General features: G+C 61.5%; 4 protein-coding genes across 6 annotated transcripts; 1 reads left to right on the top strand and 3 right to left on the bottom strand.

Moving 5' to 3' along the window:
* Positions 1-63,736: 63,736 nt before the first annotated feature.
* On the bottom strand, positions 63,737-83,443 carry SHCBP1 (SHC binding and spindle associated 1; the record flags this gene model as incomplete). The annotated part of the gene is made up of 13 exons (XM_080644181.1): positions 63,737-64,783; positions 65,689-65,830; positions 66,128-66,214; positions 66,851-66,969; positions 69,275-69,406; positions 71,870-71,990; positions 72,235-72,403; positions 72,488-72,721; positions 78,560-78,652; positions 79,128-79,336; positions 81,148-81,263; positions 81,434-81,601; positions 83,335-83,443. The coding sequence occupies 13 exons, from the start codon at positions 83,441-83,443 to the stop codon at positions 64,458-64,460; spliced, it is 2,025 nt and encodes a 674-aa protein (XP_080500307.1). The 3' UTR covers positions 63,737-64,457.
* Positions 83,444-84,440: 997 nt separating this feature from the next.
* On the bottom strand, positions 84,441-105,211 carry VPS35 (VPS35 retromer complex component). Its single transcript, XM_080645320.1, has 17 exons — positions 104,833-105,211; positions 100,298-100,396; positions 99,116-99,212; positions 98,328-98,451; positions 97,883-98,065; positions 96,485-96,698; positions 95,114-95,197; positions 93,885-93,994; positions 92,991-93,087; positions 92,742-92,890; positions 90,993-91,200; positions 90,546-90,701; positions 89,317-89,439; positions 88,003-88,182; positions 87,358-87,597; positions 86,166-86,309; positions 84,441-85,384 (listed from the first exon to the last, which is right to left on the bottom strand). The coding sequence occupies exons 1-17, from the start codon at positions 104,833-104,835 to the stop codon at positions 85,205-85,207; spliced, it is 2,391 nt and encodes a 796-aa protein (XP_080501446.1). The 5' UTR covers positions 104,836-105,211; the 3' UTR covers positions 84,441-85,204.
* ORC6 (origin recognition complex subunit 6) lies at positions 104,294-111,206 on the top strand. Of its 3 annotated transcripts, none has more exons than XM_080645323.1 (7): positions 104,294-104,441; positions 106,690-106,819; positions 107,990-108,153; positions 108,375-108,464; positions 108,697-108,809; positions 109,722-109,790; positions 110,695-111,205. In XM_080645323.1, the coding sequence occupies exons 2-7, from the start codon at positions 106,772-106,774 to the stop codon at positions 110,820-110,822; spliced, it is 612 nt and encodes a 203-aa protein (XP_080501449.1). In that variant the 5' UTR covers positions 104,294-104,441; positions 106,690-106,771; the 3' UTR covers positions 110,823-111,205. The 3 variants fall into 3 exon arrangements, with proteins under 3 accessions (XP_080501449.1, XP_080501448.1, XP_080501447.1); XM_080645322.1 differs by lacking the exon at positions 104,294-104,441 and adding an exon at positions 105,027-105,461 and having other exon boundaries at positions 106,694-106,819; positions 110,695-111,206; XM_080645321.1 differs by lacking the exon at positions 104,294-104,441 and adding an exon at positions 105,099-105,461 and having other exon boundaries at positions 110,695-111,206.
* Positions 111,207-114,290: 3,084 nt separating this feature from the next.
* MYLK3 (myosin light chain kinase 3) lies at positions 114,291-138,581 on the bottom strand (the record flags this gene model as incomplete). The annotated part of the gene is made up of 13 exons (XM_080643751.1): positions 114,291-116,608; positions 118,951-119,083; positions 119,162-119,314; positions 121,321-121,449; positions 122,376-122,446; positions 123,264-123,405; positions 124,242-124,351; positions 124,993-125,086; positions 127,710-127,815; positions 127,992-128,434; positions 129,270-129,627; positions 130,820-130,910; positions 138,087-138,581. 13 exons carry the CDS (start codon positions 138,579-138,581, stop codon positions 116,549-116,551), a joined length of 2,385 nt encoding a protein of 794 aa, XP_080499877.1. The 3' UTR covers positions 114,291-116,548.
* Between the last annotated feature and the right edge of the window lie 406 nt (positions 138,582-138,987).

Here is a 138,987-nt window from a genome sequence, read left to right as displayed (position 1 = left end):
ACGGAGCGGGCACGGAGGCCGCTCAGACCCGGGAGCCGGGCACGGAGGCCGCTCAGACCCGGGGAGCCGGGCACGGAGGCCGCTCAGACCGGGGGAGCTGGGCACGGAGGCCGCTCAGACCCGGGAGCCGGGCACGGAGGCCGCTCAGCCCCCTGAGGCAGCTGTTCGAGGACCGGCCCGGGTACTGGGGGCAGAGCCCAGCTGGCAGAGCCTGGGCAGAGTGCTCACCTTCAGCACTATCACCCCCAGGGCTGGGGGTCACCGGGGTGCAGCTGGGGACGGGCGGGGGCTCTTGGCCACAAAGGGATAGAAGGGCCTGGAAATGCTCCCCCACCAGTAGCCAGAGCTCCTGCGGGCCCAGCTTCCCTGACGAGACGGTGCTGTGGAAGGGGCCCGCCCTCTCCCTCCTCAGCCTCGTCGCCCAGCGGTTATGGTGTGAAGAAAGTTGGCCAACGGCACTGCCCAAGGCCGGGCAGCCAGCTCTAGCCTCTCCCGGGGTCTTGGAGCCCTCGGCGAGGCGACTGTTCCCGAGGCCGCCTGGCTGGCTCAGCTCCAAGCTCTGCCCCTGCCCCTGGGGCCAGGCCCTGGCCCTGCGAGGAGGGCTGACTGGGGGGATTGTGCCGCATGCATTCCCAATCAGTGTGACGACCTGTGACAGAGCAGGCAGGCCGCAGGAGGGAAACACCTGTGCTCTGATGTGCGGATGCTGTCAGACGGGACCGCGCCCCTGCTCCAGCCCCAGCCCCAGCCCCAGCCCACGCTTCTGCAGCTCCCCACACCCCTGCAGGGCCGCGGCCTCCGTGGCTTGCATCTTAACGCTGAGCAAAGGGGCCGCAAATCAAATGCCGGGGAGATCAAGGGCCTCCCAGACTTCGGATGGGACCCACGAGCCACGGCAGGCGCAGCCCTGACCAGCACATTCCACGAAACGGGGAGGGCGCCCCGGCTGCTCCCGGCACCGCCCACCTCAGGGCAGAGCACTCGGGAGCTCGGAGGAGCCACACGTAAAGGAGCAGCCGTGGGGGACCCTGTGGCTGACGGCAGGTCCCCGTGATCGAGGTATTGCTCCTACGGCACCAGAGCTCAGAACGCGGGGCTCAAATCCCCGGGAAACACTTCCTCTCCGTCGGGGCAGCCGTCGGGCCAGCGAGGACAGAGAAGCACCTTGGCGGAGACTTTCTGACCTCGTTTGCCTCTGAACCCACAGCCCCCATTTCCGTCCCAGAGGGGCCACCTTCCCGGCCTCTCGGGTTCCCCTCGCAGTTTAAAGTGCACAGGCTCCCAGTGGCCAATCAAACGCGTTGCTTTTTCTCGAGTTATAATGACTTGCAATTTTATGTGATCTGGGCCCAAATATTTCCTGGAAATTAATTGGATTGTTTCACCGTTGAAATCATCCGGGTGGCATAAAAATCCATTTGCTGTATTTACATGTGTGTAAAAATACGACCCATCTGCCGAAATCAGCACTTGTTTTTTCTTTTTGTTAATCCTCACCCGAGGATATTTGTCCATGGATTTTTAGGGAGAACGGAAGAGAGAGGGAGAGACAGAGAGAAACGTCGATGGGAGAGAGACACATTGATTGGCTGCCTCCTGCACGCACGCTGACCAGGGCCGGGGAGGAGCCTGCACCTGAGGTACTGCATGTGCCCTGGACTGGAATCGAACCCGGGACCCTTTGGTCCACAGGCCGGCGCTCTATCCACGGAGCCACACCGGCCAGGGCCCAGCGAACATTTAAAAAGCCCGCCCCGCTTTCAGCGTGAAGGTTCCACTCGCCCTCACCTGCACCTCTGAACACGCGCAGGGCCCGATGTGCAGCCCCGCCTTCCGTTTGCTGTTGTGGCCGTCACCGCCTCCGGGTGGCAGCTGGGGAGCAGGGCCCGTGGCCTCTCTCACCCGCCCCCCTCCCCCCACCTCTCCAGGTCAGAGTCCCGTGGTGACTTCCGACCTCTTGCAACCACGTCCCTTTCCCCAAAGCTGTCGCCCGCTCCCCAGCTTGGCCTCAGCTGCAGCGCATCTGTTGGTTCACAGGCTCTCACAGGTGCTGTCGAGGAGCTAAGACTAGACCGTCTGTGCCTCTCGGCAAGGGACACCCTTTCCATCCAGTCGCTGGAGCCAGAAATCGAGGCTCCACCCGACCCCCCCCTTTCTTTCATTTGCCACCTTCAACCCATCCTCTCGTCTTTGATTCAACCTCCAAAGTGGTTTGAGCGTCTGCCCCCCTCTTCCCGTACCCTCCCCCACCCCCGTACCCGTCGTCTTAGTTTAAGTTTCCCCTGACTCGGACCCTGGCACGCGGGTGACAGCGGCAGCCATTGCTCCCGGAGGCGCTGGAACCATCGGTAGGGGAGCGAGGAGGTGCCGCAGGGAATGAAAGGTGAGAAATGAAAAGGGGGGGCCTCCCTGAGACAGACCAACGGCAGCAGCTGGAACTCAACCCGCACGACCTCGGGGAGTTGGCGGGGAATTGTGTCTCAGACCCACTCACAGATGTGGGGGGTGAGCGCCCCGGGCAGCGGTTCTGGGGGACAGTCCTGGAACCCCGGAGCCCCAGCAAAGCAAGACCAGGAGGCCCAGGGGAGACAGCAGGGCTGGCGCTGACCACGGTGCTGAACCCCAGAGCCCTCCCCGCTCCTGCCCCCTGACCTACACCCTGGCAAACTGCCGCTCAGAGTGGCCTTCCGTCCGTCTGTCCATCCGTCACCGCCTGCTGCTCAGCTCTGCGCCCTCCCAGGCACGGGCACCTGCTTCCTCCTGCCCCTGCTCTGCCCTCCCGCCCCTGCTCTGCCCCGGCCCAGCCTGCGGGGCACCAGCCGTCGGCAGGAGGCGGCTGTGCGGGCTTCCTGGGCAGCTGCATGGACGGTGTAACCGGGCCCTCCGCAGCCCCGGCCACTTCCTCCTGCCGGGCCTGCCCTTCGCACGCCTCCCCTCGGCTGGCCTCCCCGCCCCAACCATGTCCCCGTGCTGGTCACTCTGTGGGGCCAGGGTCTTACCGATTTACTTTTAAACTCATCTGGAAAAAGAGCGACAGCTGTGGTGCTGCTGGCACTCGGACGCATCCCGACCAGGGCCGGGGAGGAGCCTGCACCTGAGGTACTGCATGTGCCCTGGACAGGAATCGAACCCGGGACCCTTTGGTCCCCAGGCCGGCGCTCTATCCACGGAGCCACACTGGCCAGGGCCCAGCGAGCATTTAAAAAGCCCGCCCCGCTTTCAGCGTGAAGGTTCCACTCGCCCTCACCTGCACCTCTGAACACGCGCAGGGCCCGATGCACAGCCGCGCCTTCCGTTTGCCGGGTGCTGCGGGCTCGGCAGATGGGTCACACGTCTCTCGGCCTTTCCCTTCCTCGCTCCTGACACCCCTGGGGTGGCGGGGGGGGGGGGGGCTGTTTTTAAATACTTGACATCTGGAGGTCCAGGCACTCCCCAGAGGTCGGCCAGGCACTGCCACGTGTCCCGTCCCCAGCCCCCAGCCCCCAGCCCAGCAGCCCGGCGCGGGCACACTCGCTCGCCCACCCTCCCACGCTCTGCCCGCGCCCTGGGGTTGGCCTGCCCCCACACGAGGGCCTCGTTCCATTTGCAGATTTAATTTAGATTAACATGAAAAGCGTCGTGGACTTTGCTTTCCCGCGGCCTGAGTGGATGCGGCTTCGTTTCCGGGCGAGATAAGGGGTGTGGGGTCATCTTTCTCTCTGGTCTAAGGGAAGAGAGGAAGCCACTGAGCCCCGGGGAGGGCAGCTGGCGTCCTGGGCGCTGCCCCACACCCCTCGGGACTTACCAGATTGCCTGAGGCCACGCAGTCCCGGGCAGCCGAGACGTCCCGCTCTGCGAGGGCAGCGCTCAGGGAGGCCTCGCCGGGCCGGGGGGAGGCTGGGCCCTCACAGCACCATCTCTGCCTCCAGGACTGGGGCTTGTGAGGCTGGGTCCTGGGGGCAAAGGGGCTGGGACATCGGGCCGAGAAACGCCACCCGCTGGCCCCTCCCGGCTGGAGGTGCACGCGATGGGTGTGGGGAGCCTCTGGACCCCGAGGAGCCTGTCCTCCATTTGTGGGGCCGGGGGGGGGGGCTTCACCGGCCACAGAGGCTCCCTGGCCTCAGCACAGTTGCCGGTGGCCAGAGTGTCAGTTTTTATTTTTTTCATCTATTTTTATTGATTTCAGAGAGGAAGGGAGAGGGGAGAGAGAGATAGAAGCATCCATGAGGAGAGAGAATCATGGACCGGCTGCCTCCTGCACGCCCCCTACTGGGGATGGAGCCGCAACCCAGGCCTGGTTGTTTTATTATGAAGCCACTCCTGCCTGTCTCCACACGAGGTGAATCAACAGGAAGTAAGGCTGTACGTACCAGGACTGGCCACCCTCCCCAAAGCCGGCTCCATCCTCTCCGCGTGGCTGTGAAATGCAGCAGCGTTTCCCTCCCTCCTGTGACCTCCCGCCCACACTCCATTCAGATGGAGGAGAGCGAAGGCCGGGCCTGTGCCCTCCGCTCAGCCTGCGGCGCCCCTGGACCAGCAGCTCATCCGCCACCCTTCCCACCGCGCCTCTCAGCCCTCCAGTTGGGGGTTGGCGGAGGGGAAGGCCTCCCAGAATGGAGCGTCCCCTGAGGCCCATCCTTCCTGCCCCCCCCCCCCCCCAGTGTCCCGTGTGGCTCCTCACGACCCCTGGTTGTCTCTCACGGTCTGCGTGCCTCCTCCGGGGTCCAGGCTGCAGGAGCCCCCAGCCGCCGCTGCCCGTCTGCACGTGCTGACCAACCCAGGACGGTGTTGCCTGGTAGCAAGTCCCAGGCCCCGTTTCCCCCTCACCGCCCCCCCCCGTCAGCACCCCCACTTCTTCCTGCCACCATCGAACCTGCAGTCTTTCCTCATCTGCCTCCATCCCCCCTGCACTCTGGGCCCTGTCCCCACGGGGGCCACGACCGAGGCCACAGAACCCACCTGTTCCCAGGGAGGCCCCGGCTCAGGCTGCTGTGAGGCTCCTGCCCCCCCCCACACACACACACGCCTGCTGGGCGACCTCATGGGAGACACGGGCTCTGAGGCCGCCTCCTCCCGCCAATCGAGTAAGAACCCAGACAAGCTCTGGTGCGGTTGGACCCTGGGCTCCGCGGCCCTCCTGCCTCCCGGGGCCGAGGGCACGCTCACGCCTGAGGGCAGGGCCACCCTCGCGCCGGAGAGACAGAGGCCTTCTCCCAGCCTCCCGCGGAGGGCTCTGCTCTGGCCTCTCCGTTTCTTAAAAATGTATTTTTATTGATTTTCTGGGTGTCAGAGAGGAAGGGAGAGGGAGAGAGAGAGACATCCATGATGAGAGAGAATCATGGACCGGCTGCCTCCTGCACGCCCCCTGCTGGGGATCGAGCCCACAACCCGGGCTTGTGCCCTGACCGGGAATCGAACCCTGACCTCCTGGTTCCTAGGTCAACGCTCAGCCACTGAGCCAGGCCGGCCGGGCTGGCCTCTCCGTTTCTCAGGGGAGCAGGTGGAAGGGTCGAGGGGATGTGTCCACCCGAAGCCCAGCTCCCCTCCCAGTCCACGCTCTGTCTCCCCCAGACCCTGGGGCCCAGGGCCTGCCAGGCCGCCTCTCAGGCCTGTCCTCTGGAGGGGGGGCTGCTGGGCGATGTGGGTGCCGTGAGCCGGGAGGACGCTGATCAGGCAGAGGCTGGGCAGCAGTGTCCACACGCCTGCAGGTGAGCCCCCTCCACACACGCACACACACATGCACACACGTGCGCACACGCACTCACACACATGCACACACGCGCGCACATGCACACGCACTGACACACATGCACATGCAGTGGCAGAGCTGGGGTGGAAAGAAGGCCCCGGGCAGGGAGCGGGGACCCAGCTGGGGCTGGGCCTCATGCCTGCACCACCATGCTGGAACCTCGGGGATCCCAGCCGTCTCACCCCCTCACTGACTGGGCACAGGGCCGGATGCCGGGGTGGCCTGGCCCCAGGCCTCGGGGGGATGGCGCGTCTTTCGTAGACAGCTGGCTTGGCTTGTCATTTAAGACTACGCAGACGGTGTGTGGGCCTCTGCTCCCGGCCGGCTCTGTCTGGGACCCCAGAGCCCCAGCGAAGCACGACCAGGAGGCCCGGGAGACGGGTCCTCAGCTTGTCAGGGTGCTCACAGGCTCAGGACTTGGCCCATCTCTGCCCTCGAGGTCCTTCTGGTGTCATGACAATGGTGCCCTCGGGCCTGGGCCTGGCCAAGGCCTCAAACGCGTGGGACCCTGGCGCCGGGCCGGCCTCTCTGTCCTGGCAGCGCTCTGCAGCCCCGGGAGCTTCCGGGCGATGGGGCCTTCTCTTGGAACAAGGCGACGTCAGAGAGCCCGAGCCCCGACTGAACACCTGCTCTCCCAGCCCCCCCCACCCCCCCAATCTCTGTGGAGAGAGCGGTCCCGCGTGGCAGGCCGGGGCTGGGGGAGGGCGGCAGCGGCTGCTTCCCGCTCCACTCGCTCGGGGCGGCCACTGTCCACCGAGCCATCGGCCCTGCTCCCGGCGGGCGCGGCCCGGGCCTCCCTCTCACGCCCGTGGCAGCCCTGCAGGGCGGCACGGCCACCGGCTCCAGGGCAGGCGTCCGAGCGGCAGGACGAGGCGTGGTGCCGGCAAACTGGGACCGGCGCCCCCAGGGCTCCCGGGAGCCATCGCTCTGACCCTGGCGGGGCAACAAATTCCCTCACCCCCCCCCCCCCAGGCGACGTGGCTCAGGTGACGCCCCGGTGTGGCTCCTGGCTCCGGCCGCCCCCGGGGAGACCCGCACCTCCTGTGTGCCCGGCCCGGGGCTCAGTTCAGAGCCAGCAGCTCGGGTCTGACGTGTGCCCAGGGTCTGCCTCGAGCGACACCAACGGCTGGGACGGTGCAGGGCCTGATGGCTGACCGGACGCGTGGGGGCAGTCAGGACCTCCCCGCTCCGTAGACAGCCCCCTACCCTCCTCCACGCCGCCCTGCCTTCGGCCTCCACGCCTGCGGCCACAGGACCCCCCCACCACCACCCCCGCTCCCCTGCCACGTGGAATAAAATGGAACCCTGGGCACCGCCCACAAGACCTTCACCGCGTGGTCTCTGCTCCCTGGACCTCGCTCCTCGCCGACGCCCCTCCGGCCCCTCACCGCCCGCACTGTGGTCAGGTCCTGCCGAGGCCCGGCTGGCTCCCACCGCAGGAGAAAGCACCTGCCGAGCGTCCTCCCGGCTTAGCAGAAAGGCCTCCCGCCGCCAGGGGGCTCTGCTCCTCGGGGTGCACCGAGCAGAGTGGGGTCAGCGCGGGGTCCCGCTCTCACGCCCCCAAGGTCCAAGGTCCAAGGCGGCTTAAGCAGCCTTCCTCTCTGCGGCCCAATTCCCCAAAGAAGGCGGGAGCACAGCGCCCAGGGCTTCTGGGTGACATTTTAGGGTGCAAGGCAGAGGCGTCAGAGCCCGGGAGCTAGGCCCAGGCACCCTGCCACCGTGGCTGTCACACGTGAGCGCCCCTCACTGCCGGGAAAGCAGAGCCGTCGCCCTGAGACCCGCCTGCCCTCTGCCGGGGCCTCTCAGCTGGCCACACGGCTGGGGGATAAAACGTGATTTCTCCCTCCAGGCCAGGCAGCCTCGTGCGGGGACAGGACGGCGGACAGCAGCCTCCCGGGCGGGCCCTGTGCGGGGACGGACAGACGGACAGACGGACAGACGGACAGACGTCCCGCGCACTGTGGGCCGCTCCTCCTGGGCAGCTCCCAGCAGCGGGATGGCAGGGGCAGGGGCGGTGCGGGTGGTCCCCTCCTCGTCCAAAACGTGGCATCCGCCTTCATGCCCAGGACCCCGCCCGGCCTGCCCACGGCCGAGGCCCGTCACGTCCGCGCCGTTTCAGAGGCAAAGATTCTGGTTTTCGCGGGCGGCTCTCTGCCTTCGGGCGCGCCAGGCATCGCTGTGCCCACGCCTGCGGCTCGTCTGGGGAGACCCAGCCTGGGACCTTCTTTCCACCCCAGCTCTGCCACTGCATGTGCACGTGTGTGAGTGCGTGTGCACACGTGTGTGCATGTGAGTTCCCTGGGAAGGTGAAGGTCAGCGCCTTTCCCGGGCCGTTCTCTCCGCGTTGCCGGGGACGTTTGCTGTGTGACACGCGCGCCCTTCGCTGTGTGACTCGTGCACCAGCTTTGCCCGGCCAGGCCCTCCATTTCCCGGCGGGACGAGGGCCTCGCGCTTTTCCCGTAGGAGCACCTGCCCCCCCCCCCCGCCCCCGCTGCGCCCCGGGAAAGTGGCAGGTCCGTTTCTGAGGACGCTGCTGGGACAGTCAGTGCACGTCATTTCCTCTGAAATGAGCCGCGGGGCCTTTCTCTTTGCTGTCGCCCTCCCGCTGTCGGTTCCCTGAAGTCCAGAGACACCTGTCAGGACAGTCGCACAGCCCAGGGGCGTGGCTCGGGGGTTGAGCGTGGACCTATGACCAGGAGGTCACGGTTGGAGTCCCCGTCAGGGCACAGGCCCGGGTGCGGGCTCCATCCCCCGTGGGGGGCGTGCAGGAGGCGGCCCATCCATGGTTCTCTCTCCTCACTGACGTTTCTCTCTCTCTCCCTTCCTCTCTGAAATCAATAACAATATTAAAAAGAAAAGAAAAGAAAAGAAGAAGCCAAGCTGGGGGACAGGGGTGCCGGTGCCGGTGGGCAGGGCCGGTGGGCAGGGCCTGGACCTGGCAGGCGGGGGGCCTGTAAATGTCAGGGGGCGGGTCCCTGAACACCTGTGCCAGCGAGGCGGCCGGAGGGACAGGTGCAGCGAGCCAGGCGCCCCCCCCCCCCCCGCACCTCCTCCACCCCCGGACTGTGTCCCTGCTTAGGACTAGGAGGCAGGAGGGGACAGCCCTGCCTGCTCCGCGGACACCAGGCCAGGCCTGCAGCGGAGGCCCAGACCCTGCGCCCGCCTGCCCTCCGCCGGGCCGGGGAGGCACGTGTCCCCTGGGCCGGGCCGGGGAGGGTCCGTCCCGCCAGGGCTGAGTGGGGTGCACGCGGGCTCACAGGGAGGGAGGCCGGCCTCGCTGGGTCAGAGGCCTCCCTGGTCACTCCTCCGCGGGGATCAGTGTCCTGGGCTGAGGGAGGGACGCTGCTTAGAAACGACCGCCAAGTGGCCTCGGGAGGGCGGGGTGCCTGCGTGTGTGACGTCATAGAGGAGCTGCCGGGCCCAGAGCACATGCCCCACGCAGCCTCCTGTGACGTCAGCGAGGGGGGAGGGGAAGTTCCTGAGCGTGTGACGTCATAGAGGAGCTGCCGGGCCCAGAGCACATGCCCCACGCAGCCTCCTGTGACGTCAGCGAGGGGGGAGGGGAAGTTCCTGAGCGTGTGACGTCATAGAGGAGCTGCCGGGCCCAGAGCGCATGCCCCACGCAGCCTCCTGTGACGTCAGTGAGCACGGCGCCTCCTTCCCAGTCCCCCTGGCGGGTGGAACTCGGCAGCGCCTTCTCATAGGTGAGACTCGCTGCTCAGAAGTCCTGACGACGCCAGCTGTGTGGATGCCCCGCCGGAGAGTCTCACCCCTCCCCTTTTTAATATGTTTTTATTGCTTGCAGAGAGGAAGGGAGAGGGGGAGAGAGCAACATCCATGATGAGAAGGAATCATGGCTCGGCTGCCTCCTCTATGCCCCCACTGGGCATGGATCCCGCAACCCCGGCCTGTGCCCTGATGGGGAATGGATCAGTGACCTCCTGGTTCACAGGTCGAGGTTCACAGGTCGCTGAGCCACACCAGCCTGCCAGCCAGTCTGACCTCCCTCCCTTTCGAAGGTGCAAGGCCGCTTGTCGGATGGAAGCTGAATGTGATGGTTTGTCCGCAGGGTCTCAGGGTCTCAGGGCCACAGGCACGGCCGCTGCGGGGGGGACACCTGTAAGGCTCAGTGGCCAGCAGGGCCCGCGGAGCCCAGGTGGAGGGGCAGCAGGCGGAGGGACCCCTCGCATCCACCCTCCCGCCGCCGCTCTCATTCCTCCCTGCGAAAACGGTGATGAACGCTCAGCTGCTGGAGGTAATGGTTTTAATTAAACCACGTTGCCGGGTACGACTGTGCTGGGAGCTCGCCAATTCATCTTCGTGCGGTGGTTCTGCAATGGGGTGCCGCCAGCGCCCTTCCACTCCGAGTCGGAGCTCACACAGTCTAACCAGAGTCCTGGGTGAACCAGCAACGATGGAGGCGGGGCAGGACCCGGCCCAGCCCCTCCCGCGTGGCCGCGGTCTGTCCTCAACCTGGTACGGTGACCACACGGGCCTCTGCGGTTTGATGGTGCCGATGGAACGGCAGACATCAGCGCATTAGGATCCTCGCCCTCACCCTGGCCGGTGTGGCTCAGTGGATAGAGCGTCGGCCTGGGGACTGAAGGGTCCCGGGTTCAATTCCGGTCAAGGGCACATGCCTGGGGTGTGGGCTTGATCACCAATAGGGAACGTGCAGGAGGCAGCGGATCCATGACTCTCTCTCATCATTGATGTTTCTATCTCTCTCTCCCTCTCCCTTCCTCTCTGAAATCAATATATATACTAGTGGCCAATGCACGAAATTCGTGCACTTGGGGGGACCCTCAGCCTGGCCTGCACCCTCTCGCAGTCCGGGACCCCTTGGCGGACATCCCTCTTGCAGTCCAGGGCTCTCGCAGCCTGGGGCCCCTGGCTCCTTACCGCCCGCCTGCAGCGAAGGAGGGAGAGGCTCCAGTCACCGCTACTGCGCTCGCCAGCCGTGAGCCCGGCTTCTGGCTGAGTGGGCTCCCCCTGGTGGTCAGTGTGCGTCATAGCGACTGGTTGTTCTGCCATTTGGCTGATTTGCATATTAGGGTTTTTTTTGTCGTTGTTTTGTTTTGGTTTTTTTTACAGAGAGAAAGGGAGAGGGATAGATAGTCAGAAACATCGATGAGAGAGAAACATCCATCAGCTGCCTCCTGCACACCCCCGACTGGGGATGTGCCCGCAACCAAGGTACATGCCCTTGACCGGAATCGAACCTGGGACCCTTCAGCCCGCAGGCCGACGCTCTATCCACTGAGCCACACCGGTCAGGGCTCCATTGCTTTTCAGAACGTGGTCGATGCCAAAGCCAAATGAGAAAAGGAAAATGCCCTTTTCTGGCAAAACATGTTATAAAACGCTGCCCCACGGAGCCCACGTCCGGGATGTGCCGGCTCCTGAGCGGCTTTTAATCCCAGCAGCGTGCAGGCCCTCCAGCCAGACGGGAGGCGAGAGCGGGAAGCACTGCCGGAGCCCTCGGCGCGCCCTCCAGGCCCGTGTGCTCCTGAGAGCGGCGGCCCGCTGGGCCCGGAGCGCAGGCCCGAGGAGGGAGCCGTGTGTCCCTGCTCGCCAGCTCGCCAGCTCGCCGTTCGTCTGACGCCCTTCCCAGCCACCCCTGCTTCTGAGAAATGGAATTAAACACGGAATCTCGCTGCCGCGGAAGCCCTCCTGACAGAAATGCACTTGAACGGGCCGCCCGCTCCGTGGAGTTCTGTGGAATTCTAGACAAGGAGCAGTATTGGAAACGTGTTCCGTACTCGGCGGTGTCATGAATGCGATTCCTCTTACCGGCCAGCGAGACGGCCATGGTACTGCCGGGAAAGACTGCACGTGTCACCCTGGCCCGTTTGCTCAGTGGTTAGCGTGTCGGCCTTCGACCAGAAGGTTGTGGATCGTGTGCCTCATGATCTAAAACACACACCATCCAGCTCTCCCCTCCTTAGGACACAGACACACACACCACACACACACACACACAGACTCTCACACACACACACACACAGACACACACAGACACACACACACCACACACACACACAGACTCTCACATACACACACACAGACTCTCACACAGACACACACACACACCACACACACACAGACTCTCACACACACACACACAGACGCACACACACCACACACACACACACACAGACACACACAGACAGACACAGACTCTCTTACACACATACACACACAGACAGAGATACACACAGAGACACATTCATACACCACACACACAGACTCTCACACACACACAGACATACACACACCACACACAGAGACTCTCACACACACACACAGAGACTCTCTCAGACACACACACACACACCACACACACACACAGACTCTCTCACACACACACAGACACACACACCACACACACACACACAGACACACACACACACACACACACACACAGACTCTCAGACACACACACACAGAGTCTCACACACACACAGACACACACACAGACACACACACAGACACACACACAGACACACAGAAACAGACACACACACACACACACACACACACACACACACACACCCCTCGTGGTGGCAGGACGACCCTTCCATGTCCGGATCATCCCCATCCTCTCTGCCACCTCCATGCCCGGATCATCCCCATCCTCTCTGCCACCTCCATGTCCGGATCATCCCCATCACCTCCGCCACCTCCATGTCCGGATCATCCCCATCACCTCCGCCACCTCCATGAGACCCCGGCCCCTTTCCCGCCAACGTCGTCGCTTGTCTTCGAGGCGAGCTCACAGGGAGGGGGTTCTTTCCCCGCGGGCTTTGCTGGCGGACTGCGGTCAAGTGTTGGCGTTTCTTTGCGTCTTGACTTTTCCATTCTCGACCGTGGCAGACATCACGAGCCCATCAGGGCACATCCCTCCCCCCCCCCCCCATTCATTCTTGGCAGGCGAATTGGAAACCACTGCCAACCAGTGGATCTGCCCGTGGGTTGCAGCCCTGCGCCCCCTGGAGGCAGACACGGACGTGCCCCTGTCACTACCTCTGCTTGCTTCCTCCTTGAAAATTCACCCATCACCTGAAGTTGTTTCTCCCCAGAAGGCTCTCTGGCTGTCAGAGATACGCATTTCCCCAGGAAAACCTGAACAGGCGAACAACCGCGGGGTGAGCCGCCGACGGGCGGGCTTGCTCTCCCCCTCCCGTGGGTCCCTCCCCCCGCGGAGCAGGAGTGTCCCTCTCGACGTCCAACAGTGTCCTAGCCACGCGGCCTCAGCGCGGGCGCCGGAGGTGGCCACGCGATGTCTCCCGATGAGAGCCATGGCCGCGGTAAGCCCGCCGCAGTCCGGTCCGGAACCGCGCCCCACCGCCGGCCTCTGCGGGAAACCGGGGTGGTGTCACACCAGCGACTCGCTGCAGGGCGGGCCGGAGGCAGCCGATCGGTGATTCTCATCATGGATGTCTCTCTCTCTCTCCTTCTCCCTTCCTCTCTGAAATCAACGAAAATACATTTAAAACCATTCTGTGGGCCCTGACCGGTTTGGCTCAGTGGATAGAACGTCGGCCTGCGGACTGAAAGGTCCCGGGTTCGATTCCGGTCAAGGGCATGTACCTTGGTTGCGGGCACCTCCCCAGTGGGGAGTGTGCAGGAGGCAGCTGATCGATGTTTCTCTCTCATCGATGTTTCTAACTCTCTATCCCTCTCCCTTCCTCTCTGTAAAAAATCAATAAAATATATTTAAAAATAAAATAAAATAAAAATTCACTTGAAATTAAACATTGAAAAAATAAATAAAAATAAAATAAAACCATTCTGCGGGCCGAGGGGCTCAGGAGCCAGCCCAGGTGTGGTTGACACCCCCCCACCCCCCATAGCACTTGCTTCCCCGGGGAGCCTGCGGGTGGGGTGGCACCTCGTTTTCTGGGTGAGAGGCCAGACCCTTCAACAACGACGCACGTGAGTGGTTCATTGCACGTCAGCATCCTGTGTTGAGGGGGCCCTGTGGTGACCGGGCCTGGGCCACGTTAAGAAGGAGGGGGTGCTCCCTGGCCGGTGTGGCTCAGTGGATAGAGCGAGGAGGAGGTCAGGGCTCAGAGCACACATCACGGGAGCCTGCGAACAAGAGCCGGAACCCTCCCACGGGGACACCCAGACAGCCCCCCGAGTCTCCACGAGGGGGATTGTCCCAGACCTGGCACAGCCCTGGGCGCACGGTGCCCCTCACACAGAGCCGGGGCTGAGCCGCAAGGAGCAGCCATTCCACGAGGTGTGAAGGAATAAGGAGCGGAGGGGGAGGAGGCCTGGGGCAGCCGCTCTCAGGCGAAGGGATGGGAGCAGACAGGCCACCAAGGAGGCGAGGGGGGAGCCCTTGGCGGGTGGGAGGAGGGGGGCCTCGGGAGCGTCACTGGAGACCAGGGAGTGCCTTACTTATTTACTTATTTATTTATTTACTATATTTCAGAGAGGAGGGGAGAGGCAGAGAGGGAGACACAGCAATGATGAGAGAGAATCACTGATCGGCTGCCTCCTGCATGTTCCTGGGGATCGAGCCCGCAACCCAAGCATGTACTCTGACCATAAATTGAGCCATGACCTCCCGGTTCATAGATTGATGCTCAACCACTGAGCCAGGCTGGCCGGGCAACCAGGTAGCAGTCTTATATTACATGCATGTGCATGGAAACACACACTCATATGCATGTGCGCACTCACATGCGTGCACGCACATGCATGCACTTGCATGCACGTGCTCATATGCATGCACTTATAAGCGCACACTCACATGCATGCGTGCACTCACATGCATGCACTCATAAGCACACACTCACCTGCATGTGCGTGCTCACATGCATGCACTCATAAGCACGCACTCACATGCATGCACTCATAAGCACGCGCTCACATGCATGGATGCACACACACCACAGGGAGCATGACTCCGCATCACGTCAGCCTGGCAAACAGGTCCCGGCGGCATAGGAACCGCCTGCCCAGGAAGGCAGCCTCGGTCCCCCCCTCACTGCGCTCCCTGCTGAGGGCGGCTGTGCGTGAGGGGTGCTCCCGCCCACCCGAGGGGCTGCCTCTTGGGAGAGAGGAAACACAGCCCCCGCCTTACCAATGAGCTGTCGCTGATGGAATCCTCTCCCAGGACCGTGACCACATATGTAGTCACCGGGGAAATGGCCGGTCAGACACGGGGCCACACGGTCACGAGGGACTCAAGCCCGCGAGGCCTCAGCTGGCGCCCTCACCTCCGCGGGCCGTGCGGGAGGCCCGTCTGCACCGCGAAGCCGCGCTGGCGGTTATTATGCTGGGCGCACCGACAACATCCATCGTTCGCACAAATGGCATCAGTCTTACCGCCCGCAGGCCAGTGGGATTTCAGGCCGCGCAGACCTCGAGATTGCGGCATGTTGACAACTGCGGGGTTCGACGCCACGGAGTCCAGAACAGGGACCCACTCGCTGTCACCGAGGCCCCCTCCCCGGCCAAGCTCCACGGTCCTTTCATCCGCGCTGTCCCCCTCCCAGACCCCACAGGTCTCTCCTGCACCGCAGGGACCGGAGCCTCGTGCCCTCCCTCCCAGGGCCTGGCACACACGTGGGGCTCCATGAACCCCAAAGAGGGGAAGGGAGGAGGCCATGCAGCCCAAAGGGGGACCCGTGGGGAGTGGTCTCTCCCCTGCGACTCCAGCTCCCCCTCCCCCTGCACTCAGAGCCCAGAGCCCTCCCTCCCGGAGACTCACTGCCTCCTAGGCCACGGGCACTGCCTCGGGGACCCTCCTAGGCCACGGGCACTGCCTCGGGGACCCTCCTAGGCCCAGGATCACTGCCTCGGGGACCCTCCTAGGCCCAGGATCACTGCCTCGGGGACCCTCCTAGGCCCAGGATCACTACCTTGGGGGACCCTCCTAGGCCCAGGATCACTGCCTCGGGGACCCTCCTAGGCCCAGGATCACTGCCTCGGGGACCCTCCTAGGCCCAGGATCACTGCCTCGGGGACCCTCCTAGGCCCAGGATCACTACCTTGGGGGACCCTCCTAGGCCCAGGATCACTGCCTCGGGGACCCTCCTAGGCCCAGGATCACTGCCTCGGGGACCCTCCTAGGCCACAGGCACTGCCTTGGGGACCCTCCTAGGCCCAGGATCACTGCCTCGGGGACCCTCCTAGGCCCAGGATCACGGCCTCGGGGACCCTCCTAGGCCCAGGATCACTGCCTCGGGGACCCTCCTAGGCCCAGGATCACTGCCTCGGGGACCCTCCTAGGCCCAGGATCACTGCCTCGGGGACCCTCCTAAGCCCAGGATCACTGCCTCGGGGACCCTCCTAAGCCCAGGATCACTGCCTCGGGGACCCTCCTAGGCCCAGGATCACTGCCTCGGGGACCCTCCTAAGCCACAGGCACTGCCTCGGGGACCCTCCTAAGCCCAGGATCACTGCCTCGGGGACCCTCCTAGGCCCAGGATCACTGCCTCGGGGACCCTCCTAGGCCACGGGCACTGCCTCGGGGACCCTCCTAGGCCCAGGATCACTGCCTTGGGGACCCTCCTAGGCCCAGGACCACTGCCTCGGGGACCCTCCTAGGCCCAGGACCACTGCCTCGGGGGACCCTCCTAGCCAGGCTTCCCCTGCAGACACCCCTCACAGACGCTGTGCCTTCCTTGGGGAGGGTTCCAGCCACACGTTGAATTGGCCGATTGGTCCCTTGGGCAAAGCCAATGCCCAGATGGGAGGGACCAGGCCCCATGTCGACTGCACCCGAAGGAGCCGATTTCGCAGGGAAGCCATTTTCGGGTGCAGGGGGCTGAAGCCCTTCCTGTCATTGCTGCTCCTCTGTGGGCCGATGGAACCCTCCGGGGACGGGAACCCTGGGGGGATGGGAACCCTGGGGGACGGGAACCGTGGGGGATGGGAACTCTGGGAGACGGGGAATGGGAACCCTGGGGGATGGGAACCCTGGGGGACCGGAACCCTGGGGGACGGGAACTCTGGGGGACGGGGAATGGGAACCCTGGGGGACGGGAACTCTGGGGGGATGGGAACCCTGGGGGGACGGGAGATGGGAACACTGGGGGGACTGGAACCCTGGGGGACGGGAACGCTGGGGGGACGGGAACCCTGGGGGGACGGGAACCCTGGGGGAAGGGAACCCTGGGGGGACGGGAACCCTGGGGGGACGGGAACCCTGGGGGGACGGGAACCCTGGGAGACGGGAGATGGGAACACTGGGGGGACGGGAACCCTGGGGGACGGGAGATGGGAACACTGGGGGGACGGGAACCCTGGGGGACGGGAACGCTGGGGGGACGGGAACCCTGGGGGGACGGGAACCCTGGGGGGACGGGAACCCTGGGGGACGGGAGATGGGAACACTGGGGGGACGGGAACCCTGGGGGACGGGAACGCTGGGGGGACGGGAACCCTGGGGGAAGGGAACCCCGGGGGACAGGAACCCTGGGGGACCGGAGATGGGAACACTGGGGGGACGGGAACCCTGGGGGACGGGAGATGGGAACACTGGGGGGACGGGAACCCTGGGGGACGGGAACCCTGGGGGACGGGAGATGGGAACACTGGGGGGACGGGAACCCTGGGGGACGGGAACCCTGGGGGACGGGAACCCTGGGGGACGGGAGATGGGAACACTGGGGGGACGGGAACCCTGGGGGACGGGAACCCTGGGGGACGGGAACCCTGGGGGACGGGAACCCTGGGGGACGGGAGATGGGAACACTGGGGGGACGGGAACCCTGGGGGGACGGGAACCCTGGGGGACGGGAACCCTGGGGGACGGGAACCCTGGGGGACGGGAACCCTGGGGGACGGGAGATGGGAACCCTGGGGGGACGGGAACCCTGGGGGATGGGAACCCTGGGGGACGGGAGATGGGAACACTGGGGGGACGGGAACCCTGGGGGATGGGAACCCTGGGGGACGGGAGATGGGAACACTGGGGGGACGGGAACCCTGGGGGACGGGAACCCTGGGGGACGGGAGATGGGAACACTGGGGGGACGGGAACCCTGGGGGATGGGAACCCTGGGGGACGGGAGATGGGAACACTGGGGGGACGGGAACCCTGGGGGACGGGAGATGGGAACACTGGGGGGACGGGAACCCTGGGGGATGGGAACCCTGGGGGACGGGAGATGGGAACACTGGGGGGACGGGAACCCTGGGGGACGGGAACCCTGGGGGACGGGAGATGGGAACACTGGGGGGACGGGAACCCTGGGGGATGGGAACCCTGGGGGACGGGAGATGGGAACACTGGGGGGACGGGAACCCTGGGGGACGGGAACCCTGGGGGACGGGAGATGGGAACACTGGGGGGACGGGAACCCTGGGGGAAGGGAACCCCGGGGGACAGGAACCCTGGGGGACGGGAGATGGGAACACTGGGGGGACGGGAACCCTGGGGGATGGGAACCCTGGGGGACGGGAGATGGGAACACTGGGGGGACGGGAACCCTGGGGGAAGGGAACCCCGGGGGACAGGAACCCTGGGGGATGGGAGATGGGAACACTGGGGGGACGGGAACCCTGGGGGACAGGAACCCCGGGGGACAGGAACCCTGGGGGACGGGAACCCTGGGGCACTCCCAGCTCGGTGTGTCCTGCGGTCGGTTGAGGGGACATTAATCAGCAGCAGCGCTCATCTTCCTTCCCGAGTTCAGTGTCATTGGTTACACCTTCCTCTCCTGGACTGAGACTTTCCTGTCTGGTTGGGGTGGAGGGTGGGGGTGGGCGGTGGGGACAGATGGGGGGGGGACGGCAGGGCGGACGGACTGCAGGTGGTCAGCGTGGCCTGCTCAGGGTGCTGGGTCCGGAGCAGCCAGACCCGCGGGCACCCCCTTGGACTCTCGGGAACGCTGCAGCATCGGGCCGCTGGCTCCTCATGGGGGAGCAGGACGCCCAATCGCGGGCCCTGCCTGTGGGGACCAGTGACGCCCCTGGAACGCCGAGAGGGGAGCCGGTTGGCACAGACACACCCCTGCTCTGGACACTCACTCTCCAGGCGTGAGGGCGTGCGCGGGCCCAAGGGGGACAGGGGGGAGGAGAGCCACCTTGAGTGGGAGGAGGAGCAGGCCTGGCGCCCCCAGGGGTTGGGGGGGGGGAGATGGAGCGGCCGCCTCACAGCCTGGAGTGGCCACCTCACAGCCGGCCACGATGCTGTGCACCTGAAGCTGATATAAAACACTGACTCAACTGTAATGGAAAAACAATAAAAATAAAACTAAAAAATCTAAGTCCACCGGGGGGCACTGCAGGGTAACTTATTGTTTGGCACCAAACCCCCTCCTCCAGGATCCCTAGCATTACCTAGAGGCCTCCCGCCTGATGGGGGGGGGGGGGCCGATCGGGGGCAGGGCCAGCTGGAGGGAGGGGCTGCCCCCTGGGTGAACTCCTGGTCAAGGAGACAATTTGCATATTCGCCTCTTATTCTATAGGCTGGGTGAAGTGGAACTCTTTGGGGGAGGGGGGAGGCAGCCAGCGACTCTATGGGTTGCCTCCTGCACATGCCCCCACCAGGCCCGGGATCAAACCTGCAACCCAAGTGGCAGCCAGACCTGCCGAGCCCGAGGCAGCTGATGGATTGGGTGGGATTTGGTGGGGTTGGGTGGGATTTGGTGGGGTTGGGTGGGATTTGGTGGTGTTGGGTGGGATTGGGTAGGTTTGGGTGGGGTTTGGTGGGGTTGGGTGGGATTTGGTGGGGTTGGGTGGGATTGGGTAGGTTTGGGTGGGGTTTGGTGGTGTTGGGTGGGATTTAGTGGGGTTTGGGTGGGGTTTGGTGGGATTGGGTAGGTTTGAGTGGGGTTTGGTGGTGTTGGGTGGGATTTAGTGGGGTTTGGGTGGGATTGGATGGGGTTGGGTGGGGTTTAGTGGGGTTGGGTAGGGTCGGGTGGGGTTTGGTGGGGTTTGGTGGGGTTGGGTGGGATTTGGTGGGATTGGATGGGGTTGGGTGGGGTTGGGTGGGTTTGGGTGGGGGGACAATGGTTCCTTCCCCCCTGTTATTTCTTAGCCCCGAGGCTGAGGCTAGGTCATGCAAAGGCTCCGGGGCCGGGAAAGCCACAGCGGTTACGAAGCTTCCGGAAACTCCCACATTCGGGCTCAGGGGATGTGATTAAAGTGAGGGTTCGGGAGGTGGTGCTCGCCACGCCGTGTCCGCGAGTCTATGAACTCCAGGGGGACTGCGGCCGTCGTGGCTGACGCGCTCACTCGGGCGCCCTAGTGCTCCATCCGTCAGCTCCCGCCCGCTGGCCCTCCGTTTTATTCTACTTTTCTCATCCCCCACGCCCTTCCCCAGGAGGGAGCCAGCAGACCCACTTTTTAAATAAATACATGTTTATCGATTTCAGAGAGGAAGGGCGAGGGGGAGAGAGAGAAACATCGATGAGAGAATCACGGATCGGATCGGCTGCCTCCTGCACGCCCCCTACTGGGGATCCAGCCCGCCACCCGGGCATGTGCCCTTGACCAGAATTGAACCCGGGGCCCTTCAGTCTGCAGGCCGACGCTCTATCCACTGAGCAACCCGGCCAGGGCTCAGCCCCATTTTACAACCTTGTCCTGACAGAAGGTGCCGGGAACCTGGCCTCTCTCCCAGCACCAGCACCAGGCAGACCCCAGGTGCGGGGATGTGCCCAAAGCTCCGAGTCCTGGGAACTGGGGCGCCTGGGAAGCTTCACCGACGGGAGAGCCGCGCAGGTGGGAGTAAACCAGCGAGCGCCACGGGCCACGGCGGAGAGCAGCGAGCCCGTCTGCAACCCAGCGTCCGGTCTGACGCTTCAGACATGTGGGGGCAAAGCGGGGCTGGGGCCGGGGACACTGACCTGGGCGGGGGGCCTCGGGGAGCCCCTCAAAGAAGAGCAAACGTTTGCTGCAGACGGGAGATGTTGGGGGAGGGGTCACCCGTGTGGGGAGGTAGCGACGGCCCGGAAAGCGCGCGGGTGAGTGTCACAGCGAAGGCGAGGCCTGTTGCTTCGGACCGGGAGGCGGGACGCCTGGGACTCACCTGGCCGCCCTCCCCAGTGCTTCTGGCTAACGGGAAGGAGCGGCCCATTTTTCTTCTTTTTCTTTCTCCTTTTTTTAAAGAAATACATTTTTATTGATGTCAGAGAGGAAGGGAGAGGGAGAGAGAGAAACATCAGTGATGAGAGAGAATCATGGATCGGCTGCCTCCTGCCCGCCCCCACTGGGGATGGACCCCACAACCCGGGCCTGTGTCCTGGCCGGGAATCGAACCCTGACCCCCTGGTTCATAGGTCGAGGCTCAGCCCCTGAGCCAGGCCGCGGGGCGCACGAGTTGACTTCAGGAAACGAAGGACGTCGCCCTGTTCCCAGATGCTCCGACCTCTTCGGGGCGCACTCAGCCCCGTGGTCTGTCCCTGAGGGAACGGCTGCTTCCCCGTTTGCCGCCTTCATTCTGGGCAGAAAGGAACCGTGTGGGGCTGAACGAGGGCGGCTAGGCGCTGGCCGTGGCTTTCTGGGGAGGCGGAGCTCAGACCAGGCGGGCAAACGGCCATGCAGGGTCCCCTGCCCAGGACCCTTCCCCACGTCTGTCCGACGACAGGGCTCCCCATGGCCACGCATAGACCAGGTGTCCCCCGGCGGGCAGGCCGTGGAGAGGAGGGATGACGAGAGGGCGGCGCTGTGAGTGGGACGCGAGACTAGTGAGGGGGTGGAGGCAGCCAGCGGGGGGGAGGCTGAGGGCGGAACTAAAGGGGGGACAGCCTGGCGGGAGCCCCTGGAGCTTAAGCCTCGAGAAGGGCCCGCCCCTTGGGCCCTGCAGACCCGGAGGGACCAGCACGGGCAGAACCAGGGCCTGATGCGTAGAACCAGGGGGCTGATGGGCAGAGCCAGGGCCTGATGGGCAGAACCAGGGCCTGATGCGCAGAACCGGGGGCCTGATGGGCAGAAACGGGGGCCTGATGGGCAGAACCAGGGCCTGATGCGCAGAACCAGGGCCTGATGGGCAGAACCAGGGCCTGATGGGCAGAACCGGGGGCCTGATGGGCAGAACCAGGGCCCAATGCACAGAACCAGGCCTGATGGGCAGAACCAGGGCCTGATGCGCAGAACCGGGGCCTGATGCGGGATGGCCCAGGGCGAAGCACTGCCTCCCGCCTGAACTGCCCTCACGGCCCAGGGAGCAGGCGGAGGCGGGGCGCGCTGGGCCAGGGCTGGGACCCGGTTGCTTGGGTCACGGGTCACGGAGGGGGGCGTCGCTCAGGCCTGGCTCCTGGGGGTGCAGACCTGCCTGGTTCATGACTGGCGCCCTCCTGAGGCCTGAGAGGCCGACTCCACCGTGGGAAGAGCAGGCACCCATGGGGGCGGGGGGGGGGGGGGGACGTTCGCAAGGCCTCTGTTCCCCTCCCTGCCGAGTGTCGGAGGGGGAGCTCACCCAGAGGACGCTGGCGTTTGCAGGTTTCGGTGAATTCGTGCAAACGGCTGTTTTGTGAGAAGGAAGAGAGGACTCCAAGGAGACAGACGCGGGGGCGGGGGGGGGGAGGGAGATTCTGAGGACGGATGGACAGACAGACGGACCGTGTGCTCTTCCCAAGGCGGCGTGAGAAACCCGTCTCAGGGTGACCTGCGGGCACGTCGGGCATCCCTTCCTCGGTGGCTGGCACCTTCCAATCCGGTGACGTTGCCTTTTTTTAGGCGGCAGCTCTCCCTCCGGCTTCCCTTCCCGGGCAGCTCGGGGGCTCAGGGGCACGCCTCCTCCGGGCTGGTTCCTCTCCGCTCCGGCCAAGCAAGCCCTCACTCACTCCTCACTCACTCACTCCTGGGCTGGTCCCCCCAGGGGAGGCAGGGGGAGGGGGGAGGTGGGGAGGCAGGAGGATGAGGAGGGGGGCAGGGGGGCAAGGGGACAGGGGAGGGGGAGCAGGGGAGGCAGGGGGAGGGGGAAGGCGGGGAGGCAGGGGGAGGGAGAGGGGGGCAGGGGAGGCAGGGGGAGGGGGGAGGCGGGGAGGCAAGGGGATGGGGAGGGGAGGCAGGGGGCAGGGGGGCGGGGAGGGGGGGCAGGCAGCGATCCCCCCAGCCTGGCTCCTGGCTGGTCCGCAGCCCCATCAGGCACTATTCATGGGAAGCGAGAGGAGAAATTAGCCCATTGATTTATTTCTGTAACATCTGAAACTCAGCCCTCCCCAACCCGTCCCTCCGGCAGAAAACACAGTTCACACCTGGCGGGGTGGGGGGGGGGGAGCAGGCCGCTCATCTCAGACTCATTATGTGTCACCCCATTTCACCCGTGGCAGCCCCGCCCGGCCCTCAGCTTTCCATCAGAAACTTTCCATCAGAAATCGCTCCTGGGGCGGCTTGCTGGAGGCTGAAGGCTTAGGGCTTGTAGGGGAAGGAAAGGTCCTTGTCAGCTTTAAAATGACGATCAGGAAACACCCAGAGAGCAGGCACCATGCTCACGGTGTGGGAGGCGGGTTGCACGGCTGTGATATTTGCACGATTAAAAATGCGTATCAGCCCCTGGACCAGGAGGTCACGGCTCAGTTCCCCATCAGGGCACATGCTGGGGTTTCTGGCTAAGGGCGGAGGGGGGTGGGGTGGGGGGGACCTGATGTTTCTCCTCTCCTCGATGTTTCTTTCTCTCTCCCTCTCCCTTTCTCTCTCTCAAATCAATCCTATATAGTAAAAGGCTAATATGCAAATTGTTCCCTCAGAAGTCTGACTGATCAGGAGTCCGACCGCTCGCTATGACGTGCACTGACCACCAGGGGGCGGAAGGAAGGACGGAAGGAAGGCCCCAGCTGGCAGCCAGCAGCTGGGAGAAGGAAGGCACCCATCGGCCCTGATTGTGGGCCAGGCCTCGGGACCCTACCTGTGCACGAGTGTCATGCACCGGGCCTCCAGTAACCATAGAAAATTTAGAAAATGCTTGGCAAGGAGCGTGGACGTGGAATCCAGACGAGGAAAATCCTTTGTGTTCAGAGCCCTAGGCAGGTGGGGAAGCAGAGGCCTCTTACTCACGGAGGGACTTTCCAGTTCAGTTAGCTTAGCGGAGAAGGTGTGCAATGGGAGCGGGTCTAACAAGCTGCAGTGGGCTTGGGAAAGCTCCGCTGTGCCCAGGGGTGGGGGGCGGTGTGCACAGCCCAGGTGTGGGGCACCCGGGGGGGGGGTGTGCACAGCCCAGGTGTGGGGCACCCGGGGGGGGGGTGTGCACAGCCCAGGTGTGGGGCACCGGGGGGGGTGCACAGCGCAGGTGTGGGGCACACAGGGGGGGTGTGCACAGCGCAGGTGTGGGGCACACGGGGGGTGTGTGTGTGCACAGCCCAGGTGTGGGGCACCCGGGGGGGGTGTGCACAGCCCAGGTGTGGGGCACATGGGGGGGGTGTGCACAGTCCAGGTGTGGGGCACACGGGGGTGTGTGTGTGCACAGCCCAGGTGTGGGGCACATAGAGGGGGGGGTGTGCACAGTCCAGGTGTGGGGCACATGGGGGGGGGTGTGCACAGCCCAGGAGTGGGGCACATAGGGGGGCGGTGCACAGTCCAGGTGTGGGGCACATAGAGGGGGGGGTGTGCACAGTCCAGCTGTGGGGCACATGGGGGGGGGTGTGCACAGCCCAGGAGTGGGGCACATAGAGGGGGGGGTGTGCACAGCCCAGGTGTGGGGCACATAGAGGGGGGTGTGCACAGTCCAGGTGTGGGGCACATAGAGGGGGGTGTGCACAGTCCAGGTGTGGGGCACATGGGGGGGGGTGTGCACAGCCCAGGAGTGGGGCACATAGAGGGGGGTGTGCACAGTCCAGGTGTGGGGCACATAGAGGGGGGTGTGCACAGTCCAGGTGTGGGGCACATAGAGGGGGGTGTGCACAGTCCAGGTGTGGGGCACATAGAGGGGGGTGTGCACAGTCCAGGTGTGGGGCACATAGGGGGGCGGTGCACAGTCCAGGTGTGGGGCACATAGAGGGGGTGTGTGTGCACAGCCCAGGTGTGGGGCACATAGAGGGGGGGGTGTGCACAGCCAGGTGTGGGGCACATGGGGGGGGGTGTGCACAGCCCAGGTGTGGGGCACATAGAGGGGGGGGTGTGCACAGCCAGGTGTGGGGCACATGGGGGGGGGGTGTGCACAGCCCAGGAGTGGGGCACATAGAGGGGGGTGTGCACAGCCAGGTGTGGGGCACATAGAGGGGGGGTGTGCACAGCCAGGTGTGGGGCACACGGGGGGGGGTGTGCACAGCCCAGATGTGGGGCACATAGAGGGGGCGGTGTGCACAGCCCAGGTGTGGGGCACACGGGGGGGGTGTGCACAGCCCAGGTGTGGGGCACATAGAGGGGGGGTGCACAGCCCAGGTGTGGGGCACATAGAGGGGGGGTGCACAGCCCAGGTGTGGGCACACGGGGGGGTGTGCACAGCCCAGGTGTGGGGCACACGGGGGGCTGGGTCTAGGCGGGGGGGGGGCTGTAAGTGTCTCCTCCGAGGACCCACAAAAGACACCGTGGGCCCGTGGACCGGCCGCATGGCCTCGCAGAGACGAGTCGGGGGAAGCACTGGCCGCGCAGTAAAGGGTCCTGCGTCAGCGCGGGCGTCACTTCCTGTGCGGCCAGGGCAGCTGAGTTCTGCGGGGACCCCCCCCCCAGTCCCAGGTCATGGCCAGGCATAGGCTGGCGGGCTCTGAGGCTGCGGTCCCCTTCTGCTCAGGCTTCCAGGAGCCGCGTGGCGGGAAAGGTCCCTGCACCCCGTTTCTCATGGTGCAAAGGGGGCTGGACGGCCGCCCACGGAGCTCCGAGGACAGGAGAGCTGACATTCCGCGGGGCCAGGGCCGCGCACCCGGAAACAAGCCTTTTCCTTTAAGTCCCTGTTTTGCATGTTTTTGCAGAAATTTAATTCGAATTCTGAATAAGGTCTGCTTTCCTGACAGCATCTGAGGCAGAAGAAAGCAGGTGGGATGCAACAGCCTCTCCATCATTGGGGGGGGGGGGTTCCGGACAGCGTGGGGGGTCCCAACAATGGGGGGGTCCGGACAGTGGGGGGGTCTGGACAGCGTGGGGGAGTCCAGACAATAGGGGGTCCGGACAGCGTGGGGGGGGCCAGGCAGTGGGGGGGGGGGGTGGTCCAGACAGCGTGGGGGACGCAGGCAGGTGGCGGCGCCTGCGGTGCAGGAGAGGGTGCCCGGCTGGGCACTCCAGGCTCTCGGGTCCGCTGAGAGCCAGACACGGACACGGGGGGATTAGGGAGCTGTGAGCTGCGGGGACACGGACACGGGGGGATTGGGGAGCTGTGAGCTGCGGGGACACGGACACGGGGGGATTGGGGAGCTGTGAGCTGCGGGGACACGGACACGGGGGGATTGGGGAGCTGTGAGCTGCGGGGACACGGACACGGGGGGATTGGGGAGCTGTGAGCTGCGGGGACACGGACACGGGGGGATTGGGGAGCTGTGAGCTGCGGGGACACGGCGCAGGCCGCCCGCCTCCGGATGCCCTCCCAGCCCCGGTGGTAAATCTCCCCGCGGTGGTTTATGAAGATCTTGTTTTCACGTCATGATATGACTTCACAGAGCACTCACTGAATGAACACAGCAGAACCCGGACACGAGCCGGTGCCAGTAACACGTCTGCCGTCCGCGGGTGACGGATGGCTCCGAGGAGCCAGCAGAAAGGGGCGGGTTCCCCAGCCCCGAACCCCAAACCCTTAAATACGCGGCCGGGGCCGTCCACCGGGCCTCGCGGCAGCCCCGCGGGAAACATTCCGGGGCCGTGGAGACAGGAAGCTGGGTGCCCACGACAGCGCCCCCACCCTGTGTTTGATTTTTAGAGAGAGTGGGGGGGAGGGAGGATGGAGAGAGAGAGAGAGAAACATCGATGTGAGAGACACACGTCGATTGGTTGCCTCCCGCACACGCAGGGCCGGGGATCGAACCTGCAACCCAGGTACGTGGCCTTGACCAGGACTCGAACCTGCCACCCTGTGGTCCGTGGGCCAGCGCGCTAACCACTGAGCCGCCGGCCAGGGCTGCCTGGGTTTATGGGGTGAGGGACGCAGCCTCGCGATCACTGAGGCACAGCACCCGGCTGGGCTCTGAGGGGGGCTCTCCCAGGACTGAGTCCTGAGTTCGAAGAAACAGGTGAGACCCATCCGCTCAGCCGGGAGGTGGGGGTCCATAACCCGGGCGCCTGGCCGCCTGACGCTGAGCTGGTGGAGGTGCCCCGTGAGCCCCAGAAGGGGCCCTCCCCACAGGGCTCCCCATCCACGCCCAGAGGGGCCTGCCCGGAGCTGAACGACCGGGGACCCGGTCTTGGTGGCCGGGCCAGAGGGGCCCCGCTGGTGTATCAGCTCCGAGGCGGCCAGGCCCTCGCCGAGGCCACCTGCCTGGGCTCCCCGGGAGGACCGCCCGGGCCGAGGGGCCCACAGCTCAGGCCCAGGAGGGAAGTTGGTGCAGGTCACCGCTTTCAACGTGTGTCCCAGCCCGGCCGGCGGGGCTCAGGGGCTGAGCGTCCACCCAGGAACCAGGAGGTCACGGTTCCGTTCCCGCTCAGGGCACAGGCTGGGGTTGCAGGCTCCATCCCCAGTGGGGCGAGCAGGAGGCAGCCCGCCCATGATGTTCCTCTCTCTCATCGATGTTTCTCTCTCCCCACTCCCTTCCTCTCTCTAAAGATCAATAAAAACGTCTTTCTTTAAAAAAAAATGTGTCATTCCCTTTATATTCATTTTTCAAATTAATTAAACGTCCCTCTAACGTGGCCGTTCCGAGATGCCCCAGGAAGGGGATGGGTGGGGGGGGGGGGCGCTAAATCCCAGGTGCTGTCGCCTCCTCCCCACCCCGCGCCAGCCCCATGGGAGCCGCGTCCCAGCACCTTTCTGAGTAGATGCCGGGAGGAGCGAAGATCCGCCATCCCCGGTACACCCGGTACACCCACAGCGGGCAGGACCGCGGCCCGGGGCCGGAAACTGCCGGAGACGGTGTTCCCTGCAGGGCTGTCGCCGTGGGAGGGACAGGTGGCTGCCGACCCTGAGCTGCTGGAGCGGAGTGCGTGGGTTTATCAGCCTGCCCCCTGCCGCAGGGCCGGAGGGCTCGTCCTTGGCGAGGAGCGTGAAGCTTTGTGGGGGCAGAAAGCCACCGCGGAGCCCCTGCCCGGCCGGCTGTCACCCCCAGGGCCCGCGGATCCTGCCCGCCCTCCGCAGCCCTCACCCGGCGCCTTGTGCATTCGGCTTGTTAACAGCACAAGCGTTTGGAGACAGATCTTTGAGTGGATTTTGTTTTCTCCTTTCGACGTGTCTGCGGTTTTTTTCGATCCTCGGCGGTAAGCGTGTCTTTAATTGTGGGATAAACACTGATTAAATTTTTTTAATATATTTTATTGATTTTTTACAGAGAGGAAGGGAGAAGGATAGAGAGTTAGAAACATCGATGAGAGAGAAACATCGATCAGCTGCCTCCTGCACACCTCCCACTGGGGATGTGCCCACAACCAAGGTATATGCCCTTGACGGGAATCGAACCTGGGACCCTTCAGTCCACAGGCCAATGCTCTATCCACTGAGCCACACCGGTTAGGGCGACACTGATTAATTTTGAACATGCCATCAACGCCACCCCAAACAAAGCAAAATGAAATAATGTGGCGCCGCCTCCTGCGTCCCCAGAGGCCCTGCCCTTCCCTTTGCTGACCTTTCTGTTGAGCTGGAGCTGACAGTGTGCAAATCACGGAGTGGGTTTGGAACACGTTGTGGTTTGCAGTGTGACCACCCCCTGGCGGCAGCTAACACCCCGGCCCGGCACCCAAGTACAGGTGTCCTTTGTGGCGGGAATCGTTAAGATCTAGCCTCGAGCCCTAGCTGGTGTGGCTCAGGGGATAGAGCGTCGGCTTGTGGACTCAAGGGTCCTGGGTTCGATTCCAGTCAAGGGCACATGCCCGGGTTGCAGGCTCGGTCCCCAGTAGGGGGCGTGCAGGAGGCAGCCGGTCCATGATTCTCTCTCATCATGGATGTTTCTCTCTCTCTCCCTTCCTCTCTGAAATCAATAAAAATAGATTTAATGAAAAAACGATTTCTAGGCAGTTTACTGTGTGTGCCGCGGGCTGACGGCTCACGGCCGACGCGTGGCTGAGCCAGAGGAGCGTGGCATATTAACAAGGGGCGAGGGTCACAAATCCTATTGTGGATTTATTTACAGGAAGTGTATGTTTTCTCTCTTGTGTGGGAACTTTGTAGTTACTGTATTTTTAAAATATGTTTTTATTGATTATTGAGAAAGAGAGGAAGGGAGAAGGAGAGAGACAGACACATCAGTGATGAGAGAGAATCATCGACCGGCCGCCTCCTGCACGCCCCACACTGGGGATCGAGCCCACCACCCAGGCCTGTGCCCCGACCGGGAATCGAACCCCAACCTCCCGGCTCACAGGTGGACGCTCATCCACTGAGCCGCGCCGGCCGGGAGGACGGCTCCCTGGGAGGGGGCTGTGTGGCATCGCTGCGCCCACAGCAGCAGGCGCCCGTCTGTCCTGGGGCCACGTTTACGTTCCCGTCATCGCCCGGCGCTCACTGGCGGGGAGGGGCCTCTTCTCTGTGCTGACAGCATCCTCGGGGCTGCGAGTTCACAGACGGCGTTAAAGCCACGTGTGAGGAGCGTTCTGGCCGCTCTGCGGGGAGACCGTTCATTTAACCCCACACCAGCCACGCGGGCAGTGTGGGCCCAGGGCCCGGTGACGGGCGTGGAGGCTGCTCGCTGTCTGAGTACGGGGCCTGGCGCTCTCCGGTTTGGCGGCAATGAAGACTCCCAGAAGAGGGGTCCTCTAGACCCAAGGGCCAGGAGTCCATGCCCGTGGGGGGCACCTGCCTGGCTTCGCGGGCCCAGGCCCTGCCTGGAGGGGGGACAGACCCGGTGGCTCTTGCGCAGCCGCTGACCTGGAGCTCTTGCGTTTCCCATCTAAAGGGACCCGGCCACCCGGCGGGCGTGGCTCCGTGGCTGAGCCGCGGCCTATGAACCAGGAGGTCACAGTTCGGCGCCCCATCAGGGCACATGCCCGGTTGCGAGCTCGATCCCGCCCTCTTCTCTCCTCTCCTCGCTCTGAAATCGATAAAAACCTGTAACGGGAACCCGTGAACCCAGCCCCCCCCTCCGCCCCACCCAGAATTCTTTGCAAATCTAAGGCGGCATCTCCTGTCCTTCCTGCTTCCCAGCAAGATTCCCGAGGTGCAGGACCTGTGTGCCGCATGCGGGGAGCCCTTCAGATTGGACCGAGAGGACCCGCAAAGGCATGAGTGTGGCCTTGCTTCTGCAGGCCCAGAGACCCACCCCAGAGACCCATTCAGAGACCCACCCCAGACCCACCCCAGAGACCCACCTCAGAGACCCACCCCAGAGACCCATCCCAGAGACCCATCCCAGACCCACCCCAGCAACCTATTCCGAAGACAGCAGTTGGCCCACTCAGTAGACTCAGAGAGTCCCTTCACGCCCCAAATCGATGCACCCCCGCTGTAACCTAGAGTGAGTGAGTCCTCCCCACGGCAGCCACGGCAGGCCCCTGGGGAAGGCGAGTCCCAGGCCCCTGGGGAAGGCGAGTCCCAGGCCCCTGGGGAAGGTGAGTCCCAGGCCCCTGGGGAAGGCGAGTCCCAGGCCCCTGGGGAAGGCGAGTCCCAGGCCCCTGGGGAAGGCGAGTCCCAGGCCCCTGGGGAAGGCGAGTCCCAGGCCCCTGGGGAAGGCGAGTCCCAGGCCCCTGGGGAAGGCGAGTCCCAGGCCCCTCGGGAAGGCGAGTCCCAGGCCCCTGGGGAAGGCGAGTCCCAGGCCCCTGGGGAAGGCGAGTCCCAGGCCCCTCGGGAAGGCGAGTCCCAGGCCCCTCGGGAAGGCGAGTCCCAGGCCCCTGGGGAAGGCGAGTCCCAGGCCCCTGGGGAAGGCGAGTCCCAGGCCCCTGGGGAAGGTGAGTCCGCAGGCTCAGGCCGATGGCTCCTCTGAACCAGGTTTCAGCCCCGAGTCAGTAGCCAGTTGGCCGGTCCCCTCCCGGCCCACAGCGGGCACGGGGCTGCGTTGCCGTGGCGATGATAAATCACAGGGGCTGGCCGCGGAGGGGCAGACTTCAGAGGCCTGTTTGCTTAAGGAAACGGTGATTTATTATCCCTCCTTTGTGTTCCGCTGTGTTGCGTTTCGGGTAAATATTTGTACATTCATCAAAGCGGCGCGCATTAATTTCGCCTGCCACCGGGAAGCGGGCGCAATGCATCAAGCGTGGGAGCGCGGGTGACGCCGGCCTGCCTCCCCCTGACCCGGGCAGCTGCTCCGCAAGACGTGGCCACCACTTTCTGGTCACCAAGAAGGTGACCTGCCACCCTAAGCTCATGATGGACACCGATTGCTATTCACCAGACTCAGGAGGACCCGTGGAGGTTGCGTGAACTTATGCATGTGTGTGTGTGTGAGTGTGTGCACGTGTATGTGCGAGTGTGTGTGAGTGTCTGAGTGTGAGTGTGTGTATGTGTGCAGGTGTGTGAGTGTGTGCGTGCACGTGTGTGTGTGAGTGTATGTGCACGTGTGTTTGTGTGAGTGTGTGTGCATATGAGTGTATGTGTGCACGTGTGTGTGCACGTGTGTGTGAGTGTGTGTGCGCATGTGTGTTTGTGTGAGTGTGTATGAGTGTATGTGTGCACGTGTGTGTGCACATGTGTGTGAGTGTGTGTGTATAGTGTATGTGCACGTGTGTGTGTGAGTGTGTGAGTGTATGTGTGCACGTGTGTGAGTGTGAGTGTGTGTGAGAGTGTGTGTATAGTGTATGTGCATGTGTGTGTGTGAGTGTATGTGTGCACGTGTGTTTGTGAGTGTGTGTGTGTGTGTGTGTGAGTGTGAGAGTGTAAGTGTGTGTAAGTGTGTGTGTGTGAGTGTGTGTGACTCCCTCCTCTATGGTCTCTGCCCTACAAACTCCAGCTGCCTGACACTCGGAGATTCAGTTATCTCCTCAGCTCAGCATGGCCCCGGGGTCTGCCTGGGTCCCCTCCTACACTGTGATCTGGAAAATTCCTCGGGTGAAGAGCCGGGCGTAGAGCTCACCGCGTTGGCCTCCTCCGTCCGGATCACCGTCTTGCTCTCGCTTCCAAGGCCTGGAAAGAGCCTTTGACTTACTCGCCATCGTCCTCCTCGCTTACGGCAGGACAGTGACTGTGGCGCCCCAAACTCTCAGGAGCGAGTGAGAACCCCCCTGAAGGGGGTTATCGAGAGGGACCCTCAGGGACCTCCACGCCGGAGGGCACCACTGCCCGGAGTGAGACCCGATCAAATGCCAAACAGACCCCCGGGCCACCCGTCCGGGCGCTGCCACGCCACCCTGGCTGTCTCGCTCCTGATGGCCTCTGGGTGGCCGTCCCCCATCCTCCCAGATGGCCTTCTCCCCTCCGTCTTATTGCTGCTGCTGCTGCTCCTCCCCCGGGGACACTTTTCCAGTGCCTTTTAGGGAGGGTGGGAGGGAGAGGGAGAGACGGGGAGAAACATTGATGAGAGAGAAACACATCGATGGGCTGCCTCCTGCACGCGCCCCGACCAGGGCCCGGACCGGGGAGGAGCCTGCAACCCAGGTACGTGCCCGTGACCGGAATCGAACCCGGGGCCCTTCGGTCCGCAGGCCGACGCTCCATCCACTGAGCCACACCGGCCAGGGCCCCCTTCCGTCTTTAAAATCACTGCTACGCACGGAAAGGGACTCGGCAGAGACACCGGCAGGTGTGCCAGAAACCGGGGACCAGTGGGCTCTGCCATGAAGCCCCTGGAGGGCGCTCTCTGGGGGGCCCCCCCGCAGACACCCCAGCTCTCAGTCCCCTCAAAGGCTCAGCCCTGGCTTCCTGCGGGTGGGATGGACTTAGGGGGCCTGGGCCTCTTTCAGATCAGGACACTTACCGCCAGAGGAATAAGCGAGGAACTGGCCCGGCAGGAGGGGGACCCGCCGCCGTTGGTCCCCGTCCCCGAGCCGTGGCGCCCTCAGAGGCCTCCTTTGCCTTCCCAGTGTTTCTCTGAAAGACCTGTGTTCACCTCGGGAGGGAAGATGGCGAAGGGCCGGTCCCTGGCGGAGGCATTCTGAGTCGTGTGCACTAGTAGGTGGTGGTGGGGCGGGGGGAGGCCAGCTCTGCGGTCATTTCCCACCCCCGCCCCCCGCCCCCCAAACACACGGCAGGGCTCAGCCGCGGGGAGTGCGTGAACAGCATCTGTATTAATGGGGCAGCACCTCCGCCTCTGAGGGTTTTATCAGGAAAAGGCCAGTTTAAGAATAAAAAGGCTTTGCTTTGGCGAAGGGTGAGCTTTCCTTCTTCTTAGGGTCACAGACGCAGAGAACAGACTGGAACTGTCGGAGGGGAGGGAGAGGGAGAGACGGAGAGAAACATCGATGTGAGAGAAACACATCGATGGGCTGCCAGGGGCTGGAGGAAAAGGGTGAAGAAAAGAAAAACCCTCAGAGACACAGACTCCAGAGCGGTGACTGCGGGGGGCGGGGGGTGGGAGAGGGTGGGGGGAAGGTGGCGGCGGGAGACTGGACTGGGGGTGGTGAGCACACAGCACAGCACAGAGAAGGGGTATTATAGGACCGTGCCCCTGAAGCCCATATCGTTTTACCAGTAAGTGTCACCCCAATACATTTTTTTAAACTTAGCTTTGGCCTCGCGGCCTGGCTCAGTGGTTGAGCGTCGGCCTGCACCCAGGGTCGCAGGTCCCATTCCCGTCAGGGGCGCGCACCTGGGTTGCAGGTTTGATGCCCGGCCCCGGTCGGGGCATGTGCAGAGGCAACCAATTGATGTGTCTCTCACACACATCGATGTTTCTCTCTCTCTCTCTCTCTCACCCCTCCCTCCTTCCCTTCCACTCTCTAAAAATCAATGGGAAAAATATCCTCAGGTAAGGATTAACAAAAAGAAGGGAGGGAGGGAGGGAGGGAGGAGGGAGGGAGGGGGGAGGGAGGGAGGGAGGGAGGGAGGGGGGAGGGAGGAAGGAAAGAGGAAGGAGGGAGGAGGGAAGGAGGAGGAAGGAGGGAGGGAGGGAGGGAGGAGGAAGGAGGGAGGAGGGAGGGAGGAAGGAAAGAGGAAGGAGGGAGGAGGGAGGGAGGAGGCAGGGAGGAAGGAAAGAGGAAGGAGGGAGGAGGGAGGAGGAGGGAGGAGGGAGGAAAGAGGAAGGAGGGAGGAGGAGGGAGAAGGGAGGAGGGAGGAGGAGGGAGGAGAGAGGAGGGAGGGAGGAGAGAGGGAGGGAGGAGGGAGGAGAGAGGGAGGGAGGAGAGAGGGAGGGAGGAGGGAGGAGGGAGGAGAGAGGGAGGGAAGAGAGAGGGAGGGAGGGAGGGAGGAGGGAGGAGAGAGGGAGGGAGGAGAGAGGGAGGGAGGAGGGAGGAGGGAGGAGGAGGGAGGAGGGAGGAGGGAGGAGGGAGGAGCGAGGAGGGAGGAGGGAGGAGGGAGGAGGAGGGAGGAGGGGGGAGGGAGGGAGGAAAGAGACTGAAAGCCACTGACACGCGGCTGTCTGGCCCCTGTCTTCTGGGACGGGACCTGCGGCCTCAGCCGGTGGGAACGCACTTTCCGATCTGATTGAGGCCAGTTCTCCGAGGGGCAGCCACCGGCTCTGTTTCCATCTGGCGTGTTTTTGCCGCCCCCCCCCCCCGCCCCGCCCCAGAGGAGCGGACAAGCCAGAGATGATACTTTTGTTGCTTTTCCTTTTGTTTTGGTGGCACGCCTTCCCTAGAAAGGAGCGAGGCTGGGGGGGGGGGGGGGGGGCTGTGATTGAGCCATCACCGAGCCCGCCTGTGGCTGCTCCGTGCCCCGCCTGTGGCTGCTCCCTGCCCGGGCACCCTGCGCGCTTGGAAGGTGGGGGGTGCGATGGAGCCGCTGTAACCTGGGGACTGAGTCGCTGATGCGCCTTTGTCTGCGGCCTTGGCCTTTCCTCGAATGGAAACACCCAGGCGCACGCAGGGCCTCGACTATACCCAGCCAAAGCCATGGGCAGGCGGCCGCACAGACCCCCTTCCATCGGGAGAGCGGAACCCGGCGAAACGGGGGGCAGGAGCACGCGTGCAAAGGAAGGAACAGAGAACACTTCATCTCCTTAGTTGGGTGTCATTCAAGGGGGGTCCCTGCAGCCCCCCACGCGCCCCGGCCTGCAGCCCTCACTCAGCCAGATGGGAAACAGGAGTGGCCGCTGCAGTTCCAGGAAAAGCTCCCTTTCCGCCTCTTCCCGGCCGACGTGCAGGCAGGACGAGGAAAGAGAGCCGGGGGGAGCCACGAGCGCATGGCGGCCTCCCCCAGGCCCCTCCTTCTCGCGGGAGGAGCAGCTGTGCGTTCTCACGAGACTCCAGTCACCGCTGCTCAGGGTTCAGCAGACGGACGTGGCGGCGTGGGAAGGGTCGGAACCTCCGCCTTTACCTCCAACCTACAGCCTCGGAAAGCCTGACCTCTGACCTCTGGCCCAGCTCGTCCCGTCTCCACACGGTCACGGTTTGGCTCCCGTCTCTCGTCCCACCTGCCTTTGTGCTGTCAGTCCTCACCGAGGACGTTTCCACTGGTTCCTAGGGGGAGTGGGAGGGAGGGGAGAGACAGAGAGACATCCACGTGAGAGAGACACGGCGGTGGGCTGCCTCCCGCATGCGCCCCAACCAGGGCCCGGGCCGGAGAGGAGCCTGCAACCGCGGTGCGTGCCCTTGACCGGAATCGAACCCGGGACTGTTCAGTCCACAGGCGGACGCTCCATCCACTGAGCCACACCGGCCAGGGCAGTTTCAGCTTGCTTTTTAACTGTCCTGTATTATTATTGCACTAGAGGCCCGGTGCACAAATTCGTGCATGGGTGGGGTCCAGCTGGCCCTCCCCCGATCAGGGCCGATCGGGCCAGGCTGGCCAGGGGGAGGGTATGCGGGAGGTGGGCCGGCCGGCCCTGCCCCTGGTCAAACTCCCGGTCAAGGGGACAATTTGCATATTAGCCTTTTATCATATAGGATTATATACTTGTGTGTCTCTATCTACATATAGAGGATATATACTATTACATTATCTATATTAGAATACATAGTTCATACATTGTATAGTATATAACGTACATACAGCCATATATATTTACCACCCAGGATGCAATGGGGTTACGTCCAATAAACGCCCATTCACGTTGACTATGTCTTCAGCCAGAAGGCAGCACGCCTGCCCTCCCCACATCACAGCTCAGCTGGCCCACCTCCGACCCCGCAGGACGCCTGCACTCAGAACCACTCGCTTCCGCAGCCCAGCAGCACGAGCGGGCAAGGCAAAGCAGGCCACTGGCCCGAGAAGAGCACAGGCCACGGACACCTGTCCGCTGGCTGCTCAGGGCGGGGAGGTCGGAGGCCCGCATCTCCAGCCGTGGCTCAGCTGCAGCGGTCACAGGTCCGAGCCCTGGACTCTTCATGGAGCCGCCTTGCTCAGCCTCACGTCTCCCCGCCACCTCTGCCGTTTCTGGAAATGTCAGGCGCTTCCTGGGGAGACAGTCACACCCCCTGGGAAACCCGAATGGCTTTCAAAGTCGGCCTGACTTCCAGCCCGGGAGGGGGTGAGAGAACAGGCCCCCCACGAACCACCCTAGCTCTTGGGTGCTCCCCGGGGCCTGGGAAGTGGTGCTGCATCAGGCGGGGGGGGGAGGGGGGCTGGCACCCTCCCCAGCGAGCACAGGGCCCTCTGGCTGTGCCACCTGCACGCCTACAGCAGCTGCAGGGCACACGGGCAGGGGGCGGGCTCCACCAGGGAGCTGGCCGTCTCCCGGGCCACTTCTCTGCACCCCAAGGTCCCACGCAGCACGGTGGGAGCCTGGCACGGGGGATAGGGGGCTGGGGGAGGGGAGATAGGAGGCTGGGGGCTGGGGGCTGGGGGAGGGGAGATAGGAGGCTGGGGGCTGGGGGCTGGGGGAGGGGAGATAGGAGGCTGGGGGCTGGGGGAGGGGAGATAGGAGGCTGGGGGCTGGGGGAGGGGAGATAGGAGGCTGGGGGCTGGGGGAGGGGGAAGAGGGGGGTGGGCGCTGGGGGAGGGGAGATAGGAGGCTGGGGGCTGGGGGAGGGGAGATAGGAGGCTGGGGGCTGGGGGAGGGGGAAGAGGGGGGTGGGCGCTGGGGGAGGGGAGATAGGAGGCTGGGGGCTGGGGGAGGGGAGATAGGAGGCTGGGGGCTGGGGGAGGGGAGATAGGAGGCTGGGAGCTCAGGGAAGGGGGATATGGGGGTGGGGGCTGGGGGCGGGAGAAGAGGGGGGTGGGGGCTGGGGGAGGGAGAAGAGGGGGGTGGGGGCTGGGGGCGGGAGAAGAGGGGAGTGGGGGCTGGGGGAGGGAGAAGAGGGGGGTGGGGGCTGGAGGCGGGAGAAGAGGGGGGTGGGGGCTGGGGGAGGGGGAAGAGGGGGGTGGGGGCTGGGGGAGGGAGAAGAGGGGGCTGGGGCTGGGGGAGGGGGGATAGAGGGCTGAGGGCTCGGGAGGGGAAGAGGGCTGGGGGCTCAGGAGGGGGAGGGGGGCTGATCTACATCTTTAAGAGACCTGAGGCTAAAACACGCCTGACAGCTCGGGGCCCTCCGCGCCCACCTGGTGCAGGAAGGGGCTGGGTGCATGGCATCACCAAGGTGGGTGCCCTCCCACGGCTTGTCCTGACGCAGCGAAGAGTCCCAGTCCCTCCTGGGGGGCGGCCGCCAGGGGAGGAGAGAGCTGGCATCGCCACCGTCAGTACCCACTTGGCCCCGCCGTTCCCCGTACCCTCATCACGGACGCTGCAGCGTCTTGCCCAGACCCCGCCCGCCCCCCCCCGCCGCCCGTTACATCCTTCAACCTGACAAGTCCTCGGGTCCACCGCCGTGTTCTCACGCTCTAACGTCCCCGCTCTCTCGCGCTCCGGTAACAGCCCAGTGGAAAGTGGTACAAAAACAAAACGAAGACGACCCCATCGGAGCGATCCCGCTGCGGAGACGGCAAGGAACCTCGTCGTTTTCGGTTAAAACCAAAATGAACACGGGGAGGGGCAGCCACCTCAGCCAGGAAGATGAAATCACATCTTCGTTCCAAACACCCCGTGTGCTCGGCCGGCGGGGCTCCGTGGTTGATCGTGGACCTATGAGCCAGGAGGTCAGGGTTCGATTCCCCGTCAGGGCACATGCCCGGGCGGTGGGCTGGATCCCCAGTGGGGGGCGTGCAGGAGGCAGCCGGTCCATGGTTCTCTCTCATCATCGATGTTTCTCTCTCTCTCTCTCTCTCTCCCTCTCCCTTCCTCTCTGACATCAGTAATATATTTATTAAAAAAGAATCAGCAGGGCCCTCGCCCGCTGACCCTGTCCCGAGCTGGCCTCCATGTCCACCGGCCCACGAGGCTGCAAGGAGCACGTCGAGCCCGCGTGGCCCACGTGGCTGCAGGGGGTGCAGGCACAGCCCCCCCACGTCCTCCCGAGAGCCGCGGGGGGCGGGGCCCTGAGAGCCACTCTGGCAAAGTCAAGGGCCCTCCAGCGGCTGCATCGCACTTGACTTTTTGCTAAAATCAAGACAATTACAAGATGGTCCCTGATCCTCCAAAGGAGGACTTGAGGGCCCTCGCGCCAAATTAGACGTTGTGGGGCGGGGGGGGGGGGGGGGAGCTGAGAGGAAGGATGAGCAGGATCCGTGGGGTTCACACACTTCCCGTCCCAGGAGGCTGCGCCCGATGAGAGGCCCCCCGGCTCACGTGTTCACGTGGTTTCCAAGGACCCTGGTTCGTGATCACTCAGACACCGAAGACGTTCGCTTTAACGTCCGTTTCCCTGCTCGCCAGGCCTAACGTGAGTGTGAGGGAGACACAGCGTGAGACCCCCCGCCCCACCCCCACCCCCGCATCAGGCCGCGGGAAGCGTGTTTCCCGTTCGCGGTTCTTCCCGCCTGGGAGACGTCTGTCTTTCCGTCGGTCTGACCCTCAGCCGCAGCCGCTGTGTCCCTCTGCACGCCGCTTTGCGGTTCCGGATTGTTCCACGTCCGAGCCGCTCAGCCAGCAGCTTTCTTCCCCGCCCCGGACGGCGCCTCCTCCGTTGTCTGATGGACAGCCCCGCCCTGCGGCCAGCGGGGACTGGAGTTCCCAACGGACACTCTGAGGTCCTTCCTCCCAGGAAGTCGCGTCAGAGTCCGAGATGGGATCGTCTCCGCCGGAGGAACCGGCCCTGGGAGCGTGAGCCGGAGGCGCTGAGCGAGGGAGAGGCCGCGGGGAGGAGAGACACACAGAAGCTTCCATTCCTTCCGGGGCCCAGCTGCCACCGGGCTCATTGGCATACATTTGTGCCCTTAGTATGTGGGAACGTGGCCACTTTCCCAGTCAGGGCACATGCCTGGTTGCGGGCTCGATCCCTAGTGGGGGGCGTGCAGGGGGCCGCCAATTGATGTTTCGCCCTCACATCAATGTTTCTCTCTCCCTCTCCCTTCCTCTTCTCCATGTATCAATAAAAAACCTTAAAAAAGAAAGAACTCCGAGCTTGCCGAGGGTCCCCCCGAGGAGATTTCCCGGGAAGGAGGCCGGGCAGTGCCCAGTGACGGAGGCAGCGGGGGGGAGGGGGGGCACGGGGACAGGAGGGCACAGACCACGGCGGAAGGTGCTCGGGCAGCGGAGAAACCAGCAAGAGAATCGCGGGCTGAAAAGACTCGCAGGGACGGGAGAGAAGAGGAGAAACAGTGCCCCTGGGGTGCGGGGTGTCACTGTGCTGACAGCAAACTCTGAGTTTCCGTGAGAGGCTGTCCGGCCACGGGGAGGAATTGTAAGTGACTGTGTATGACGTGAAAATGCGTTTGTAATGAGACAACTGCCCCAGGCCCGCGGCTCCAGAGGACGGGCGGCCGGCACCGGGAGACGGCCCCTCCCGGGGGTCACCGGCTAACGATTCGGCGCGACTGGCGTGGCTGCGATGAAAGCCGGGGAACGCCTTTCTGATGGACCCCAATCGATTTCGCCGCCAATTCCAACGGGGTGAGCACACCGCCGCGCCATCCTCCTCGGGGAGCTCCGCGGCCCTCACGTCCCATTGGCGTCGGTTGCGGGTAATTTGTCTCTATTACAGGGCGCGCCGGAGGGGGGACTGTCCTGTGCTGCCTGGTACAGGGCTCCCAGCGCCGTACGGACCCCGCTGGGGCGTCTGAAGCCGCCGCGGGCACGGGCCAGGGCGCTGCTTCCCCCATGGACAGTGAGTGCCGCGTGGGGTGGAGGCTTTCCTAGGGCGACTAGCGGCCTCTTCCCTCCGGCCTCTTCCCTCCGGCCTCTTCCCTCCGGCCTCTTCCCTCCGGCCAGCCCATTCCAGTCGGCTTCTCCAACCGCCCTGGAGGCTGCCCTATCCCCAGACAGGCGGCCTCTGTCCCAGGTGGAGTCCTGGGGGAGTCACACCCTTCGCCCAAAGGGTAAGAAAACACATTGAATTCATTGCTAATATTCCCAAATCAGCAGAGCCCGACCCGTGTGGCTCAGGGGTTGAGCCTCGACCTGTGAACCCAGAGGTCACGGTTTAATCCCCGGGTGGCGGGCTCCATCCCGTGTGGGGTGAGCAGGAGGCAGCCGGTCCCTGATCCTCTCTCATCACTGATGTTTCTCTCTCTCTCTCTCCCCCTCTCCCCTCCTCTTGGAAGTCAATAAACATACATTTTAAAAATAAAAATCAGGAGATTTCCCATGAGAAAAAGACTTCTGGTTTCTCTATGAAAATAGGAAACACTGGCCATCCCGGGTCTGACCTCTGGGTCAGCATCTGCTTGGGTGGCGGGTGACTGGGTGGAGGGATCAGCTCCCCCGTGGACACTGCCGGGGCTGGGGGGAGGGGGGTTGGCCCTTCGGGCTCTGCGTCTGCGGCCTTGGCAGCTGCGAGCCCTCTGCTCACCCCTCAGGGGAGGTGGCAGACAGGCGGGGGGGGGGGGGGGCTGGTGTACGGGGCGCCTCTGGGACCTGCGCACGCGTCTCCAGCGTCCCAGCCTCTGTTCCTGCAGAGAGACGTAACCAGCAGGCTGCGCGCCGCCTCTGGCCCCCAACGCTCAGGCTCTGGGTCAGGTTTGGTGTCAGAGGCGTTGGCACAGCCCTGGCTGGTGCGGCCCAGTGGGCAGAGCGTCGGCCTGCGGACAGAAGGGTCGTCGGTTTGATTCCGGTCAAGGGCATGTACCTCAGTAGCAGGCTTGATTCCTGGCCCGGGTTGGGGTGCATGCGGGAGGCAACCAATCAGTGTGTCTCTCTCACATCGATGTTTCTCTCTCTCGCCCCCCCCTCCCCCGTAAAAATCAAGGGAAAATATCCTCGGGTGAGGATTAACAACGAACTAAAGTAGAGAGGGTGGCACAAATGCAGAGGCGAACGCAGAAGGGACAGAGACAGGAGGGGGGCTTGGGGGCAGGGGAGAGAGAGGGACAAGGGGGGCAGAGAAGAAAGTGAAAGAGGGAACCAGGGGAGAGAGGGAGAGAGAAGGAAGAGCAGAGAGAGAGAGACTATCAATGAGTGATGGGGGACCCAAGGGTTCTGCGCTGGCTGCTGTCGCCATGGTGATGGGATGCCGTCAGCCAGGGGGCCTCTCATCGGGCGCAGCCTCCTGGGGCAGGAAGAGTGTGAACCCCACGGAGCCTGCTCAGCCCCCTCTCAGCCCCTCCCCCCACCCCCAATGTCTAATTTGGTGCGAGGGCCCTCAAGTCCTCCTTTGGAGGATCAGGGACCATCTTGTAATTGTCTGATTTTAGCAAAAAGTCAAGTGCGATGCAGCCGCCGGAGGGCCCTTGACTTTGCCAGAGTGGCTCTCAGGGCCCCGCCCCCCGCAGCTCTCGGGAGGACAGTGTCGGGGGGGCTGTGCCTGCACCCCCTGCAGCCACGTGGGCCACGCGGGCTCGACCTGCTCCTTGCAACCTTGTGGGCCGGTGGACACGGAGGCCGGCTCGGGACAGGGTCAGCGGGCGAGGGCCCTGCTGATTCTTTTTTAATAAATATATTACTGATGTCAGAGAGGAAGGGAGAGGGAGATAGAAACATCCATGATGAGAGAGAACCATGGATCGGCTGCCTCCTGCACGCCCCACACTGGGGATTGAGCCCACCGCCCAGGCATGTGCCCTGACGGGGAATCGAACCCTGACCTCCTCGCTCATAGGTCAATGCTTGACCACTGAGCCACACCAGCCAAGCACATGGGGTTTTGGGGTTTTTACCAGCACATGACCCTAGACCTACACCTGCGCATCTGCTAACCCACAGGTGCCCCCCACAGGTGCCCACACAGGCACCCACACAGGTGCCCACACAGGTGCCCACCCACAGGTGCCCACACAGGTGCCCACAGGTGCCCACACAGGTGCCCACAGGTGCTCACACAAGCACCCACACAGGCGCCCACACAGGCGCCCACACAGGTGCTCACCCACAGGTGCCCACACAGGTGCCCACACAGGTGCTCACCCACAGGTGCCCACACAGGCGCCCACACAGGTGCTCACCCACAGGTGCCCACACAGGTGCCCACACAGGTGCTCACCCACAGGTGCCCACACAGGTGCCCACACAGGTGCTCACCCACAGGTGCCCACACAGGTGCCCACACAGGTGCTCACCCACAGGTGCCCACACAGGCGCCCACACAGGTGCTCACCCACAGGTGCCCACACAGGTGCTCACCCACACAGGTGCTCACCCACAGGTGCCCACACAGGTGCTCACCCACACAGGTGCTCACCCACAGGTGCCCACACAGGCGCCCACACAGGCACCCACACAGGCGCCCACACAGGCACCCACACAGGTGCCCACAGGTGCTCACCCACACAGGTGCCTACACAGGTGCCCACACAGGTGCTCACCCACAGGTGCCCACACAGGCGCCCACACAGGTGCTCACCCACAGGCGCCCACACAGGTGCTCACCCACAGGTGCCCACACAGGCACCCACACAGGCACCCACACAGGCACCCACACAGGTACCCACACAGGCACCCACACAGGCACCCACACAGGTACCCACACAGGCACCCACACAGGCACCCACACAGGTACCCACACAGGTACCCACACAGGCACCCACACAGGCACCCACACAGGTGCCCACACAGGTGCTCACACAGGTGCTCACCCACAGGTGCCCACACAGGTGCTCACCCACACAGGTGCTCACCCACAGGTGCCCACACAGGTGCTCACCCACAGGTGCCCACACAGGCACCCACACAGGCGCCCACACAGGTGTCCTGCTGGAAGAGAGAAGGCGCCCTCCCTCCAGACGCTCCCCTCTGTCTGTGGTCCTGCCACTTGTCAGAAGTTCTGTGCAACGTGCCCGCCCCCTAGTGGACGGTCATGCCAATGACAGCCCAGCCCAGCCGCCCGGAAACCCTGCTCATGGCAGGCTCAGCGGTTGCCTGTCCACCTGGGAGCCAGGAGTCTCAGCTCCATCCCGTGGGGGGCGGGCGTGCAGGAGGCGGCCGGCCCATGGTCTCTCTCATCGCTGATGTTCCTCTCTCTCTTCCTCCCTGAAATCGATAAAAATATTTTTTAATTAAAAGGAAAGAAGCCCTGTGTGTGCCAGTCCCTCTCCTCCCAAAGGACCGGACTCGCCAGGCCAGGGAGAGGCCCAGGGGCCGGAATTTTCGAGACGCTCCCTGCGGACTCCGCGGTGGTGCACGGGCCGGGGTGCAGGACACGAGGTGTGCGGGCCGTAACCCGCAGCGCCCACAGCATGCGCCTCCCGACCTGACCTGCCACCTGGAGGGGAAGACGTCGTGTTATGAAAACGGATTGTTGTTGTTGTTGTTAATCCTCGCCCGAGGGTGTTTTCCCACTGGTTCTCAGGGAGAGTGGGAGGGAGAGGGAGAGACAGAGAGAGACCCTGATGTGAGACAGACACCTCGACGGGCCGCCTCCTGCAGGCGCCCCGGGACCAGGGCCCGGGCCGGGGAGGAGCCTGCAACCGAGGTCCGTGCCCGTGACCGGAATCGAACCCGGGACCCTGCGGTCCGCAGGCCGATGCTCTACCCACTGAGTCAAACCGGCTTGAGCTAAAAAATGGATTTTTTTAAAAGGTTTGGACAAATACATGGGTTTGGGGGAGATGGTGTTGGGGTTTGGGGGCCCGTCGCTAAGCTCTGAGGTCGGTTAGAGCAGGAGCCGGGCTCCCATTCCTACTCGTTCAGCTGGAGACGCTCTTCCCAAACTCCACGGCCTGGCCCACCGTCTCCCCAGGGAGGCCTCAGCCTCAGGAGGGGGACCCGTCTCTCACTGGAGGCCAGAACTCCTCGGTGCTCCCAACGCCTCTGCCCTGGGCCAACGGGCAGCAGCTCACGGGGTGAGAGAAGGTTCTGTCCCGGTGACGGGCATGCCCGGGTCCCAGGCGATGCCCTCGCGAGGAAGCGGCCCACGGCCATCACCACCGTGAGCCCTCCGGGTCCCCTCAGAGCTCCCTCCACGTCCTGCTGGGAATAAACCCTATTTCCCTGACCCCCTGGCCCACGGCTGTCTCCCCAGCAAGCAATGGGAGTGGCCTCCCGGCCTGGCCCGCTGGGGGCCAGCGCCCCGTCCCCACGAATACTCAGGGGCCCCTGAGGCGCCCGGAGGAACCAGGGCGGTTTGACCGACGTCAGCGCCACCCGGGGAGAAGGCAGTTTTGACCGACGTCAGCGCCTCCCGGGCAGAAGGCAGTTTCAGCGAGAACTTCGCCATTTGGAAGTAAGGGTCCGAGATGCGCTGTGCGAAGCGCCCCTCGACGGATTGCAGGTCTGTCAGGGAGGAGGTGAATGTCCCTGAAAGGGCCTGCCGCTCCTCCTTCTTTTTTTTATTCTAAAAGCTGCCACCTTGATGCTCTCGGTACAGAGCTTAGCAAGGAGCACAAGGGCCCTAACTTCGGAAAAGCAAACCCACTGTTCTCCACGTCCAGGCGGGAGTTACGCCAGACAGCAGCCCGTTACTCATTCCGCGGGCTCTCACACGCTTAGGCGGCACACAGCAGGTGCTCAATAAACTCGGGGGGGGGGGGGAAGGAATGAGGGAGGGAAGAAAGGAGGGAGGGAAGGAGGGAGGAAGGGAGGGAGGGAAGAAAATAGGGAGGGAGGGAAGGAGGGAGGAAAAGAGGGAGGGAAGAAAGGCGGGAGAGAATGAGGGAGGGAGAGAGAGAAGGAGAGAGGGAGGGAGGGAAGGAGGGAGGGAAGAGAGGAGGGAGGGAAGAGAGGAGGGGAGGAGAGGAGGGAGGGAAGAGAGGAGGGGAGGAGAGGAGGGAGGGAAGGAGGGAGGGAAGAGAGGAGGGAGGGGAGGAGAGGAGGGAGGGAAGGAGGGAGGGAAGAGAGGAGGGAGGGAAGGAGGGAGGGGAGGAGAGGAGGGAGGGAAGGAGGGAGGGAAGAGAGGAGGGAGGGAAGGAGGGAGGGGAGGAGAGGAGGGAGGGAGGGAGGGGGGACGGAAGGAGGGGTCCTGTGTCTTGGCATGGCTCCCACAATACACAGCACCCACAACAGCCCCTCTCGGTTTCGCGTTGGGAAGGGACCCCGGGCTCAGGTCCCTGGGAATTGGGGTCAATGGACATGTCATGGGCGTTGCCTCTGTAGATGTTGAACTTCGGGCTCTAGGACCCGAATAGCACTCTGCGAGGGAGACCCCGGAAGGCTTGGTTTCTCGGGGCGCCTGAGTATTGGGGTTTGCACCTGGAACCCGGCCGGTGACTGCGCAAATCTCTGCAGCGGCCGTGGGTTCGTTCCCTCCGAGCGTGGGATCTGGAAGCTGAGAAACACGGGGATCTTGTCTCTGACCAAAATCAAATCTAAACACCTCCCGGGGAGGCAGAGCCGGCGTTTTATTTCCTGACAACACGCCTCCCGTCCGAGCTCAATGTCGGCAAATGAGACGCAAGCCGGTAGAGGTGCGGGGGCTGGGAACGGAGAATAACCCGAGGTGCGTGCCCACATGTTAGGGAACTTAGGGGGAGCACTATCGACAGGAAAGCCGGAGAAACTCACTACACGGCTGCACGTTCCGAAGCGAAGAAGCTTGGGGCTGGCAGGGTGGGAAACGGGCCAGTGCGTATTCCTCAGCTGCCAGCCGCCGTGGCTCCACAGCCCCTTCCGTCTATTTACATTCTTCTTGTTAAAATGTGTGAAATGAATAAAACTATTGAAATAATAATAAAAAAAAGACCGTACCCTTTTATGTAATGATGTTTACTTTGAATTTGTATTAGTTCACACAAACACTCCATCCATGCTTTTGTTCCGGCCCTCCGGTCCAGTTTAAGGACCCATGGTGGCCCTCGAGTCAAAAAGTTTGCCCACCCCTGGTCTATCCTCTGACCCAGTTCCCGAGACCAGCCCCCGGGTTCCATTTGCCCTTGTCACCCCCACCGTGAGGCTGGGGAAACCGAGGCGCGGGAAGATCAGGCCACTCAGCCCCAGTCACCAGCCAGCCATTTGCGGAGCGTGTGCCCGTTTCCGTGGCGTAAGTACCACCCGCTGGAGCTGCCGCCACCCGCTCACTGGACCCGCGGGTGGGAGACCACACACACACGAGCTGCACACGCCGATGCCGGCCCAGCACGGCTGCTTCAGGGAAGGCACCGGCCGGGAGAGGAGGCACAGGAGGGGTTTGGGGAGGGGAGGTCGGAGCCAGGGCCGATCTCGGAGGGGGTCTTGGGAGGAGCTGAGACTGTCTCCCAGTTCCGGCGGGAAAGCGGCCGAAGGGTGTTTGGACAGAGTGGCATCCCTCTTCCTTCCTGCCTTCCTGATGTTCCGCTTGAGAGGAAGCAGTGGGGGAGGGGAAACATAAAGGCCTCGGGTGGTTTGGTGTCCATACTAGAGGCCCGGCGCACACATCCGTGCACAGGGGCCTCGCCCTGGGGCGGGGTGGACCCCCACAGGAAAGCATGTAAGTCAGGGTCTGGCTGGCAAGCCCCGCGTCAGCACACGGCCGTGTGTGTGCGTGTGTGTGTGCGTGTGTGTCTCTCTCTCTCTCTCTCTCTCTCTCTCTCTCTCACTGCTCAGCAGGCAATTAGGCTCCGGCAGGAACCTGGACAGAACCCAGCGAGGCCACTTCCTGGGCTGGAGCATCCAAGGAGCGGGCCCAGGGTTGCCATTTGTGGGGAGCGGGGCCCCCCTGAACCCACACCGCTTTGTTTCACTCCAGGGCGTGTGCAGGCTCCCCGGCTTCCTGGTTCTAAGAGACGCTGACCCTCGAGGCTGAAGGAGGGGGAGGGGATCGGGGAGCCGGGTTAGGGCTGAGGCTCAGAGGCCTCTCGTGTGGAATCCGACCAAAGGCAGACGGCGGGGGCCAGGGGGGCGCTGACCGCCCCCCCCACGAGCAACACAAAAAACGCGCGTGGACAGGTAGCCATTCCTCCCGCGAGACCACCGAGCGCTCAGTGAACAGCCTCTGACAACAAACATGAGGGAGAGAGGGACAGAGAAGCCTGGGAACCGGGAGCCCTCAGGGGCGTTGGGGAGTCCCCACCAGAGGAGCGGGCGCGCACCCCAAGGTCCCGACCCTCCACCTCCGCGGGGCGCGGCAGTGTGAGGGGCTCGGCCTACCTGCCCGTCCTGCAGGCTCAGAGCTGCACGCGGGCCTCGGCCTCTCCGTTGGGGAGCGGGAGGAGGGCAAGCCACGCACACCCGGCCCACCTGCGGCTCCAGGCGCAGGTGAAGGCCCCCCTCCCCCCCCGCACCCCCGCACTGGAAGTGCCCGCCAGTGCGCAGGTAGGGGAAGTAGCTGCTTGGGCTCAGGGGCGGAAGTAGCTACTTGGGACCAGGCGGCGGAAGTAGCTGCTTGGGCCCAGGCGGCGGAAGTAGCTGCTTGGGCCCAGGCGGCGGAAGTAGCTGCTTGGGCTCAAGGGGCGGAAGTAGCTGCTTGGGCCCAGGCGGCGGAAGTAGCTGCTTGGGCCCAGGCGGCGGAAGTAGCTGCTTGGGCCCAGGCGGCGGAAGTAGCTGCTTGGGCTCAAGGGGCGGAAGTAGCTGCTTGGGCCCAGGCGGCGGAAGTAGCTGCTTGGGCCCAGGCGGCGGAAGTAGCTGCTTGGGCCCAGGCGGCGGAAGTAGCTGCTTGGGCTCAGGCACCGGAAGTAGCTGCTTGGGCCCAGGCGGCGGAAGTAGCTGCTTGGGCCCAGGCACCGGAAGTAGCTGCTTGGGCCCAGGCGGCGGAAGTAGCTGCTTGGGCTCAGGCACCGGAAGTAGCTGCTTGGGCCCAGGTGGCGGAAGTGCCTGTGCTCTAAGCGGCTTCCCTAACTCCCGGCACAAGGAGCCTGCACGGAGGTGCCAGTGAGCCCCATGGGCGACACCACCCTCCCCCTGCAAGGTCACCGCAGCGCGAGCCCCTCGGCCTGGACGGGGGAGCCCAGACCCAGGACATCGCTGGGGGGTCCCTGCTGCGGCTCCGTGGTCAGGGCCCGTGGCCCTCAGCACCGCTGGCTCTTTCCTGCCTCCAAGGCCACCCAGCGCAGGCGGACTCCATCCCTGTCCTTGGTTCACCCTCCCCGAGCGTATTTTCCCATCGATTTCTAGAGAGCGTGGAAGGGAGGGGGAGAGACAGAGAGAGACCTCACAGTGAGAGAGACACATGGATGGGCTGTCTCCCCACACGCCCCACCCAGGCCCAGGGATGGAGCCTGCCACCAAGGACTTGCCCTTGACCGGAACCGAACCCGGGCCCTCCGTGAGCAGGCGGGTGCTCTAACCAGTGAGCACACTGGCCAGGGCTCGTCGCCCCCCTTTTGCTGAAACTCATTGGGGTGGGGTCCGGCCGTTGGACCGCAGTGTGTGCTGCCTAGTCCCTCCCCCGGGAGAAAGTTTATTTCCTGAGCCGGAAACCTGCCCATGGCTTCCCCTTCCTCCCTCTCCTCTGTCCAGGGCTGCCCTCAGCACAGCGAATCGCCTGGGACCCCTGGAACCCAGGCCCAGACCCGGGCCCCACCCAGAGCCAGGAGGGCGGAACCCCTGCATGGGGCCGGGCACGGGCGTCTGTGTCAGTCCCCCGGGGCGATGGCAGGGGGCAGCCAGGATCCAGAGGGACACAGCCTGGGGTGCAGGCACGGACCCGAACGGCAGGCCACCACCAGCGAGGAAGATGGCAGGGGAGCTGCAGGCTGCGCGGAGCGCCCGGCGATCTCTCAGAACAATCGCCGCGGACCAGCAGGCGCTGACAGGCACCGCCAGGCACCGTGTGGGACGTGGCCAGAAGCCCAGGCTCCGGCAGGGACAGGGGGCTCTCCCCCTTCCCAGAGAATGACCTTGGCACATTCAGCACACACAGACACAGACAGACACACACACGGAAACAGACACACACGCATGGACACGCACACACACGCACGGACAGACACACACACACTGACACAGACACACACACGGACACAGACATAGACGCACACACACATGGACGGACACGGACACACACACACGGACACAGACACACTGACACAGACACACACACACGGACACAGACACACACTGACACAGACACACACATACACGCACGCACATGGACAGACACACGGACACAGACACGCACACGGACACACACGGACACAGACACGCACGCACACACATGCACACACACACACACCAAGTTACACTGAAGGTCATGGCTGAGGAGCCCTCATCCAAGCCGGCGAGCCCACACACGCTTTCCTGGAAGACAGGGTCACTGGTGTCTGAGCCGTAACCAATCTCATGGCTCCAACAACTAACACACTGAAGACTAGTCCACCTGCCCAGGTAAACGTCTAACCTGCCGCCTCGCCGGCCACCCCCCTGTCGGGCCCCTCCACGTCCACGCGCCTCCCTCTGCCCTGCTCGGGGCCCTTGGAGCCCGTGCGTGGGCCCCGGGGAGGGAGAGGGTTAGGGGGGTGGAGGTTCCCTGTGCAGGGCTGAGCCACCCACACCCCGGCCCGCCCACGCCCCGGCCCGCCCGACTGCAGCCGGGGTGGGTCTGCACCAGCCGCCGTCACCATAACGTCTCCCTTTCCATCCTTGTCTGACTCACTTTCGTTTTCACAAACGTGTGGCACCCGCTCGCTCGGGGCCTGCCTGCCAGGCGGGGCTCCCAGAGGAAGGTGCCCCAGTGCGATGGGACGGGCCGCACAGCGATCGGGGGCCTGGGCTCCGCAGCTGGAACCCGCTTTCTGCCTGCACCCCCTTCAGCCAAGCAACACCCTGAGCGACAGATGGAATTGCTGTTTCCCCGTATGTGAATGGATATCACAGACCACGGCAGCCCTCAAACAAGAGGATTCGCAGAGAAGGTATGCCTCCCTCCCCACCCCCACCCTCCACACACACACACACACACAGCTCCTGGGGCCTCCTCCTCCGCCAGGGGAGGGGCGGGACGACCCTCAGGCCCACAGCCCAACCTCCAGCCGCCTGGAACCCCTGAGCCGAGGTGACACCCCGTGTTCCAAAGAGCGGGCGGGCTGTCCCCAGGGCCCTCGAGGTGTGCGAGCAGGCAGCCCGTGTCAGGTTATGGTGCTCACACGCGTGCAGGGCCTGGACCCGTTCGAACCTGTCGCCCTCCGAATCCAGGGCCTCTAACCGCCTTGGCACGCACCCAGGGAAGTGCTGTGCGGGAGGGACCGCAGCTGCGGCCCACAGACCGCTAGACGGGGCCGGGAGCCTGGTGCCCCCTCCACCGCTCCCTCCCCGAGCGGGACCCGCACTTCATCTCCCGCCCGAAGGCCAGGGCCACCTGCCCCTCCCGCAGCCCCTCTGTTTGTCACACACACAGGCCTTCGCTAAGGAGGCTGCCAATGCAGTCAAATTGGGAAAAGAACAATCAGGTACCCGCGCCCGGGCCAAGCCTGAGTTATGTGGGTCTCGTCCATGTCTCGCAGGATGCAGCGAACTGTCAACAAGCAGGAGAAATCGTCTCAGGCAGCGCCAGACCGCCCGCGAGTAATGAAATAATTCAGTCAGGTCGCACCTGCTCTCAGGTCCCCCTCCTTCTGACAAAACATCACGCGGACTTGCTCCTTCGGAATCGCCGCGCCGCTGCAGGGCCGGTGGACTCGCTGTGACAGCTGCCGGCTCCCAGGCGCAGGAGCCGGTGTGCGTTCTCCGGCCATAAAGGGCAGCTCCTTGCAAGGACTCAAACCCGTCGCAAGGACCCAGATCAAGTGGCAAGAAGGTGGGAGCCCGGGCCGGCATGGCTCAGGGGTTGAGTACTGACCTAGGAACCAGGAGGTCACAGTTCGATTCCCGGTTGGGGCACATGCTCGGGTTGTGGGCTCCAAACCCAGTGTGGGGCATGCAGGAGGCAGCTGATTAATGATTCTCTTTCATCACTGATGTTTCTCTCTCTCTCTCCCTTCCTCTCTGAAACCAGTAAAAATATCCTATATAATAAAAACCCAATATGTAAATTGTCCCCTCTACTGGAAGTTCAACCAGTTCAACTGAGGACGGGGCCAAGCAGCCAACCACCCACAGCCCCTTTCCCCAGCCGGCCCCGCGGCCCGGCAGGCAGCAACAGCAGGCAGCCAGGGGAAGGGAGGCCCTGGCTGGGAGCTGGCAGCCACTAGGGGCCCTACCTGTGCCAGATTTCATGCACTGGGCCTCTAGTCTGAAATTTTAAAAGAAGATGGACTTTTCGAGGAATGGGGAGAGCGGGATGGGGCAGGGCAGGGCGGGGGGTTGGCCTCCCCTGCAGAGGAGAGAGGAGCCAGCACGTTCACCTCCTGGGAGAGGAAGGGGGAAACTCAACCACGGCCCCCAGGGGCACTGGTGGAGCAGGAATTCAGAGCGCGGATCCCAGGACACAGGGCGGGGGTGGGGGAAGGGCCCAGAGGTGCAGGGAAGGGCCCGGAGGTGCAGGGAAGGGCCCGGAGGTGGAGGAAGGGCCCAGAGGTGGGGGAAGGGCCCAGAGGTGCAGGGAAGGGCCCGGAGGTGCAGGGAAGGGCCCGGAGGTGGGGGAAGGGCCCGGAGGTGGAGGAAGGGCCCGGAGGTGGGGGAAGGGCCCAGAGGCGCTGGAGCCCCACGTTCAGGCCTCAGGAACCCCCCTCAGAGGTCCTTCAAAGGCGAGGCTCAGCGGTGTTACAGCCCGAAAGTGCACAGGACGCGGCTCACCGAGTCCTCCTGATGCCCAGGAGGAAGCCGAGCAGCGTCAGTCACGTCTTGAAGGTGAAAAAACTGAGGCTCCGAGAAATTAAAGCGTCTGCCGGGGCCACACAGCGGGGACGCAGCCGGGGATGCAGCCAGGGACGCAGCAGGCCCTGCGTCTCCCAGCCCCTCCTGCTCCTCTCCCCGGCCTCCTCCCCCTCCTCCGACTGGCTAATGAGTCTACACCCCAACTAATCCCCTGTGCGTGGCTCCCACTGGGGGTGATAGACCTGCCTTTTCGTATTCCATTTCCCCCAAAGCTGTGTCATTAACTGAAGAATATGTTCTGACTGATCCAATAACGTGATTAACCTTCTTAATGTTTTATTGATTCTCCAAGCTTTGGCTGCGCCCGGAGATCCTGATCGCTACATTAACAACCTCACTGACATTCTTTTAACAAACCCTGCCCACGGGGAAGGCATGGGGAGGGGCGCCCCACCACCCGGCAACTGGTGTGCTCAGGGCATCAGCCCCTCACCGAGGGGCACCGGCCGATGGGAGCTGGGCCAACACCCAGGGCCCCAGGGGGCCGGACCTCCCAGCCTGGACAGCGGACAGCGGGGCTGCCAGAGCGGGAGCAGGGCCCTGGGGAGGAAGGATCTTTTCTCTGGCTGTTCCTCTAAGCCAGTGGTTCCTCATGTGGTGGTGACCCCCAACCATAACATTATTTTCGTTGCTACTTTGTAACTGTAATGTTGCTACTGTTAATGAATCGTCATGTAAATATCTGTGTTTTCCAATGGTCTTAGGCTCTACAGCAGCGGTTCTCAACCTGTGGGTCGCCTAAGACCATCGGAAAACACAGATATTTCCATGACGATTCATAACAGTAACAAAATGACAGTTATGAAGTAGCAACGTAAATAATTGTATGGTTGGGGGTCACCACAACATGAGGAGCTGTATTAAAGGGTCGCGGCATTGGGAAGGTTGAGAACCACTGCTCTAACCCCTACAGCCAGCCTCCTGCTCCCCAAGTCAAGCTGGGCTCTCCAAGGGCAGCGGGCGCCCCTGGTGACTGCAAGCAGCATTGAGACCCAAAGTACAGTTCCCCAGGGAGGCCAGGGCCCTCCTGCCCCTGCCCCTGACCTTGCCCCTGACCCTGCTCCTGACCCTGACCTTGCCCCTGACCCTGCTCCTGACCCTGCCCCTGATCCTGCTCCTGATCTTGCCCCTGACCTTGCCCCTGACCCTGCTCCTGACTTTGCACCTGACCTTGCCCCTGACCTTGCCCCTGACCCTGCTCCTGCCTCACCTTTCACGGTGCTGTTATGGAGCTGACTGTATGGGAACGGCCAACATTGTGTTCATCATGGATTTTTGGCATTAACTTTAATGTTTTTAACATCATATTAAAATATTGCCCTCGCTGGTTTGGCTCAACGGTTAGTGCATCAGCCTGTGGACTAAAAGGTCTCAGGTTTGCTTCCCGGCCAAGGACACATACCTTGCAGGTTCGTCCCTGGCTTCTGATGGGGCACATGTGGGAGGCAACCAATCCATGTGTCTCTCTCACATTAATGTTTCTCTCTCTCTCTCTCTCTCTCTCCCCCCTCACCCTCCCCCTTCCTAAAAAAGTCAATGAAAAAATTATCCTTGGGTGAGGATTAATATCCTATATAATAAAGAGGTAATATGCAAATTGACTGTCACACCCTCACAAGATGGCTGCCTACAGCCAGGCCAGCAGGGGAGTTAGTGAGGGACGACCAAACAACTGAACAAGCAGGCTGTGAGGGGCAAACAGGCCAGCAGCGGGGGGGGGGGGGGGGGCAGTAAGAGGCAACCAGGCTAGTGGGGGGGAAATTGGGGGCAACCAGGCTGGCAGGGGGTCAGTTAGGGATGACCAGGCAGGCAGGCACGTGAGCAATTAGGAGCCAGTGGTCCAGGATTGTGAGAGGGATGTCCACGGGGTCCCAGATTGGAGAGGGTGCAGGCTGGGCTGAGGGACAACCCCCCCACACACACACATGAATTTTGTGCACCGGGCCACTAGTATATTTATATGTTTATATATATATATATATATATATCTTGTCCTTGCTGAGTTCCTTGATACCCCTTTATATTTTGTACCCCAAGTGAATGACTTACCCACCTCACCCACCTCGCCCATGTCACCCACCTCACCCACCTCGCCCATGTCACCCACCTCACCCACCTGGCCCACATCACCCACATCGCCCACCTGGCCCACATCACCCACATTTCCCCCCTGGCCCACCTCACCCCTGCCCCAGCCCAGCTGCCCCAAAGCCTCCAGGCCTCGGAGGACAGGATGTTTGCAAAACTCCCTCAGTTCCTGGTGCCTCCAGCCCTGAGACCACACGGGGCCCAGCGCGTCTCCGTCTCCGTGTGGGAAAGTCAGAAGCCAGACCTCGCCCACCCATGGGGCAGCCCGCCCGGCCAGCAGGGCCCAGAGTGTGGGCTCGCACCTCGCCACCCGCAGATTGAAATTCAGCGCAGAGCTCTGAGGCTGGCGCGCGCTCCCGCTGCGAGAGGAATATGACAGATGGCAGGAGATAGCGCGCAGTTCCACTGACAGAGTGCTCGGCGCGTCACGGAGGTTCCAATCACTTCATCTGCTTCCCAGAGAAGCCGGTGAGGCCGCGGAGCAGAATCTTGATAATGTCCTTGTGCGGGAAGAAGGAGAATTAACTAGGCCGCCCTAATCACTGCACGCCATCCCTTTTTGTTCCTGTCCCGATAAGGACCGGAATCCCATTTGTATGGAAATAACCTGAGGGGGGGGGGCGCGTTATCTTCCTGCCAGAGCGGATGGGGGCACACCACGGGAGGTCTGCGGCCCCTCTCCTGCGGCCTCTGGGGTCTTCCTGGGGCCTGCAATTCCTGCTTTGTTGTCCCAGAATAAAACACACCCTTGTTTTTATTATTTAAATTCTTTTTTTTTTAAATATATTTTATTGATATTTCACAGAGAGGAAGGGAGAGGGAGAGAGAGCTAGAAACATCGATGAGAGAGAAACATCGATCAGCTGCCTCCTGCACACCTCCCACTGGGGATGTGCCCGCAACCAAGTTACGTGCCCTTGACCGGAATCGAACCCGGGACCTTTCAGTCTGCAGGCCGACGCTCTATCCACTGAGCCAAACCGGTTTTGGCTTATTTAAATTCTTTATTGTTGAAAGTATTACATATGTCTCCTTTCCCCCACTGACCTCTCCGGCCGCTCCCGCCCCCAGCACGTGCCCTCACCCCTATGTCTGTGTCTGTAGGTTCTGCTTGTATGCACGCATAGGGAGCTCATACAACTCCACAAAAGGAAGACAAACAACCCAATCAAAAACGGGCAAAGGACCTCAGTAGACACTTTTGAAAGAGGACATACAGAGGCCGAGAGACACATGAAAACATGCTCAAAGTCACTAATCATCCGAGAGATGCAAATCAAAATAACAATGCGGTACCACCTCACACCTGTCAGAATGGCTACCATCAACAAATCAACAAATGCCAAGCGCTGGCGAGGATGTGGAGAAAAAGGAACCCTCGTGCACTGCTGGTGGGAATGCAGACGGGTGCAGCCGCTGTGGAGAACAGTATGGAGTTTCCTCAAAAACTAAAACACACTCTTGTTCCAGACGCTACGACGGTGGCTTCCTGAGGGGCCGCCTCATGAAGGTTCTGTGATGGCAAATTGAGCGGCCCAACATCCTTCCATTAAGTTCTTTTCTATTTTTTATTAATATATTTTTACTAGAGGCCTGGCACTCGGAATTCCTGCACGGCACGGTCCCTAGGCCTGGCCTGCCATCAGGGCCATCTTCCCCGGTTGCCAGCAGCTGGGCCCCTCCCCCCCCACCCCCGCCACCACCCACCCCACCCCCACCCCCAGTTCCCCTCTCACCATCTGGCGATCGGAGCCTGCCGGCTGGGGGCAGCTCCTGCACTGAGTGTCTGCCCCGTTTGTCAGTGAGCATCATAGCAACCGGTCATTCTGCTGTTTGGTCGATTTGCATATTACCCTTTTATTATATAGGAGGATTGATTTCAGAGAGGAAGGGAGAGGGAGAGATAGAAACATCAATGATGAGAGAAGATCATAGATCGGCTCCGACACGCCCCACTCTGGGGATCGAGCCCGCAACCCGGGCATGTGCTCTTGACCAGAATCGAACCCAGGACCCTTCAGTCTGCAGGCCAACACTCCATCCACTGAGCCACACGGGCCAGGGCTTTTCTGTTTGAATGGACCGAAGCATCCGCCGAGCTGGACAGTGAGGTTTAAGGAGGAGAAGCACATGGTGCGTTGGGTGGGCAGGGTGGGCGGGTCTAGGGGGCGGGTCAGCCCATCCCCTTCCTGTGGGCCATGACCCTCACCCGTCACCGTAGCTCATCCCAGGACAGCGACTGCCAGGGCCAGTCAGAGCCCTTCCCCGGGACGAACACGCGGTGCTGGGAGGCCGGCCGCCTAGAAAGGGGTTCTCGGATGGAAGGGCACCGACTGGAGCCGCCAGGGGCTGCCTCTTCCACCGCCCAGAGCACGCGGTCCGTCCGTAATGAGAAAAATACAGCCAAGTAGAGAGGAGAGGGAGAGGGGAAGGGGAGGTGGAGGGGAGGGGGAGGGAGAGAAAAGAGGGAGAGGGGGAGGGAGAGAGAGAGGGGGAGGGAGAGAGGAAGGGGGAGAGGGAGAAGGGGAGAGGGGAGAAGAGGAAGAGGGGGAGGGAGTGGGGGAGAGGGAAGGGAGGTGCAGGGGGAGGGGGAGGGGGAGGTGCAGTGGGAGGGGGAGGGGGAGGGGGAGGTGCAGGGGGGGCGGGGCACCAGGACAGAAGGAGTTTCGTAACTCGGACACGCAGACCAGTAGCTGGTTAGTAGGTGGGAGCAGAAATGCCAGCTGAGCCGAAGTCGGTGGAGCCCCAGAGCCCCAAATACCTGGCTCGCGGGGTGCCAGCCGCATGGGGGACGGGAGTGAGGCCCCGGGAGGCGGGGTCCTCGGAGGGAAAAGAAGGAAGAGGAAAACCCGAGCTCCGCTCCCCGTGCCCTTTACCCCTTTGTCTCCGTCACCAAAGCCAGAGCCCAGGGCCACCAGGCGGTCCGTCCGTCCGTCCGTCCGCACCCAGCCCCCCGCTCCCCACCCCCCAGAAAGGGGGCCCAGGCGGGCAGCGGCCTGTCCCGGCCTCCCCTGAGCGAGGGGGCCCCGCGCTGGCTGCGCCCAGGCTGAGTGATCAGTAAATAACCCTCCCACCCCCCCACCCTCCACCCCCCACCCTCCCGACACGCAGACATCAGCCTTCCCTCCGCGGACTAACGCTCACAGCACCGACTCTGCCTGTTGCCACGGTAACCGGGGTCTGAACTCCCGCTAGCTGACATGAAGTATTGATGTGTAATGGCTCCAGCTGAGGAGAACGAGCTTCCCTGTCACATGACATATGTGCGGGTCCCCATGAGAGGGGTGGACAGCGGCTGTCCGCAGAGGGAGCCGGGTCTCCGTCCCCGGTGCGCCCCGCTCGGGCCTGGGTGCCGGGAGTGGGAGGGAGGCCGAGAGGCACGGGCCCCCGGAACCCCCCACCCGCCTGGGCTGGGTCCTTCGCTCCCCAGACCGAGGGGGGACTGCTGCCCGTGCCCCGGGTACCAGCTCCTCACGCGCCCCCTCGCTGGGCACGGCCTCGGACGGCGTCTCTGAGCACACAGGTGGCTGCGCTCTGCCCGGGGCTGAAATCCTTTTAATCCTTTTTTTTTTTTTTAATATATTTTTATTTATTTCAGAGGGGAAGGGAGAGAGAGATCAATGGTGAGAAAAAGTCATGGACCAGCTGCCTCCTGCACGCCCCACACTGGGGATGGAGCCCGCAACCCAGGCCGTGCCCTGAGCGGGAATCGAACCCTGACCTCCTGGTTCCTAGGTGGACACTCAACCCCTGAGCCACACGGCTGGGCCCTGGGCTGAACGCTCAAGTCTCCAGGAAGCCGATCACTATCAGCAAACATCGCTTTTTTTCCTTCCCTATTTGTTCTCAGAAACTTTACTTTTTAAATTTTTATGGAATTTATCGGGGTGACATTGGTTAATAAAACGACAGGTTTCGGGTGTCCATTCCATAAACCATCATCCGTACATCGTATTGTGTGCGCCCCACCCCGTCCGGTCTCCTCCGGCCCCATTTCCCCGGCCCCGCTCCCGTGTTTCAGCTCCGATCACATGTGTGGTCCCTGCCGGCTCCGAGGTCCCTGAGAACGAGGCCCGTGGATTTCTGCCTGCACCCAGGCCTGCTCCCCAAGCATGGTCGCTCCACTGCCTGACCTGGGCTCGGGGTGGCCCTCGGCACCCGCACGCCCCTGGCCCTGGGGGGAGCGGCCCAGACCCCCTCCTCGCTCACCATCCTGACGCCCTGGGCCCTGCACCCGGCAGGCAGCGGGTGGCCCCTCCCCGTCGCCTCCCACCGCCCACCCTGACGGCTCTGCAGCCACCCGGCCCTCCCGGGCGCAGGCCTGGGGCCGCCGCTGCCACACCTCTCCTGGCGCCCAGCCGCCCCCATCCTTCCTGGGAGCCGGTTTTCCTGCTGACTCAGGCGTGTGCCCAGCTCTGCCAGCCGGGGCCCCGGAACCACAGCGCCTGGGCGTGGCCGTCAGCATGCATCTGTGCAGGACGAGAGCGCCCACTCGTGTGGGGTGGGGCCTTTCTCTGCCCCCTCCCACCCCATTCTCTAGAACTCCCCTTGCCCACTGTCCTCGCACCGTGGACGTCAGAAACCGGTGAGGAAGTTCCCCGCTGTGCTGCCCGCAGGTCCGTGTTCCCGATTCCTGCAGCCGGGAACAGACGCCGGGGTCCCCTCGTCCCCGGGAGCCGCTGCCATCGGCCCGGCCCGGCCTCGACCTCCCCAGACACGATGCCCGCCTGCACCACACCTCCCACACCTGCCCTCCCGGCTCCGCCGTCCGGACCCTTCGCAGGGTCAGGCACGCACTGGGGACGCCATCCTTGTGGATGGCTGTGACGCTGAGTTAGGCGGCCACAGCCCCACGGCCAGGGCTCGGGGCACTGGGGGCCGGACGGCACTGAATGAGCGGCTTTACCGAAAGGCGGCCCCGCGCAGGAAAGTGGCTGCGTGTCAGAGCCGCCCTTTCTCACAGGAGGCGACCTCCTGCTGCAGCCGCACGCAGAGCCCCTGCCGTGGTACCTCGGACAGCGCCCCGCACGCCGGGGGCAGCGGGTTGGGGCTCTGGCCTGCTCTCTGTCCTGTCCCATCCGCGAGCGGACCCCTCAGTGACGCCCTTCCCACTGCTGAGCGGAAACCCTCTCCTCAGAGCAACCATCTCCAAACTGGGGGCACCTTCCACGCACCCTGAACTCGCCTTATCCCAACGGCAGCGTCCCCCTCTGCCCTGCCTGAGCTTGGCCTCCATTCTAGTCGCGGTGCTTTTAAAAGCTTTCCTTTTGGCCAAAACCGGTGTGGCTCAGTGGATAGAGCGTCGGCCTGCGGACGGAAGGGTCCCGGGTTCGATTCCGGTCAAGGGCACGTACCTGGGTTGCGGGCACATCCCCGGTGGGGGGTGTGCAGGAGGCAGCTGATCGATGTTTCTCTCTCATCGATGTTTCTAGCTCTCTATCCCTCTCCCTTCCTCTCTGTAAAATATCAATAAAATATATTTTTTTAAAAAAATAAAAGCTTTCCCGTTGGAGACAGACCTGTTCACGTGCACGTGGGCCCAAGACATTGCACACGTTCAGCCTGGCCAGCCGCGTGGCTCAGTGGTTGAGCATCGACCTGTGAACCAGGAGGTCACGGTTCAATTCCCGGTCAGGGCACAGGCCCCAGTTGCAGGCTCCATCCCCAGTGGGGGGCCTGCAGGAGGCAGCGATCCATGATTCTCTGTCATCATGGATGTTTCTCTCTCTCCCTTCCTCTCCTTTCCTCTTTCCTCTCTGACACCAATAAAACTGTATTTTTTATAAAAGGGAAGGAGGAGCCCAAGCCTGAGCTGTCAGTGCTGTCGCCCAGGAGCTGTCCGTGTCTGGTACGTGAACGTTGAGGGGAAGCTCACTGATCGAAGGAACAACATGTGCCAAGAGCGCAGGTGAGGCACCGAGTGAAATCACTAGGTGAGGGCACACGCACGCTCCTTGTCCCCAGCCGCCCCCTCCGGCAGGAAACGCCCAGGTGACTCAGGGAACCCGTACCCACCGCTGTCACTGCAGGGCAGGCCCGGCCCGGCACAGGTGGTGGCCCTGCAGTCACCCCCCCGCCCCCCCCACCCCATTCCGGGCGGGGTCGCTGAGCCTCGGCCTCTTCCCCTCCCCCCGCCCGCCCCACAGTCCGCGCCTCATCATTAATCCATTCGACCAGCGAGAAAACTCCTTTCCAAGTCAACAAATCAAAACAGCGCTAACTTCTCCCACTAGTGTCCTCCTCGCATCACGGATGCCTCTGTGGTTCACGCAGAAGGTGGGGGCGGGGCGTTAGCACCCCACGCCCCGCCCACAGGTGCTGGGATGGTTGGTCATTAAAGGGACATTCCTCGGGGAGAGAACGTCAGTGCCGCTCTGCATAGCTGGGAGACGGGAGAGGGGGTTCCTTATCGATGCGGGAAGAGAGAGCCTGGCGCTAGCCAGTGTGGCTCAGTGGATAGAGCCCCAGCCTGCGGACTGAAGGGTCCCAGGTTCAAGTCCCGTCAAGGGCACATGCCCAGGTTTCAGGGTTGATCCCCAGTGGGGGGCGTGCAGGAGGCAGCCGGTCCATGGCTCTCTCCTCGCTGACTAGAGGCCCGGTGCCCAAAATCTGTGCAAGCAGCTCGGCCCTTGCAGCCCTGGCTTTGTCCGGAAGGTCGTTCTGCTGTCTGGTCTAATTAGCATATTAACGCTTTTATTTTTATTTTTTTAAAATATATTTTATTGATTTTTTTACAGAGAGGAAGGGAGAGGGATAGAGAGTTAGAAACATCGACGAGAGAGGAACATCGATCAGCTGCCTCCTGCACACCTCCTACTGGGGATGTGCCCGCAACCAAGTTATGTGCCCTTGACCGGAATCGAACCTGGAACCTTTCAGTCTGCAGGCCGATGCTCTATCCACTGAGCCAAACCGGTTTCAGCATATTACGCTTTTATTGTTATAGATGTGTCTATCTCTTTCCCTCTCCCTTCCTCTCTGAAATCAATAAAAATACTTAAAAAAAAAAAAAAAGAGAGGCTGCCACCTTCATTACTGCTCATGTCATGCTGTGCAGGGCAGGGTGGCCACGGGACAGGTGTGCCCCTGCTTCACCAGAGCCGGTGGGGTGCAGGCCGGGGCAGGAGCTGAGGGCTCGCTGCAAACCCAGCTCCGACAGGAGGCTCAGCGGTGACGTGGCGCCCAGACGGTCTCCTTCCCGCCTTCTCCTGGGACCCAAGCCGGCGGCCGGAGATCCGGTGTGGGGCGAGCACTTAGGGCAGGGGTGGGGAACCTTGCCTCTGCCGAGGTCCATCTGGATGTTCACAGCATCATTCGCTTCACGTTCACCGCTTCACGTGAGCATGTTGCTATGGGAAACGCTCCCAGACGCGGTGCGTCCCCAGACCCGCCTGTGCAGCGGGCCCTTGGGCTGAGGTTACGGCTGCGCTTGCCTTGGCAGGGCCGGACCCAGTGACTTCGCGGGCCTGATACGACCCCCCAACAACCTCCCAGCCCTGACGGGGAGGCTGGGGCTGTGCTGAGGTTCAGCGCGATGTCCAAGCCACTCCCCTGTGACTGCCCGGGGCGTGGGAGCAGCCCGCCGCCCTCGGCTCAGAAACGCCCCTGCAGAGTGGAGGTCGCCGAGAGAGGGTTCAAATGCTCCTCGGAGTCGGGCAGCCGCCCGCACACACGCCCGCCCACCCCGCACCCACAGCCACGCGCTATGATAGGGATGATGGCCACCCCTCCCGTCCCCCACCTCGGGCACGCCCACCCCACACCCACAGCCACAGCGCGGTGACAGGGATGATGGCCACCCCTCCCGTCCCCCACCTCGGGCACGCCCACCCACACCCACAGCCACAGCGCTGTGACAGGGATGGCCACCCTTCCCGTCCCCCACCTCGGGCATGCTCACCCACACCCACAGCCACGCGCGGTGACAGGGATGGCCACCCCTCGCATCCCCCCCTCGCATCCCTGGGACCCAGCCAGGCGGCTTCCTGTTTCAAAGCTTCCATGGAGCAGCGGCTCCCCTGCAGCCGCCTTTCATCTCCCAAGTCTCTCCTCCCGCCCCCCTCCTGTCCCCCTCCTGCCCCCCTCATGCCCTGCCCTGGAGCCCGGCCTCCGCTGGGAGAGGAGGCAGGGGCCAGCTCTGAGGCACCCTGAGCCCTCCTCCCCTCCGGGTGCTGGTGGCAGCTGCTTGGCCCCGCAGCCTCGTTGGCCGAGTGGCGTGTGCGCCGGAGGCAGCATTCAGGCCCTTCTGCCGGGTGTGAGTGCAGATCGAGTCTCTCCACAGGAAGAGCCCGACTGGGGCCAAGTTCGCTCGCTTCCAAGTCTCTCCCGGCTCCGCCAAGCCGCCCGCCCGCCCGTGGGAAGGGGTCTTGGCCGTGGGAGGGGCTGGGCCCCAGAGCCCCAGGCAGGCCGTCCCTGGGCCAGCGAACAGCCCCACCGTCCGTCCGTCCGTCCGTCCGTCCAGGAGGTCTCTGCTCACCAGCCAAGAGGCGGGGCTCCTCGCTGCTAAGGACGGTTGGGTCTGGGCCGGGGCCGCCCCGTCCAGGGTACAGGGGGTGGGAAGGCGTGTGCGTGGCCCTGTGCCCCTGGGGCTGGCGGAGCCTGAGCGTCCAGAGGAGCCTCCTGAGAGCTCCCCCCCCCCCCCCCCCGGCCATTTCCGGGGCCTGGGTGCCTTCCACCCGCGAAGGGCCGTCTCCAACACCTGCTCCCGAACACCGCCCAGGCCCGCGGTCCCCGGGGAGCCCCGCGTCAGGGCTGCCGCTCCGCTCTCGCGCTCTCCGGTTTCCGCTCGCGACCACGCGGTTCATGTCGTGAGGCCTGTGCAGCGTTGCCGGTTCCCATGAGCCTCTCCTCCGGAGAGCCGCCAGCGGAGTCTCCAGCTGCAGGGCGGGCACCAGCGTCCGAGCCAGCAGACCCTCTCGCCAGCGGCTGAAAGTCCACCGCAGTCTGGACCTGAGGTTCGCACCGTGGAAACAAGTAGGCCGGCCCGGCCGGCGCGGCTCCGTGGTTGAGCGTCGACCTAGGAACCGGGAGCTCACGGTCCGATCCCTGGTCAGGGCACAGGCCCGGGTGGTGGGCTCGATCCCGTGGGGGGGCGAGCAGGAGGCAGCCGATCCACAATTACATCATCATGGATGCTCCTCCCTCTCCCTCTCCCTTCCTCTCCGAAATCAATAAAAATACTTAAAGAAAGACGGACAGAAGCTGAGACTGAACTCGGTGGAAATGAAGTCGGGAGAACATCCAGCTCTGAACGGCACGAGGGTGTGTGGACGCGCTCACCTACCCGTCCTTCTGACACGCGGCGGTCAGACGCCGGGCAGACCTAAACTGCAGGACAGCCGAAACCGGTTTGGCTCAGTGGATAGAGCGTCGGCCTGCGGACTGAGGGGTCCCGGGTTCGATTCCGGTCAAGGGCATGTACCTTGGTTGCGGGCACATCCCCAGTGGGGGGTGTGCAGGAGGCAGCTGATCGATATCTCTCTCTCATCGATGTTTCTAACTCTATCTCCCTCTCCCTTCCTCTCTGTAAAAAATCAATAAAATATATTAAAACACACACACACACAAAAAAAACTGCAGGACAGAGCGGAAATGCCCGGAAGCCAATCTGATTCTTTCCAATTGAGTCAACGGCTTTGCGTCCGTACGTGGCTCCGGGGGTGCAGAATCCCTCAGCAGCACGTCTGCCGCAGGGTCTCAAGACGAAAGGAAAGTCCTCTCTGGTCCCTCAGAGGTACACCGCACCCCCACATCTAACAGCGCCTGAGGAGTTACACTGTGTCCAGCTAGAGCCGGCCGCCCTGAGGAGAGAGGGATGCTCGTCCTGAAACTCTAAGCCCTCCCTGCGCGGCCCCCCCAGGGCCCCCCCAGGTGCGCCCCGGCCCCGCACTTGGGAAAACACAAGATCTGATTACATCATCAGCATCACTTTAATCGTTAGTATATTAATGTCACATTTAACCTTTTTAATATAAATATCTTCAAAGCTGGCTTTTACGTGACAGACTGCAGAGCTGACCTGTCTGTCGGTGACCCCTGGGTGAGAACCGGATCAGAACACTGCTGTGGCGAGGAGCGCCCTCTCACGCATCCACGCTCGCCGGCGCTCCACGCACACTCTGCTCCGGGCACCCGCTCCACGTCCGCTCTCAGGATGACACGGCGCCACGTCCGCACGCAGCCCCGCACCCCGGCAGTCTGACGAGGCCGGGCGCCCGTGGAAGAAAGAGCTGCTCCTCCGAGGGGTGCTGTGCAGACTCAGCAGGGGCCAGACGCGCTGCCCCCGGGTCAGAGGGCACCGCCGGGGGCTGCACGGGTCAGAGGGCACCCCAGGGGGCTGCGCGTTCCAGGGCGATGGGCCCTCGTGCCCGCCCTGCGCCCCGGCCCGGCTCCTCGGGAGAGCCAGGGGAAGTGCGCTGACGCCCGGGGCTGTGACAGGCTCAGAGTCAGAGAACCGTGCGAGCCCGTCGGGACAGGATCATGATGCCACCGCCTTCGTAGACAGGGGGCATCTGTGCACCTGCAGGTGGGTCCCCACCCCACCGGTCCCAGCGAGCCCAGCGAGCGTGAAGCAGACAGGGAGCGAGCGGTGGTGCAGCGGGCTGGGGCGTGTACAGAGCCCTCCCGCCCCGTGGTCAGAAGAGAAACGTGCCGAAGCTGCCCTTCCCGTTCCACTTGAACTGGTTCTCGGCGATGGCCACGAACATGCCCTGGGACATGAGGGTGTCGTCCGCCTGCGTGATGCCCAGCTCGCTCAGCCGCTTCCTCCTCAGCTGCCCTTTCTGCGTGGAGGCGGCGACCAGCTCGCTGACGATCTCGCAGTTGCCTTCCAGATGCCCAGGGGGCCCGGGCCTCACGCTCAGCGCCCCCTTCCGGGCCGGGCCCCCCATCAGCTCCTCGGGGTCCACGCCCGCGGCTGCAGCGGCCTCCCCCCGTGGCTGCGCTCTAAGTGCTTTTTTTTCTGGAGAAACAAAGGAGCCCCACTGAAACAGGCACGCCACGGCCGAGGCTTCCGCCACTAGAGGCGGCAGACTGACCGCCCCGAGTCCCAGCGGGCTGGGGCCTGGCCCTGACACGGTCCCTGAGCCCCGGACAGGGTGGCCAAGGGGACTCTTTCCTCCTAGAACCTCCTCACTCACGGCCCCTCCTGTCCCATCGCCCTCCGCTCAGCACTGTCAGGAGCTCGCTGGCTCCCGGATACTGGCCCCTGCTGTGACATTGAACTGTTAAAGGGCCCGAGGGCCGGGCCATTGAGGTAACTGACCAGTGGACCTTAGGAGATAAATGGGTGTGTGGACCTAACCCCACGGGCCCCACGGGAGAAGGAAGCACAAAGAGAGATTCGCTGGAGGGAGGTCCCTGCTGCAGAGATAGGGGTTGTGTGGCCGGACGGGCGACTGGCTGAGCGTGATCCCCAGCCAACAGCCAACAGGTAAATGGAGACTTCAGTCCCACACCCTCAGGAAACGGATTCTGCCAACAGCAGGAACCAGCTCAGAAGATCCTCCCCCGGAACTTTCGGGTCACAGCCCTCGGCTGACACCTCACAGCGGTCTTGTGAGACCTTCCCACGCCCCTGCACTCTGACCTACAGAACCCTGGGCCACGCCCCCTGCACTCTGATGTACAGATCCCTGGGCCACGCCCCCTGCGCTCTGACCTACAGAACCCTGAGGACACAGCACTCGCTGCAGTGGCCCCTGAGGACCAGGCCTCCCCACAGACCAAGCTCCGCCCTTCTCACAACTGAGAATTGCAGCCATCGGCTCAGGGCCTGGACTCCATGCACGTCCCACTGAGTCAGCTCGGCTCTGCTGCCAAGACAGACAGTGGGCGGGAGGCTCTCGGGCGGCACGAGCAGCGTACCTTCGGCTCCGCCCGGGGTGTTTTCGTGCAGGTCAGAGAAGATTCTCGGCTTCACCAAGACGACGCCGTACCCCTCGTTGTTGTGTATGATGTTGTTCACCAGGGAGATTTTGGGGAGGTCGTAATGCTCATCTAAGAAGTCCTGTGACAGCGAAGACGAGCGTGTGACCCACGAGCCCGGTCAGCACCGCCTGCCTAACCCCCGCAGTCCGCCCCGGCCGGCCTATCCCAAACCTAAAGCCGGAAGGGTGCGCACAGCCCGGGCAGCCAGCGAGGGACGCAGCCCCGCCCCGCAGGCCGCACGCGAGCCTCTCAGAGAGCCCCGACCCACAGGTGTCTGCAGCCCCGACCCACGTACTGTTCCCGCTTCTCCCAACGGGAGACACCAGAGCCACGGGTGCAGTGACCCCGCCTGCGGGACGCCCGGGGGAGGGCTCACCTTGATGAGAATGCCCTCCCGGCAGTGGTGGATCCCGCTGTCGCTCAGGGAGCACGTGCTGCCGGGGTAGATCTCCACACCAGCCCCCTAGACCGCAAGGGAGGCACCCACAGCCCTTGAGAGGCAGGGCCACGGGGCAGGGCCGGTGCCACCACTCCTTAGCCTGACACAGAGTGAGTGCAAAGGGCAGGGAGAAAGCGGTCCTAGAAAACACGTGTTTCTAGTGACGCTGCCTCTGCTCCATTGCCAGGAAGAGGTCCATCATCCATCACTCAGAGACCACGCATGCACACACACGCACACTCACGCACACTCACGCGCACACGTGTGTGCACACAACACTGGCTAAAGTGTCTGCCCTTCACTACTGTCCCACTCTCACTCTGGACAAATCCGTTTTCTGATTCTACCCATCCATCGATCAATCAGCGCCATGGGACCGCATCAGACAATGCAGAAGGCACATCTGACAAAAGGCAACACATTCGTTACAAAACCCTCGGAAAACAGAAACAGAATCCCCTCCACGTGGTCAGGGACGGCCACCAGAACCCGCTAACCCAGTTCAGGACGGCACTCAATGAACGCGGCCCCGCCCGGCGCCCTCTCCCTCACGCAGCGGAGTGCTGCGGGTGCCCCGTGTCCCAGGGCGGGCGGGCGGCTACTCTTCCCCCTCCCGGCCTGCGCTACGGCCACGCCCCCCAGGACGGGGAGGGCACACACCTTGGCCCCGCACAGGTCCGAGGCCTTCATGATGAGCTCCGCCGAGGTGCGCACGGTCACGCCGGTGGTCTCGCACTGCAGCACGCAGTTCTCCACGGTGGTCCGGCCCCGGTGGATGACTGGGAGGGACACGCGACACGCTCAGGGAGGACTCACCAACGCGAGAAGTGGCCCCGGGAGGCCCCAGAAGGTTAGTATCGCTCAATAGCTGCGCTCACACTTCGCTACCGGATTTACAAATTCAAAACGCGTAAGCAATGGCTGCTTAGCCGCTATCTAGACCTAAAAGCAGCTGCTTAAACAAGAGCGACTGGGCCTCAGAAATGCAGCATCGAGCTAAACAGCACTTTATATATATATAAAAAAAAAGGGTATCGACACTTTCCTGAGCCCGTTGGGGCCAGTTCAAGGAGGAAAGGGGCCGCGGAGCCCAGGAAACAAACACTAGCGTCTCGTGAGGAAGGCTAGTGGGCATCTGGGCTACACTGGACAGGAGGGACACAGGCGGCCGTCTCGGGATGTTCTAGGAGAAAAACGGGTCACCCAGAAACTCACACTGAACTGCCAGCGGGCAAGGACAGGCTGGGACCGCGCACTATGGGATGGGCTGCGTACGCCAGCACGCCGCGTGCGTAACTAACCACCCTCCTGGGCTCCGGGGGTTCCTGCACTGACCTCGGGTTCCCGGGGTTCCTGCACTGACCTGGGGTTCCCGGGGGTTCCTGCACTGACCTCGGGTCCCCGGGGTTCCTGCACTGACCTGGGGTTCCCGGGGGTTCCTGCACTGACCTGGGGTTCCTGGGGGTTCCTGCACTGACCTGGGCTCCGGGGGTTCCTGCACTGACCTGGGGTTCCTGGGGGGGGGGGTTCCTGCACTGACCTGGGGTTCCCGGGGGTTCCTGCACTGACCTGGGGCTCCGGGGGTTCCTGCAAAGACCTCCTGGGCTGCCGGGGGTTCCTGCACTGACCTCGGGTTCCCAGGGGTTCCTGCACTGACCTGGGGCTCCCGGGGGTTCCTGCACTGACCTGGGGTTCCTGGGGGGGGGGTTCCTGCACTGACCTGGGGCTCCGGGGGTTCCTGCACTGACCTGGGGCTCCGGGGGTTCCTGCACTGACCTGGGGCTCCGGGGGTTCCTGCACTGACCTGGGGCTCCGGGGGTTCCTGCACTGACCTGGGCTCCGGGGGTTCCTGCACTGACCTGGGGCTCCGGGGGTTCCTGCACTGACCTGGGGTTCCCGGGGGTTCCTGCACTGACCTGGGGTTCCCGGGGGTTCCTGCACTGACCTGGGGTTCCCGGGGGTTCCTGCACTGACCTGGGGTTCCCGGGGGTTCCTGCACTGACCTGGGGTTCCGGGGGTTCCTGCACTGACCTGGGGCTCCGGGGGTTCCTGCACTGACCTGGGGTTCCCGGGGGTTCCTGCACTGACCTGGGGTTCCCGGGGGTTCCTGCACTGACCTGGGGTTCCCGGGGGTTCCTGCACTGACCTGGGGTTCCCGGGGGTTCCTGCACTGACCTGGGCTCCGGGGGTTCCTGCACTGACCTGGGGGTTCCTGCACTGACCTGGGGGTTCCTGCACTGACCTGGGGTTCCTGCACTGACCTGGGCTCCGGGGGTTCCTGCACTGACCTGGGGGTTCCTGCACTGACCTCGGGTTCCCGGGGGTTCCTGCACTGACCTCGGTTCCCGGGGGTTCCTGCACTGACCTCGGTTCCCGGGGGTTCCTGCACTGACCTGGGGTTCCTGCACTGACCTGGGCTCCAGGGGTTCCTGCACTGACCTGGGGTTCCTGGGGGTTCCTGCACTGACCTGGGCTCCGGGGGTTCCTGCACTGACCTGGGGTTCCTGCACTGACCTGGGCTCCAGGGGTTCCTGCACTGACCTGGGGTTCCTGGGGGTTCCTGCACTGACCTGGGCTCCGGGGGTTCCTGCACTGACCTGGGCTCCGGGGGTTCCTGCACTGACCTGGGGCTCCCGGGGGTTCCTGCACTGACCTGGGGTTCCCGGGGGTTCCTGCACTGACCTGGGGCTCCGGGGGTTCCTGCACTGACCTGGGGTTCCCGGGGTTCCTGCACTGACCTGGGGCTCCCGGGGGTTCCTGCACTGACCTGGGCTCCGGGGGTTCCTGGACTGACCTGGGGTTCCCGGGGGTTCCTGCACTGACCTGGGGCTCCCGGGGGTTCCTGCACTGACCTGGGGTTCCTGCAGGGGGGGGTTCCTGGACTGACCTGGGGCTCCGGGGGTTCCTGCACTGACCTGGGGTTCCCAGGGGTTCCTGCACTGACCTGGGGCTCCAGGGGTTCCTGCACTGACCTGGGGCTCCGGGGGTTCCTGCACTGACCTGGGGTTCCTGGGGGTTCCTGGACTGCCTGCGGGGGACGTGTGGCTTCAAAGCTGGACCCAGCGACACGAGCATGAGACTCACCTAAGATCCCCTCCACGGCGTCGTGCTGCACAAACTTCATGCAGGAGATCTTCACGTCGGCGCCCGAGCAGTCCACGAAGGTGTCCCCCTTGCCCCTCTTCTCTATCACGATGTCATCGGGCAGCCCGTAGCCTGAGGAAGAGAGCGAGCTGCTAGCGTGGGTGCGGGAGGCGTCCGAACACAGACTGCTCCGTCAGGTGCCTCGGTTCCCAGTGCCTCCTGACGATACGCGACCAGGCACCCAGCCGCACGGAAATGAAAGGGAACCCCCCCCCCCCCCGCACCTTGTTCCCTGTAGGCCAGAGCAGACCCAACTTCTAATCAGTCTCCTCAACTTGCCTCCATATCAGAAGCACCACCCGATAACTGTCTCCGACAGCTCAGCACTTACAAATCTGCTGTAAAAAATAACGCACCCTCGCACTCACGGCTGGGCCCAGGGCTCTAAAGCATGCGACACACCATTTTTTGCCAACTCTACGATTCCATTCTTCTAATACAATTAGGTTTCAGAAAGCCTGAGCAGTTCTCAAGATTATCTGATGTTAATATGCTCTTAAACAGACGGACTCACAATCTGACACACAGCCCTGGCTGGTGGGCCCAGTGGTTGGAGTGTCGGCCCGGGCCCTGCAGGGCCTCAGGTTCATTCAAGGGCACGTACCTCGGTTGCAGGCTCCTCCCCGTCCGGATGGGGCGAGTTTGGGTGGCAACCAATCAATGTGTCTCTCCTGTCAATGTTTCTCTCCCTCTCGCTCTCTCCTCTCCCTCCCTCCCTTCCCTTCCACTCTCTCTAAAAAGCAATGGAAAAAATATCCCTGGGTGAGGATTAACAACAACAATAAAAAGCCTGACAGACTGACTTAGAAGACGTTTAGCTACTGGAAAGACCAGGCTGACCTTGTTAGCCACTGAGAACCATTGGATCTCTGCAAATCTGAACGTGTTTGCACATTTCCCACAATCGCCTTTATCATCAGAAAGACTTAAACATTGAAAAAGTGCCATCGTGAGACAAGCTGAGATTCTGACATAAACATGTATTCTTAGCCGTTTCGGTATAAAACCATCACCCAAGTGAACGATGTTCTCAGCAAGGACAGCCCTGCCACACGCGTGTTGAGCACCTGCACACGGCGGGCCTCGGCACACCTCGTTACAGGCGTGACTGCCGACAGGTCAGCGTCGGAGAAGCCTCCATTGTACTCCACACTCACACCAGCGATGGACCACCGGTTGCCCCAACTCGGAACCGCCCGGGAGTAGAAGAGCCGCAGTTACGCGGACTGTCCCAATTCCTACGCCACCCGCGGCGCTTTAGCCACCACCCGGAACTTCCTACAGTCCAGGCGGGGCTGGGATCCAGCGCGATCTCTCCCCCTGCTCTTCCCCCTGCTCTTCCGGCTGGACCCTCCTGCTGCGGGACCTGCCGCAGGTGCGCTATTCACACACTCCTGCCCTGCGTGCAGGCTCGGGAGGGAGGACACGGCGCACTTAAACAGAGGAATGAGCGGCCTCACTCCATCAGGAGCCCAGACAAGATGAGACCGAGGACGCATCAACGCCGCGAACAGCTGCGAGGCCCACAGTGACGGATGGATGACTGCGTTCCAGGCTTCCCTGCCGACGCGCCGCTCTTGGGTAAAGGGCTGAACAGGAGCAAGTAAATCTGACACATCGTGGAAACACAGGACCGAGGTGAGCGGCCGCACGGCAACCTGAAGCCGGGCCTCTCCCGGAGCTGCAGGAGCACCGCCCGGCCGGGGGCTCAGGGGCTGGGCATCCGCCCAGGAACCGGGAGGTCACAGTCGGATTCCCGGTCGGGGCACAGGCCGGGGCTTCGCTCCCCAGTGGGGGGCGAGCAGGAGGCAGCTGATCCATGGTTCTCTCTCATCATAGATATTTCTCTCTCTCTCTCTCTTCCTTCCTCTCTGAGGTCAATTTTTTTTAAATAAGCTAAACTTTCTTAATTAATGCACCAACATATCCACAACATTTGTGGAATAAGCAACATGTAAAGTAATATTTTTAAAGTATTTTGCTGGGATATTTTTTATTCTAGAAACCAGATTTCCTGCCCACACACCTCCTATAATCTGGAAAGCAGTCTTTCCTTGTTGTTAATCCTCACCCAAAGATATTTTTCCCAGTGATCTTTTTAGAGAGTGGAAGGCAGGGAAGAGGGGAGAGAGAGAGAGAGAGAGAGAGAGAGAGAGAGAGAGAGAGAGAGAGAGAGACGTGGATGTGAAACAGTGACTGGTTGCCTCACACAGAGGTGCCTTGGATCGACCCTGCACCCGGGTGGGCGCCCCTGACTGGAAATTGAGCCCGTGACCCATTGGTTCATGGGCTGAGCTCTAACCACTGAGAAACCCCGGCCGGTGTCTGTTGTGGCCTTTTCCTCCCCGGCGTGTCCTCCAACACACGATGCCAGAGAACACCGCCCGCTGCTCAGACACCAGGCCGGTCCTTCACGTGTGAAATCGAGGGGCCGACACCGCATTTCCCCGGGAGCTCCGCCCCCCAAGGCCGCGGTCCCCGTTTCTGAAGCCCGTCTTGTCTGAGCACAGCCTGGTCCTGCCACCACCCACTCACCTTCCAGCTCGATGGAGTCAGCGATGGAGACGGCGCCCTGCACCACGTAGCGGCCAGGACAGACGATCACCCTGTCGCCTTCATAGCAGGCGTTGATGGCCGACAGCGGGTCACTGTGGAACTAGAAGGCCGCAAGGACATAGTGCGACCCAAGGGTTTCTGGGCCCCACACTTCACTCTGAAGGGGCCCCCGCACACGGAGCATCCGTGCTGCCACTGTGCGCCAGGGCGCACCTGCCGAGTGCCGACCGAGGCAGGGCCGTCACCGCCCGCGGCACACACACCAGCTCTGTCCCGTCGCTCTGCAGACTCGGGGGAACCTGATGAGCAAGGGGGAAGCCACCCGAGCAAGACACCCTCCTCACCTGGACCTCCATGTCCTCCGCACCCGGCTCCTGACCCAGCCGGTCCCTGAGCAGGGCCTGCAGCAGCCCCGTCACCATGGTGGAGGAGACCACGTGGGTGACCTTCTGGCCGTGCGGACGGGCGCCCTTCGCTTGGATGTTAGAATTCTTCTGATAACCGAACACGTACCTGGAGGGGAGCCGGGAGCTGTGAGCAGCACGGCCTGTAGCAAAGCAGCCGGGCGGCGGGCGCGGCGAGGGGGTGAGGCCGCACCTCAGCAAGGGGTTCTCGATGAGCTTCAGCTTCTGCTTGAGCTGCTCCAGCTCCGAGTACAGCTCCAGCCCCTGCACCATGGAGACGTTCTCCTGCTCCGAGTCGGCGCCGCAGGCCGACAGGCTGCTCCGCAGGTCCAGGAAGCTCCTGTAGACGCCCTCGCACTGCGCCAGCAGGCTGCGGTAGTCGGCGACCAGGCCGGAGGGGACGCGGTCCTCCAGGATGTCATAGTGCCTGCAAGTTCAAAAGCAGGCTGAGCCCCTGCCCGCGGACACTTCCGACCACTGAGCTGGCCACGCACTCAGAGGCCCAGGGACGCACTTCCCGCGTGGGGCTGGGGGCGGGCAGGGCTGAGCCCCTGTCCCTCGGAAGTGGAGCCGCTGAATCAATTATTTTCTCGTATATTACATTCAAAATCTTAATAAATGGGTCCCAGAGGGCAGTCTGGGGGTGGGGTGGGGAGGGAAGTATCCCAAATAGTCCCATAACAGCCTATAGGACGGCCACGTTCTCAGGATGAGAGATGAAAAGGGATGTCAAACACCAGCCCTTCCTCACACGAAGCACACGGAATGAAATCGCGCCGACGGCCCCCGGGGAGGCCATCAGAGGAGCTCAAGTCAGGCCGCCCAGGTCTGGAAGGACACAGCCGTGCTCCCTGAACTGGAGAGTCACACCAAATAACCTGGGGCTGGACTTAGTTTATTAAAATTTCTGTGCCTCCTCGAGTACAGGAAAGTCCTCTAGATGCGAGAGAACAGCTAGCTGGTGGTGCATAATGCAGCTGAGGAACGTGAACCGCCTGGACCTGAAAAGGAGGGACGAGACTGTGTCGCCGCCCTGTTCCTCAGCTCAGAGGGTGTTTTCCTGAAGACGGTCAGGTCCGGGCTTCTCCGCCTTGGCTGCACCTGAGAACCGCTGGGGGGCTCGGCCACCCAGACAGTGAGACCGGGTTCCAGGCGTGACAGGTGCTTGCAAAGCTCCTGGGGGCTGTGGGGGCAGGAGGGGGGGCTGTGGGGGCAGGAGGCGGGGCGGTGGGGACAGGAGGCGGGGCTGTGGGGACAGGAGGCGGGGCGGTGGGGACAGGAGGCGGGGCGGTGGGGGCAGGAGGCGGGACTGTGGGGACAGGAGGCGGGGCAGTGGGGGCAGGAGGCGGGACTGTGGGGGCAGGAGGCGGGGCGGTGGGGACAGGAGGCGGGGCGGTGGGGGCAGGAGGCGGGGCGGTAGGGGCAGGAGGCGGGGCGGTGGGGACAGGAGGCGGGGCGGTGGGGGCAGGAGGGGGGGCGGTGGGGACAGGAGGCGGGGCGGTGGGGACAGGAGGCGGGGCGGTGGTGACAGGAGGCGGGGCGGTAGGGGCAGGAGGCGGGACTGTGGGGACAGGAGGCGGGGCGGGGGGGACAGGAGGGGGGCGGTGGGGGCAGGAGGCGGGGCTGGGGGGGCAGGAGGCGGGGCGGGGGGGACAGGATGGGGGGCGGGGGGGACAGGGGGGACAGGATGGGGGGCGGTGGGGACAGGAGGCGGGGCGGTGGGGACAGGAGGGGGGCGGTGGGGGCAGGAGGCGGGGCGGTGGGGGCAGGAGGCGGGGCGGTGGGGGCAGGAGGGGGGCGGTGGGGGCAGGAGGGGGGCGGTGGGGGCAGGAGGCGGGGCGGTGGGGACAGGAGGCGGGGCGGTGGGGACAGGAGGCGGGGCGGTGGGGGCAGGAGGTGGGGCGGGGGGGACAGGAGGGGGCGGTGGGGGCAGGAGGGGGGGCGGTGGGGGCAGGAGGGGGGGCGGTGGGGGCAGGAGGCGGGGCGGTGGGGGCAGGAGGCGGGGCGGTGGGGGCAGGAGGCGGGGCGGGGGGGACAGGAGGGGGGGCGGTGGGGGCAGGAGGGGGGGCGGTGGGGGCAGGAGGCGGGCGGGGGGGGCAGGAGGCGGGGCGGGGGGGACAGGAGGGGGGGCGGTGGGAGCAGGAGGGGGGGCGGGGGGGGGCAGGAGGCGGGGCGGTGGGGACAGGAGGGGGCGGTGGGGGCAGGAGGGGGGGCGGTGGGGGCAGGAGGGGGGCGGTGGGGGCAGGAGGCGGGGCGGTGGGGGCAGGAGGCGGGGCGGTGGGGGCAGGAGGCGGGGCGGTGGGGACAGGAGGCGGGGCGGTGGGGGCAGGAGGCGGGGCGGTGGGGACAGGAGGCGGGGCGGTGGGGGCAGGAGGCGGGGCGGTGGGGGCAGGAGGCGGGGCGGTGGGGGCAGGAGGCGGGGCGGTGGGGGCAGGAGGCGGGGCGGTGGGGACAGGAGGCGGGGCGGTGGGGGCAGGAGGGGGGCGGTGGGGGCAGGAGGCGGGGCGGTGGGGGCAGGAGGCGGGGCGGTGGGGGCAGGAGGCGGGGCGGGGGGGGCAGGAGGGGGGGCGGTGGGGGCAGGAGGCGGGGCGGGGGGGGGCAGGAGGGGGGGCGGGGGGGGCAGGAGGCGGGGCGGTGGGGGCAGGAGGCGGGGCGGTGGGGACAGGAGGCGGGGCGGTGGGGGCAGGAGGCGGGGCGGGGGGCAGGAGGGGGGGCGGTGGGGGCAGGAGGCGGGGCGGTGGGGGCAGGAGGCGGGGCGGTGGGGGCAGGAGGCGGGGCGGTGGGGGCAGGAGGCGGGGCGGTGGGGGCAGGAGGCGGGGCTGTGGGGACAGGAGGCGGGATGGTGGGGACAGGAGGCGGGGCGGTGGGGACAGGAGGCGGGCGGGGGGGACAGGAGGCGGGGCGGGGGGGACAGGAGGGGGGCGGTGGGGGCAGGAGGCGGGGCTGTGGGGGCAGGAGGCGGGGCGGGGGGGACAGGATGGGGGGCGGGGGGGACAGGGGGGGACAGGATGGGGGGCGGGGGGTGGACAGGAGGGGGAGCGGTGGGGACTGGAGGCGGGGCGGTGGGGGCAGGAGGCGGGGCGGGGGGGGCAGGAGGCGGGGCGGGGGGGACAGGAGGGGGCGGTGGGGGCAGGAGGGGGGGCGGTGGGGGCAGGAGGGGGGGCGGTAGGGGCAGGAGGCGGGGCGGTGGGGACAGGAGGCGGGGCGGTGGGGGCAGGAGGCGGGGCGGTGGGGACAGGAGGCGGGGCGGTGGGGGCAGGAGGCGGGGCGGTGGGGGCAGGAGGGGGGGCGGTGGGGGCAGGAGGGGGGGCGGTAGGGGCAGGAGGCGGGGCGGTGGGGACAGGAGGCGGGGCGGTGGGGGCAGGAGGCGGGGCGGTGGGGGCAGGAGGCGGGGCGGTGGGGGCAGGAGGGTCATCTCACACTCAGCCTCACTCTACAGAGATGCGGGGAAGCAGAACCACACCCTCAGCAAACTTACATCAAACCACCCGATTATCCAGTGTTTGAACGGGAGCCAAAATACCCTTTGCTGCCCCCAGATTATGAGCGAGGTGAAGCTTGAGAACCAGGATTGCATCTGCTTGGCTAATCCACGCGCATGCAAAGCTGGTCTGGAAACCCACTTTGCAAACAAGAAACAGCCCGAACCACTGAGTGCAGGGTGAGGTGCATTCACTTAGGCAGCTTCAGACTCAAACTCGGAAACCAGTCCCTCAGCCGTCCCTGTACCGTGCGGTGGGCTCGCTCCCCTCAGCCTTCCCTGTACCGTGCGGTGGGCTGGCTCCTTCTCCCACAGGGACACTCGCGGCCCGCTGCGTCTCGGGCCACAGCCTGGCGCCGGCTCCGATGAGAGAGGAGGAGCCCTGCCCGTGGTGACCCCCGATGGGGGCCTGCGGAGCGCTGCCGACCCTCGCCCGGGACCTTCGTTCAGAGTCTGCCTGCCGTGGACATTCCAGCGCCTCCCCACGTGCCAGTTTCTCCTCCGTAACTAGAAACACCTCTGGCCGCTCCCCGCGCCCGCACGTTGTGCACAGGTGTGTGTGAATCCCTTCCTGTGCGCACACGTGCGTTCCCCCTCATCACAGTGCACCCCAACCCAACCAGGCACTGCCCCGCGCAGGCCCATGGGATCCAGGAAACACACGAGCGTCTCCAAGGGCTGGCGTGGCACTGACCCACCACGGCCGGCCTGAGGCACTGAGGCCAGCCACCTCAGCCCTCCCCCGGGGCGCTGCCCTCCCCCTGGGGCACAGCCCTCCCCCGGGGCACAGCCCTCCCCCTCAGGGAGCGAGATCCAGACTCCGCACACTCTGCTCTTACTGCCAAAGACCCAGAGGGCGACCCCTCCAAGCAGGCCCACCCGTGCAGGGCTGGCTGCGGGTCCTGCATACCCAGTCCTCTCACCAGGGGTCATCCCACAAACTCTCCTTCCCTGGGAGTGCCCGCCCTAATTTAGTTCCTGTTCAAGGCCCACCCAAGGGAACTGAACGGTGTTGGAGCGCCATCTAGTGGACAGCTGAATGCCACATTTAGCAAGTGCAGAACAGCTATTTGGGCGGAATGGTGGTGAATTTGGGTTATTTTTGTGTGAAACGGTTTTTCCTCCCAAAATATATTAGAAGAAGAATCTGATTCAGTACTATTAATATTTTCGTGCATGTGTCAAACAATATAAGAGGACAGGAACCCGACAAAGCTTCCCGAGGAAGTCCAGTAGGTGTGTCTTCCTGTGGGAACTGACAGCAAAGCCTCATGTCTTTAGAAGCAAGAAAGCCTTCTATAATTCAGCTAATCTCACTGTTTTTCAAATAACTGTCCTTGAATTTAACAAAAATGGTTGTTTTTAACACATTAGCTCAGGTCTGATTCAGATTTGCAAAACACTGAGCTGTTAACGTAGATGCTCCTGACCACCCTGCTTTCCGCTCAGCCTATAAACACCGCACGGAGGTTCTCCACACGGACACGCTTCATCGCAGAACCGCCAATGGTGACAGTGCGGTGCATGTGCCTGCCTATTTCTGTCTGGGCCCTGGAGCACACATACTCACAGGTGAAGTTAACCCACGGGTCAAGTTAAATCACAGATCAAGTTAACCCACAGGTGAAGTTAACCCACAGTCAGGTTAACCCACAGGTCAAGTAGGACCACAGGTGAAGTTAACCCACGGGTCAAGTTAGACTACAGGTCAAGTAGGACCACAGGTGAAGTTAACCCACGGTCAGGTTAACCCACAGGTGAAGTTAACCCACAGGTGAAGTTAACCCACGGTCAGGTTAACCCACAGTCAGGTTAACCCACGGGTCAAGTAGGACCACAGGTGAAGTTAACCCACAGTCAGGTTAACCCATGGGTCAAGTAGGACCACAGGTGAAGTTAACCCACAGGTGAAGTTAACCCACGGTCAGGTTAACCCACGGGTCAAGTAGGACCACAGGTGAAGTTAACCCACAGGTGAAGTTAACCCACAGGTGAAGTTAACCCACGGGTCAAGTAGGACCACAGGTCAAGTTAGACTACAGGTTAAGTAGGACCACAGGTCAAGTTAAACCACAGGTCAAGTTGGACCATGGGTCAAGTAGGACCACAGGTCAAGTTAACCCACAGGTGAAGTTAACCCACAGGTCAAATTAAACCACAGGTCAAGTTAAACCACAGGTCAAATTAAACCACAGGTCAAGTTAACCCACGGGTCAAGTTAACCCACGGGTGAAGTTAACCCACAGGTCTAATTAAACCACAGGTCAAGTTAAACCACGGGTCAAGTAGGACCACAGGTGAAGTTAACCCACAGGTGAAGTTAACCCACGGTCAGGTTAACCCACGGGTCAAGTAGGACCACAGGTGAAGTTAACCCACCGGTCAAGTTAGACTACAGGTCAAGTAGGACCACAGGTGAAGTTAAACCACAGGTGAAGTTAACCCAGGGGTCAAGTTAAACCACAGGTCAAGTTAACCCACAGGTCAAGTTGGACCACGGGTCAAGTAGGACCACAGGTCAAGTTAACCCACAGGTCAAGTTAACCCACAGGTGAAGTTAACCCACAGGTCAAATTAAACCACAGGTCAAGTTAAACCACAGGTCAAATTAAACCACAGGTCAAGTTAACCCACGGGTTAAGTTAAACCACGGGTCAAGTTAACCCACAGGTGAAGTTAACCCACGGGTCAAGTTAACCCATGATCAAGTTGGACCACAGGTCAAGTTAACCCACGGGTCAAGCTGACCCACAGGTGAAGTTAAGGTCGCGAGTGGACACTCACAGTCTCAGCCGAGGCTCCACACATCGGACGAAGTAGTCGTACTCGTCCTCCTCCTCTTCGTCCCAGCTCCGCCAAATGTTTTGGTAGAAAAACCTGAAGGGGAAACCAGTGCCATTCAAGTTCAAGCCCTGGCTCGGGGCGGGGGTTGGAGGGCGGCGCTAAGGAAAACCCACAGCTCCACCCCCCACGGGAGAAAACGCTGGCTGCCTGCGCGTGTGGTCGAGGCCACAGCCTCTTCTGAACGGGCCACACAGGCGTCTGCAGGCGGGCTCTGCCAGGACGTCCTTGTACCGGAACCATCACTGACTGCCTGCGAGGAGGGGGTAGTGGGGCGCACGAATTCTCTACTTCTTTCATCTTTTCTCTAAGTCTGAAATTACCTCCAAAGAAGCATTTTAAGCATTTCTTGACATTTTTAAAATGTAAAAACGATTGCCCTGCCTTTGACTGTTTTAAACACTGCAGCGACCGCGTGCAGCTTGAGGGCTGAGTCTGGGGCGGCGAGGACAGACCACCGCCCTGGGCCCAGGCTCGGGGGGGGAGGGCAGCTGCCCCAGGCGCCACCCACCTGACGTGCTCGATGGCCAGCGCTGTCTGGTCCAACGCCCCGGAGCCGTCGAACACCACCCACAGCTCCTGCAGGGGCAGCCGCTGTCCCTTCAGCTCCAGGAGCTCCCGCACGCACTCCGCGGTGAAGGTGCCCACGTGCGACTCGCACAGGCAGGGGTCTGTCAGCCGCACCAGGGCCTTCAGGGCTGTGAAGTCCACATCCATGACCTCCAAGTTAAAACAAGGGGCTTAACATACGGAGGTCACAATGCAGAGGCACACTCAACACTACCCAGGGGCTGGGGTTTTAAGATAAAATGGGAGTGGAGAGCCTGCTTCCCTCATTCAGAGGGTAAACAAGACGGGCCTGGCTCGGACCCACACGGAGCTTACACTGCAATGGAGGAGACAAACCGACAGGACGGTGACAAGTACGTGGCGGAGACTAACTAGCAGGGGTGGAAGTCACTTGGGAGCCGCAATGGAAAGGGTGAGACGGCAGCAGCCAGCTGAAGAGCGGGAGGTGCAAAGGGCCTGTGGCAGAGACCAGCTTGGCAGCTGCTGGTGCGGAAAGGCCGAGCTTCCTGCGGGAGCCAGAGGAAGGAGATGGCAGCGGGTGGGGGGAGCAGCAGGAGACGAGGTGAGAGAGGCGCAAGGAGACCAGGAGCGAAGAGCATGGGAGCGGGCCTGCATCTGACGTGCTCTCCAGCAGGGAGGAGCCGGAAAGCCAGCCCAGGCCTTTGGTAAATGCGTCGGAGGCTTTAAGCCGAAGAATGGCACGTTCCTCCTTTAAAGCAATGACTGACTGGGGGAGTGGGGCACCATGGGGGGCGGGGGGGTGATCTTAACCTAACTGACAGGCCTGAGCTGCAACCAAGGGTGTGACAGAACCCAGAATGAAGCGCTGCCCGCGCCCCCGCAGCCTGGGCCGTCCCTGTCCACGGGAGCCGCACGATGTCTTGCACTGACACTCCCGGTTTCACGTTTGAGTTTAACAGGGTTTTTGTGGCCCAGGAAACAAACGCGGAGAAAACTCGACAGCTGTACTTAGAGCGCCAATTCCATGGAAAAGGCCCCGTCGGTGGAAAAATGAGATTGCTTTTCCTCTCTGCAACGGGACCCATTATCACGAGATTAACCGCCTATCCACAGATTTGCCAGGCAAACACCAGGCTAGTTTCTAAAACGCCTATTTGGCTTGAGCTATTTAATGGGCTGCCGCTGAGGTAAAAAAAAAATTAACTGAAACCCCGTTGGCTTCATAATGAGGCCGCTTTCTTTCCGAAGCAGTCTCAAACCCTCCTCCACTTGCTGGGTCTATCATCCAGGTACCCCTGCCCAAGGACCCTGGGGGGTCGGCCGCCCCGATTCCCTGGCAGCTCCCTGTCAGGTGTCTTTAAATGTGCGAACTCCAGCCCTAACTGGTTTGGCTCAGTGGATAGAGCGTCGGCCTGCGGACTGAAGGGTCCCGGGTTCGATTCCAGTCAAGGGCATGTACCTTGGTTGAGGGCACATCCCCAGTGGGGGGTGTGCAGGAGGCAGCTGATCGATGTTTCTCTCTCATCGATGTTTCTAACTCTCTATCCCTCCCCCTTCCTCTCTGTAAAAAAATCAATAAAATATATTAAATAAATAAATGTGCGAACTCCACACACTCGGGCGATTAGATGCGAAAAACACGCTGGTTTCAATCGGCTCAAAAACTTTAATTAAGCCGAAACCGGTTTGGCTCAGTGGATGGAGCGTTGGCCTGCGGACTGGAGGGTCCCGGGTTCGGTTCTGGTCGGGGGCATGTGCCTTGGTTGCGGGCACATCCCCAGTGGGGGGTGTGCAGGAGGCAGCTGGTCGATGTTTCTCTCTCATCGATGTTTCTGGCTCTCTGTCCCTCTCCCTTCCTCTCTGTGGAATGTCGATGGAATATATTTTAAAAAAAACAACAAACAAACTTTAATTAAGAACCAGGCTTTGGCCATAACAGCTTAAAGGGAAGTGCTTTTAGCAAGAGGCAAACAGGAGCTCAACGAGGGCATGAAATTTACCTCCACCAGCACCTCGAACACGTTGGTGTGCCAGACCGCCTGCCACCCAGACGGTTCCAGCACCTTCTCCAGGAACTCGGCTGTGAACTCTCTCACCTCGGAGGCCTTGCAGTCGGCTGCGGAGAGGAAACACAGTGGGCACTGAGGCCACGCACGCACACAGGCAAGCCCGCCCCATACCCAGGGGGTCAAGGGCCCATTGGGCCACTGGCTGGGGGAGGGCCTGATTATTATGACAGACAGCGCCTGGGACACGGAGAGGCGGAGAGCGCGGGGCGCGGCTCACCGAGGATGTAGTCCTGGTAGGCTCTGAACCGCTCGTAGAACAGGAGGTGGCCGGTCTGGAACATTTCCGGGAAATGGGTCTTCCCCTGCAGCACGAAGTGGGGTAACCGGGACCCTGGGCTGTCCTCCCGGCTGCAGTCGCTGCTCGAATCTCCGTCTTGGGACGAACCTGAAAGAACCACCCACATCAGTGGGCCAGCGACCCCAGCCCTCGGGGCTCACGGGCCACTTCCCCTTCTCGCCCTGGCTCAGCTCCCACAGCCCAGACACGCTTTTCTCCCCATTGCTGCAGAAGAACCCGGTTCACTGAAGGGAAACACACCTCAAACCCCAAGTTCTCCTTCAGACAGCAAGACCCTGAGCCCCTCCCCAGCCAGGCCTGTTTCTGAGGTTCCCCAGGCGGCCAGGAGGTGCCTGCCACTGAATTAAGTGGAGGTCACCCGAGGTTTCACATAGATAGATATACATTGAGTGGCCAGATGATGATGATCTCTGAATGCATAATAAGCTGGCCACTCAATGTATATCCTGTATAATAAAAGGCTAATATGCAAATTGTCTCCTCGACCAGGAGTTTGACCAGCAGGCAGTCCGGCCAACCGCCCATGTTCCCTCCCCCTGGCCAGGCTGGCCGGATCCCACCCATGCACGAATTCATGCACTGGGCCTCTAATATATATATACATATGTGTGTGTGTGTGTGTGTGTGTGTATACATATATACACACACACACACTGAGTGGCCAGATTATTATGCATTCAGAGATCATAATAATCTGGCCACTCAGTATGTGTATGTGTGTGTGTGTGTGTGTGTGTGTGTGTGTGTATTTATTTTATTTTATTTTTTTAATTTCAGAGAGGCTGGCTTAAGGCAGACAGACCTTTCACTAAAGCAGCCATATGCCCAGGCATGGCTGCACACCGTGACCTGCCCAGTGAGGAGTTTATGATCCCGTCACCCCGTGAGGTTACTTTCCACAGAACCCCTTCTTCACCCACGGGAGAGTTCAGTTTTACAGACTGAAGAGCTGCCGGGTGGATGGGGTGGCTGCGAACTGAACACGCAGGGTGTAAGTGGGAGGTGGGAGGTGGGAGGTGGAGGTGTCCCTAGTGCTTTCACTCACTCCTGCAGGGCTCCGCACCGCCACTCTGAAAGCTCCCTTTCCCCACGGACTCCCTCCGCCTCCCCCCCTCGGAGGGCCCCGCAGCTGTCCAGATGGGGAAGCCAAAGCCGGGGGACTTGCGCAGGTGGGCAGGTGGGCAGGCGGCAGTGGTGGCGTGAGGTCCACCTTCCTTTTCTCCCTCTGCGGGCTCTCCCCATCACGGTCCCACCGAAAGGTCAGCGCGAGCGCCGGAGCCAGCTTCCAGCGTGAGGCGTACATAGTGGGACCTCCTGAGGGGGAGGGGGGGGCGAGCGGGGCCTGGGTGCTGGGTGCCACCTGCCCGCGATGCTGAGCCGTGGCCGAGGGGGAGGGGGGGCCGAGCAGAGACCTGGGTGCTGGGTGCCACCTGCCCGCGGTGCTGTGAGCCGTGACCAAGGGGGAGGGGGGGCCGAGCAGAGACCTGGGTGCTGGGTCCCACCTGCCCGCGGTGCTGTCAGCCATGGCCGAGGGGGAGGAGGGGCCGAGCGGGGCCTGGGTACTGGGTGCCACCTGCCCGCAGGGCTGCGCCGTGGCCGGGGTCAGCTCCGCGCTCGGGAAGGGCAGCGGCCACGGGCTGCCGGGACACGCACACGGGAGGCGGACACGCAGGCACGCGCGCGGGGCCCGGGGGTCCTCGCAGACTCGCCGGGTCGGGCGCTCCCCGGGCCCTCGTCCCGCCCGCCGTCCGGAAGGCGCCTCGGGGTCCGCGGGCACGGCCTGCCGCGGGGGCGGCTCCCCGGGCGGCGGCGGCACTCACCTTCCTCCAGGGGCGCCGGCGCCTCCTCGGCCGCCCCGTCCGTGCTCTTCGGCCCCGGCTCCAGCGCCTCCGGGCCCAGCCCCACACCCGCCAGCAACTCGTCAGCCATTTCAAATGTGCGCGGGCGCCGCCCAGCCCGGCTGCGTGATGACGCAGCACTCCTGATTGGACAGCAGGCCGCGGCGCTCGGACCAATCAAAGGGAAGCTTGCGTGCCCGCCCGCCCCCAGCCCGCAGGAGCCCACCCCCTCCAGGCGCCTCCAGGCCCCGGGGCAGCGCCTGGGCGCCCCCTACTGGCCAGGCGGACCGCCGTTCGCGGCCGACCTCTCGGCCTTTTGTTTACTGGGCCCAACTTGGACGAAGTTGAAATGGGTCGTCATTTGGGATGATTTCCAAAATGCTAACGAGCCGGGCACAGACATGGGGTAAAGCAGAAAAGGCATCGGGTTGACAATAAAAACACCCTGTAGTTGGCCTGCTTTGTGCCGTGACTGGGGCTTCACCTGGCCACCTTCCACTGGAAGTGTACTGGCCCAGCCTTCACCACACTCACCCTCCTCCCGCTCCTTCACCACCTACACAGACGCACACATTTGGAAATAATGTCCAATTAAATTTACGAAACGTGTGTTTTGCCCACATTTACCATCAAAGCCAAGTATAATCTCCGACGACGCTAGCGTTTGAGCACTGTGCACAGGCCACTCCCTGCACGCTCTACCTGCATCCTCATTCAAGATTCAAAAACCGTCCTCTGAGGCCAGGAATACAGATGAGGAAAGTGTCACCAAGAAGAAAGGTAAAAGAAATAAAAATAAAAAAAGGTAAGTAGCACCCAATTTAAACCAGCACAGCGAGCATCAGAAACCAGCTGAACTCCAGCAGCCGCCCTGAGGGCCTGTGCCGGCCATGACAGAGGCCACCAGGACAGCAGAGGCCACCAGGACAGCAGAGGCCACCAGGACAGCAGAGGCCACCAGGACGCCAGGTGTGGTGAGGCAGGAGCCTGTGGTGACAGCGGCTGAGCAGTCTCTGCGCAGGAAAAGCGCCTCCACTCCACAGGCACCTGCTGGCTCCTTTGTGGGTCGGTATGAAAAGAGGAGTCCAGACTGTTAATAGCAACTTTATTCTCACTGGTGCAAAAAAAAAAATCGTGATGATGGTCTGATGCATTTCCCCCTAAATTTACATTGAAGGTTATACATAAATTACATAGGTCACAAATTTTCTATTTTATACTATTTAGAACAAAATTATTTTGATAAATATGTCAAGAGGACAACATAGGTTCTTAATGGATGGCTGAGTCCAAATATGCAAAAGACAGCTTCTGCTTTTGACCGTGGTGCTTTAGATCCTCAAACATGCATTAACAGATTCTAGTTTTAGGGAGAGTTTATACAGGGCCTCACCTTGCACGCAGGGAGGAGCCCCAGCTGAATTGCACACCCAGCATCCTTTCATCTAGATTAACCCACGTTGGACTAGCGAACAGAGAGACAGACTCCGGCCGGTTAGTGCTCCCAGGAACGAGGAAACGACACAGCCGACATGGAGCCGGACAGGGACAAAGGAGAGCTTCATCAGTAGCCGCGAGAGTGGTTTCTAAGTACTTTTTTTTTGTTTTTGTACAAATCACGGTAATTTTAAATAGCAAATCAATCATGCCACTTGGGTGATCAGTCGACCTGAACACTTAGGAAGTGAGGAACTTTATTAAGGTCTTGAAGGTGAGTGTCCGGAGGTGCTGGGTCAAACACATCACGGGTGAGAGACGGGAGGCCTACCTCAGCTTTTCTGAAGGCACAATCTATGGAGGGCGGCCTAGGACACACCTCGGGCCGTGCTGGGCGGAGCAGGGCGCGCTCCCTTCACAGGACCAGGCCTTCGTAAATGGGCCCCTCGGACTCCGGGGACTCGCGCCTCAGGCGCAGGTGCTCCAGCGTGTTGTGGAAATGCTTGTTAATCTGCTCCGTTTCTTCACTGGACTCGAGATTGGGGAGGTCTTCTCGGATCTTCTGGATAAGCTGGTTCAAAACCTGAATTGTGACCTACGAAGCAATGTGCACAAGCTCATGATCCAGCACGCACCACTAAGGGTCAAAGGTAACTTAATAAAAACATTTTGAGCCCTAACCGGTTTGGCTCAGTGGATAGAGCGTCGGCCTGCGGACTGAAGGGTCCCAGGTTCGATTCCGGTCAAGGGCATGTACCTTGGTTGCGGACACATCCCCAGTGGGGGGTGTTCAGGAGGCAGCCGATCGATGTTTCTCTCTCATCGATGTTTCTAACTCTATCCCTCTCTCTTCCTCTCTGTAAAAAATCAATAAAATATATTTTTTTAAAAAAACAACATTTTGAGGAGCTCGTGTTACTCTCACCAATTACCAGAGTAATTATGGAAAAGAAAGAAAAAGAGAGATGAGAACAAGAACAGGGTTCCTGGTTTAAGCTACAACTATTGGCTATTCAAAAAAAGGGGGGGGGGCATTAAAAAATACAGAGCCTCATGAACCAGTAAGAGAACAGCAGCAAAACAGTATTTAACTGCAAACCCTCACTCCTTCTTCAGGAATCCTTCTAAACTTGTACGGGATGACAAGTCAGCCTCCTACGTAAGTTATTTCGTGCTTTAGACAGACAGTGGCTGTTTTTACAATCATTCCTAAGCGAACGAGACGCGCCCACCTGGACAGAGCAGGCTTTTGGGGACTCAGAGACCAGTGGGTGGGCACTCCCAACCCTGAGCCTTGTAAACAAAGACGACGGGGCCAGGATGGTAAACTGCGCGTGCATCCAACCGAGAGCAGGAGGGGGACGGAGCTCGCTCACCGCATCGTTCTCCTTCTCGTAGAAGTAGATGTATCTGTTGAGAATCTCTATGAAGAGCTGCACCTGCAGCGAGGGGTCCATGCACTGGTTCGCTATCTTCAGGGCTTTCTTCAGGCACTCCATGACCCTCTTGCCTCCATGCAGCTGCAACGAAGGGGGGGGGGGGGGGTAACGAGATCAACATTTCACAAACGCGCAGCCCACAGGGACATACTCACAACTCCAGGCGCCTCGCTCATGTTTCAAAGGGACAAAAGGACTTTAACGTTCCTTGTATAAAGCACGCAGCCTCATTTTAAGACAAACAGGTGCTTGTTTTGCATATTTATGTTTTACGTTGACATACAGCGTACGCGGAGACGGTGTGGGCTGGGTTCCAGACCACAACAATAGAGTGAGTGCTGCGGTAAAGAAGCCACACACGCCGAAACCGGTTTGGCTCAGTGGATAGAGCGTCGGCCTGCGGACTAAAGGGTCCCGGGTTCGATTCCGGTCAAGGGCACGTACCTTGGTTGCGGGCACATCCCCAGTAGGAGGTGTGCAGGAGGCAGCTGATCGATGTTTCTCTCTCATCGATGTTTCTAACTCTCTCTCCCTCTCCCTTCCTCTCTGTAAAATATCAATAAAATATATTAAAAAAAAAAAAAAGAAGCCACACACGTTCTGTGGTTTCCTGTGCGTGAACGAGCTGCGTTCAGCCTCCACAGCAGTGCACCAACTGTGTCAGAGGAAGCCGCGGGCGGGCGGGGGAGACGGGGATGGCCGGAGGGCGGAGCAGGCAGGGCAGACAGCAATCATGGTCCCCGTGTACATGGTGCGGGCAGGACACCCAAACACGACACGGTGACACCGAGAGCGCAGGCCACCCCACCAAGTGTAACCATCAGGAACAGGCCTGATACACGGGGAGCACCGGCCGACTGTGACAGCCACGAGTGGCCACGTGCCGCGGGAAACAGCGGCCCTGCACTGAGCAGGTGGGCCTGGGTACAGGTGTCTGTCTGCTCAAGGCGGCAGCACCCACTGGCTGTTACCACGGTCTCTAAGCGGCGGCGGCCCGCAGGATGAACTCCGTACACCGCTTTCCTTTCCGTCTCCTTAAAGGAGCAGCACTCCAGGTGCGGTTTCCTGGCACTCCAGGCACAGCCCGCCACCCACGCTCCCGCCCGCCGTGGGCCCAGGCGCGCCTCACCTCCTCCCCGTTTTTGTCCGTGTTCCTGCCAGACCAGAAGAGGTGGGCGCAGGTGCTCACGGCTCGGCCCTGGTCCGGCTTCTTCAGGAGCTTGGAGGCGGCGAGCGCGCACTGCGTCCTCAGCGGCTCGTGGTTCTCCTCGCCGAAGCACTTCATCCTCTCAAACGTGCCGATGATCAGCGTGATGGCCGCCAGCTGGGCTTTGGAGTCACTGATCTCGTCCTCGTACAGCGAGAACGCCTGGCGGGCAGAGCAGGGGGCCTTTAGGGGCCAGCCATGCCCGTGGGCATTTCCCAAGCAGGTCCCACCACGCCCCACCAGGAGGCCTGCGGCGGGCTTCGGAGGAGCGCGTGCGGGCCCGGGAGAGGCAGGAGGCGGCGGGGGCTGACCCGCTGCAGCAGGAAGGCGGTCTTAGCGTCTGCCTAACCCAGGCCTCCCCAGCCGGAGGAGCAAAGGGCTTTCTCCAAGGAAGTTTTAACAGGACCCCTTGGGAACCTGAGTCTCACCAGCACCCATAACTGATGGGTTTCCCTCTCCAAACAGTCCCTGTGGCCGCAGCACTAAGAGGTCCCAAGCCGGTGGGAAGGGAGGGTGCAGCCCTGGCACCACCCCCAGGCGACTGAGCCCAGAGGGACAGGTCTTCACCTGGGACATGAACTCATACGCTACTGTCTCGTGGTTCTCAAAGCCGATCTCGCCGGCCGCAAGGGCGCCCTGCAGGAACAGCCGGAGGGGCAGCTCGGCCAGCTCGGCCTTGATCAGCGCGCTGATGGTCTGGTGAGCGAAGGAGAAGATCTTCTGGCACTTCTTTTCCCACTTGTCATCCTGCAACACGAAGCCGAGGCTGCTTACCGGCAGGTCCGGTGAGCACGGCTGGTCCCCGGCAGGTCCGGTGAGCGCGGCTGGTCCCCGGCAGGTCCGGTGAGCGCGCTCAAGGACACTCACTGCACATGAACCTCCACAGGACACGCAGGAGGCGGCGGCAGTCCTTTCTCTCACTCACCACGCACACAGGGGCTCGGCAGGAGTCTGCTCAGGCCGCCCTTCCAGCGCACTGTGCACTCTAAACACTAGGCATCTGTTCTCTCATCAGAAAAGCAACACATTCCAAATTTGGACAAAATTAGAAAAATAAGCAAAATAAGATTTGTAAAAATGAAAACTATCCCTAAACCTATCGCCAGCAATAACCCCTGATGACACTGTGTGTGAAGGTCTTCCTTTCTTTCTTCTTTGCAAACGTAACGTGATGGGGACCTTGTACACGGTCCTGCTTCCTCCTTTACAGCAGCTCATAAAGGATGGGTCCAGCCCTACCTGGTGTGGCTCAGCAGATAAAGCGTCAGCCTGTGGACTGAAGGGTCCTGGGTTCAATTCCTGTCAAGGGCACATGCCCGGGATGTGGGTTCAATTCCCAGTAGGGGGCGTGCAGGAGGCAGCGATCACTGATTCTCTCTCATCACTGATGTTCCTATCTCTCTCTCCCTCCCTCTCTGAAATTAGTAAAAATGTATTTTAAAAATAAAAATGGAAAAAATTAAAAAGCAAACAAACAAAAAACCCACAATGGGTCCAACCCCAAGATGCCTCGATGGGGGCTCTTCCAGAGGGGACAGGCGCGGCCTCCCGTGTGGCAGCTACCCCGCGGAGCCTGGGCAGTGCAGCCGCCGTCAGACTGCAGACTGAGGCAGCTGTGTAGGCCTCAGCGTCTCACCGGGGAGCTTCCGACACGGGCAGCTCCGAGCACACCCTTACCCCGGCTGAGCCTCATTTCCGGGCCTCGGCCGGTGTCTGATCTGCCAACATCACTGCGCGACGCGGGGAACGACAGCCACCGACACTGGGGCTTATGCGCCGCCGCCGCCTTGTGTGTGTGGAAGTTTCTATAGAAATACACTAAATGCACACGGAGGGACGGAGGGAGGGCGGGCAAGAGCACGCACACGGAGGCACACCCACCACTTTAGAATTCTGCTTGTAGCGGAAGGCCAGCTGGTAGGCGGCGAACACCAGGGGCGGCAGCGTGAAGCGGATCCGCTGGTTCCCGCCAGCTCCGAAGTGTTTCCGCGCCGTGTTTAAGATCTGACAAAAACCGCAAAGCCATCAGTCCCCTCTGCACCGTGACGAGCCATCACCCGATGAGAGGCACCGCTGGGCCTCGCACCGCTGCCAGCCCCGCCGCGGGCTCGGCCCGCCTCTGATCTCGCAGGCCTGTCACCCGACACACACGAACCCCATCTCGCAAACGGGGCTCAGAGGGGCTGCCGGCCCACCCCGTCAGGGCAGAGAGGGGCTTGGACACGTTTCCCTGAGCGCGTGCACGAAGCGCGGTGCTGGCAGAGCCGCCAAGGACAGGCCCCGTCCCATTTTCGAGGTGGCAAGCACAACTCGCACTTGCAAACCCTGACTACGGGGTTGCTGCTTACACTTCAAAGCGACAGTTAAAAGGCTGCGAACATGGAATGATCCCTAGACACCCAACTAAGGGAGATGGCTTTTCTGCGGTTCTTAACAAGTCTTCAAAAGGACAGAGCTCCAGAACACGGGCAACAATTACGTTTATGAGAGGAAAGTCTACGGACTCCACTTCATGTCTGAGCAGCCGCCATCCTTTCAAACCCTCCTACGGCCCTGGGGCGTGAGCCCATGAGCCATGTCTGTGCCTGCTCCCCAGGGTGTGAGCCCACGAGCCACGTCTGTGCCTGCTCCCCGGGGTGTGAGCCCATGAGCCACGTCTGTGCCTGCTCCCCGGGGTGTGAGCCCACGAGCCACGTCTGTGCCTGCTCCCCGGGGTGTGAGCCCATGAGCCATGTCTGTGCCTGCTCCCCGGGGCGTGAGCCCACGAGCCACGTCTGTGCCTGCTCCCCGGGGTGTGAGCCCATGAGCCACGTCTGTGCCTGCTCCCCGGGGTGTGAGCCCATGAACCACGTCTGTGCCTGCTCCCCGGGGTGTGAGCCCATGAGCCACGTCTGTGCCTGCTTCCCCGGGGCGTGTGCCCATGAACCACGTCTGTGCCTGCTTCCCCGGGGCGTGTGCCCACGAGCCACGTCTGTGCCTGCTTCCCCGGGGCGTGTGCCCACGAGCCACGTCTGTGCCTGCTTCCCCGGGGCGTGAGCCCATGAACCACGTCTGTGCCTGCTTCCCCGGGGCGGGGCGGGGCGGGGCGGGGCGGGGAGAACTAACTGTACCAGGTACTGCTGGTCGGGGTCCTCGGACCGCAGGAGGTGGATGAACCTGCCCACGAGGCTCTGCTCGTCGGCAAAGTCCTCGGGGTCAGGGTCTTCCGAGGGCTGATCGGGCTGATCCTGGATCAACGTGGAGACGAGGTTCATTATGGAGTCCACCTGCACGTGAGACAGAGACCCACGGGTGAAGCCATCGGCAGAAAAAGCCGCCGTCAAGGGTTTCAGTGGGCAGGCACCCAGCAGTACCCACAATACAATTCGTCCTAGAAGTAAGGACGCGCGGGCAGCACGCCAGCCTCGTCTGCAGAGACACGCGGCAGGTGTCAGTCAGCACGGCGCCCTTTCTGGAGGTCACAGCTGCTCCATCTCTTCCTCACACATCTCCACCTCCGTAACTAAGACACGCACAGCCACTTGCAACCACACCGCATGGCGCGGGCGCGCGCTTACCTGGTCCTGAGAGACGATCTCCGTGTTGTAATCCAGGACGTTGCTGAGCACGTAGCAGCTCATGCTCTTCCGGGACTCGTAGTCGAAGTACTCGAAGAGCGGGTGGAAGTGCCTCAGCTTCAGGACGGTCAGGACGTTGCTGTAGGCGTCCACGGGGATCTTCAGGAGCCTGGTGAGCTCCTTGGAGACGGCGCTGCTGGTGGCGATGCTGCAAAAGGCAGGGCGGCTCGCACTGAGCCGAACCAGCTCCCGCACACGGGCGGCGCTGGCAGCGGCCATCTGCACCTCCCGTTTACACAGAAAGGAACTGGCCCGGGCACCCGCCCCTTCGCCAATGCCCTCCTTCCGGGATGCCCGTCCTGACACGTGTCTTCACCTACTAATGGCCTAGTGACAACAATGCGCTTCAGTAATGCCAGGCTGTGGAGCTGGAGGCAAAATGCCCGTCTGCAATTCGCTGTTTCTGAGGGAAGGGTTTAGGCCAGGGGTCCTCAAACTTTTTAAACAGGGGACCCGTTCACTGTCCCTCAGACCGTTGGAGGGCCGGACTATAGTTTAAAAAAAAAAAAAACTATGAACAAATTCCTATGCGCACTGCGGGCCCGGGACGCGTCGGCTGCTAAGCAGGACAGGCAGCGGCACCCGGCGGGCCGGATCCATGTCCTCGGCGGGCCGCATGTGGCCCGCGGGCCGTAGTTGAGGACGCCTGGTAGGCGGCGGCTCGGTTCCCGGGGTGGCCGATAAGCACTGTGTGAGCGCGTCCAAGGTGAGCAGGGAGAAAAACCAGACCACACTAGCAAGCCCGCCAAACAGGAGGAAAACCAACTCCCGCTCCTGCATCGGGCGGCGCTGAGTCGGGACAAGGGATGGGTCTCAGCAGCAGCCTGTGGACCTCTGTGGAGACCGAGGGACAGCGGCCCTTAGAGAATGTCAGCGATCGGGATTTCTGATTCTTCTTTTTACCTGATTTTACTTTAAAATTCACTCAGTAAGGGAAGATAGAGACATCAGTGTCATTCAAGATCTGAAATGCTTTTCGGGTCACACAAAAATGGCACAGACCCAAGGGAAGGGGGGGCCAGGAGGAGGTGCAAGAAAAACAACCCTCCTGGTGCAGCGAGCCCCTGGAGGCGAAGGGAGACCCCTGCAGGCGGAAGGAGGGCGACGGCATGAGGTGGAACAGTGACACCCGGTGAGGGCCAGCTGGACGCACCTCAGCAGCAGAGGAGGGCGGGACAGGAAGGGGACGCAGAGGAAGACAAAGGGCTCGGAAGTGCCCACAGTGGCCACTAGAGGGGGCCGCAGGCCTGGGAGAGCTCTGCGAAGGTCGCTCTGAGAATTCTCTCCTTGATGGCATCGAAGCTCAAAACAGGGGATGGCAAACCTCCTTAACTTCCACACCTGACATCACGCACGCCCCCACTTTTCCCAACCTCCTCATCTGCTGGGAACCCCTTCCTTCTCGGGAGCTGCTGCTTGGCACAGAGTCTCCCTGGGGGTCGTTATACGAGGGGCCTGAACTGGAGACACGGTCCCCGAAGCTGCTTACGCTCCATGAGCGCCACCTGACCAGCGCACGCAGCCATAGCCTCAGTCCCACTCCCTGCCCTGATCAGCACCAAACATGTCCCTGGACCAAATGCTTGACACGAGACAGATGCCGACCCTTCGGAAAGGACGGAGGAAGAAAAACACACCTGGGACAAAACGTGCCTCCTGAGGCTTTACAAAAGGATGTAACTGACTTACTGTTCCAGGTTGAGCTTATTGAATATCTCCACTGTTGTCTCTAGAACTTTATCGACATAGTCCACGCGGTCCGGGTAGCACTTCATAGCGAGGTTGATGAGGGAGACTTGTAAAGACACCACATCCTCCGAAGGCATGTCCTGTCTAGACTGCGATGGAGAAAGCACGGGATTCATCCAAACAGTGACAAAGGACCTCCCGGCTGTGAGGCTCCGTGGGGACCGGGGGCCACGCCAGACCCAGACCCACCTGGATCACGGTGGCCACCTGCTGGGAGAATATGTCGAAGAGCTTGATGTCTGCGGGGATGCCAGGCCCGTCCTCGCGGTGAGCAAACAACGCTAACCTGCGGGCAGAACAGCCTTGTTTAGGGCGCAGGGAGCTGGGCGGGGGGGGGGGGGGGGGGGCGCAGATGACATGTCACTCCTCACGCCTTCCCTATGTCCTGCAGGTGTCTTTTCCTAGAACAAAAAGGGCTTTAAAAGGACATAGGATACGGCCGGTCACTTCCTCAAGTCACTTTTAACTACACGGTTTGCCAGTGAAGCCCTATTTCCCTGCATTCCCACTTCATCCCAAACCTGATACCACACAGAAATGGTTCTCAACAGGCCAATTCTGCCAAATTCTTTGAAGCCTAATTAAGCAGATATGGATAGAAATGCATTAAAGTGACACAAGTATTCAAAAGAATGATTATAAAGAACAATCTTTAGCCCAGCCGGCGTGGCTCAGTGGTTGAGCATTGACCTGTGAACCTGGAAGTCACGGTTAGATTCCCGATCAGGGCACATGCCCGGGTTGCGGGCTCCATCCCCAGTGGAGGGCGTGCAGGAGGCAGCCAGTCGATAACTCTCTCTCATCATTGATGTTCCTTCTCTCTCTCCTTCGCCCTTCCTCTCTGACATCAATAAAAATGTATTTCTATACATGTATGTTATCTCATGCTTCCTGCACAATTAAACGCGATACCTCTTTCATGCCTGAGTGAGGCGAGCACCAGGTACCGATGCTTACAGAACTAAGCGCGTACTTCCACGGAAGGCACTGCTGTGATAAGGAGGGGCGGGAATAACGCAGGACAGCGTCTCACGTTGTTATTCGAGCTCAGCACGTTCGCCCTCCGGCACCGGAAGCTCTTACCTGTCGATCAGAGCGATGATGATGTTCTTCACATTCACGTTCTGGTGTAACTCGGCGCAGGCCCGGAGAAAAGGGTTCAAGGTCTGAAGGTGGAACTCATCAGGGAAAACCTGAAAGCCGAATCAGAGCTGGCTGGTACAGTGGTCGGCAAACTGCGGCTCGCGAGCCACAGGCGGCTCTTTGGCCCCTTGAGGGTGGCTCTTCCACAAAATACCACGGCCTGGGTGAGTCTATTTTGAAGAAGTGGCGTTAGAAGTTTAAGTTTAAAAAATTTGGCTCTCCAAAGAAATTTCAATCGTTGTACTGTTGATATTTGGCTCTGTGGACTAATGAGTTTGCCGACCACTGGGCTGGTACAGGTAAACACAGTTCACATTAGCTTCTGGACTTGCTTGCAGTATTCCAAGTTCGTACTTGTGGGAGAGATCACTTCAATCTCGAGGACTAAATTAAAATACAGTAAGCGTCTCCAAACATAAGCCCAGACAGACTACTACACTAAGCACAGCGCACCCACAATTATGCTGCAACTAATGAGACCGGGAGAACGGGGAGGGTACGCTTTCTGACACTTGGGGGAGAAAACGCAAAGACCACGAGTTAGCAGTAGGAGAAAGGAATTCTTTACACTTCTCCTTTGTCAAGAGTTTTTTTAAAAAATGAAAACTAATGAACTATAAAGTGAGTTGTTTAAAAAAATAAATAAATTGCCCCTAGCCAGTTTGGCTCAGTGGATAGAGCGTCAGCCTGCAAACTGAAGGGTCCCAAGCTCGATTCTGGTCAAGGGCACATGCCTGGGTTGCGGGCTCGATCCCCAGTGCGGGCGTGAAGGAGGCAGCCGATCAATGATTCTCTCTCTTCATTGATGTTTCTCTTCCTCTCCCTTCCTCTCTAAAAATCAATAAAAATATTTTTAAATGTTTAAAAAATAAATAAAAAATAAAAATATTTTTTTTAAAACCTTAAAAGCCCTAACTGGTTTGGCTCAGTGGATAGAGCGTCGGCCTGCGGACTGAGGGGTACCAGGTTCGATTCCAGTCAAGGGCATATACCTTGGTTGCAGGCACATCCCCAGTAGGGGGCGTGCAAGAGGCAGCTGATCAATGTTTCTCTCTCATCGATGTTTCTAACTCTCTATCCCTCTCCCTCCTCTCTGTAAAAAATCAATAAAATATATATATATATATTTTTTTTTTAAAAAAAAGCATAAGTGAAGTGCTATGACTCACCTGGATAATACACTCCATGAGGTATTCTTGAGCCAAAGCATCCCGACAATTCACGACTTGCTCCAATATGCCGGTCAAGACAATCTGAGAGAGAAGTAAGAGTTAAAGGTGATTTTCAACATCTTAAGCCACCGCTCTAGTAACACACTTGGACTATTAATTTAAAAATCGTATTTTAGACTTTTCTCATCCTTCCTTCGTTTCTAGATTAAAATTTTATAGCCCGGCTGGCGTGGCTCAGTGATTGAGCATCGACCTATGAACCAGGTCACGGTTAGATTCCATAAATAACCTCACGTGCTTCTCTAGGCTACACCTGTGTTTGTTCTGGTTGGGTGTTAATATCTCATGTGTGTGCATCGATCATGAAAACTACTTCTGTTCTAGGGTAACTGGCAGGCCAGCCCACACACTGTACAAACTGACAGACATGCAGGGAACAGGTTTCTAACCCGCACATGCCCGGGTTTTGGGCTCGAGCCCTAGTCAGGGGCATGCAAGAGGCAGCCAATCAATGATTTTCTCTCATCACTGATGTTTCTATCTCTCGCTCCTCTCCCTTCCTCTCTGAAATCAATAAAAAAAAAAATGTTTTTAATTTTACAGAGAATTATTAAATTAAAAACCCTGTGTTTCTACTTAGTAAAATTCACTTGGGATGAAGTCCATTTCATTTATCTTTTATGGTTTGTGCTTTTTAAGTCCTAAGAAACCTGTCTAATCCAAGGTTACAGAGATTTCCTGTGTTTTCTTCTAAAAATTGTAACAGGCTTAGGGTTAGGGTTAGGCCTCGGGCCCATTTTTTAGTTTTTATGTGGAGTGAGGCTGGGTCACAGGTCAGCGGTTTTGTCTGCATATAGATGTCCGTATTCCAGAACCATCTGTTGTGCTTCTGTGCCTTTACCAGCCGTCGATTATATGGCTGTGGTCTATTCCGGATTGCTGACTCCAGGGGTCACAGCCTCGCTGACCTGTAAGTTGCCGCCGCCCGTCTGTGCCCGCTTCGGCATGACACCCAGGGCACAGCAGTTCCCGGTGGCAGAGTGAACAGCATTTACTCTCCGATGCGTCACAGAAAATGTCTGTGGCTCCTGCTTTATTCTCCTCCACACTTAGGTGTTTATCCCTCTCACCAAACCACATAATCTTACGTAGCTTTACAGTAAATCTACAGCAAATACAGTTCATCTCAGTTCAAAAAAGAGAAACCGGTCATATTCAACCTTCCACTCCACAAACACAAACTCAACACGGGTCTTCCGGTTTATTTAAGTCTTCTTTGATGTCATTTAACAAAAATATCTCTACGTTTAAAATCAGACTCCGGTGGCACCGCCGGACATGAGAGAGGTGACAAGTGAAAAAAGACACCTGCTTGTACCGCTCCACGTTGACGCCTTCCAGCTGACTGAGGCGCACCAGGTTGGTCCCCACCAGGATCCGCAGCTCCTGCCTCTCCCGCTCTCGCTTCTCCCTGTCTCGGCTGTGGCCCTGATGCTGCATGCGCACCCACAGCTTGTTCATTTCTGCAAAGTTGAGGAGCACAAAATCCATGGAGTCACTGATGTCGCCCGTCGTTTCTTCACTGCAAGGAAACAGTGGGAGACCTTCACACACGGGGTCCACATCACGGGACAAACTCACCGCCACCTCCCCTTCGTGCACCACCTCCTTCTCCCTCTAAGGCCCCGGGGCTTCATCAAAGGCTTCCAACCTCACAGCTCAGCGTTCGGTTTCCAGGGGAACAAGCTGCAGGGGGAATGCCGGGAGAGGACCCAGCACATCAGGTGTTAAGGGGACAGAACACTTCCCCTCGCCTTCCCCGCACCAAGCAGACCTGCTGTTGCGACAGCTCCATTCGTTCAAAAGCCTAAAACACTGACCTAACGTACTGGCAACTACATCACCGAACTGTTAACAGTTTACGTTTCAACTGGAAGGTAAGCCTGGCGAGGGAGGGAAGAGACCATGTATTTCCTGCCTGTTTTCACACCTCCTAAGACGGGGAACGCAGTTTTCAAACCTTCCTTACCGATTGCTAATTAACCTTCAAAACTGGGGGTAGAATCATAATAAAGCAAAGAGCCTCACGTGCTTCTCTACACGGCTACACCTGTGTTTGTTCTGGTTGGGCGTTAACCTCATGTGTGTGCACAGATCATGAAAACTACTTCTGTTCTAGCCAGCAGTCGGCAAACTCATTAGTCAACAGAGCCAAATATCAACAGGACAATGACTGAAATTCCTTTGGAGAGCCAAATTTTTAAACTTAAACTTCTTCTAACGCCACTTCTTCAACATAGACTCGCCCAGGCCGTGGCATTTTGTGGAAGAGCCACCCTCAAGGGGCCAAAGAGCCGCATGTGGCTCGCGAGCCGCAGTTTGCCGACCACGGGTCTAGGGTAACTGGCAGGCCAGCCCACACACTGTACAAACTGACAGCCATGCGGGGACCAGCAGGAAAACCGGATAGTTCACGGAAAACGTTAAGCACGCGTCATTACTTCACTGAAAATACAATTCCCAAAACAGGACGCGTTTCACGAGTCATCTTTCCAAAGTCTATCGAATGGGATGAAAAACGCTCTCCGCCCCGTCACGAGAAGAGCAGGCCCAGTAACGCACAGGCGCCCCGTCGTGCGGCACGTGCCCATCCCAGGACACACGGAGGCGCCGCGTCACAGCGACCGAAGCAGACACCCCGGCGCCCTGTGCACCGGTCTGTGTCCACAGCGAGCAAGCGCGCCCCGAGGACAGCAAGGCACTCACTCGGCGGGCTCGCCCTCGTCCGGCAGGATGTTCCTGGTGCACTGGAGCAGGTAGTTGCGGAGGAACAGACCCCGCAGCGGGTGCTGCACCCCACGGCACATCTCCACCAAGTCCTTCAGAATGTCCTTCCGGGACTGAGGGAAAGACTTCACGTACACCACGCCCACCGTGATCAGCAGGTACCTAGGACGGCGAGGAGACACGACACGGCCGTCAGGAATCTGAGGACACATGGCGACACACGGAATGCCAATGCACACACACACACACACCCCTATAACCATCACCTTTCCGCATATTAGGAATAATCGTCACATTCACTTTTCTAGCAGTCAAGACATTGAATAAAACACGTCCCTTTCCTTCTATTTCCAAAATCCCTCGCTAAGCCAGCTGAGAAATAGAACGATCACCCTCCGCGAGGCCCCCCGGTGCCCGGACTTACAGCCGCGGGATGATGTTGCCCGCGTACTGCACCAGCTCGTAGAGGTCCGCCACTTTCCGTCCTTTGGCAAACTCGTCCGTCAGGTAGACCTCCAAGTAGTGCAGCTCGTCGGAAATAGCCATATCTTTCCGGAGGTTAAGGGCTCAAACGGAGCTGGCCGCGCGGAGCGGCTCCCTGGACTCGCGGCAGCCGCTCAGCCAGCGGGCAGCCATCTGAAAACGGGTTCGAAAGCTGTCTGTCTGGCGGGCGAAGCAGACAGAACAAGGGCTGCCTGCCAGTCTGCTGGCAGGTTGGAGCCGCACATTCACCCCCTTTGCCGTGCGGGTCCTGCAGACGGGATGGGGGCCGTAAGGAAAGAACCAGCTGCCCCGTGCCCGCAGGAACCGAGGCACAGCCACAGCACGGAGTGAAGGCGCAGAAGGGCCTCCGATACGGGCTCCTTCTTGTCCCTGAGCGCCTCTGCCCGGAGGGAGCGCTGTCACCTCTGCCCGGAGGGAGCGCTGTCACCTCTGCCCGGAGGGAGCGCTGTCACCTCTGCCCGGAGGGAGCGCTGTCACCTCTGCCCGGAGGGAGCGCTGTCACCTCTGCCCGGAGGGAGCGCTGTCACCTCTGCCCGGAGGGAGCGCTGTCACCTCTGCCCGGAGGGAGCGCTGTCACCTCTGCCCGGAGGGAGCGCTGTCCGCCGAACACAGCGAAGATGACGGGCTCCAGGGAACCGGGAGAAGCAAACTCCCTGACCGGAAGGAGAGGAGGGAGGCCCAGCGCGCCCGCCCCCACTCAAAGGATACAGAGTTCGTAGTAGCTCTTGGGCGACAGCATGGAGGTGCGGAGCTCCCCGAGCATGTTGGACGCGTGCTTCAGAGCGTCCATGAGCTTGTTTTTGTCCTAGAGACAGGAGAGACGTGGCGGGAAGCGAGCCTTCAGCAAGCCCGGACATGGTTAGGGGACCCTTCGCCCGGTATGTGTTACGGCCCCGACAGCTTCGTCACACAGGAGTGGCCAGCAGGTCAGGGCTCAGCAAGCCTACATGCCCGCAACCCCCCAGCCTAACCCCGCCCCTGTGGCCCCGCGGCGCAGGTTCGGCTCCCCGGCCGTCAGGAAGCCGGCACACCGCGCTTGTGGGGCAGGACACTGTCCTGGCAATGGCGCGGCCACAGCTTCGGACCCTTCAGAGAAGCCGGAGGACCAGCCTTTTAGACCCGGAAACACGGTGCATACAGAGAGAGATGGAACCTAGCAGCTCCGCGCCCACCCCTGCTCCCCACTTGCACCCTGCTCCCCACTTGCACCCTGCTCCCCACTCGCACCCTGCTCCCCACTCCAGGACTTTTCTCTTTTGTGCCAACTCGTCTGCAAGAAAAGCCATACAACATTGGTTAAAAGAGCCTGCTAAGCTTTAGAAACGGTAAGACGCGGTGAGAGATGGCTGTCAGCATCCTCATCACAGCCATTTGTAACCAGCCCGCCTGGTTCCGTTTCTTACATTTAATCAGGAATCCATAGTCTACAGATTATCCCCTGCCCTAGCTAAAACTCTTTTTGGAATTTGAAAATAAGTAAATATGTGTAAATATAATTCTCTTCTTTAAAATATATTTTATTGATTTTTTACAGAGAGGAAGGGAGAGGGATAGAGTTAGAAACATCGATGAGAGAGAAACATCGATCAGCTGCCTCCTGCACACCTCCCACTGGGGATTTGCCCGCAACCAAGGTACACGCCCTTGACCGGAATCGAACCCGGGACCCTTCAGTCCGCAGGCCGACGCTCTAGCCACTGAGCCACACCGGTTAGGGAATAAGTATGATTCTTAAGCTAGTGTCTACAAAAAGTACATTCAGAACAGAAGAAAGGCCTTCAAGATAGAGCACAGCGGAATAATTCAGTGGAGAGCACGCCAGTCCACCGCCGGCCACACCACCTGTGGGTGCGTGCAGACCGCCCCGCGCCCCGCGCCCCGCCCGCTTACCAGGCATCTCTTCATCTGGAAGGACTGCACCTTGACGGCCTGCACAGCCTCATCCAGCAGCTTCTCCTGCTCGTCCTGGGGGGACTGCTGTGTTGTAGGCTGCAAAGCAAGAAACGTTTCCGTGAGTCTCACCGCACTCCCTTCTCACAGCTCGGCTACTCCTACAGCTTCACCGGGCCCTTCCCCAGGTTTCCCGGGAGGCTCGGCCCCACGGAACCTCCCAAGCCCACCCCCGGTGTCTGATGCTGCCGCAGAGCGCTGTGCGGGCCCTGAGGTCAGCACGACGCGGAGGAGGAGGAGGCACTGCGCAGAGAACTACTCTCTCCGGGACTGCTGAGCACCCCCTACGGGCGAGCCGCGAAGAAACGTGAGGGCCAGTGTACGCTGCCTAGGTGCTGCTGACACACCCGAATCCCCCCAAAACGCAGCTATCGAACAACGCCATTCTTTTCTTCATTGATGTTTTAGAGAGGGAGGGAGGGAGAGAGAGAAACACCAACATCTGTAGCTGCCTCCGCAGCCCGTGCTGGGGACCGAGCAGTGCCCTCCTGGTGCCCTCCTGGTGCCCTCCTGGTGCGTGGACCGACGCCAGCCCCTGAGCCACTCCGCCGGGCAACCAACCCCGCTTGTGAAGGTGCACGTCCGCCCGGATCTCTGAAAGCATCTTTCTCCAGACCACTTTCCATCTGCACTGAGGTCATTCTTAGACCAAGGGAGTCGCTTATGGAACACTGACCCCCCTTAAGCAATATGCAACGAGGGACTAAACGGCTAGAAAGAAACTGGCTGGACTGGTGTGTGGTAGCCAAGATCCTCTCCTCAAGTCCCTAGCTCACCACTTCAAACCCAGATCCACAGGGATATGGACAAAATACAGGGTGGGGCCGAAGTGGCTTCCAGTTGTTGATATAAAAAATAATACAGTAATTAATAACAACACAAGAATAACACTTGTGCTTTGCGCACTCACGGCTGTAAACCTGCCTGTATGTCTAGGTAATCGTTGCCATCAGCAAAAACCTGCTCACAACATGTCCAGCAGAATTAACCCCATCCTCTCCATGTTGCACAAACCCTGTGTTTACACCTCAATCACAACTGGGTCACGTTTTAATTATAAGTGACGGTCTTTTTTACATCCTTGGGACCCAACACTGCCTGACACGTAATAGATGTTCGTAAAGGTCCAACGAGTGAATGGATGAGCTGGTGTTAGAATGTTCAGAATACGCAGTTAATAAAAAGTTACTAGAGAATCCACAGATGGATGGATAAACAAGTTACGGTACACATAAATAACAGAACATTATCCAGTCGTAAAAAGGAGAGCAGTATTGACACATGCTCTGGGCGTGAACCTAGAAAACTTGCGCTAAGTGAAAGAAGCCAGACACGAAAGCGCAGACACTGCGTGATTCCGGTGGTGTGGGATATCCAGAACGGGCACATCACCCCGAAACAGGCCGCAGGGGGTTACCAGGAGGGAGAGTGGGGAGTCACTGCTGAAGGACCAGCACCTAGGCCACAGGGTCTCCTCTGGGTGACAGATGTTTGGCAACTAGACAGAGGTGGGGGTGGTGCGACATTGTGCTAAAATGCCACTGAACTGTTCACTTTTAAAAGGTTTGTTTTATGTCACGTAAACTTCACTTTAATTTAAAAAACGACTAAAGAAAAAATGGAAACGCTACAGAATCAAGATCAAATTAACGTTGGTGATTAGGCCCCTTTTAGCTCGGGACCCAAACCAGCAGCACCCCCAAGTGTACACAGGGGTAAGGCGCAGAGAAAAGCGGGGTCATGGTGAGCTCAGCCATCACCAAACCCCTCTCCATTCCATTTCCTCTCCCATCAAACGGGGTAACAGGAGCATTCACGTCACTGTGATGAAGAGTGAAGGAAACGCACTTCGCAATTAGCACGTCAGAAGTGTCACCGCTACTTTTATTACCCCCCCCCCCCCCGTAGACACAACCAATCATCTCCACGCGTCCTCACCACCTGTCTGCTGGCCAATCTCTCCACTCACAGGCTGCAGATGGACCCTAACACCACAACCCAAGCCACCTGCGAAGTGAAAAGAACCCGCTCACAAGGGGCCGGAACACCGCCACGTTCACGCAGGAGCTGCTCAAAGTGTGAGGCACAAAGGAACCACTGAAGGAGGGCGGGCAGGGACAGGGACAGGGGGGCAGGGGGGCAGGGGGGCAGGGGCAGGGCAGGGGCAGGGGCAGGGCAGGGGCGGGACAGGGACGGGGGGGGGGCGGGGGCGGGGGCGGGGGCAGGGGCAGAGGCAGGGGCGGGACAGGGACGGGGGCGGGGGCAGGAGCAGGGACAGGGGCGGGGCAGGGGCAGGGCAGGGCAGGGGCAGGGGCAGGGGCGGGACAGGGGCAGGGGCAGGGGCAGGGGCGGGACAGGGACAGGGGCAGGGGCAGAGGCAGGGGCAGGACAGGGACAGGGGCAGGGGCGGGACAGGGACAGGGGCAGGGGTAGGGGCAGGGGCGGGGCAGGGGCAGGGGCAGGGGCAGGGGCGGGGCGGGACAGGGGCAGGGGCAGGGGCAGAGGCAGGGGCGGGACAGGGACAGAGGCAGGGGCAGAGGCAGGGGCGGGACAGGGGCAGGGGCAGGGGCAGGGGCGGGGCGGGACAGGGGCAGGGGCAGGGGCAGGGGCGGGGCGGGACAGGGGCAGGGGCAGAGGGGGGCAGGGACAGGGACAGGGGCAGGGGTAGGGGCAGGGGCGGGACAGGGACAGGGGCAGGGGCAGGGCAGGGACAGGGGCAGGGGCAGGGGCAGGGGCAGGGACGAGGAGGGCACGCAACTCAGGAGGCAGAACATCCCCTGCCTACGCACTGTACTTCCTGGGGGCCTTCCCAGCTCCCAGGCAGGCCTCTCCCCGTGACCCACCGCAGAGCCGAGGTGCCGGCACAGCATCCTGGCCCTCCATCCTCGGCCCGTCTTCCTCCAGCTGCACCCACCTGTCCTCCCCTCCAGACCCCTAAGCTCCGCCAGAGAGGGACGATTCCAGCGCTGAGCACAGTCCTGACGTACAAGGCATACAAGGTGCTGGATGAACGGACCTGGATCCTAGAATTCCAGGATGGGAGGAGCCAAAGAGGCCAACACTTGTTTTCTTTCTTTCTTTCTTTTTAATGTTTTCATTGATTGGAGAGAGAGAGGAAGGGAAAGGGAGAGACAGAAACATCAGGGATGAGACAGAATCATGGATGGGCTGCCTCCAACACGCCCCCCACTGGGGATGGAGCCTGCAACTGGGCATGTGCCCTTGACTGAGAATCCAACCGAGAATGGAACCATGACCTCCTGGTTCATAGGTCAAAGCTCAACAACCACTGAGCCACACTGGCCAGGCAGCACTGGTTTTCAAATGCCAAAGTAAGGCTCCAAGCAGACTGAGTGACCTGCCCAAGTCAGAGACAGAGACAGCGACAGCGACAGCGACCAGACTGGCACTCGTTTTCTCTCCCAATAAAATCCACGCGCACAGGACTGTGGGTCTGGCTCCCCGCTCTGAGCCCGTTCACCTGACACAGGAAGGGGGTGTACGGCAGGAGAGCCTCAGTGAAGGGCTTTCATTACAGAACACCACATCCACACTGAATGCTCTGCGGCCTTCACTCGCGGGAAGGGAAGCCCGTGTGCAGAGCGCATGTGAGGTCCTCAAAACTGACCTACAGCGCCCCCGCCCCCCACATACAGACACATCCCTCAGCCGTGCAGACTCCGTGAAACGCCAATAAAATGCAAGTGACAACTCGCCTTTGTGGGAACCAGGCACCAGGGCGCACATTTTGAGGAAGTTCCAGTTTACCGGCCGGCCAGCAGCCACGCCGCCACCGCCGAGGCGCGGGGAGAATGCCCGCTCCCAGCGAGGGGAGCGCCTGGATTTCGTCACTGGGGAGACTGGGGAGACCGGGGAGACGGCCAGGTGCCCGAGGGCCACACGTTCCTAGCTATCAGGGAGCGCGCGTCCTTCCAGGAAATTCGCGTAAGCGAGTCCCTAGAAATCGCTGAAAGGCACCGCGCTCAGGAGGCGACGAGGCCGGCAAAGGCCAGGGCACCGTTACGGTCCCCCCAGTGGGTATTTCTTGCACCTGAGAGGGCGTGGCGCCGGCGGACACTGTCAGGTAGGACGCCGGCCGGGAGCCACCTCTGGGCGGGTCCCGATGCCTCGGGCCCTCCGCACGCCCCCGACCGAGCCGGACGCTCAGCCCCAGCACTCGGGCGGTGGCCGGCTGCATTCAGGGGCGGCCGCGGGCCTCCACGGACCCCAGTGCCTGCAGGCCGAGACACCCCCCAAGGAGAGCCCGCCTCGGAGCCTCGGCTGCGGCCGGGAGCCGCCGCCCACCGCGCCTGCGGCCTTCCCCGGCCTGTCCCGCACCCCGCAGGCCACGCCGGGCTGGTCGGAGCCGCGACCCGGCGGCGGGGCCCCAACTCCGCCCGTAGCGCTCCAGGGCGATGGGCAAGCGCCGGGGCTGGGAGGGGGGCCGCCCGGACCCGCCGCCCCTCGGCACTCACCATGGCGACTCCCGGGGACCTGCAGCACTCAGCAGCCTCCGCGCGCCGAGCCAGCCGCGGTCAGGTGACGCTAGGCCTCCAGGCCCCGCCCTCTCTAGCCCCGCCCTTGGGCCTGCAGGAGGCCCCTCGATTGGTCGGCTTCTAGGAGCCTAAGTCTCGCGTATTGATTGGCCCTTGCCCCAGAGTACTGGGTTGACGGACCGAGGCTCCAGCCAGTCTGTTCACGGTGTGGGAGAGGGCGGGGCGGGGCGGAGAGGCGGGGACTCGCTCGGAGCCAGGAAGGAGAAAGCCAGAGGGAAAGGGAGCCTTTCTGGAGTTTGTGAGGAATGGAGGAATGGAAGGAGTGGGAGCCGCTCGTCCACGTCCGTCTGCTTTGGCGCGTGCCATCGGCATGCGCATGCGCAGAAGGAAGACCAAGCTTGGTGGACGGGGCGGTCTCACGTTCCGTCCCAACCAATCCGGGTGCAGCAGGAGGGTGGGGCCTGGCTGCCACTGGCGGGCGCGGCGTCTGCGCGCGGGTTTCGTCTCCTCCGAGCTGTGCGCGCGGGTCCTCTCGTTGGTGCCATGGAGTCAGGGCTGATCCCCCGTTTAGCGCGGCGCCTGGGCATCTCCGAGCCCGATGTGCTGAGGTGAGTCTGGCCGCGCACGCCGCAGCGCCCCGGGTGCCTCCCCAGGCGAGCCGCGCCCCTTTCCCGCAGGATTTAGGCCGGCAGCCGTCCTGGAGGAGGTGTCGAGGGGTCCCTGTGGACTCCCCCGGGAGCTACTGGCTCCCTGGGGTGCGCGGCGGCGGGGGGCGGGGAGGGCGAGAGTCGGAGAACTTCGGTCGTTCGTTCCTCACGTGCTTCTTGGGGGTCTGTCTGCAGCGGCGAAGCAGACCGACGGGGCACAGGCCCCACGGAGGTCTCGGTGTTGGCTGGAACTACGTGCAGAACAAAGCAGGGTGACGGCCGGACCTCGGGGCCCGGGGCCGGGGCCGGGGGTGGGTGTCCTGTGCGCTGAGACCCGAATGACAGAAGGGGCCCGAGCAGAGCTAGCGGCCTGTGCCAAAGCGTGGGATGGGAAGGGCCCGGCAGGATCCAGGGTTAGACGGGAGACCAGTGGCGACAGCGTGGACGGCGGACCCGGACGGGGCGGGGCAGGCGGAGGGGGGCGGCGGATTTGGAGCGAGACCTCTCCAACTCGATTGTCATCCACAACAGCGGCTCTCCAGGGGCGGCTCCTGCACCAGCGGCATGGTGTCATCTTGACGCTTGTTAGAAAAGCAAGTTCTTGGTGCCACCCCACGCCCGCCCATCAGCGTCGCTGGGGAGGAGACCCAGCCTCTGCGTTGAGTGTTCATGTTTGAGAGCCACAGATCTGGGGGAAGGGGTCAGGAAGGGGCCCCGGTCTGGCCTGCCGCGTGGTGCATGCTTGTTCCGGGAACATAAGGAAGACAGGAGGGCCGTTTTGGGAGAGATGGAGAGCTTGCTTTTGCCTGCAAAACAAGTGATGTCTGGAGTCGGAGCCCCTGCCCCACGTAAACTTGCGTAGGACAGTGGTCGGCAAACTCATTAGTCCACAGAGCCAAATATCAACAGTACAACGATCGAAATTTCTTTGGAGAGCCAAATTTTTTAAACTTAAACTTTTTCGAACGCCACTTCTTCAAAATAGACTCGCCCAGGCCGTGGTATTTTGTGGAAGAGCCACACTCAAGGGGCCAAAGAGCCGCATGTGGCTCGTGAGCCGCGGTTTGCCGACCACGGGTACTAGGGGATAGGCTCAGGCTCTAGCCCGCCAGGCTGCGAGCATTGTTTGCCCAGGTGTTGGACAAACGGCGCGAGGAGCGTTTCAGGGATGGTGTTGCCCTTGTACCAGGAAGGCGGAGGAGTACCTGCGGCTGTCCCGGGTGAAGTGCGGGGGCCTGTCTGCGCTCACCACCGAGACCAGCAGCGCCGTCATGTGCCTGGACCTGGCGGCCTCCTGTCGGAGCTGCCCCTTGGACAGGGTAAGCGGGGCCCCCTGAAGGTCTGAACTATCGCAAATCTCACCTTGGGGTTGGCCTGGACCCCATCCAAACTCCGGTGTTTTAGAATTTTCCTGACTATTCGAGATGAACTTTAAAACCATTTTATCAAGCTGGAGGGGAAAAAAAAATTTTTTTTGCAACATTCTCTCGATTATCTCATTTCCCTGGCCCCGCCTTTCTTCCTGCAAGGCCACCCCCCTGCTGCGGCCAGCGCCCTCCTAAAGCAGCCGTGGGCAAACTACGGATCCGGCTGTTCTATCCGGTTCTCTTGCTCTCCCCTCCGCTCCTGTACTTTGAATTTATATTAGTTCACACAAACACTCCATCCATGCTTTTGTTCCGGCCCTCCGGTCCAGTTTAAGAACCCATGGTGGCCCTCGAGTCAAAAAGTTTGCCCACCCCTGTAGCACGTTTCTTGAAACCCAGGTGTGTCTTTCCTTCAGTATCACAGGGGTTGGGGGCACAGGCCGGGGAATCGGGGAGTCAGGGTTGAGACCAGATCTCGGAGCCTCCCGTTTCCCCACCCGTGAAGTGGGGGTAAGAATACCCATCTCACTGGATGTTGCGAGGATTAAGCCGTATCCTGTGTGAAGCACTCCGAATGCAGTGCCGTCACATAAGGACGCGCTTGTTAAACGGTGGCGTCACTAGTGAAAACACCCTGGCTCCCCGTGGGTTAGCTCCCCGTTGCCATCAGACTCACAGCTTCTCTGGAGCAGACTCCAAGCTACACAGTTCCCCCAACAGACCGGGCTCTGGAGTGGCTTAAGGCTGAGTGCACCCAACAGCTTCTTTCCATGGCAACGCCCGCCGGCAGGCCCCTGTTGGACCTCCATGGCCACCTTGTGTGAGGACTCCCCCAGGCAGAGCTGGTTCCTCTCCCGGTTCCCCTCTTCTCTCCCTGTCCCTCCACACGCCCCTCCCCGCCCCAGACTCCCCTCCTTGACCCGGTGAATTGCCCACGAGCACCTTTGTTGAAAAACGGGCGACAGTACTTGCATCTGCCATGTTCCTGCCGCTCGGCTGTAGGGTCTGCGTGCACCTGGCTGCCTTCCGGAGGCGGAGCGCCTCGAGAGCCCCCCTGAGCTCTCCTGACACGGTCCCCCCCGTGTGTAGGACTTAGGGTGTGTGCGTGCTTCCCTTTCGAAGGCTTACGTAGCTAAACTCGCCGGTGTGAACAAGAAGACGTACCAGCGCTGCCTCAAGTCTTTCGAGTGTTTGCTGGGCCTGAACTGCAGTATCGGCATACAAGACCTGGCCGTCCGGTTCGGCTGCACGGAGGCCGTGGACCTGGCCGCGCAGACGCTGCAAAGGTATGAGGTGTAAGCACCTGGGCTGAAGGCTGATGCTGTCCGTAAGCAGAGCGATGCAGCGTTCGGTTCACGGACCGCTCCGTGCTAAAAGCCACGAGCAGGCTGAGGTGACAGAATGCGCATCGCACGCATTTAAATAGCCTTCACGTCTGATGGGCACCCCCAGTCCCCTCGCAATACTGTTTTCTAACGAGGACTCTGCACACACTGCTCTCCCTCAGCTACGAGTCCAGCCTCCCACAGACGCAGCACGCGGATCTCGACTTATCCAGGCCGCTGTTCACCACCGCCGCGCTGCTCACGGCGTGCAAGTAAGTGTGTCTGCACACCCAGAAAAGCCCGGCCGGGTGGCTCAGTGGCTGAACGTCAGCCTACAAACCAGGAGGTCACGGTTCGATTCCCAGTCAGAGCACATGCCCGGGTTGCGGGCTTGAAATGCTGTCTGAAAGCGGCAAAAAATATATATATTTATAGTTTAAAAATATCTTCAACCCAACAACTGTATGGTTCTGCAGAACAATCGTTTATCGAATTCCTTTGTAGGATTTTAAAGCTAAAGGTGGACAAAAACAAAATGGTAGCCACGTCGGGCGTGAAGAAAGCCATATTCGATCGGCTGTGTAAGCAGTTAGAGAAGATCGGGCAGCAGACAGGCCGTGAGTACCAATCCGGGGCTCGAGAACGTGTCGCGTGAAGACGTAAACCTGCCGGTCAAAGGCCAGGATTTTCAAACTTGCGAAGCGGCTGCTTCTGAATTCTGTGTTTACTGTGCACCAGGTACATTTCAGTGAGGAAGCTGTTTTATTCTGTTGTCCATTAAAGTAGCTTAAGAAGTGTTTTTTTTTTAAATATATTTTATTGATATTTTACAGAGAGGAAGGGAGAGGGATAGAGAGGTAGAAACATCGATGAGAGAGAAACATCGATCAGCTGCCTCCTGCACACCCGCCACCAGGGATGTGCCCGCAACCAAGGTACATGCCCCTGACCGGAATCGAACCCGGGACCCTTCAGTCCGCGGGCCGACGCTCTAGCCACTGAGCCACACCGGTCAGGGAAAAGAAGTTTTTAAAAGCCCGTGGTTCTCCAAGTCCACCCGTGAGCGGGGTCTGTATGCACGTGCTTCGTGTTGGCGGCCAGCATCGCACGCTCGAGCTGGGAGAGCAGGGGCTCACGCGTCTGACGAGAAGCCGAGAGGAGACCAAGGCAAGCTCGCTGCCTCCTCCCTGCTCCTGGGCGCTGACCAGTCGAGGAATCTGGCTTTTATTTGTCATCCAAAAAGTGCCCAAACCTGGCCAGTGTTGCTCAGTGGTTGGGCATCGACCTATGAACCGGGAGGTCGCGGGTTCGATTCCCGGTCAGGGCACATGCCTGGTTTGCGGGCTGCATCCCCAGTAGGGGGCAGCGGATCCATGATTCTCTCTCATCACTGATGTTTCTGTCTCTCCCACTTCCTTCCTCTCTGAAATCAATAAAAACATTAAAAAATATTTTTTCAATATGCCCAAATACTAACGCTGAGAATAGGAGAAAAGGTATAACCTGATGGCACTTGTCTTTTCTTAAAGGAGAGCCTCGAGATTCCGGTTCCCCGCCAGGGAAGAAACAGAAGACAGCGGGTGAAGCTCCGGGAGCGGGTAAGGCGCACGAACGCCCGCGGACGGGGCTGCTGCAGCGAGCGCCCCGCTGCTCAGTCACCGCCTGACGGGCATCGGTCCGAGGGCACAGCTGCTGCCGGACTGCGTGGCCTCCGATCCGGCCTTGCCGCCGCCTGGCTGCGGTTTAGGGACGTCCCTTAATTCCTGAGAGCCTCCACTTCAAAGCGATGGCGGTCGTTCGTATCGGCCCCCGCTCCCTAGCATGGCCGTGAGGGTGAAGGAGGCGGTGCGGCTTCGGTGCCTGTCAGGCACCAGGTGAGCGCGTGGCGTATGTCACCTGCCGTCAGGGTGTCTGGGACGCTTGGAGCGTAAGAGCAAAAACTAGGTGTGTGAGATACTGCCTCCACTTGCATTTCAGTTAGCATCACGTTCCAGCTGGGGTCACGTTCCAGCTAGGGTCACGTTCCAGCTAGGGTCACGTTCCGGCTAGGGTCACGTTCCAGTTAGGGTCACGTTCCAGCTAGGGTCACGTTCCAGCTGGGGTCACGTTCCAGCTAGGGTCACGTTCCAGCTAGGGTCACGTTCCAGCTAGGGTCACGTTCCCCTTAGGGTCACGTTCCAGCTAGGGTCACGTTCCAGCTAGGGTCACGTTCCAGCTAGGGTCACGTTCCACTTAGGGTCACGTTCCAGTTAGCGTCACGTTCCAGCTAGGGTCACGTTCCAGCTAGGGTCACGTTCCAGCTAGGGTCACGTTCCAGCTAGGGTCACGTTCCCCTTAGGGTCACGCTCCAGCTAGGGTCACGTTCCAGCTAGGGTCACGTTCCAGCTAGGGTCACGTTCCCTGTGTCCCTACAGTTAGAGGACACGTGAGAGAAGCTTCCTTTCTTCTCAGGTCACTTGTAAACATGAGACTCTGAAACACGTTGGACATGTTCTCTCGCAGGAACAGAGAAGGTGGCAGAGGGCCCCCCTGAGGCGCCAAGCAGTGAAGACCCGGCGCTGGATTACGAGGAGTGGAAAAGGAAGATTCTGGAAAACGCTGCCAGAGCACAGGAGGCTGGGGCGGAGTGAGGGCCGCGTGCTGGCCGCGTGCGCCGTGCACCTGCGCCAGCAAAGGGGCGAGGGCTGCGGGGTGCCGTTTCCGCTTTTGTGACAAGGACCCTCCGGCTGGGCCTCACAGCGGCCCCAGCGCTGGGCGCTCTGGGCAGCAGGCCGGCCCCTGGTGTGGGCAGTACGTGCACCAGATCGGCCCCAGCCCCGGCTGGCACGGCCTTGGCTCCCCCGGCTCCCCCGGCACAGGAACCGGAGCCGCTCCTCTCTCTCAAGCCTCCCCTCCGGCCTGTAAAACTCAGGCCGGACGGAGTTACAGGTTTTACTAAGTTTTTGTCTCGTTTCCTGGATTGACTGAATCAATCTATGGTACAGCCCAAGTTAATAAATGCTACTTTTATGTGTATTCACGGTGCCTTTATCATGGGGGGCCCCTTGCTGTCCACCGTAGCAGGAAAGGAGCCGGGGAGGCGGGACGCTGCGCCCTCCGCCACGCCCCCGTGAAACCGTGAACAAACTCGGCGTCGGCTCACTTAGAGGAGCGAGAAGCATCAGCACAGGCCGCCGTGAGGGAGTGTTAGTAAATATTACCATCGAGAAACACAGTGCTCGCCCCTAACGCATTACACTGTCCCACCACATTGAAAAATCAGTGGACCGAGGGTTATTTCCTGTTACCCACATACTGAAAAACAACCTTATTCAATACCCCTTTCTTTAGACCGCCGGGGAAAGGGCCTTTATGAAGATAGGTTGGTTGCTATGGGCTCTCAGTTATCACACCAGACACGATTTTAACTAAAATCAAGACCCGGAGATCTGGCTGGTGTGGCTCAGTGATGGAGCAGCGACCTATGAACCAGGAGGTCACGGTTCAGTTCCTGGTCAGGGCCCGTCCTCGCGTTGTGGGTTTGATGCCCAGTACAGGAGGCAGCCAGTAAATTTTTTTTTTTCTTTTTCAAATATATTTATTACTGATTTCAGAGAGGAAGGGAGAAGGGGAGAGAGAGAGAGATACAAAAACAGTGATGAGAGAGAATCATGGATCGGCTGCCTCCTGCACACCCCCTTCTGGAGACTGAGCCTGCAACCCGGGCACGTGCCCTTGACCGGTATCAAACCAGGACCTTTCAGTCCACAGGTGAACACTATCCACTGAGCCAAACGGGCCAGGGCAGATAAATGATTCTTCATTGAGGTTTCTATCTCCCTCTCCCTTCTCTGAAATCAATAAATTTTTAGCACAGTGGTAATTATTTTGATTATGTGGATCGCAGTAGGTACTTGGTTACGTCTTAAGTTTGCCTCAGAGCAACCTTGTCCAGATGCCCTCCGAGGGCAGGGATTCTTCCTGCAGCGACCTCTCCCAGGCACGGTCCCGGCGAGGGAAGCGTACACCCGCTCCATCTCCGCTCCTGCTGTGAAGACTTTTAGGCAGCTCAGCTCTTGAACAGCTCCCCCCGGTTTAACTGGTCTTCTAAATCTTGGTCATGAAAGTTTTCAAAGATCTACAACCGTGAAGAGGACAGTGGAAAGCACCCACGAACTGGTCACCCCGACGCAACTCAGAACTAGACACCCTTTGCCCGAAGTCGCCTCGTGGCCACCACGCCTCACCCAAGTAAATTCAACCATCAGGTTCGCAATTTGGAATCACATTTCCCCGGATGTCTCTCAAATACCTTTTTATTTGCTCCAGTCGGGGACAAAACAAGACCACACTTGACAATGGGGTTGCTAATGTTTAATAATAAAAGCAACACATGCTCATGATTTAAAAAATGAAATGGTAAAAAGTGGGGCTCCCCTCCCCCATCACCCACGCTCCACACCCGCTGTTGGGTTTCTTTTTTTTTTTTTTTTTTAATATATTTTATTGATTTTTTTACAGAGAGGAAGGGAGAAGGATAGAGAGAAGCATCAATGAGAGAGAGACATCCATCAGCTGCCTCCTGCACACTCCCCACTGGGGATGTGCCTGCAACCAAGGTACATGCCCTTGACTGGAATCGAACCCGGGACCCCTCAGTCCGCAGGCCGGCGCTCTATGCACTGAGCCAAACCGGTCAGGGCGAGTTTCTTGCGTACCCTAGAAAGCGTTAACGCACGGGCAAGCACGTCTGTCCACCAGTGCGGTGGTGCCACAGGTACTCTCCGTGGGAGGGCCGTCTGTGCAGATCTAACAGCCGCAGCGTGTTCCCTGTGTGGACGTGGCAAATGTTAGTTCATAAACCCATACCGATGGGTACATGGGAGTGGTTTTCCTCGGGCCACTGGCAAATGTTAGCATAAACCATTTGCATAAATCTCTGTCCACGGGTTCAGGTTTTGCTGAGGGAGGCATTTCTGGAAGTGGAATCACTGGGTGAACGTGTGGGCAGGACTTTGATTTGGGCACACATCCGTCAAACGTGGGAAAAATCATTCCCCGCCCCTCGCCGGGCGGCTGGATGAAGTGGCTCCTCCGGGCCTTCGAGTTTCTCTGGCCAGCAGTTCCCAGGACTTCGTTCAGACGGAAAAGTCCCGTTGGAAACGGTTGGTACTGGCGCAGGTGTGATCTAAAAAAACTGTCAGCTAAGCACACACCAACCAAGCAGAGAACTGAAAGTAATGCAGGAAAATTAAAGCTTCATAAAGGCTTTAGAACAGCCGTGGGCAAACTTTTTGACTCGAGGGCCACCATGGGTTCTTCAACTGGACCGGAGGGCCGGAACAAAAGCATGGATGGAGTGTTTGTGTGAACTAATATAAATTCAAAGTAAAGGAGCGGAGGGGAGAGCAAGAGAACCGGATAGAACAGCCGGATCCGGCCCGCGGGCCGTAGTTTGCCCACGGCTGCTTTAGAACGTCAGGTAAGGGAGGCGAAAATCCACCCCCTCTCACTGGTGTGAGCTTCACGGGGACTCTGGAGAGGAACTGCTTCTCTGGGTTAAAAATAACAGCAGCCCAGCCCCTGGGCTCAGAGGTTGAGCGACGACCCCTGAACCAAGAGGTCACCAATTTGATTCCTGGTCAGAGCACATGCCTGGGCTGCAGGCTTGATCCCCGCTAGGGGGCGTGCAGGAGGCAGCAGATTGATGTGTTTATCTGTATCCCTTTCCCTCTCTCAAATCAATAAATATTTTTTTAAAAAAATAAGAGCACATTGCCCTAGCCGGTTTGGCTCAGTAGATAGAGCATCGGCCTGGGGACTGAAGGGTCCCAGGTTCGATTCCGGTCAAGGGTATGTACCTTGGTTGCGGGCACATCCCTAGTGGGGAGTGTGCAGGAGGCAGCTGATCAATGCTTCTCTCTCATCGATGTTTCTGACTCTATATCCCTCTCCCTTCCTCTCTGTAAAATATCAATAAAATATATTTTTAAAAAAATAACAGCATATGGGAGAAAAAATAAAATTTTGTAGAGAAATGATTCTCTATCTGCCCTGTCCGATACAGAAGCCACTAACCGCATGTGGCTATGAAGCACTTAAAATTAGCTAATACAACTACAGAAAATTTCTAATTTTATTTTAATTAAATGTCACACTGGATACTTAATTCAATGATGAGGAAGTGTTTAAGATATGTCACACAACTTGAGTCTGTTTCCGCAGTGAGTTTTATGAAATCTAAACACAAACCCAGCCTGGAACTGAAATGTGTTCAAGTGTGACCCATACACCGGACTGTGGAGACTTCACAGGAAAAAAATCATCTGAAGGGCCTCCGTAATCATGTTTCTGTTGACTACATACCGAAGTAACACTTTTGATGTGTTGTGTTCAATAAGTCACTAAAACTTTCCCCGGGTTTTCCCTCTGAAACGAGCTGTTAGAAATGTCCCCGTTAAGGATGTGGCTCATGTTAAACTTCTGGGAGACTTTGCTGCTGTAGATCCAGGGAACTCGGTGCGTTTTTCTGGAGACAAGATTCGGAGCATCGCCAGGAAGCTGGAGGACCCGGGACCCAGTAGCACTAAAAGGTGTGCTCTAGAGCGCCCTCTGCAGGCTGGGGGCGAAACAACATTTCTCAGAGGTACCTGCTGCTTCAAAATCCAGCACTTGACCAGGTAAGTCCCTGTTCCTGTGTCATGCGAGGCAGGTCTCCTCTTCCGACGGTCACCCTGTGGCCAGCGGGCCAGCGTGCAGCAGGCCTGGACATGCCGGCCTTCGAAACCTTAGTTCCCGGCCAGACCAGGCCCCTTGAGCGTGACCCCCTCCCCACGCCCAGGTCTTCTGCGGAAAACAAGTCTAACCGGACAAAAACCCTCAAAGGCTGTGAAACTCGCTTGGCTAATTAGCAACTCACAGCAACGCCTCCAGCAGAAACCGCTGACCCGAGAGGTCGTGGGAACAGCACAGTCGGGTTGGAAGGGCGGAAGGCAAAGGGCCTGTTTGCCTTTGAGTCACGGTGTGCTCCTGTTTGTCATTCCCTCAGCCGGTTACACGTGTGCCTTCGCTTCTCTCCACAGCGCAACGTGGCTGCATCCTCCTCTCCCACACACGCACCAGCTTCCAGGCCCCCGCTTCATACCCAAGGGGTGGGCGTCAGGAGGGAGAGGGCAGAGGTCAGCACAGGGCAGAACAGGAGAGGGGGAGGTGGGTAGAGGCTTTAAAAGCCCATCAAACCCGCCCCCGTGGATCCGTGATTGACCATCGACCCATGAACCAAGAGGTCACCGGTTCGACACCTGGTCAAAAACACATGCCCGGGCTGTGGGCTCAGTCCCCTGTAGGGGGCACGCAGGAGGCAGCCGACTGACATTTCTTTTTTTATTATTATTTTATTTTATTATTTTATTGTTAGTCCTCACCTGAGGATATTTTCCCACCGATTTTCAGAGAGAGTGGACGGGAGAGAGAGAGACAGAGAAACATCGAGGTGAGGAAAACACATCTATTGGTTGCCTCCTGCGTGCGGCCCGACCAGGGCCGGGGACTGAACTGGCAACCAAGGTACATGCCCTTGACTGGGATCGAACCCGGGACCTTTCCGTCCGAGGGCTGATGCTCCATCCCCTGAGCCAGACCGACGAGGCCCAGCCGATCGATGTTGCTCTCTCTCTCCCGCTCCCTTCCTCTCTCTCTAAAATCAATAAAAATATATAAGCACATTCCAGTTGACCCCTGTGCTCTTCCAGCCATGACGGTCAGTATATTTCCAAACCTCAAAGACTATCAAAGGTGCACGTTTCCATTCTCAAAAGGGAGCCCAGGTAAAACCTGTTAGAGGATCCTGCCCTAAATGCACGTGGCTGCAAACAGAGCGGGTGGGGCAGTAAGTACAAGTCATGTGACCATTCTACTTTACCGGCCCAGCCCCGGGGAATGGGAGCGGCCGGCCTTCCCCGAGCCGAGGGAGACCCGCGGACCGCCGGCCCTGCGCAGCCCCGGGGAATCGGAGTGGCCGGCCTTCCCCGAGCCGAGGGAGACCCGCGGACCGCCGGCCCCTGCGGAGTCCCTGAACCAGAGGTGCTCCGCAGGCCCATCCGCCACGTGCACGTAGCTCTCCTACCTACGGGCGGACAGCATGCCACTCGCGCCCCCGAAAGCGGGTGCCCCTGACGAGTAGACAGCATTTCACACCAGCGTGCTCCTACGGGGGCCAAACAGTCCTGACCGCGGGGAAGGCACCGGCCAGAACCTCTCTGACCAAGTTCGCGGAATCCGTCGGAGCCGAAGGCCAGGCTACCTACACCTCCAGGCGTCACCACGGGCCTCCCTCCGTCACAGCGAGGCCCTGGGAGCAGTGGCGTCCGGTCCAGGATTAGGGGCACGCGGGGAATTTCCTGAGCCTGTTGGCAGCTGTCACCACGTGGAAATGTTTCTTGAGATCAGGAGAGAGAGAAAAGAGGAAAGAGCAGATCTTTAGGCTCGTTGGTTTAAGAAAAACAGTGAAAGGACTTACGCAATGAGGCACGTGGGGTCTTTAAAACTGATCGCCTAAAAGAGGATTCTAGCGAACGTCAAGTAGGATGGTCACATGACTTTCAGGGGCCAACTGGAGCAAGGAGGAAGTGAGATCACGTGTTCTCCCCAAAACGGAGCCCACCGGGGATCGTGAAGTCAAGTCAGGCTGCGGACCAGAGCTTTTGGAGTGAAACCGGATGTCAGAGGAAACCCCGGAGCACGTCCGTCTGGGAAGCAAACGTGATCTTTGGTTTCGGGTGTGAGGACAGGACGGCTCGCTCCTTCCCGGGCTGATGAGCTTCCTTTCTGTTTTCGTTTATGTTTGTTTTTTGTTTTGTTTTTAAAGATGTTTTTATTGATTTCAGGGAGGAAGGGAGAGGGAGAGAGAGATAGAAACATCCATGATGAGAATCCTTCATCAGCTGCCTCCTGCACGCCCCCCACTGGGGATCGAGCCTGCAACCAGGGCCTGTGCCCCGACTGGGAATCGAACCCTGACCTCCTGGTTCATAGGTCGATGTGCTCAACCGCTGAGCCACGCCAGCCAGGCTCTGTGTATGTGTGTCTGTGTGTTAGTGTGTGTGTGGGTGTGGGTGTGTATGTGTGTGTCTGTGTGTGTGAGTGTGTGTGTGTGTTAGTGTGTGTGTGTGTCTGTGTGTGTGGGTGTGTGGGTGTGTTTGTGTGTGTGTGTGTCTGTGTGTGTGTGTGTGAGTGTGTGTGTGTCTGTGTGTGTGGGGGTGTGTTTGTGTGTGTATGTGTGTGTGTGTGAGTGTGTGTGTGTCTGTGTGTGTGTTAGTGTGTGTGTCTGTGTGTGTGGGTGTGTTTGTGTGTGTGTGTGAGTGTGTGGGTGTGTCTCTGTGTGTATGTGTGTGTATGTGTCTGTGTGTGTGTGTGAGTGTATGTGTCTGTGTGTGTCTGTGTGTGTGTCTGTGTGTCTGTGTGTGTGTGTCTCTGTGTGTGTGGCTCTGTGTGTCTGTGTGTGTCTCTGTGTGTGTGTCTGTGTGTGTCTGTGTGTGTGTCTCTGTGTGTGTGTCTCTCTGTGTGTGTGTGGGGGGGTGTCTCTGTGTGTGTGTTTGGGTGTCTGTGTGTGTGTGTGTCTGTGTGTGTGTCTGTGTGTGTGTCTGTGTGTGTGTGTGTCTGTGTGTGTGTCTGTGTGTCTGTGTGTGTGTGTCTCTGTGTGTGTGTCTGTGTGTGTCTGTGTGTGTGTCTCTGTGTGTGTGTCTCTGTGTGTGTGTGGGGGGGTGTCTGTGTGTGTGTGTGTCTCTGTGTGTGTGTGTCTATGTGTGTGTGTCTGTGTCTCTGTGTGTCTGTCTGTGTGTGTGTGAGTGTGTGTGTGTGTGTGTGTCTGTGTGTGTCTCTGTGTGTGTGTCTGTGTGTGTGTGAGTGTCTGTGTCTGTGTCTGTGTCTGTGTGTGTCTGTGTGTGTGTGTGTGTGTGTAAACAAGGATCTGCGCTGGTATCAAACTGTCGGAAAGCCGCTTTCCTGCACAGCACAGGTTTCTAAGAGAATTCACGTTCCTGGTGCCGAAGAGCCCTGTTGTCAACAAAGTCACCAAACTGAGATGGAGCCTCCCCGCCCCCATGTGACACGGGGAGGAATCCGGGGCCTCAGCTGTGGTCACTGAGCACTGTGCTCCGGCCTCGTTCTGTCACCTCCAGTGTCCACGTGCTGCAGACTCAATGCCACTTCCATGCCCAGCCATCGGGGTCTGTGGCATTTCTTTCCCGAACGAACCGTTTGGACATAAGAGGGTTGTTGCTGTTTTTTCGCTAAACAATCTTTCTATTTTGAGTCCATATGGACCTGGAGCCCGGCCGGCGGGGCGCAGTGGTTGAGCCCTAACCTATGAACCAGGAGGTCACTGTTCAACTCCCAGTCAGGGCACAGGCCTGGGCTGTGGGCTCCATCCCTAGCATGGGGCGTGAGGAGGCAGCGAGCAATGGTTCTCTCTCCTCATTGATGTTTCTAGCGTCTCCCTTTCTCTCTGAGATCAATAAAAATATTTTAAAAAAAGAGGCAGCCAAAGCCGGTTTGGCTCAGTGGATAGAGCATCAGCCTGGGGACTGAAAGGTCCCAGGTTCGATTCCGGTCAAGGGCATGTACCTTGGTTGCGGGCACATCCTCAGTGGGAGGTGTGCAGGAGGCAGCTGATCGATGTTTCTCTCTCATCGATGTTTCTGGCTCTCTATCCCTTTCCCTTCCTCTCTGTGAAATATCAATAAAATATATTTTAAAAAAAAAGAGGCAGAGGAAAGGCACCTTCCACTTGCGCTGAGCCAGGTACTTCTGCAGCAGGAGCTGGGACCGGAGGAGCACTTGGGCCTGGGACGCCTTGGCGGGCAGGTCGCTGAGCCACGCGTGTTTCAGGCACTGGGTGGCGCTCATCCTGCAGCTGCGGAGCAAACAGCGGCCCGCCGTCAGCGGTGCTGTCACGGCAGAGGCCCCACGCGCGCGCGGGCCACCAAGGTACCTCTTCTCCTTGACCAGCAGCCGGGACACGAAGTCCTTGGCGTCCTCCGACAGCCCCTCGAAGGTGTCCGCCTCGAAGTCCCAGCAGCAGTTCACGATGAAGTTCATGGTCTCGGCGTCGGTTTCCCCGAGGAACGGGGACAGGCCGCTGAGTCTGCGAGGAGACAGGGGACCGTGGGTAGGCGGAGGCCACGTCTGCCCTCGCGGCGACGGGACAGAGACGGTCCCGCGAGGTTTGCGCAGAACCAGCCGGAACCGAGAGGCGCCCCAGGGAAACAGCCCATCGCTCCGGCAGGAGGGGAGGCCGGGGGGCGCGGAGGGGAGGCCAGGGGGGCGCGGAGGGGAGGCCGGGGGGCGCGGAGGGGAGGCCGGGGGCCGCGGAGGGGAGGCCGGGGGGCGCGGAGGGGAGGCCGGGGGCCGCGGAGGGGAGGCCGGGGGGCGCCGAGGGGAGGCCGGGGGGCACGGAGGGAGGCCTGGGCCTGGAGGCCACACGCGTGTGCAAACACCTGCGCTCAGCTCAGCGCGGCCCCTCACCCTGCAGTGGGCAGTAAGCCGGGCCCACCCAGCGCCCGCTCACCAGGTGCGTGTGGGTTAACTGAGCAGCTCAGCACCTCTCATGCCGGCCAGAGGCTCAGGGCCTGAACATTGACCTATGAACCAGGAGGTCACCAGTCCGATTCCCCGTCAGGGCACAGGCCCGGGTTGCGGGCTCGATCCCCAGAGGGGGGCGTGCAGGAGGCAGCCAAACGATAATGTTTCTCTCTCTCTCTACTTCTCCCTTCCTCTCTCTCTAAAAATGAATAAAAACATATTTGAAAAGAATAAATAGCGCCCTGACCGGTGTGGCTCAGTGGATAGAGCATCCGCCTGCAGACTGAAGGGTCCCAGGTTCGATTCCAGTCAAGGGCACATGTCCAGGTTGTGGGCTCAATCCCCAGTAGGGGGCGTGCAGGAGGCAGCTGATGAATGATTCTCATCATTGATGTTTCTCTCTCTCCCTCCCCCTTCCTCTCTGAGTCAATAAAAAATTTTTTTTTTTTTTAAGTAAAAATAAATAAATAAATAAACAGCTTAGCATGTCTCTGAGCCAGAGGGGTTCAGGTACTCCCCAGGCCTCGGGAGCAAAGGCAGAGAGACAGGGCACCCCCATGGGCCGGCCTGGGGCCTCAAACTTCCCTGCCCGGCACAGCACACAGTGGGGGGACACGGCCAAGTCCTGCCATAATGACGAGACGGGAGCAAAGCGTGACTCCCTGGGGCCAGGAAACGGCCGAGGGGAGTCCCACAGAAGACTGTTTAGTCTGGGACCGATCTCCCAGCCAAGCCCAACCTGCCTGGGAGCACTTGGGGGGGGGGGGCGCGGGTTGGAGGTACCACCGAGGGTCCCGCCCCGCCCAGCCCTCACGCACTCCTGCCCGGTCCACCTGCATTTCCTTGGGGGAGAGCTTTCAACCCAGTGGGTCCAGAAGTCTCAGGACTCCAGGCCCCTGGGATCAGCCCACAAGCCACAACAGATACAAGCTGGTGAAGGGCCCTGGCCAGTGAGCTCAGTGGTTAGAGCACCCGCCCACACACCGAAGGGTTGCGGGTTCCGTTCCTGGCCAAGGGCACATATCTGGGTTACAGGTTCGATTCTGGCCTTGGCCCTGGTCTGGGCCAATCAATGTTGTCTCTCTTGCGTTGATGTTTCTCCTTCTCTCTCTCCCTCCCTCCCTCCCTCCCTCTCATTCTCTCTAAAAATCAATGGGAAAAAATATCCTCGGGTGAAGATTAACAACAACAAAAAAAAAAACAACTAAAAAAATAAAAAGAGTTGGTGAATAATTACCCCACCCCTGGATGGAATAAGTCTGAGGAAGTGTGTACGTCAAGCATGTCAAACTCCCGGCCCGCGGGCCACATGCCTCGTTGATTTGGCCCGTGTTAGCCTTTGAGTTTGACACGCTTGGTGTACATGACAGATGCCTCCTCGGGGAGTAAAGCCTCGCCCACGGGGAACATAACGCGCTCGCTGCTGCCTCCCACCTCGCCCCCCACTTCCCCCGGGGTCCCCTGCACACGCCTCCCCGCTGCCGACTCACACCCAAGCTTCTGCTGCCTCTGAGGACACCCGTGCTAGGACAGGTCCCCCCCCCACCCCCCCCCCGTCCCCGCACTCACAGCATGTAGGTGATGACGCCCACACTCCACATGTCCGTGGGGAACGAGACGAACTCGTAGTTGACGACTTCAGGGGCCAGGAACTCGGGCGTGCCAAAGTTCACCTTCAGCTTCTCCCGCGGCTTGTACCTGGGACGAGGGTGCGGGGCGGGGGGGGGGGGGGGCTGGGAATCGGCTCAGGTAGATGCGGAGGCTGGGACTCGAACCCAGTGCGGGCCAGGCATTGCCAGACCCCACATGCCCCCCGCCCCACGGGGTTTCCTAGGGAACCCTCACTCCCCAGGCCCCAACCTCAGGCTTTCCTGGGTCCCCAGGGAGAACCGGAAACCATAGCCCCCTATCTAGGCCTTCACCAGGCGGGAGGAGAGAAGGCAAATTCAGCAGGCGCACAGGCTGGGTGGGGGCTGGGTGGAGCCTGGGTGGGGGCTGGATGGGGGCTGGCTCCGTGCTGGGTGGAGGCTGGGTGGAGGCTGGGTGGGGGCTGGGTGGAGGCTGGGTGGGGGCTGGGTGGAGGCTGGGTGGAGGCTGGGTGGGGGCTGGGTGGAGGCTGGGTGGGGGCTGGGTGGGGGCTGGGTGGAGGCTGGGTGGGGGCTGGGTGGAGGCTGGGTGGGGGCTGGGTGGGGGCTGGGTGGAGGCTGGGTGGAGGCTGGGTGGGGGCTGGGTGGAGGCTGGAGGCTGGGTGGGGGCTGGGTGGAGGCTGGGTGGGGGCTGGGTGGGGGCTGGGTGGAGGCTGGGTGGGGGCTGGGTGGGGGCTGGGTGGGGGCTGGATGGGGGCTGGCTCCGTGCTGGGTGCGCTGTGGCTGGACTGGGTGACTTTGATGTCATGTGGGTTCACCGTGTTGGTGACGGGGGAGGCTCTGCATGTGTGGGGCAGGGGGTCTATGGGAAACCTGTTTCTGCCCCTCAATCTTTCTGTGATGTTAAAACTGCTCTGGAAAAATAAAGTGTCAATTTTAAAAATGTAAAAATCAAAAATTGGCTGAGTTGTGGGTACCCGTGCCCAAGAGAGCCAGAAAGAGTCCCAGCGGGTTCTAAGTGCTGACATACACCCTTACCTTCTGGCCAGCCCGAAGTCAATGATCTTTATTTGGTGTCCTGTCTGGTTGACACACAGTATGTTCTCCGGCTGGGAGAGAAAGGGAAGTCTGCTTAGGGCCAACCACCAGCTGGAAGGTCAGCAGCTCCCTCACTTATTTGTCAAGAGGCCTCAGCTTCCCAGCCTCCTGGGGAAATGAATGGCTCAGGGCAGCCCTACAGGGAGGGAAGGAAGAAAAGGAAGGAAGGAAGGAAGGAAGGAAGGAAGGAAGGAAGGAAGGAAGGAAGGAAGGAAGGAAGGAAGGAAGGAAAGAAGGAAGGGTGATGGGTGGATGGATAGATAGATGGGTAGATGGATGGATGGATGGATGGAAGGATGGATGGATGATGGATGGAAGGATGGATGATGGATAGATAGATGGGTAGATGGATGAAAGGATGATGGATGGATAGATAGATGGGTAGATGGATGGATGGATGGATGAATAGATGGATGGATGGATGGATGAATGGATGATGGATGATGAATAGATAAATGATGGATGATGGATGATGGATGGATGGATGGATGGATGATGGGTGATGGATGGATGGATGGATGATGGATGATGGATGGATGATGGATGATGGATGATGGATGATGGATGGATGGGTGATGGATGATGGATGGATAGATGGATGGATGGGTGATGGATGGATGATGGATGATGGATGGATGGATGATGGATGGATGGATAGATGGATGGATGGATGATGGATGATGGATGATGGATAGATAGTTGGATGGATGATACAACTAGGAGTGGCAAGGAGCCAGGAATGGAAGCCAGGTGAAAGCTCTCAGAGCCGAGGGAGCAGCAGAGGTGTGGGAACTCGGGGCCCGCCCGCCAAACCCAGGTGGACCTGACCTTGAGGTCCAGGTGCAGGATGTAGTGCTGATGGAGGTAGTGCACACCCTCGCAGATCTGCTTGGTGAACAAGATCACATCCAGTTCGGTCAGGTGGTACTTCTCATCCGTGATCCGGTCAAAGAGTTCTCCCCCGTCCACGCTGCCAGGGCAAAGGGAGGCGCAGGCACCGGGCTGAGCGAGGCTCTCAGAGACCTCGCCTGCCCTCAGCACCAACCCAGGGGGTGAGCCTGAGGGCGCCCTGTCATCTGGGGTCTCGTGGGGACCTCTGCTCTGGCCCCTCCCCAGCCCAGGGTGCAGGTGTAAAAGGAAGTGGCGGCCACGGGGGAGCGGGGTTTCCTCCGTGTGGACAATCGGGCTCACACCGGATGCCACAGGCCAAGGCTGTAAACTCATCTGCCTCTGGGCGAAAACCCCAAATGGGCCAACCAGTCCCCTTTCCAGCTGGAGGCGCAGGCCCCGCGGCACTGGATCTGCAGGAACAGCCCGAGCCCCGGCCGGTGTGGCTCAGGTGGTTGGGCACTGTCCCTTGCACCAAAAGTTCACCGGTTCCATTCCCGGTCAGGGCACATGCTCGGGCTGTGGGCTCCATCCCAGTAAGGAGTGTGCAGAAGGCAGCTGATCGGTGTCTCTCACGTCGATGTTTCCCTCCTTCTCTTTTCCTCCCTCTCTCTCCAAAATCAGTTTTTAAAAGGAAAGCCGTATACCTAGGTTTTAGTGTGACATTTCCCAATTTCCAGCTGCTTCCAACCAAACCCCGATTACTAAAACCCGTGCAGGCCAAGCCGCCCTGCAGCGCGGGCCCAGTCAGGCTCACAGGCCGCTGCTTTGCGACAAACGGCCTTGTCCTCCACGCTCCAGCCTGGAGGTCACGCAGAGGAGGTGGGGACGTGTCCGGGTGTCCCAGGCCGGGGTGGGGGGGGGGGCAGCGTTGCCCAGACGCCCCGCTCCAGGCCCAGCGCCGCCGCAGACACTCACCACTCCATGACCAGCGTGCAGCTGTGCTTGCTCTCGAAGGCGTCGTAGAGCTGGATCAGGTTCACGTGGCTCAGCTGGTTCATGATGGCGACCTCGTTCTTCACGTCCTCCTTACGGAGCGGAGGGGGGGGGGTTCCCATAAACAGGTCAGGAAGAGGGGCCAGCGGCACCTTCCAGGGCGCACACATGGGCACACGTGTGCCCACCCCACACCCTGTTTCCTGCTCTCACAACAGGCCTCCTCCACTCACCACCCAACCGGGTGCTTACAACAGGGGGGGCCTTCATCAGACCCGCCCATGTCACAGACAGGGAGCCGGAGGCCCAGGAGGAAAGCTGGAGGTCCAGGAGGACCCTGTCCCCAGGGTGCCAGGTGAGCCGCAAACTGGGGTGTGGGAGTCGTGGGAAAGAGGCAGGCCCAGCCACAGGGGCGCAGGGGTGGAGCGCCGACCTAGGAACCAGGAGGTCACGGTTCCACTCCCGGTCAAGGGCACAGGCCCGGGTGGTGGGCTCCATCCCCAGTGTGGGGCGTGCAGGAGGCAGCCGGTCCATGATTCTCTCTCATCATGGATGTCTCTCTCTCTCTCTCTCTCCCCCTCCCTTCCTCTCTGAAATCAATGAAAGTATATTGGGGGGCGGGGGGGGGGAAGGACAAAGGGTTTCCTGCTCAGCACGGAGGGGGCTGGGCAGCTGGGGCCTGGGCCAGAGGCCGCCTGGCGGGGGGGAGGGGGAGGGGGGAGTGGGGGCTCACCCGGTCCTTGTTGCTCTTCACTTTGATGACCTTGGCTGCCAGCGCCAGGCCCGTGGACCTCTCCGTGCACCTGTGGACCTGGCCGAACCGGCCCCTGCAGAGGAGGCCACACAGGGGCTGAGCGCCCGGAGGCTCCCCCCCCCCACCCCACCCCACCCCACCCACCCGGCGGCCCCGCTTTCTGGTCCCGCCCTCCCCACACACACCCAGGGGTACCCGTGTCATCGCGCCCACTACAACCTAGACCAGAACTGCTTCACCCCGCACCCCCAGGCCGCCCTGCACCCCAGGGAGCACCCCTCCCCCACACCACCGCCGGCTTCCCTGGAGGACTTCCTTCTTACCCCCCCCCCCATGCGGCCCTCCCGCCGCCTCCAGCCATGGTCCCCCTCTCCTTCCCGCACTCCAGGGGCTCCTCACCCCTCCCTGGGGCCTGCGCCTCACCCAGCCGGAGACCCACCCGCCCCCCTGCTCCCACCGCCCCTGCTCCCACCGCCCCACTGCTCCCACCGCCCCCCCCCCGCTCCCACCGCCCCCCCCCGCTCCCACCGCCCCTGCTCCCACCGCCCCTGCTCCCACCGGCCCCCCTGCTCCCACCGCCCCTCCGCTCCCACCCCCCCCCCCCGCTCCCACCGCCCTGCTGCTCCCACCGCCCCCCTGCTCCCACCGGCCCCCCTGCTCCCACCGCCCTGCTGCTCCCACCCCCCCTGCTCCCACCGCCCTGCTGCTCCCACCGCCCCTGCTCCCACCGCCCTGCTGCTCCCACCCCCCCTGCTCCCACCGCCCTGCTGCTCCCACCGCCCCCTGCTCCCACCGCCCCTGCTCCCACCGGCCCCCCTGCTCCCACCGCCCCTGCTCCCACCGCCCTGCTGCTCCCACCGCCCCCTGCTCCCACCGCCCCCTGCTCCCACCGCCCCCTGCTCCCACCGCCGCCCCTGCTCCCACCGCCCTGCTGCTCCCACCGCCCCCTGCTCCCACCGCCCCTGCTCCCACCGGCCCCCCTGCTCCCACCGCCCCCTGCTCCCACCGCCCCCTGCTCCCACCGCCCCCTGCTCCCACCGCCCCTGCTCCCACCGGCCCCCCTGCTCCCACCGCCCCCTGCTCCCACCGCCCTGCTGCTCCCACCGCCCCCTGCTCCCACCGCCCCTGCTCCCACCGGCCCCCCTGCTCCCACCGCCCCCTGCTCCCACCGCCCTGCTGCTCCCACCGCCCCCTGCTCCCACCGCCCCTGCTCCCACCGGCCCCCCTGCTCCCACCGCCCTGCTGCTCCCACCCCCCCTGCTCCCACCGGCCCCCCTGCTCCCACCGCCCTGCTGCTCCCACCCCCCCTGCTCCCACCGGCCCCCCTGCTCCCACCGCCCCCTGCTCCCACCGCCCCTGCTCCCACCGGCCCCCCTGCTCCCACCGCCCCCTGCTCCCACCGCCCCTGCTCCCACCGCCCCTGCTCCCACCGCCCCCTGCTCCCACCGCCCCTGCTCCCACCGCCCCCCCTGCTCCCAGCCCCCCTGCTCCCACCGCCCCTGCTCCCACCGCCCTGCTGCTCCCACCCCCCCTGCTCCCACCGCCCTGCTGCTCCCACCGCCCCTGCTCCCACCGCCCTGCTGCTCCCACCGCCCCCTGCTCCCACCGCCCCTGCTCCCACCGGCCCCCCTGCTCCCACCGCCCCCTGCTCCCACCGCCCCCTGCTCCCACCGCCCCTGCTCCCACCGGCCCCCCTGCTCCCACCGCCCTGCTGCTCCCACCCCCCCTGCTCCCACCGCCCTGCTGCTCCCACCGCCCCCTGCTCCCACCGCCCCTGCTCCCACCGGCCCCCCTGCTCCCACCGCCCCCTGCTCCCACCGCCCCCTGCTCCCACCGCCCCCTGCTCCCACCGCCCCTGCTCCCACCGGCCCCCCTGCTCCCACCGCCCCCTGCTCCCACCGCCGCCCCTGCTCCCACCGCCGCCCCTGCTCCCACCGCCCCCTGCTCCCACCGCCCCTGCTCCCACCGCCCCTGCTCCCACCGGCCCCCCTGCTCCCACCGCCCCCTGCTCCCACCGCCCCCTGCTCCCACCGCCCCCTGCTCCCACCGGCCCCCCTGCTCCCACCGCCCCTGCTCCCACCGGCCCCCCTGCTCCCACCGGCCCCCCTGCTCCCACCGGCCCCCCTGCTCCCAGCCCCCTGCTCCCACCGCCCCCTGCTCCCACCGCCCCCTGCTCCCACCGGCCCCCCTGCTCCCACCGCCCCTGCTCCCACCGGCCCCCCTGCTCCCACCGGCCCCCCTGCTCCCAGCCCCCTGCTCCCACCGCCCCCTGCTCCCACCGCCCCCTGCTCCCACCGCCCCCTGCTCCCACCGCCGCCCCTGCTCCCACCGCCGCCCCTGCTCCCACCGCCCCTGCTCCCACCGGCCCCCCTGCTCCCACCGCCCCCTGCTCCCACCGCCCCCTGCTCCCACCGCCCCTGCTCCCACCGCCCCCTGCTCCCACCGGCCCCCTGCTCCCACCGCCCCTGCTCCCACCGCCCCTGCTCCCACCGCCCCCTGCTCCCACCGCCCCTGCTCCCACCGCCCCCTGCTCCCACCGGCCCCCCTGCTCCCACCGCCGCCCCTGCTCCCACCGGCCCCCCTGCTCCCACCGGCCCCCCTGCTCCCAGCCCCCTGCTCCCACCGCCCCCTGCTCCCACCGGCCCCCCTGCTCCCAGCCCCCTGCTCCCACCGCCCTCAGCGCAGAGCCCACCTACCCGCCCAGGACCGCGTGCTGGCACACCGCATAGCCCGCCGCGGCCGAGGCCTCCTTCAGGCTCACCAGCCGGTGCTCGAACGGGGCCGGCGGGGCCGGGCTGTCATCTGTTCAGGAGACAATAGGCTGTGAGCCCCCCAGGCACCCCCTCCTCATGGCTGCGCACCAGCCCCGGAACCCCAGCAGGCAACTCCCCCAGACCCGCGTGATCCCCCCGGACGCTGCAGGGAGGCCCCGGGAGGAGGCGCTCCAAACCCGCCCACTCGGGCCCTGCCCGGCTTACCCAGAACCAGGCCGCCAGCCTGGGCTCCCTGGGGCGTCCTTCCCGCCTCGGCTGCGCCCCGGCCCCCGGGGGTGCAGTCCCTCCCGGGCTCCAGGTCGCCTGTGTCCTGCTGCAGGCCCGGGGCCCCAGCGTCCTCTCCCGAGCCCCCGCCGGCCCCACTCGGTCCCAGGGCCGGTCCGACTGCAGGTCCCGGCTTGTCCTCGGCCTCTGCTCCCCCGTCGCGGCTCCGCGCAGGCAGCGGGGGGCACGCGCTGGCTCCTTCCGGGCCCTGTTCTCCCGACGCGGTCCCCGGGGCCTGGGGATGGCCCCCGGGCACAGGCGGGTCCCGCTCCCCGGCCTGGGCAGCTGCAGGGGCCTCCGCAGGGGGCGCGGCACTGAGGCTGCCCCCTCGTTCCCCCCGCAGCTCCCCAGGCGTGTCCGTCTCCTGCTCGTGGACGGAGAGCCTGGGGGGGGAGAGACGGCCCTGAGGAGGCCACAGGCACTGCCGTCCCGTGGTCACCCCACCCAGGGGACAGGCGCCCTCAGAGGCGCTGCCGGGCCGCCACTGTACCTCGATGCCAGGGCCGGCCCACCCCGTCCAGACTGGCCGGGACCCTCCACAGGGCAGCCACTGCCAGCCAGCCCCACCCCGAGGACTGGCTCACCCCTCTGCGCCCCCCTCCGAGCTCGCTCACCCCTCCGCGCCCGCTCCAGCAGCTCCACTCACCCCTCCGCGCCCCACTCCGAGCTCGCTCACCCCTCTGCGCCCCCCTCCCAGCTCCCTCACCCCTCCGCGCCCCCCTCCCAGCTCCCTCACCCCTCCGCGCCCCCCTCCCAGCTCCCTCACCCCTCCGCGCCCCCCTCCCAGCTCCCTCACCCCTCCGCGCCCCCCTCCCAGCTCCCTCACCCCTCCGCGCCCCCCTCCCAGCTCCCTCACCCCTCCGCGCCCCCCTCCCAGCTCCCTCACCCCTCCGCGCCCCCCTCCCAGCTCCCTCACCCCTCCGCGCCCCCCTCCGAGCTCGCTCACCCCTCCGCGCCCCCCTCCCAGCTCGCTCACCCCTCCGCGCCCCCCTCCGAGCTCGCTCACCCCTCCGCGCCCCCCTCCCAGCTCGCTCACCCCTCCGCGCCCCCCTCCCAGCTCGCTCACCCCTCCGCGCCCCCCTCCGAGCTCCCTCACCCCTCCGCGCCCCCCTCCGAGCTCCCTCACCCCTCCGCGCCCCCCTCCGAGCTCGCTCACCCCTCCGCGCCCCCCTCCCAGCTCGCTCACCCCTCTGCGCCCGCTCCAGCAGCTCCACTCACCTCGGATGCGCGTCCTCGCCACGGTGAGCTGCCGTGTCCCGGGCAGGGGGGCCTGAGGTCAGCGTCACACCCTCCTCTGTGGGCAGAGTGTCAAGGCCGCTGGACGATGGCCCTTGTCCTGCGCCTGGTGCAGCCTCCTGGCTGGTCTCGGGGGTCTCGCCAGGCGCCCCGGGAGCTGTGGCGTCTGCCTCTGTGGGCGGCAGCAGGTGACCAGGGGGCGCCTGGTCCGGGCCGGGGACCCCGCCGCCCTGCTCTGGCGAGGCCTCTGGCTGGGCCAGGACGTCAGATCCCATCCCCGAAGCGCCAACCGGGGGCAGCCTCGCTGCTGTCCCCTCCGGCAAGTCAGCCTTCTGGCTCTCTGCGGGGAAACGGGGTGAGAAAGCAAGCCCATTGGGGAATCTGTCCCCGAGACAAGACAGGGACCTGCCTGCGCAGCTATGGGGGACCCCCGGGGGGCCTGAAGGTGAGCAAAGCCAGGTGTACCGTGTGACTGTTTCATCTAAGATGTGTGTGCGTGTGTGTGCGTGTGTGTGCATGAATGTGTGTGTGCATGAATGTGTGTGTGCATGAATGTGTGTGTGCATGAATGTGTGTGTGCGTGTGTGTGCATGAATGTGTGTGTGTGCATGAATGTGTGTGTGCATGAATGTGTGTGTGCATGTGTGCATGAATGTGTGTGCGAGTGCACGTGTGTGCGTGGGTGTAACCACTCACAATGTGGTCTCAAGAGCCCAGACCTCCAGGGAAAGGGAAGACACGCACTTCGTAGACACGGTCACATGTGGGGGGAGGAAGCCTGACTTCTCTTTGTACCTTGTTCTGCCAACTGGACTTTGGAGCCATGTAAATGTCATGCAACATTATAAAGAAAGTAAGTTAATAAAAGCAACCACAAAAGGCTAAAGCAACATGAAAAATGATCCGGAACATCAAGTCGGTGGCACAGGCTGCGAGAGAGGCACTTTCCCAGTGACAGCAACAGCGACTGGCTGTCCGTCTCTCAGGGACACGGGAAGGACGGAAAGAACTGGGGAGCTCGGCCGGCGGGGCTCAGGGGCACAGGCCCGGGTTGCGGGCTCCATCCCCAGTGGGGGGCGTGCAGGAGGCAGCCGGTCCATGATTCTCTCTCATCGTGAATGTTTCTCTCTATATATTTATTTTTTATTTAAAAATAAAATAAACAACTCGGGCCCTAACAGGTGTGGCTCAGTGGATAGAGCGTCAGCCTGGGGACTGAAGGGTCCCCGGTTCGATTCCGGTCAAGGGCATGTACCTTGGTTGCGAGCACATCCCCAGTAAGGGGTGTGCAGGAGGCAGCTGGTCGATGTTTCTCTCTCATCGATGTTTCTAACTCTCTATCCCTTTCCCTTCCTCTCTGTAAAAAGTCAATAAAATATATATTTTTAAATAAAAATAAAAAATAAACAACTCGGGAAGCCCCCTGGCAGGTGCTCGGGAGTCACGGGCATCCCGGAGCTGGTGAAGGTGTGAGTCTGGAGCTGCAGGTGTGGGACAGGAGGCAGCGAAGGCCCCCCTGCCCGGGCACTCACCTTCCGGAGGCCCCCGGAGCTCGGCCTGCACGCCCCGGCTGCTCGGCGCACGCTGCGGCTTGGCTCCTGCCTCCTCCTCTCGCTCTTTGTTCTGAAAGAGCCACCACGAACACTGTCACCGTCTTCATCGCTCGGCCACAGATAGGCGCTGCGCGCCAGCCACGTGCTGGAGCCATGAGCACACGCAGGCTCGGCCACACCGGAGGCGGAGGCTGCTTCGCCACTTTAGACATAAGGACCATAAGGTGCCCCTAGGTCCCTTCCTCTGAAAAAGTATACTTTTATGGATGTCAGAGAGGAAGGGACAGGGAGAGAGACAGAAACAGCCGTGATGAGAGAGACTCATGGATCGGCTGCTTCCCGCACGCCCTACACTGGGGATGGAGCCCGCAACCCGGGCCTGTGCCCTGACCGGGAATCGAACCCTGACCTCCTGGTTCCTAGGTCGACGCTCACCCACTGAGCCACCCGGCCGGGCCCTAGGTACCCTTCTTCAGGAGTCCCTGTCAGGGCAGGCCCAGTCCCTGATAGAGGATTATACAGAGTGGACCTCAAAATGCCAGAGCAGGGATGGAAAGTAAGTTTAAATTTAGCATGTCATCTCTGAGCAGCCGCTCATGGCTGGTGGTGGTGGTTTGGGTTGGACCAGCCGTGGGCAAACTACGGCCCGTGGGCCGGATCCGGCCCGTTCGGCTGTTCTATCCGGCCCACGGAGCTGAAAGAGCAGAGGGTTCTCTTGCTCTCCCCTCCGCTCCTTTACTTTGAATTTATATTAGTTCACACAAACACTCCATCCATGCTTTTGTTCCGGCCCTCCGGTCCAGTTTAAGAACCCATGGTGGCCCTCGAGTCAAAAAGTTTGCCCACCCCTGGGATGGACCCTCAGTCAGCTGAACCCATGCTTGTAGGCGGCAGGCCTTGACCGGTGACTACGCCTGCCTGGGAGCCGGGCGGGTGAACCCCATGGTGCCCCTCTCCAGTACAGCAGTGTGGCCAGGGGCATGGACTCCTGGACTCTTGAGCACCCCCCTATACCACTCGGCCTAACGTCCCTGCACCTCGCTTTCCTCGTCTGTAGAGTGGGGAGAATATTGGCTACTCACAGAGCTCAGTTCGGAAGAGGCTGGGGTGAGACCGTTTGTGGGGCACCGAGAGGGTGCCCAGCACAGGGTAGGTGCTCAGAGCCCTGGGGGCGGTGCCCTGCCTGAGACACAGCGCAGTCTGGGCCCCAGGAGGCCGGCCTGTGAGGACCCCGGGAGCCCAGCGCCAGCGAGCGGCCTTAATGCCGAGCAGTCCGCAGGAGCCCCCACCGCAGTGTGGTCAGCGATTAATTAAAAGCTGTGCCCGCCCGGTGTGGCTCAGTGGTCGACCTAGGACCCAGGAGGTCATGGTCTGATTCCCGGTCAGGGCACAGGCCCGGGTTGCGGGCTCCATCCCCAGTGGGGGGCGTGCAGGAGGCGGCCGGTCCATGATTCTCTCTCACCGTTGATGTTTCTCTCCCCGCCTCTCCCTTCCCCTCTGAAATCGATTTAAAAAACTCTAGCTGCTGTCCTCAGGGTCACCACCGGCATCATCACTGTGACCTGCCAGCCCGGCGCTGGGGGAGCTGGAGGCCTTATCATCGCAGGCGCCTCCTGCCCCGCCCCCGCCCCCCCCCCCCCGCCCCCGGGAGACAGGGACTTGGACACACTGTCCTTTGGCAGACCTCGCTGCTCAGGTTGTCCTCTCCCTCCCTCTGTCGTTGGTGCAGGCAGGCGCGCACACACAAACACGCATACAAACACGCACACACAAACACGTGCACACATGAATGCACACGCACGCACACACAAACACGCACACATAGGTTCTGTCTTCAGGGCTCAGCTTCCTGGCCCCTGCCTTGGGCGGTGCGTGCAGAGAAGGGAGAGGAGGCCCAGCACCGGCCAGAGGCCTGTCTCTGAACAGCTCCGCCAGGGCTTGGCCCCGCCCCACTGAGCTGGACCTGTCTGAGCCCCCACATCCCACACCCCACCCCACACCCCGCATCCCACACCCCCACCCCCCACCCCACACCCCGCATCCCACACCCCACCCCCCACACACACACCCCACATCCCACCCCCCACCCCGCATCCCACACCCCACCCCCCACCCCCCACCCCCCACCCCCCACCCCACCCCGCATCCCACACCCCCACCCCACACCCCACACCCCGCATCCCACACCCCACCCCCCACCCCGCATCCCACACCCCACCCCCCACCCCCCACCCCACCCCGCATCCCACCCCCCACCCCCCACCCCACATCCCACACCCCACCCCCCACCCCGCATCCCACACCCCACACCCCACCCCCCACCCCGCATCCCACACCCCCACCCCGCATCCCACACCCCCACCCCGCATCCCACACCCCCACATCCCACACCCCACCCCCCACCCCGCATCCCACACCCCCACCCCCCACCCCCCACCCCTGCACCCCCCACCCCGCATCCCACACGGCCCAAGGAGGACCCGGGCGAAGTCATGGCCCGAGTTTAAAATTTAACAGCGAGCCCGGCCGGCGTGGCTCAGCGGTTGAGCATCGACCTATGAACCAGGAGGTCAGGGTTCGATTCCCGGTCAGGGCACACGCCGAGGTTGCGGGCTCCATCCCCAGTAGGGGGCGTGCAGGAGGCAGCCGATCCATGATTCTCTCTCATCACGGATGTTTCTCTCTCCCCCTCCCCTCCTCTCTGAAACCAATAAAAACACATTTTAAAAACATACAAACAACACGGGAGAACTGCACGGGAGAACACGGGAGAACGCTGCACCCCGCGCTCCTCAGACGCACAGGTCAGGCCCCTGGAACGCCTCCCTTCCGCGCACTTTCAGCGCCAACAAAGCGTTTGTTCGCTGCGGGGCTGGGGCCGGGTCTCAGCGCACGCCCGTCTCCTGTCCCCGCCCGTCTCCTGTCCCCCCCACCTCCTGCCTGACCAGCCCGGGCCCGGGGCACGGAGGGGCGGGGCATGGAGGCTCCTGGCGGGGCAGCGGGGAGCTGACCGCCCGCTGGGAGAGCAGCCAGACCTGCAGGCAGCCCCCAGGGGTGTGACAGACACACAAGGACAGAAGACGGCGGTCAGAGCTGAGCAGACTCGGGGAAGAGAAAGCTCCCTGCCCTCCCCGCCCAGAAACGCACAGGACGGCCGGCTTCACGGACCGCAACGCGCTCCTACAGAATCATCAGAGGAGGCCAAAGGCTGAGACGGGGGAGGGGGAGGGACGGGGCGGGCCGCTCACAGGCCCCAAATCCGGAAGGTGCGCAAGCGCCTGGGAAAGAGATACAGGTGAGCACTACAGTGAGATACAGCGTCCTGCCTGTTTTCGGTTGTTTGACGTGTTCCCTAATGAAGAGCTTCCATTTCTTTAGGAATTAAAGGAAAAATGCTTGCCCTAACTGGTGTGGCTCAGTGGATAGAGCACTGGCCTGCAGACTCAGGCACATCCCCGGTGAGGGGGGGGGGGGTGCAGGAGGCAGCTGATCGATGTTTCTCTCCCATTGATGTTTCTTTTTTTTTTTTTTTTAATATATTTTATTGATATTTTACAGAGAGGAAGGGAGAGGGATAGAGAGCTAGAAACATCGATGAGAGAGAAACATCGATCAGCTGCCTCCTGCACACCTCCCACTGGGGATGTGCCCGCAACCAAGGTACATGCCCTTGACCGGGATCGAACCCGGGACCCTTCAGTCCGCAGGCCGACGCTCTATCCACTGAGCCAAACCGGTTTCGGCTCCCATTGATGTTTCTAACTCTCTCTCCCTCTCCCTTCCTCTCTGTAAAAATCAATAAAATATATTTTTTAAAAAAAGAAAGAAAAAATGCTTGCTTTGTGAAGCGTACGACCGATCGCCTCCTTTGGAGCTTGACTCAAACTGTAAGGAACAAAGAGCCGGAGACGGGGTGGGGGCTGCGTGGGGAGGTGAGGGGTGGGGAGGCACAGGTGCACAGGCACAGAAGTCACGGATGCAAAGTACAGCACAGGGGACAGCCTCAACAAGGCTGCAGTGACTGCGATAACGAGGGTGCCGGCGGGGGGGCACCAGACGTGTGAGGGGGACCAATAGTAAGTCACATGAATGTCTACCCAGCACGCTTTGCACCTGAACCTAACAGGAGATAATACTGAATGTGAGATGTACTTGAAAAACAAAATTTAAAATAAGATAAAAAGCAGCCCAGCCGGCGTGGCTCAGGGGTGGAGCGTGGACCCACGAACCAGGAGGTCACCGTTCGATTCCCGGTCAGGGCACAGGCCGGGGTTACGGGCTCCATCCCCCGTGGGGGGCGTGCAGGAGGCAGCCGATCCATGATTCTCTCTCATCACGGATGTTTCTAGGTCTCTCTCCCTCTCCCTTCCTCTCTGAAATCAATTTAAAAAATAGTTTTTAAAAGAGCATAAGACGGCCGAAACCGGTTTGGCTCAGTGGATAGAGTGTCGGCCTGCGGACTGAAGGGTCCCGGGTTCGATTCCGGTCAAGGGCATGTACCTTGGTTGCGGGCACATCCCCGGTGGGAGGTGTGCAGGAGGCAGCTGATCGATGTTTCTCTCTCATCGATGTTTCTAGCTCTCTATCCCTCTCCCTTCCTCTCTGTAAAATACCAATAAAATATATTTTAAAAAAATAAAATAAAATAAAAGAGCATAAGACGGTCAAGAAAATGTGAACACGGAAGATGTGAACATTGGTGATATGAAGTTACTTTTTAGGTCTGGTAAGAAGTAAAAGAATCCTTCTCTTTTGGGTAAAAAATATTGAAATATTTATAGAAGAAACAATCCAATCCATCAAAGTTGCTTCAAAATACTCTGGAAAGAGGCAGACGGGTGGGGACCCTTGGCCTCCAGGCACGGGGCTCATGAGGCCATTCTCATCTCTATTGGACAAATGCTTGAAACGTTTAGTACTAACATGTTAAAACACACACGCGTGCACACACGCACGCACACGCACATGCACGATGTGATTCCGTTTTCGTTCGCCAGACGGGCCGTGAGCTCCGTCAGCAGCGGGCACCGCCCTGTGTCCTGGCAGCCGTACATCAGAACCCTCCTCTGAAGTCGGCGTGGCTTTGCGGGTTCCACAAAGTCAGCCTCGGGCTTAGCATCGCCGCTTCCAGGCAGTGCGTCCGACAGACAGACAGACGCACGCCTGGATGGACAGTCACGGCATCGTTTTCCCAACAGCCAGAAAGGAGGGGCAGGGTGAGCCAGCGACGGGGTGGCTGAGCGAACAAGGCCAATGGACGGGGACTCCCCCCCCTCCAACCAGTGCAGCCGCTGCAACTTTACGGACAAAGCGAGGGAGCTCTCTGCGTGTTAATACGAAGCCACGCCCCACATCTGTGAAGTAAAAAGCAATGGAGGCCAGCACCAGGTGGGTAACAGCTGAGTTAAAACAAAACCACGGGGTGGTGTGCACCCCAAGATGCTTCTAGAGAGCAGGCTATTTCTGGAAGGGTTGTAGGAAACCGGCCTCTGCTTGGGGGCAGGGCTTGTCTCCTGGGCCTGGGGGACGGGGCAGGAGGGGGGCCCAGGGATGGTTTGCACCCTGTGCACGTATTAGATGAATTCTCATTTAAAGCTGAGGTTGGTCCCCGGCCGGCCTGGCTCCGTGGTTGAGCGTCAACCTAGGAACCAGGAGGTCAGGGTTCGATTCCCGGTCAGGGCACGTGCCCGGGTTGCGGGCTCGATCCCCAGTGTGGGGTGTGCAGGAGGCAGCCGGTCCATGATTCTTATCATTGATATTTCTTTCTCGCTCCCTCTCTCTTCCTCTCTGAAGTCAATAAAACATATTTTAAAATTAAATAAAATATATGAAATAAAATAAAATAAAGCTGAGGGTGGTTATCAGTGGCGAGAGCAGGCCAGACTCCCCTGCGGGCCGTACTTGCGGGCCGGTGCCGACAGGAGGGGGCCGGGGTGGAGGTGGCGCTGGGGGAGGTGGCCGGCCGTGGGGAGGGGTCAGCTGAGACAGGTCCGGCCAGGCTGGGTGAGGAAGGGAGGCCCGAGCTCCTGAGACCCCAGCTCCTCTATAGCCAGAGGCTGGTGGGTACCAGCAGGGATCCGAGGCGGGGCTCTAGGCCCCGGAGTGTTGCTAAGCAGCTGCCCCTTTGCTGTTCCCAAACAGAGCGTTGCCTGTACACACCGCGCACGGGCGCATGCACACACGCACACACGCACGCACACACACACGCACACACACCCCAGCCAAACTTCCATTAGCCCAGGCTCGATTACGCAACCTTGGGAAGTGGGGCTCCCAGCGATGCCACCCTCCACCCCCAGGCTCCGGCTGCTGCCCGCCCGGCTGTGTGCCCTGGGTCCCTGTCAACACCTCCCAGAGGCAGCTGCGCTCTCGCCCACTCGGGGACAGGGCACAAGGTTGCGGACAGGAAGAGGGGGGCTGCGTTTCTGAATGGGGCCCTGTCGGGCAGACGGGCCGCTCCCCACGGCTGCCCCCGGGGGACACAGAGGAGCGAAGGGGTCACGGCACGTCCAGGGAGCTTCACGGTCCCCCACGCTCCGGGAGCTGCCCACGGCCCGCAGCTCACCCGGCTCTGCCTCTCCCCGTCCCCGTCAGAACCGCCCGTGACCTGTACGCTCCGGCTCTCCTTTTCCTCATCAACTGGCCACTCAGGAGGCACAAGAGGGGACAAGAGGCCCGGCCGGCGTGGCTCAGGGGTGGAGCGTCGACCTATGAACCGGGAGGTCACAGTTCGGTTCTGGGTCGGGGCACAGGCCCGGGTGGCGGGCTCCATCCCCAGGGGGGGGCGTGCAGGGGGCAGCCGATCCATGATTCTCTCTTGTCATGGATGTTTCTCTCTCTCTCTCCCTCTCCCTTCCTCTCTGAAATCAATAAAAATATATATATATTTTTTTAATATATTTTATTGATTTTTTACAGAGAGGAAGGGAGAGGGATAGAGAATTAGAAACATCGATGAGAGAGAAACATCGATCAGCTGCCTCCTGCACACCTCCCACTGGGGATGTGCCCACAACCAAGGTACATGCCCTTGACCGGAATCGAACCTGGGACCCTTCAGTCCGCAGGCCGACGCTCTATCCACTGAGCCAAACCGGTTTCAGGAAGAAATCAATAAAATATATTTTAAAAAAGCAGAAGGGACAAAAGGCCTCAGCTCTCCTAAGCGTAGCCACCTGGCCGGCCTCCCCACCCGCCCTGAGCGGCCCCTCCAGCCAGGACCCGGGACAGGGACGCCGTCACCAACCTCGGCGGGGCCGGGGGCCAGGCGCCCTCGCCTCCAGGGCACGCTGCCTTGCAGGATGAAGTCCACCACCGTGGAGTTCTGGAACACGGCGCCCACCAGGGCGATGGCCCTGTCCACGGCCGCCACCACCCGGAACAAGGACTCGAGTCGGGCGCCGTGCTGGGCCGCGTCCTGCCGCACGGCCCGCACCAGGTCCAGGACCTCGGGCCACCCGGCCTGCGCGTCCCCGGGAGGGGCAGGGTCCCCCGGCGGGGCAGGGCCAGCCCCCGTGGGGCCCGGGGCCCGGGAGGCCTCCAGCCGGTGCAGGCCCTGCTCCAGGTGGTCCAGGCCCCGGCTCACGCCCTGCAGCTTCTCCGCGACGTCCTCCTGGGAGCTCAGGAGCTTGTCCACCTTCTCGTTGAGCGCGCTCAGCTTCCGGTCCAGGCTGGACAGGCAGGCCCTGCCCGCCGCCGGCAGCCCCCGGGCCCCCACTCCCTCCTTGGAGTCCCCCGACATCCCGGCGCGGGCTTGATGGGGTGAGCAGGGGGGCGCACGCGGGGCCCGGCCTTCACTGGGGCGCTGGTGTCTGGAAGGTCATGGTTCCGGTCGCTGACAGCCGCCGCCGTGCCCAGTGTCCCGCACAGCGATCCCGGTCAGTCGTCACGCAGCCAGGGACCTGCGGGCTCTCTTTGAGGCCTCGCTTATCTCCCACTCTGCCGGGAGGGAGCCGGGAGGGGCAGGCGGGTCTGGCCCCGGCCCCTCTCCGGGGGCCCCTCTGACATCACGGCAGCACTGAACATTCCTCCCTGAGAGGGTGCTGATGGGCCGACATGTGAAGAATCTGCCCGTGGCGGGCAGGAGCGCGTGTGGCTGAAGCCGAAGGTTAGAAGGAGGGGGTCCTTTCGCTGGACTCCGAGAGGGA

This window comes from Plecotus auritus (genome assembly GCF_963455305.1).
Source record: "Plecotus auritus genome assembly, chromosome: 10".
Classification (NCBI taxonomy): Eukaryota; Metazoa; Chordata; class Mammalia; order Chiroptera; family Vespertilionidae; genus Plecotus; species Plecotus auritus.
This window is presented reverse-complemented; position numbering and strand designations above follow the sequence as displayed.

What these genes read in the sequence shown, in the direction of transcription:
- VPS35 (XM_080645320.1), bottom strand. An exon ending in CAAGAGCTACTACGAACTCT is followed by an intron (nt 98,452 to 99,115) that starts GTATCCTTTGAG and finishes ACCTCCGGAAAG; the next exon opens with ATATGGCTATTTCCGACGAG. An exon ending in ACAAGCAGAATTCTAAAGTG is followed by an intron (nt 88,183 to 89,316) that starts GTGGGTGTGCCT and finishes TTCGTGTTGCAG; the next exon opens with GATGACAAGTGGGAAAAGAA.
- ORC6 (XM_080645322.1), top strand. Translation starts at nt 105,159, where the DNA reads ATGGAGGAATGGAAGGAGTGGGAGCCGCTCGTCCACGTCCGTCTGCTT. An exon ending in GGAGCTGCCCCTTGGACAGG is followed by an intron (nt 106,820 to 107,989) that starts GTAAGCGGGGCC and finishes TCCCTTTCGAAG; the next exon opens with GCTTACGTAGCTAAACTCGC. An exon ending in GGGTGAAGCTCCGGGAGCGG is followed by an intron (nt 109,791 to 110,694) that starts GTAAGGCGCACG and finishes GTTCTCTCGCAG; the next exon opens with GAACAGAGAAGGTGGCAGAG.